The sequence below is a fragment of the Phyllobates terribilis genome, unplaced genomic scaffold, assembly GCF_046119375.1.
Source record: "Phyllobates terribilis strain yellow unplaced genomic scaffold, ASM4611937v1 Scaffold_1__5_contigs__length_1240528914, whole genome shotgun sequence".
Taxonomy (NCBI): Eukaryota; Metazoa; Chordata; class Amphibia; order Anura; family Dendrobatidae; genus Phyllobates; species Phyllobates terribilis.
Window position 1 is genome coordinate 197,784,163 of NW_027362761.1, and position 144,179 is coordinate 197,928,341.

Genomic DNA, 144,179 nt, shown 5'->3' on the forward strand with positions numbered 1-144,179 from the left:
GTGTGTGATGTTCCCACATGTTGGAACTCTACCCTCCACAAAGGATTTGTGAGCAGAAGAGAGCAATTGTGGAGTACCAGCTGCAACAACGCTGTCAATATTCAGGTCAGACTTCACACATAAGACCTCAGGAGTGGACGTGGATGTCTGACATATGTACCATCCTGACAAAGTTTGAGGAGTCCACCAAGATGGTGAGTGGCGATGACGCCATCATTAGCGTCAGCATCCCACTTTTCTGTCTTTTGCAACGCTCTCTGCAGAGAATTAAAGAGGAGGCATTGCAGCCAGAGTATGATGAGATGGACCAAGAAGCCGTAGCAGGCGATTACACACAGCCCAGCCTCATCTCATCCCAACGTGCATTGGGGGACAATGAGGGAGAGGAGGAGGAGGAAGAACAGGAGCTGGTATCATGCGCTGTAGACGGTAGTACCTGTACAACTGTCATACCGTCGGTTCAGCATGGGTGGCCTGAGGACAAGGGGGAGGAGCAGGAGGAGAGCATGGTCAGTTGTCATCTTGGTGAGGACACGGAAGTCTTGCCCGTTACCAGTCTTCGACGCATGGCTGACTTTATGTTACGCTGCCTTAACCATGACCCTCGCGTTGTCAAGATGTTGGGTGACAGTCATTACTGGTTGGTGACACCTTTAGACCCCTGCTACAAGGAGAACTTTCACTCTCTTATTCCTGAGGTGGAGAGGTCTACAAAAATGGGGCAGTACCAGAAGGCCCTTGCTGCAGAACTGTTAAAAAAATTCCCATCTGAACACGCTAGCAGCAGAGGTCAAAGTTCGTTGCCCAACCAAGGAGTACAGGCGAGAGAGACGCAACTCCAATCCAGCAGAGGCAGGGGAACACTGTCAACGTTCTGGGACAGTTTTCTGAAACCCGCCCAGCTTACAGGCCCTGAGGCGTGGGGTACTCTCACAAGGAGTGGAAAGTTTCAAAAGATGGTGAGGGAGTACCTTGCCGATCGTACCAGCGCCCTCTGTGATTCCTCTGTGCCTTTTAATTATTGGGTATCCAAGCTGGACACTTTGAATGAACTCGCTCTGTGCGCCTTGGAGGTCCTGGCCTGCCCTGCCCTAGCGTGTTATCGGAGCGTGGTTTTAGTGCCGTTGGGGGAATTATAACTGATAAGCACACTCGCCTGTCAACTGACAATGCTGACAAGCTGACCCTTATCAAAATGAACAAGGGCTGGATTGGGCCAGACTTCTCATCACCACCAAATGACAGCAGAGTAACATAAAGTCAAATCCACTGTGTTATTTCGGGAGGTATATTCTCATGCACCGCTTCACACCCACACATGGGTATACGCTTCCTCATTTCGGCTGTTTTTTGCTCTTCTTCTTATCCTCAGCCTCCACCACCACTATACCACCAGGGTGACCGTGGTCCGTGTTGCCAGCATTGCAAGTTCCTCCCTCCTAATTTTTGGCAGCTTTTGCTTGGAAGGCATAGGCAAAGACTATGGGAGACCCACCCCCCAATAATGGGAATAATGTTTTTAATATGATGTATTGCATGGCTCTTGTAAGGGGCATTGCAAGTTCCTCCATCCTTATTTTTGGCAGCTTTGCTTGGAAGGCATAGGCAAAGATTATGGGAAACCCACTCCCCAATAATGGGAATAATGTTTTTAATATGCTGTACTGTATGGCTCTTGTAAGGGGCATTGCAAGTTCCTCTGTCCTAATTTTTGCAGCTTTTGCTTGGAAGGCATAGGCAAAGACTATGGGAGACCGACTCCCCAATAATGGGAATAATGTTTTTAATATGCTGTACTGCATGGCTCTTGTAAGGGGCATTGCAAGTTCCTCCATCCTAATTTTTGGCAGCTTTTGCTTGGAAGGCATAGGCAAAGACTATGGGAGACCCACTCCCCAATTATGGGAATAATGTTTTTAATATGCTGTACTGCATGGCTCTTGTAAGGGGCATTGCAAGTTCCTCTATCCGAATTTTTTGCAGCTTTTGCTTGGAAGGCATAGGCAAAGACTAAGGGAGACCCACTCCCCAATAATGGGAATAATGTTTTTAAAATGCTGTACATCATGGCTCTTGTAAGGGGCATTAAAATCATCTTATTAAGCTACAGTGACCTCCACGTCTCTTCCAAGGGTCATTGATATTCTCTTTTTATTCCAATGGACCTCCACCACTCTTCCAAGGGGCATTGATATTGTGTTTTTCTTCCACTGGGACCTCCACGTCTCTTCCAAGGGGCATTAAAACCGTCTTGCTAAACCACTCTGAACTCCACGTCTCTTCCAAGGGGCATTAAAACCGTCTTGTTAAGCTACTGTGACCTCCACGTCTCTTCCAAGGGGCATTAAAACCGTCTTGTTAAACCCACTGTAAACTCCACGTCTCTTACAAGGGGCATTAAAACCGTCTTGTTAAGCTACTGTGACCTCCACGTATCTTCCAAGGGGCACTAAAACCGTCTTGATAAACCACTCTGAACTCCATGTGTCTTCAAGGGGCATTAAAATCGTCTTGTTAAGCTACTGTGACCTCCACATCTCTTCCAAGGGTCATTGATATTGTCTTTTTATTCCACTAAGACCTCACGTCTCTTCCAAGGGGCATTAAAACCGTCTTGTTAAACAACTCTGAACTCCACGTCTCTTCCAAGGGGCATTAAAACCATCTTGTTAAACCACTCTGAACTCCACGTCTCTTCCAAGGGGCATTAAAACCGTCTTGTTAAGCTACTGTGACCTCCACGTCTCTTCCAAGGGGCATTAAAACCGTCTTGTTAAGCTACTGTGACCTCAACGTCTCTTCCAAGGGGCATTAAAACCGTCTTGTTAAGCTACTGTGACCTTAACGTCTCTTCCAAGGGGCATTAAAACCATCTTGTTAAACCACTCTGAACTCCACGTCTCTTCCAAGGGGCATTAAAAACGGTCTTATTAAGCTACTGTGACCTCCACGTCTCTTCCAAGGGGCATTAAAACCGTCTTGCTAAGCTACTGTGAGCTCCAAGTCTATTCCAAGGGTCATTGATATTGTCTTTTTATTCCACTGGGACCTCCACCACTCTTCCAAGGGGCATTGATATTGTCTTTTTATTCCACTGCGACATACACCACTCTTCCAAGGGGCAATGATATTGTCTTTTTATTCCACTGGGACCTCCACGTCTCTTCCAAGGGGCATTAAAACCATCGCATTAAGCTACTGTGACCTCCACGTCTCTTCCAAGGGGCATTGAAACTGTCTTGTTAAACCACTCTGAACTCCACAGCTCTTCCAAGGGGCATTGAAATGTTGTTTTTAATTAACGGGCTTTGCATTTCCTCCTAATTTTAGTCAGCTTTTGCTTTTCAATGCATAGGCGAACACTAAGGGAGATCCACTCCCCAATAATGGGTAGAAGGTTTTTAGTAAGCTGTAATTCACGTCTGTTTCAAGGGGCATTGCAGTTCCTCATAATTTTTGGAAAGCCTTCCATTCACTGCTTAGGCCAACAGTGTACAGGAGACCCAATAGCTAAAAATGGAAAAAACTGTTTAGTTAAGGCCCTCTGACCTCCATGTCACTTCCAAGGGGCATTGGAGTGCCTCAAAATTTTTGGTAGGCATTGCACTCACTGTATGCCCTATAACTGTGTAGCCGAACCGCTCCTTTTGGTACAGAAACATATCCTACAATACATGTGTGGTTGAATGGCCTGATATTGATGTGAATGGTCCCTGTTCCTCCTGCTCTTTCTCCTTTGCCAAAACCTCATCCATCACTTTGTTTTAACGGGAGTCATATAACTGGGATAGTAGCAGGAAAACATCCAGCAATCCTCGGAGGAGGTAGGATATGTGCCAAAACGCTGACCACCTCAGGCCTAGCCGCTGCTACATACATGCGCTTGCATTCCAAGGAACAGAAAGCTAAGGAGATGGATGGCCTCATGATCATGAATAATTTACTCATTGTGTAGGAGGCCGACCACTGCTGCTGTCTACCTTCTGAACTTTGTGTTGAAGCCTGATTGACCCAGGACCCCCAATCCTCTATGTCTGGAGGACGTGCTGCATCCCAGTGTCCAACTGTGTCCCGGCTTCCACTATATTAACCCAGTGTGAAGGCGTCAGTGAGATGGACCATCCCTGGCCACATTCACTTGTCCACGTGTTTGTGGTTAGGCTGTCTTTCCCACTAAATGCACTGGGGAGGGCAGAAGTAATGTTTTGGTATGTGCGCTGGTGTATAAGATGCACCGGGACAAATAGGGGCGGCTGGGGACCGTTTATGGACACCCGACCGCCCCCAGGTGGCTGGGGACCGTGTGTGGGCACCCGGCCGCGGGGTGGCTGGGGACCGAGTATGGACACCCGGCCACCCCCTGGCGGCTGGAGACCAAGCGTGGACACCCAGCCGCCGAGCGGCTGGGGACTGAGTATGGACACCAGGCCGCCGACGCAGCCATGATGTGGTGGCCAGATTCCGCCTCCAAATGCCTTAAAGGTCCAATTTCAAGTGCAAGCAAGCAGTATGGTATTGCAGCCTGGGAGTGGGTGGGTGGCAAGCTGCATACTTGCGCTTGCATTGCAAGGAATGGGGGAGGTACAATTGAACACTGCCCTGGGACAGTGCAAGTCTGCATCTTCTGATGTGGCAAGGATCACTTCTGATGGGCACACTTTTAGGCAGTGACCTGGGTGTCAGAGATGCTTCCAGGGGTCTCCCCATGCTGTTCCCATGTCTTTTCAGCACTGTATGCATGTGCACACAGCACATGGCCAGATAAGGTTGTAAAATATTAAAATGACATTTCACGATGAATGCATTTGTCACAGTTGAAAGCAATACAAAAGTGCAAAAACGCATAAAAAATGCTACTTGTCAACATAGCCCAAGGTGTGGAGGAGTATTTTTGTTTTTGGTTATTTATTTTACCTTATACACAAGTCTTTACCCTGGAAAGGATGTTCCTTAACATATTTCACAGGAAAACAGTTTCACTTTCGTTTTTGAACTTTTTATTGTGAGCCCGTAAAAGTGGCTTAATACCTCTGACCACGTTGTTGACAGCAGTGACCTGGGGGTCAGAAATGCTTCCTGGGGCGATCCCCATGCTGTCTCCATGTCATTTGAGCACTGTCACTATCGTTTTGGGCACTTTTTAGGTTTTCTACAGACTGCCGGGGGTGCCGCCGCAAAAATGCTCGGGTCTCCCATAGACTATCATGGGGCTCGTTGCTCAGGTCGAGCACCCGAGTATCACGGTGAGCTCGACCCGAGCTTCGAGCACCCGAGCACTTTAGTGCTCGATCAACACTAGTAATTATTCTTTTAACGCTCAATAGTATGAAATATTATGACACACCTGTGGTGCCAATATGCTCACTGAAGCCCTAGATTAATTCATTGAAGGGTGTAGTTTGTAAAATTTGGTTATTTATGGGAGTTTCTGCTTTTCTGGCACCTTAGGGGCTCTGCCAATGTGACTTGGCATACGCAAACCATTCCAGCAAAATCTACTCTCCAATATGGCGCTCCTTCCCTTCTGACCATTGCACTGTGTCTCAAAAATAGTTTCTAACCACCTTAAGGCTGCGTGCCCACGTTGCGGATTACAAGCGTTTTTTATGCGGAATTTCCGCAGAGGAAACACTTGTAAAACGCATTGTAATCCGCACCCCATGGTCCCCAAGGGGATTCCGCAAGTTCTCTGCCCACGCTGCGGATATTTCCGCAGCGTTTATGCTGCGTTCAAAAATCCGCAGCATGTTCATTAATTTTGCGTTTCCGCAAGCGGAATTGCCTTTTGCAATGCATTGAAAAACGCAAGGCAATTCCGCATGTGGAAATCGAGCGATAAACGCGCGATAAACACGTGCGGAATTCCGCATGCGTTTTTACTTGCAGAAATGAAGCAGAAATTTTCTGATTCATTTCCGCAACGTGGGTGCCCACTTTGCAGAAATGAAGCAGAAAATTTTGCTTCATTTCCGCATGTCCTCGCCCGGAAAAACGCTCGCGGAATTTTGCAAGCGTTTTTCGCGCGTTTATGATGCGTTTGGGACATGCGGAATTGCCTTGCGTTTTTTATTGCATTGACAAGGCAATTCCGCATGCATGTCCGCAAAATTAATGGACATGCTGCGGATTTTTGAGCGCAGCATAAACGCTGAGGAAAAATCCGCAGCATGGGCATTGAAATTGCGGATTCTCATTGGGGACCATGGGGGACGGATTAACAAGCGTTTCACAAGCATTTGCGCTGCGGAAATTCCGCAGCATATATGCTTGTAAAACGCTACTTGGGCACATACCCTTAAGGTATTGGCGAACTCAGGAGAATTTGCACAACAAAATATATGGTCCATTTTCCCCTTATAGCCCTTCAGAAAATTAAAAACTTGGGGCTAAAACAACATTTTAGTGGAAAAAAATATAATTTCCACAGGGCAATGTTACACTCTTCTCTGCATCCGCTGTGTGTTTAAAATGCTCAATACACCCTTAGGGCTTGCTCACACTACTGTATAATAAGGAGGAGTGCAATACGAGAAAACATTGCATTGCACTCTGACCAATGTTATTAGATGAGTCAGTACTCATCTGTGAGTTTTTTCTCAGCTCAGATCAGACTGAGAAAAAAATCACACCATGCTGCGAATTTCTGCAAGAATCAGAACGCACTTAGTGATGAGCGAGTGTATTCGTTACTATTCGCTATTCGCATGAATAGTACGGTATTCAGGTTAATCATTATTCGGCGAGTATTTGTGTACTCGCCTCGTTATATTCGGATGTCCTGCCCTGCAGTTTTGGTGCCTACTTTGCAGCCATTAAATATGCTGGGCTTCTTAACCAATCACAGTAATGCCGCAGACATCTTGATTGTGGCATTACTGTGATGGCTGGCCGCCCAGCGTCATAGGTTCTACTTAAGCCCTGTCGCCGCCATTTTGTGAACATTGCGTCTGGAACCTGCGTTCTATAAGCATAGGGAGAGATCGCTGAGCTGCTAGGGAGAGTGTTTAAGCCTCTTGATCAAACAAAAGCCCTTGTAAGGGCTAGCTGCAGTGTATACTAGTTCAGTGTTTAACCACTTTACAGCCTGTGGCGTATTAGTACGCACCGGGCTGTCACCCCCTGTTCAGCGCGGGCTCCGGCGCTGAGCCCACACTGAACCAGGCACATGTCAGCTGATTCTTACAGTTGACATGTGCCCGCAACAGCCGCAGGTGAAATCGCGATCCACCTGCGGCTGTTAACATGCTAAATGCCGCTGTCAATCTCTGACAGCAGCATTTAACATGGCTGCGCCGGAAGCGCGTCACTTACCCCGCCCATCGGTGACCCTGTCACGTGATTGCGGGTCACTGATGGGTGGGCATGACAACCCTGTATCTGCAGCAGACCCCAGTGGTTGTCATGTGCTGATCGATATGAGCGTCACCTAGTGGTCGGCGCTCACAGCACAGGAGCATTTCTGCTACATAGAGGTGATCTGCTCTATGTAGCAGAGGCGATCAGACAAGTGCTGCTTCTAGTCTCCTATGCATGCAAAAAGTGAAAAAAAAATGTTTTTAAAAATATTAAAAAAATTTAAAAAATATAAAAGTTGAAATCACCCCCTTTTCGCCCCATTCAAAATAAAATAATAAAAAAAAAACACATACACTTATTTGGTATCGCCGCGTTCAGAATCGCCCAATCAATCAATATAAAAAAATAATTAATCCGATGGGTAAACGGTGTAATGAGAAAAAAATTCTAAACGCCAGAATTACGTTTTTTGGTCGCCGCAACATTGCAAAAAAATGCAATAACGGGCAATCAAAACATCAGATCTACCCCAAAATGGTATCAACAAAAACTTCAGCTCGGTACGCAAAAAATAAGCCCTCACCCGGCCCCAGATCCCGAAAAATGGAGATGCTACGGGTCTTGGAACACGGCACCATTTTTTTTTTTTTTTTTTAGCAAACTTTGGAATTTTTTTTCACCACTTAATTAAAAAAGAACCTATACATGATTGGTATCTACGTACTCGTAATGACCTGGAGAATAAGAATGGAATGTCAGTTTTAGCATTCAGTGAACATGGTAAAAAAAAAATTTAAAAAAACATCTGTGGTATTTCACTTTTTTTGCAATTTCAAAGCACTTGGAATTTTTTTCCCGTACACGATATGGTAAAATCAGTAATGTCATTCAAAACTACAACTTCATCACGTAAAAAATAAGCCCTCACATGGCCATATTGACCAAAAAATAAAAAAGCTATTGCTCTGGGAACAAGGGGAGCAAAAAACAAAAATGCAAAAACGGAAAATACCAAGGTTGCAAAGGGGTAAAAGGAGCCGCTCACTAGCTCACTAGCTCTTTTCAGAGCTGAAGACTCACAACAAAGTCAGAGTACAGGAGACTTTTTTCCCTTCTGTTTTAGGGGTTAGAGCCTGCCTTTTGTCCATATTAGTGTACGTAAAAAATCTTTGATTGCCCTGCACAAAGCAGTAGTCCAAACATTTCCTACTGCCGGCTACAAACAAGCACCAAGCCATTTTAGCCACTATTTTGGAATTCACCATCCCAAGGGCCACCAATCACAAATAGTAGTTAGTCTGGAGTAGGAATACTGTCCTGGTTTGTCCACTGCACAATCTGCGTAGGGTTTGTAAAAATTAGCCCTATGGGCTGAGTCATGGTTGACGCAGGAAGCCACCATCCCAAGGGCCTCCAATCATATATAGTAGTTAGGCTGGAGTAGGAATACTGTCTTGGTTTGTCCACTGCACAATGTGCATAGAGTTTCTAAAAATTATCCATATGGGCTGAGTCATGGTTGACGCAGGAAGGAAACAGGTTCTTATAGGAAGGGGGTAACGTTAACAGCAATGGCATGCATTTTTGGTGAATTTAGGTTGGCTTGCTCTCATCTGGAGGGATTACAAACTGTGGAGATATCCAGTCCTTGTTGAATTTAATCAAAGTAAGTCTGTCTGCATTTTCCATGGAGAGGCATGTGAGCTTATCAGTGATGATTGCCCCAGCGGAACTGAAAACATGCTCAGACACCACACTAGGAGCTGGGTAGGCTAGCACCTCCAAGGCATATAAGGAGAGGTCAGGCCAAGTGTTCAGCTTAGACACAAAATAATTAAAGGGAACTGAAGCATCAGAAAGGACTCACGTATGGTCACTTAAGTACCCCTTGATCGTGTTCTGCAACTTATCCCTCCTTGGCATTGTTACAGGCACAGATAGCCTTTACTGTTGTGCTGGTCTATTGAAAATTGCCCAATTGTGCACATTTTCCCCCCACCTCTGTTGGAGCTCGTGTTCTTTTCTCTCCCCATTATCCCTTGGTGTTGAAAAGAGCCGGTACCTCTGCCACCAGCATTGTCTGAGGGTGATGTTTTCAGCAACTGATCTGCAACGGCCCTCTTGAACAATTCAATTGTAAAACTCTTTGTTGACTCCAAAAGGAGAGAAGGAAATTTCTCCTTGTATCGTGGATCTAGAAAGGTGGCCAACCAGTAAAGGTAGCTTTTGTCACCTGCACCTTAAAAACATCTCCAGAATCCAACCTTTTCTCACCTTTGAAACTGCTAAATCCCTTACTGTCGATCTTATTCACTCTCATCTGGACAACTGCAACTCTTTTCTGATCGGTCTCCCTCTTACCAAACTTTCTTCACTTCAATCCGTCCTGAATGCGGCAGCCAGGGTCGTTTTTCTGTCCAGCCGCTTCACAAAGCCTCCATCTTGTACCAATCATTACACTGGTTGCCCATTTGCTACAGGGTCCAATATAAACTCATCACTCTCACCCACAAAGCTCTCCACAGTTCTGCACTGCCTTATATCTCCTCTCTCATCTCTTTCTATCGCCTTACACGTGCCCTCCATTCTACAAATGACCTAAGACTAACATCCCCCATAATCCGAACCTCGCACCTCCGTCTCCAAGACTTCTCGCGTGCTGCACGCACCAGTTCTCTGGAATGCTCTACCCCAGACGATCCGACTGATGCCTAGCCACCACGTCTTCAAGCGCACTTTAAAAACCCATCTCTTTAAACAAGCTTACCACCTCAACTACTCAGTAAACTAACTTTTCCCTGTTCCCTCCTTCTAAATATTATTCTGAATCTGCACCCTACTATTCATCTGTCTCCACACCCTCCATGCACACAATAACTACACTCGATACTTGATTATTGCACTTAAACATACTTGCTGATGACTGAATCATGCAGTCTTATATGAAAATCCCTACGTATTATAATTGCCTGACTTTAAATAACAAGCATTTTTCACCTATTGTGTCCACCCATTGCCTTGTTGAATGTAAGCTTGCGAGCAGGGACCTCACTCCTAATGTAACTGTTTAAACTGAATTTATTGCATGTACATGTCTCCGCTTAATTGTAAAGTGCTGCGCAATATGTTGGCACTAAATAAATATAAATTATTATTTTTATTACTGTTGGATAAAATGTGTATCATGCGAGGGTCTTGCCACAGACACTTACACATGAACGGTGCCATGTGAGCCAAGCTGCAAAAAGGCAAATGTTCTGTGTCCCCAACAGTAGAAACAGTACCCATCCTCTCCTCACGCTGACTCGCCTCCTCCTCCTCCTCCACCTCCTCCTCTCCAGCCCATCCAGGCTGGACAGACATGAAGCTTGGGTTGGGTGTCCCCTCTGTAGCATTACGAGTCCCCTCGGTAGCACAGAAAAACAAGTCCTCTCCCTCCTCATCTTCCTCCTCATCACCCAATGTTACCTCAGAATATTGGCTAAGCTGGGTAGTAACACCAATTGGGAAATCTGGCTCCATACCAACATGCTGGGCACTCAAAGCTTCCTCTTTGAGATTATGCAGTGATTGTTTCAAGAGACACAGAATTGGGATGGTTACAATGATAATAGCCTAATCACCGCTCACAAGGTTGGTGCCGTACTCAAAGTACTCAAGAACCTCACTAATGTCAGTGATTCACACCCACACGACAGTTGTTATGTGTGGTGGCCGACTCTCAGTCTGACCGGCATGCTGAAGCTGGTATTCAGCTACTGCCCTCTGCTGTTCACTAATCCTAGCCAATATATGATAGGTGGAGTTCCACCGCGTGGGCAGGTCGCAAATGAGTCAGTAACTTGTCAAATTCAAGCACTTTTGCAGCGCTGTAAAAGCAGCAAAAGCAGTAGAGGAATGGTGGAAATGGGCACTAATACGGCGCACCTTCTCAAGTAGGTATGGCAAGTTTTCAGAGATTTCTAAAGAACTAGGTTCAGCACGTGAGCCATGCATGGCACATGTACCAGCTTGCCTATCCTTAAAGCCGCCACCAGTTACGCCCATTATTGCAGATGACCAGATCGGATTGGAGGTGCAGAAGGAGAGCCACTGGTTGGTCTGTTGTTTTAAAGTTTGCCACAGCTCTGTTGCAGTGTGTGCTTTCTGACCTAAACAGATCAGCTTCAGCAGAGCCTCTTACCACTTTGCCGATGCGCTTCTGCACAGGTCCCAGCTTGGTAGTGATGGGAGGGTAATTCAGCGGAGGATGAGGAGCAGGAGAAGGGGAGAGAGGAAGTGGAATATGAAGAGGTGAAAACTCTGACAGAAATTGGGCCCGCTATTCTTAGCGTGGGTGGGATGTGTGATGTTCCAGTTTACGGCTTTGTTCCACCCTCCACCAGGTTCCCCCAATGTGCCATGTCAGAAATGTATCGTCCCTGTACACAACAATTTGTCTAGGTATCTGTTGTTAGGTGGACTTTCCGGGTTACGGCATTGGTGAGAGCACGGTTCAGATTGTTTAACACGCTTGTGTAACTCAGGGACAGCACAACGGGCAAAATAGTGGCGGTTGGGAACACTGTATCGTGAGGCAGTCACAGCCAAGAGATCATGGAAGACTGTGCTCCCACAAGTAGTGTTGAGCCACCCCCGTAGTGTTCGAGTTCGGTTCGGTTCGTCGAACACCCGTGTGTTCGCCGAACTGTTCGTCGAACTGTTCGTCGAACACCTTCGAACACCGTTAAAACCAATGGCAGGCAAACAAAAACACATAGAAACACATAGAAAACACCTTCAAAGGTGTCCAAAAGCTGATAAACTGCTCAGAAGACACAACTAACACATGGAAAAGTGACAAGTACATATAGTCATGCGAAAAGAAAAGAGGTGGAGGAGTAAAAGGAGGGGGAGACACAGATATAGGCATGTCATGCCCTTCTAAAATCCAAAAAGTGAGAAGCCGACACGTTCAGTCCGCTCCTGCCCGTGCCACCTCCGTGTCGCCAGGTTTGTGCCAGAGCCGCGGTGAACCCTGACGGCCAGCCCCCCTCTCCCAATACTGGTGCCTGTCCGCTGGTGGGTCGAGCGAGCTTTTTAATTTAAATTGTCTCTCTAATTTGAATAAATACACTTTAAATACATTTACAAGGATCTATTGGAGGGCAAGTCTCATGCCAGCAGCCGCGTAATTCCAGCTCCAGTAGCGTCCACTAAAGCTGCTGCAGTTAAAAAGCTTTTATAAGGATCGAGCTCAGCTGTCCACCGCAAGGCATCCTACTGCCAGTCCGAGCCCCTATGCCTTGGGGTGCCTCCTGATGCTCTTCACTGAGTATCCCGTGGTCCCGAAGCATTTCCTTTGAAAAAATGAAGTGTCCAAACTACAGGTGGTGTAGCTTGCTTAACAGCCGGGATAATCCGCTGACTAGCAGACCCTGCTACTAGGCACAAAGTATTTCCTGGGCTAGATGCAGTTAAAAATTTGTAATTAGATACTCTCGTTGGATGCTGAGAAAGCATTCCATAGAGTCTCCTGGCACGCCATATATGATTCTCTTAAAAAGCTTGGGGTAGGGGTCTAGGGGACCCTTTTATAGCTAAAATCACGGCCCTGTATCGCAATACGTCACCTAGGCTGAAGATAAATGGAACTGTAGCACCCTGAGGGCTCGGTTGCTACAGAGGTATTGCACCTCACCCAGAGGTGTGATATCTCACTCTCAGGTAAGGATGTAGTGTGGATCAGGACCCGACACCTGCATGCATTACACCACATTGCCGTGGGGCAGGGCGACCAATATGCCCCTGAGATGGGCACGACAGTCCCTGTCCCTGGCTGGAGTGGGGGGAGGGAACACTGAGGAAGGGGAACCCTGTAGTGCAGGAGCAGGGAGGAAGCAGTTCCTGGGTGCATTGAGAAGGGAGTATAAAAGGTGGGCACCATCTTAGTTCAGTGCAGAGAAGTCTGAGCAGAAGTGGCAGGGAGCAGGGGCTCTGCATGAGCTCTGCTCCGGAGGCGGGCCTAGTAACAGAGGCCCAGGCCTGGAAGAGGGAGAAGGAAGGAAGAGGAGCGGAGAAGGCTCCAGGAACGAGGAACGAAGGGATCTCAGGGGAGCGGACGGGCGAGTCGCCACCGTACGCCCGAATCCACCTGCGTGAAGGGTCAGGCCAAAGGGGGAGACCGGTCCCCGAAACTAGTGGAGGCAGGAAACGACCCTCAGCTACAAACAGGAGGCTCTGACATTTTATGTGGCGCAGCCCCTCGCTACACCCGCTAGGAAGGCACCACATACGGTCAGGGAAACTGGCGCCAAGTTTACCAAGAGGAGGCCCGAGGCAGCCGGACAGAAGGGTTGGTAAGAAAGGCAAGACAAAGGACACACAAAGGGGGTCCTGTGAAGCACTCCAAAGTTATCTGGGAGTTGTCTGAGCCCCTCACCTGGTGAGCACAGTACGACGTGGGCAGCCGTTACCTGCAGACGTGGTCTGGATAATAAGAACTGTGAGTAAAGGCCCTGGACTGCATCACTGACTCCGTGTCATTACTGCTGCTGCCCTGCACCATCACCCCCATCCTCCGCATACACTGCCCTGAGGCTATACTCCTCCCGTGGGGAGTTATGCTACGCTCTGCTGCACCCACAACACCAGCCTCAGCGGTCTGCCCTGGAGCGGCGGTTCACTCTGACCGCAATCCACGGGTGGCATAGTCGGACATTTAAACATCAAAACCACATAAATAGTTCCGCCACTGGTTTGACCGCCCTGAGCCATGGAACCGGGTTGCCGCCACGGAGACTACAACCACCAGCATCCACCAAAAAGGGTCCGGCTCCGGGTGTCCCAAGGCCCAGGGGGCGCGTCAGAACATTTTCATCACCTTTCACAATCACCAATGGGACAAGGCAGGGATGTTCTCTGTCCCCTCTCTTATACATCCTAGTGACGGAGCACCTGCTCTCATCAATTCGCCATAACCCCAATATTAGGTGGATTGAGGTGGGAGGCACCGAGTACAAGTGCTCTCTATTTGCTGATGATGTCCTAGTATATATCACTCAATCACATATATCCATCCATGCTGTTATGGCTGAAATAGATCACTTTGTTACATGGTCAAATTTTAAAATCAATGCAGCGAAGTCTGAGGCCCTCGATGTCTCCCTCCCCAAATCCATATAGGATTCCATCCAGTCCAACTTTCCCTTTGCCTGGCCCTCACAGGGTATCAAATACTTAGGAATTCCTATTCATAGAGACCTCTCCCATCTATGTTATCTTAATTTTGGGCCCTTTATTGAACAACTCCATACAGACCACGGTTGGCAAGTTAGAACTGTAAGATTCACTACGTGAACCACTGGTGTTTTGTGGAAAAGCACATGTACACTGTGTTCCAAATTATTATGCAAAAAGTGTTTAGGAGTGATAAGGGAAGAATTTGTTTGTTTGTCAGTTAAACTCATTGATGGTGATGTGTGTCAGGGCTCTTTATATCACTGTAAGCAATTGCAGACACCTGTGCTAATTAGTTTGGCAGGTGTGTCCAATGAAAGGCAAGACTACTTAAGAAGGCTGTCTCACATTATTAAGCAGCCTACATTTTCTGCCAAAATGGGAAAGAAAAAGGATGTGTCGGCTGCTGAGAAGCAACAAATTGTGGAGTGTTTAGGTCAAGGCATGACTACAATCAACATTGTGCGATGATCAGGATGAAGTGTCTTGGCAATCAAGAAGTATGTAGCTGATTCACAGTACACACGTGTGCGTGCTGATAAGGGCAAATTGAAGACTCTTTCCTACAGGCAATTACGTCAGGTTGAAAGAGCAGCGGCAAAAAAGCCTTGTCATAGCAGCAGACAAGTTTTTGAAGCTGCTTGTGCCTCCAACGTCCCCCGAACAACAAGATGCAGGGTCCTTCAGAGGTTTGCAGCTGTGCATACGCCATCCTGTCGACCTCCTCTATCCACTTCACACAAGCAGAAACGGCTCCAGTGGGCCAAACATTACATGAAGACTGATTTCAAAACTCTTTTGTTCACGGATGAGTGCCGTGCAGCGCTCGATGGTCCAGATGGATGGAGTGGAGGATGGCTGGTTGATGGACACCCCACGCAAACACGGCAACAGCGCCAACAAGGAGGAGGTGGAGTAATGTTTTGGGCTGGAATCATGGGGAGAGAGATTGTCGGCCCCTTTAGGATCCCTGAAGGCGCTAAAGATGAACTCCATAATGTATGTGGATTTTCTCAAACAGCACTTCCTGCCATGGTTCAAGAAGAAGAACTGTGTATTTCACAGCAAGATCATTTTTCTGCATGATAATGCACCATCTCATGCTGCACATAAAACATCTGCATCTCTGGCTGATATGGGCATAAAAGGGGACAAACTTATGGTGTGACCCCCATGCTCCCCTGACCTCTACCCCATTCAGAACCTTTGGAGCATCATTAAAAGGAGTGTCTATGATGGCGGGAGGCAGTTCACATCTAAGCAACAGCTCTGGGAGGGTATTCTGTCCTCATGCAAAACAATTGAAGCAGAAACCATCCAAAACCTGACAAATTCAATGGACGAGAGAGTTCAGAAGCTCCTTTCGAACAAGGGGTCCTATGTGAAAATGTAACATCACCTAGAATAAAGTTTTGAGTTGAAAACTGTTTGATTTCAGTTTCTAACAACCTGCTAATGCTTATAATTTCAAAAATGACCATTTTTTTGGTCTTTATTAAAATGAAAAGGTTGATCGAAAAGTTTGGGGGATCTAAGAGTGTGGCAACCCAGTAGTCATGATTACTTCGAATTCTGACAATATGAGGGTCATGCTGCAGGTAGTGCAGCAAGAAGGCACTTATGTGTCTTGCGCATCTCGGAGCCCCAAAATTATTTTCCGGGCTAGATGCAGCTAAAAATTATTATTAATTTTAAATCTGGTGAAGCTTTAGTATAGATGGCCTAATAGGATCAGTGCTGCACACTGCTACAAAGCCCAAATTATTTTCCAGTCAAGATACAGATAAACATGATTAGTAATTTTAAATCTGGTGGAGCTTATTATAGATGGCCTAATAGAATCAGTGCTGCACACTGCTACAAAGCCCAAATTATTTTCCAGCCAAGATACAGATAAACATGATTAGTAATTTGAAAGCTTAAAATGGTTGGTAGGGTGATTTTAACCAATCATCAAGCTTTTACTCTCCCCAGGATGACACAGGGGTAGAAAAGTGGTTTCGGATCCATGATTTGTTGATCTTTATGAACGTGAGTCTGTCTACATTATCAGTGGAGAGCCGCGTGCGCTTATCTGTCAGCACACCACCAGCAGCGCTGAACACACGTTCAGACAGAACGCTGGCTGCGGGGCATGACAAGATCTCCAAGGCGTAAGTGGCTAGCTCCGGCCATTTATCCAGATTGGAAGCCCAAAAATAGCAAGGGTCCAGTGACACAGTCGTGGCTTCAATGTTTACTTGGAGATACTCCTGTACCATCGTCTCTAGGCGTTGACTATGTGTCAGACTTCTTGTCTCCTGTGGCCTTGCAAAGGATGGGCTAAAAAAGTGGTGAAATGATTCCGCAAAATTGATGTTACCAGCAGATACTGTGGTTCTGTTACGGTTTGAGTGCTGAACACTTGACGGTCCCACGGTTGGCAAGTTGGAACTGTGAGATTCACTACGTGCACCACTGGTATTTTGTGGAAAAGCACATGTAAGATTCTGCAACAGTCTCTGCTGATACTCCTGCATGCGTGCATCCCTTTCTATGGCAAGAATAATTTCTGCAAATTTACTTTTGTACCGGGGATCTAACAGTGTGGCAACCCAGTAGTCAGGATTATTTCTAATTCTCACAATTCGAGGGTCATGTTGCAGGTAGTGCAGCAAGAAGGCACTCATGTGTGTTGCGCATCCAGGAGCACCAAGTCCCTGTTGTGTTGGTGGCGAGGTAACAATCATGCTTCCTTCCTCTATCCTCTCCCCCCAACCTCGCACAACAGAAATGTGATCAAGGTCTCCCTCATCTGATGAGTCTTCCATCAGTTCGTCCTCCACCTCTTCCTGGGCTCCTGCACCTTCCTCACAAGTTTGGCTGCTACCATGCGCCCTGGTAAAACCATCTCCCCCACCCTCACATGCCTGCCGCCTTGGTGCTGCCGACCGTCTGGACCTTGCAGATGTTAGCCCTTCCGCATACAACTTCTCCTTCTCTACTTCCTCCACCTCCTCTTGTGCCACCACCTGACTCCGAATTCTGTTTAACATGTGCTCCAGCATGTAAATCACCGGAATAGTCATGCTGATAATGGCATCGTCAGCACTAAACATCTTCGTCGCCATTTCAAAACTGTGCAGAAGGGTACATAGGTCCCTGATCTGAGACCACTCCTCCAGCGTGATTTGCCCCACCTCTGGATCTCGTTGGCCCAGGCTATACGTCAGAACGTATTGCACCAGGGCTTGTCGGTGCTGCCACAGTCGCTGCAACATGTGCAGAGTTGAATTCCACCGGGTAGGCACATCGCATTTTAGCCGGTGAAGTGGCAGGCCCAACGACTTCTGTAGAGATGTAAGTCGCTGAGCGGCGGGATGCGAATGGCGAAAGTGAGCACACAGCGACCGTGCCCTCTGCAGAAGGCCATCTAGTCTGGGATAGTGGGCTAAAAATTGCTGGACAACCAGGTTCAACACGTGAGCCATACAAGGCACGTGTGTGACATTGCCCCGGCGAAGGACCGCACCCAGGTTTGCAGCATTGTCGCACATGGCCTTCCCTGGTTTCAGGTCCAGTGGAGACAACCATTCATGAAATTGGTTCTCCAGAGCTGACCACAACTCCTCAGCTGTGTGACTCACATTTCCCAGACATTTCAATGTAAAAACCGCCTGATGACGTTGAGCCCTACTGCCAGCATAGTAAGGAGGTGTGCAGGATCCCTTCTGCGCAGTTAGAAAGCTTGTGGCATGACCAGACAGGCTTTGGGTGCAGGTGGAAGACCGAGAGGAGGTTGAGGAGGCAGAAGCAGTGGAGGAACTTTGACATAAAGAGGATTGACGCACAACTCGTGGGGACGGCAAGACTTGGACAGCAGCCCCTTGTCCTGCTGTCACCATAGTTACCCAGTGCCCAGTCAGCGACATGTAACGCCCCTGTCCATGCCTACTCGTCCAAGTGTCTGTGGTGAAATGCACCCTGTCACACACAGAGTTTCTCAAAGAAGCGGTGATGTTGTGTGCGACATGCTGGTGGAGCGCAGGCACACCTTTCTTTGAGAAGTAGTGCCGACTGGGCATCTGGTACTGGGGCACTGCGACGGACATAAGGTCTCGAAAATCCTCTGTGTCCACCAGGCGGAAAGGCAGCATTTCTGTAGCCAAGAACTTGCAGATGGTGAAATTCAACCTCTTAGCTTTCTCATGGCTAGGAGGAAATGGTCTTTTACTTGTCCACATCTGAGGGACCGAGGGCTGGCTATTGTGCTTAGACGGGGTTGATAAGGGTGTCCCCGGCAAACTGCCGGTCTGTGAGGAAGATGCAGGCGGACATGTTAGGTTGCCTTGATCCAAAGGTGGTGCTATCGATGTCGGACAGCGCTCAACACCAGCTGGTGTTACCACCTCCAAAGAAAATGATGACCTGCCAATCACGCTGGCTGTTGCGGGTAAAGAGGTGGCAGGTCTGCGCCCCAAAACAGGTGTGACTGCTGTCCCCCCAGTCACAGAGGATGAAGAGGCCGCGGATGCACAAGATATGGCAGACGGTGGTTGGCCCGGCCGGCTATGCCGCATTGTAGCACACTGAGCTTCCCACTGCAACTTATGCTTCATGTCCATGTGCCGGTTCATGCATGAAGTACTCAAACTATGTATTTTTTGGCCTCTACTTAGCTTTTGCTGACAAATGTTACAGATAACACGAGTTGGGTCATCTTTATCGATCTGAAAAAATGCCCAGGCTATGCAAGGCTTAGCACCCATGCGACCTGGAGAGCCACCACGACTTGTGGTGAGAGGCAGAGTTGTGTTTGAGGATGCAGTTGTTGACGTGCTTCCAGTACTACGTCTCTGTCCAGGAAGGCGCAACCTGACCTCGTCGTCACTAGCATCTTCCTCCACCTCCTCTGCTGACCTCATCTCTTGGCTGACTGTGGGTTGACAGTAAGTGGGATCTCCAACCTCATCATCATCACCCTGTGCGTTATCACACCCGTCGTCCTCAGAGCCAACCTGTTCCTGCCCTGACAAAAAACTAAAGTTGTCGCTCCAATCAGGTATTTGAGTCTTATCATCGTCTTCCTCATTGTCTCCACCAACAGGAGTTACAGTTTGGGAATGAGGGTCTACATTATGGTCAGAACCTTCTGTGTCTGGTCCTGGATCCGACTCATAAAGATTCTGGGCATCAGTGCAGATCATTTCCTCGTCTGGATTCACAGAAGCGCTGGAGTCGACCTCTGATTCCCAGGCTATAGTATGAGTAAACAGCTCTGCAGACTCAACCATCTGTTCTACCTCATACTCAGATGGGCAGCTGGAGATTTGGGAGCTGTGAGGAAGCAAGTGCGATTGGGGTGACACCTTTGAGGACTGGAGTATTTGTGATGTTGAAGTTGATGTGGAGGAGAGCCCACTTAAAGGAGCACTTGATATCCGTTGAAGCACCTGCTGTTTTTGTGCCTCATCTGGAATTTGTAGCGATTGGCGTGGCCGTAAGAAAGGGATCTTATCACATTGTCCGCTAAAAGAAGTAGACATTTTAGTTTGGCTGAAAGATGGTCTTTCTTCTGCAGATGTTACTGTTGCTTTAACACCTACCCCACGGACACAACCTTTTTTCCCCTTCCCAACACGCCTATTCCCCTTTCCACCAGCAGCAGGCCTTTTTCCACTCATTTTGGTGGTTAACTAATTAACAACTCTGGAGTTGTTTGCACAAAAAAACAATGGATGGGAACCGAGCAGAGCTGAGTGGCCAAACTGTGGTATTAGGCCAAAACTATTGGCTGGGTTAGATGCAGAAAAAAATTATATTCAATTTGCAACCTGATGGAGGTCAGTATAGATGGACTAATAGAGAAAGTCCCACACACTGCTAGAAGGCCAAATATTTTTTCAGAGCTAGATGCAGAAAAAAATATATTCAGTTTGCAACCTGATGGAGGTCTGTATAGATGGATTAATAGAACAAGTCCCACACACAGCTAGAAGCCCAATATTTTTTCAGAGGTAGATGCAGAAAAAAATATATTCAGTTTGCAACCTGATGGAGGTCAGTATAGATGGACTAATACAACAAGTCCCACACACAGCTAGAAGCCCAATATTTTTTCAGAGGTAGATGCAGAAAAAATATATTCAGTTTGCAACCTGATGGAGGTCTGTATAGATGGATTAATAAAACAAGTCCCACACACAGCTAGAAGCCCAATATTTTTTCAGAGGTAGATGCAGAAAAAAATATATTCAGTTTGCAACCTGATGGAGGTCAGTATAGATGGACTAATACAACAAGTCCCACACACAGCTAGAAGCCCAATATTTTTTCAGAGGTAGATGCAGAAAAAAATATATTCAGTTTGCAACCTGATGGAGGTCAGTATAGATGGACTAATACAACAAGTCCCACACACAGCTAGAAGCCCAATATTTTTTCAGAGGTAGATGCAGAAAAAAATATATTCAGTTTGCAACCTGATGAAGGTCTGTATAGATGGATTAATAGAACAAGTCCCACACACAGCTAGAATCCCAATATTTTTTCAGAGGTAGATGCAGAAAAAAATATATTCAGTTTGCAACCTGATGGAGGTCAGTATAGATGGACTAATACAACAAGTCCCACACACAGCTAGAAGCCCAATATTTTTTCAGAGGTAGATGCAGAAAAAAATATATTCAGTTTGCAACCTGATGGAGGTCTGTATAGATGGATTAATAGAACAAGTCCCACACACAGCTAGAAGCCCAATATTTTTTCAGAGGTAGATGCAGAAAAAAATATATTCAGTTTGCAACCTGATGGAGGTCAGTATAGATGGACTAATACAACAAGTCCCACACACAGCTAGAAGCCCAATATTTTTTCAGAGCTAGATGCAGAAAAAAATTATATTCAATTTGCAACCTGGTGGAGGTCAGTATAGATGGACTAATATAATGATGCTATGCCCAAAAGATTTTACTTCACTAGGTGCAGTAAAAAAATTGGTATTCTATACACAGGTGGTATATCTTGCAACACAGATAGGCTACTCCACTGACTAACACACTCTGCAATAGGCCAAAAAGGATTAGCTTTGCTAGATTCAGCCAAATGCTGTGAAAAAAACTTGCACAGCACTGGCACAGACCTGCCTGGCAAAAACTGATAGGAACTGATGTAACCTAGTCCTGAAAAGGACTCCAATTACAATTAGTCTTTACTCCCACAATCTATCTATTTAAGAGCACAGACCTGCCTGATAAAAGTCGTAGGAAATGCTGTAACTCAGTCCTTAAAAGGACTGCAATCACAACTATTCCCTACTCCCAAGCTATCTGTAGATTTGTGCGAAAATTGGCTTGAAATTAACAAGGTATAGCGCACACAGCAACAGCGGTGCCGTCTAACACGCAACTGCAGCAGTGAGAAAATGGTGGCGACGGGGAAAATGGCTTGGTCTTATAGGGCAAGGACATGTGACATACACTGCCAATGACACATGCCCTTGCTTGTGTGAAAAAAAGCACTTCGCTCCGTGTGTGCGCTGCTGATAGGCTGACAGATTGCACCTCCCCACTGTAAATGCGGGAAAGAGAAAAAAAAAATGGAGATCTTCATTGTTCCTGCAGAGATCCATCCCCTGCCCCTCCCCCCACCCCGCTGTACACTCAAACTGCGTATTAACATTAATTTTCATCATTACTGAGAAAAAATCCAGTTATGATTTTGGTGCACGAACAGTTATCGAACATAACCTCGAACAGCCGAATTTTTCTCAAATTGTTCGTGTTCGCCGAACGGCTCGAACACCGCCCAAAACAGCTCGAATTTGAGATTGGCGAACAGTTTGAGTAGAACAACGCTCATCTCTACCCACAAGCCTAAACGGCAACATCTCCACAGATAGCAATTTGGCAATGTGCAAGTTTAGTATTTGTGCCTGTGGGTGCGTGGCTGGGTATTTACATTTTCTTTCCAAGCCCTCAGGCACGGACAATTGGACGCTTTGTTGGCACAAGGAAGTGGATGTGGTTTATATTTGTTGTGTGTGAACAACCGCAGCTTGTGACTTGGCCTGACTTGGCACACAGCGGGGGTGCTCTTGGGAACAGTTGACCCAGTTCTCACTCTGGGCAAACCACGACCCCTTGGTTCCTGTGTTGGTGCTACACATCCATCTTCGTCTGTGTTGCTGTCATGGCTATGCATGCCAACGGTCCAGGTCGGATCAATGGACTCATTATTGACCACCTCGTCTTCTATCTCATCCTCCTTCCCAGTTGACATTGTAGGCTGACCTGATGGCAACTGTGTCTCATCATCATCAGCCTCCACCTCTGGAGACAGTAAATGACGTTCCTCCAAGTGGCTTTCTCCTGGCCGTAAGTCCTCAAATACTTGAGCATTAACGCACGCCACCTCCTCTTTTCCCTCTTCAATGCTGCACAGTGATAGGCCAGAGCCAACCACAGGATACATACCAAACAGATCCTTGGAGTGGCCAAGCTTGGGGTCATATGTCTCCTGTCTGATAATGGTGGGAGTAAGGAGAACCAGCTTCAGGATTGGAAGGGCCAGCCTTCTGTGTATCCACAGTAGACTGTGTGGTCGTGGAAGATTTGTTGCTGCATGAGCCCTTGTCTGCTATTCAAGATAGAATCTGCTCTCACTCTTCTGGATTCCACACACGTTTATGTTCCAGACCGGGAACTTTTTCCAGGAACATAGTGGATGCATCAAGCTTCTTCTGACCTGACATACACTGAGTGCCTTTCACAAACCCTATGAACATTGTGCAGTGGACAAATCTGGAATGTACAGTAGTCCTACCAATCTAATATTTGCCATTGGAGGCCCTTGTCACAGGTTGTGCCACATTGTGACTGAGATAGGGGAAACATATTGTAATGCAGCGACTTGCTGGCATTACGGTAATGGTCCAGGATGTGTTTTACCTGACCATGTACCTTCCCCCTCAGGTGACTGGTCACATGACTGTGACATAGCACAGGTCCTGCGCGCACAGAATGTCTGTCTGATCACATGACTGTGACATCAGCAAGGTCCTGTCAGTGTGTGTGTGTGTGTGCACGGGATGCATATATAAACCCTGCTTGATGGGATACGGGTGTGTTCTGTGAGAGAGGCGTAAGGCCTGTTCCCGTGTGTGTGGGACACCGACCGTGTGAGGCCTAGTGAGGCCGAGTGAAGCCTGGTGCCTGAAAGGTCGAGACTGTATCCTGTGTGGATGCTAGTGGCCTTGGAAGGCAGAGGCTTGAGGAAGAGTCCTGAAAGGCAGAGCCTGGATCCTGTGTGGATGTCAGTGGCCTTTGAGGGAACGACGGCTAGAGACCCCCACCTGGGAAGCCGCAAAGCTACAGTGGTGGCGGATTAAGAGTCCTGAAAGGCAGAGCCTGGATCCTGTGTGGATGTCAGTGGCCTTTGAGGGAACGACGGCTGGAGACCCCTACCTGGGAAGCCGCAAAGCCACAGTGGTGGCAAGCCTAATGGACTGCAGCAGCTAAACCCGGCAAAGGTAATACCCTGTGTTATATGGACATTAATATGGACATTGCTATGTTATTACCTTTCTGAAGGCTGTACCTGGAGCAAGTGGGCCAGTCTGCCACTAGGCTCGTGAACATTATATATATATATGTGTGTCGGCGTGCCACTGAGTTGGACACGGTGAACTGTGGTTTATGAAGTGCAATAAACTGCAGCATTGTGAAATACCGGAAGGACATTGCTGGTGTGCTTTGATTTACCCGGTGCAGCGAGTATCCCCCATTATGATGACTAGTGCTGCCTTACAATATTCAATAGAAATTTACACTGACTGTTGATGACCGACTGATGGCGCTCTGAAAACTTGATTTGAGGGCCACAATTACTACAGTACTCCATCGTAGATAATGTTTGTCAAGGGAGGCCCTTGTCATGGAATCTTCCTGCACCTATGACACAGCCCCCAGCCCCAGAAGTAATTTTTGGAAATACGATGCACATTCTGCACTGGACCAAGTAATACAGTATCAAGAAGTCTTCTCTTGCTATATAATCTGGGGAATATTGACAATCAAAATCTCTAAGCCATTTGGAGAAGCTTCTCCAACCCATCCTGGAGGGGGGGTCACAATATATCCTTTGTCCATTGACTTGCACAAATGATATATTTGAGCTCGTCATCCAGTTGACTAGTGCATTTTTCCGGTTCACAGAGTTCAGTCATACCTGATCGTAGACCGCACTCGCTGCTACCTTCTAGTACTCCATGTCTCTTGGCCATTTTCTCTGTAGTCTCTGCCCTTAAATGAGTTAAATAATAGTGAGGGCCCTACAATATGAATAAGTGAGGGCACTCTCAAATGTACACAAGAGGCACCTCCAAAATTTCTAGAGGAGGGCACTTCAAAATGTATGTTACAGGGCCACACGAGCTCTCTCACAAAACTCAGCTTTGCTGCCTACTGCAGGCCCTTTGGACATTTGAATTTAGGACTGTATCACATGGTGGTGGAGGAGCAGGAGGAGGAGAGTCAAGCCCAACGCTACGATGGGCACATTGTAAGCTGCTATGGAATATGTAATCCACTATCTGAGTGTCAATGATGGAGGGACCGCCCAAATGTCTAAGTAACAGCTGTCCCTTCAGAACGCATGTTACAGAGCCACCTGAGGCCTCTCAGGTCAAAGATCAACATACCTACTGGTGTGTTCTAGCTGTGCTTGTAAAGTGATGGGGAATAGCGAACTTAAAATGATGTATGAGAGAGGGACCTACAAAATGTATAAGTCAGGGCCCTCCCAATTGTAAAAGGCGATTGTAAAAAAGCCACAACAGTATGTGTGAACAAAGGCTAAAAGGGATATTTTTTGGTTTCTCTGGTTTATTTAGCCTTATATACAAGTAATTATTAGAGATGAGTGGTGTTCGTCTCGAACTGTTAGCCAATCTCAAATTCGAGCTCTTTTCGGCGGTGTTTGAGCCGTTCGACGAACCCGAACGATTTGAAAAAAATCCGGCTGTTCGAGGTTATATTCGATAACTGTTCGTGCACCAAAATCGTAACTGGATTTTTTCACAGTAATGCTGATAATCAATGTTAATACACAGTTTGAGTGTACAGCGGGGCGGGGGGAGGGTCATGGGATGGATCTCTGCAGAAATAATGAAGATCTCCATTTTTTTTTTCTCTTTCCCGCATTTACAGTGGGGAGGTGCAGTCTGTTAGCCTATCAGCAGCGCACACACGGTGCGAAGTGCTTTTTTTCACACAAGCAAGGGCATGTGTCATTGGCTATGTATGTCACATGTCCTTGCCCTATAAGACGCCACCATTTTCTCACTGCTGCAGCTGAGTGTTAGACGGCATCGCTGCAGCTGTGTGTGCGCTATACAGTATAACTGTGTGAATTGCAAACGAATTTTATCTGAAATAGACAGATAGCTTGGGAGTAGGGACTAGTTCTAATTGCAGCCCTTTAGAGGGCTAGGTTACATCAGTACCTATCATTTTTTGCCAGGCAGGTCTGTTTTAGTGCTGTGCAAGTGTTTTTCACAGCATTTGGCTAAATCTAGCTAAGCAAATCCTTATGGGCCTCTTGCAGTGTGTGTTAGTCAGTGGAGTAGCATATCTGTGTTGCAAGCTACACCACCTGTGTATGTAATACAATTTTTTTACTGCACCTAGCCAATTAAAACCTTTTGGGCATATTAGCAGTGTGTGTTAGTCAGTGGAGTAGCCTATCTGTGTTGCAAGCTAAACCACCTGTGTATGTAATACACATTTTTTACTGCACCTAGCCAAGTAAAACCTTTTGGGCATATTAGCAGTGTGTGGTACTCATTCTATTAGGCCATCTATACTAAGGTCCACCAGCCTTAAAATTACTAATAATTTTTAGCTGCATCTTGCCTGCAAAATAATTTTGGGCATAGTAGCAGTGTGTGGTACTCATTCTATTAGGTCATATATAATAAGCTCCACCAGCTTTCAAATTACTAAGAATTTTTAGCTGCATCTTGCCTGTAAAATAATTTTGGGCATAGTAGCAGTGTGTGGTACTCATTCTATTAGGCCATCTATACTAAGCTCCACAAGCTTTCAAATTACTAATAATTTTTAGCTGCATCTTGCCTGTAAAATAATTTTGGGCATAGTAGCAGTGTATGGTACTCATTCTATTAGGCCAGCTATACTAAGCTCCACCAGCTTTCAAATTGCTAATAATTTTTAGCTGCATCTTGCCTGGAAAATAATTTTGGGCATAGTAGCAGTGTGTGGTACTCATTCTATTAGGCCATCTATACTAAGCTCCACCAGCTTTCAAATTACTAATAATTTTTAGCTGCATCCTGCCTGTAAAATAATGTTGGGCAAATTAGCAGTGTGTGGTACTCATTCTATTAGGCCATCTATACTAAGCTCCACCAGCCTTCAAATTATTAATAATTTTTAGCTGCATCTTGCCTGGAAAATAATTTTTTTTGCCTGTAGCAGTGTGATGTACTCATTCTATTAGTCCATCTATACTAAGCTCCACCTGCTTTCAAATTACTAATAATTTTTAGCTGCATTTTGCCTGGAAAATAATTTTGGGCCTGTAGCAGTGTGTTGTACTCATTCTATTAGTCCATATATACTAAGCTCCACCAGCTTTCAAATTACTAATAATTTTTAGCTGCATCTTGCCTGGAAAATAATTTTGGGCATAGTAGCAGTGTGTGGTACTCATTCTATTAGGCCATCTATACTAAGCTCCACCAGCTTTCAAATTACTAATAATTTTTAGCTGCATCTTGCCTGGAAAATAATTTTGGGGCTGTAGCAGTGTGTGGTTCTCATTCTATTAGGCCATCTATACTAAGCTCCACCAGCTTTCAAATTACTAATAATTTTTAGCTGCATCTTGCCTGTAAAATAATTTTGGGCATATTAGCAGTGTGTGGTACTCATCTATTAGGCCATCTATACTAAGCTCCACCAGCTTTCAAATTACTAATAATTTTTAGCTGCATCTTGCCTGGAAAATAATTTTTGGCATAGTAGCAGTGTGTGGTACTCATTCTATTAGGCCATCTATACTAAGCTCCACCAGCTTTCAAATTACTAATAATTTTTAGCTGCATCTTGCCTGGAAAATAATTTTGGGCATAGTAGCAGTATGTGGTACTCATTCTATTAGGCCATCTATACTAAGCTCCACCAGCTTTCAAATTACTAATAATTTTTAGCTGCATCTTGCCTGGAAAATAATTTTGGGTCTGTAGCAGTATGTTGTACTCATTCTATTAGGCCATCTATACTAAGCTCCACCAGCTTTCAAATTACTAATAATTTTTAGCTGCGTCTTGCCTGGAAAATAATTTTGGGCATAGTAGCAGTGTGTGGTACTCATTTTATTAGGCCATATACTAAGCTCCACCAGCTTTCAAATTACTAATAATTTTTAGCTGCATCTTGCCTGGAAAATAATTTTGGGCCTGTAGCAGTGTGTGGTTCTCATTCTATTAGACCTTCTATACTAAGCTCCACCAGCTTTCAAATTACTAATAATTTTTAGCTGCATCTTGCCAGTAAAATAATTTTGGGCACAGTAGCAGTGTGTGGTACTCATTCTATTAGGCCATCTATTCTAAGCTCCAGCAGCTTTCAAATTACTAATAATTTTTAGCTGCATCTTGCCTGGAAAATAATTTTGGGCCTGTAGCAATGTGAGGTACTCATTCTATTAGGCCATCTATACTAAGCTCCACCAGCTTTGAAATTAATAATAATTTTTAGCTGCATCTAGCCCGGAAAATAATTTTGGGAATAGTAGCAGTGTGTGGTACTCATTATATTAGGCCATCTATACTAAGCTCCACCAGCTTTCAAATTACTAATAATTTTTAGCTGCATCTTGCCTGGAAAATAATTTTGGGCCTGTAGCAGTGTGTTGTACTCATTCTATTAGTCCATCTGTACTAAGCTCCACCAGCTTTCAAATTACTAATAATTTTTAGCTGCATCTTGCCTGGAAAATAATTTTGGGCAAATTAGCAGTGTGTGGTACTCATTCTATTAGGCCATCTATACTAAGATCCACCAGCCTTCAAATTACTAATAATTTTTAGCTGCATCTTGCCTGGAAAATAATTTTGGGCCTGTAGCAGTGTGTTGTACTCATTCTATTAGTCCATCTATACTAACCTCCACCAGCTTTCAAATTACTAATAATTTTTAGGTGCATCTTGCCTGGAAAATAATTTTGGGCATAGTAGCAGTGTGTGGTACTCATCTATTAGGCCATCTATACTAAGCTCCACCAGCTTTCAAATTACTGATAATTTTTAGCTGCATCTTGCCAGGAAAATAATTTTTGGCATAGTAGCAGTGTGTGGTACTCATTCTATTAGGCCATCTATACTAAGCTCCACCAGCTTTCAAATTACTAATAATTTTTAGCTGCATCTTGCCTGGAAAATAGTTTTGGGCATAGTAGCAGTATGTGATACTCATTCTATTAGGCCATCTATGCTAAGCTCGACCAGCTTTCAAATTACTAATAATTTTTAGCTGCATCTTGCCTGGAAAATAATTTTGGGCCTGTAGCAGTATGTTGTACTCATTCTATTAGGCCATCTATACTAAGCTCCACCAGCTTTCAAATTACTAATACTTTTTAGCTGCATCTTGCCTGGAAAATAATTTTGGGCATAGTAGCAGTGTGTGGTACTCATTCTATTAGGCCATCTATACTAAGCTCCACCAGCTTTCAAATAACTAATAATTTTTAGCTGCATCTTGCCTGGAAAATAATTTTGGGCATAGTAGCAGTGTGTGGTACTCATTCTATTAGGCCATATACTAAGCTCCACCAGCTTTCAAATTACTAATAATTTTTAGCTGCATCTTGCCAGTAAAATAATTTTGGGCATAGTAGCAGTGTGTGGTACTCATTCTATCAGGCCATCTATACTAAGCTCCAGCAGCTTTCAAATTACTAATAATTTTTAGCTGCATCTTGCCTGGAAAATAATTTTGGGCCTGTAGCAATGTGAGGTACTCATTCTATTAGGCCATCTATACTAAGCTCCACCAGCTTTGAAATTAATAATAATTTTTAGCAGCATCTAGCCCGGAAAATAATTTTGGGCATATTAGCAGTGTGTGGTACTCATCTATTAGGCCATCTATACTAAGCTCCACCAGCTTTCAAATTACTAATAACTTTTAGCTGCATCTTGCCTGGAAAATAATTTTGGGCCTCTAGCAATGTGTGGTACTCATTCTATTAGGCCATCTATACTAAGCTCCACCAGCTTTCAAATTACTAATAATTTTTAGCTGCATTCAGCCCAGAAAATAATTTTGGGCATAGTAGTAGTGTGTGGTACTCATTGTATTAGGCCATCTATACCAAGCTCCCCCAGCTTTGAAATTAATAATAATTTTCAGCTGCATCTAGCCAGGAAAATAATTTTGGGCATAGAAGCAGTGTGTGGTACTCATTGTATTAGGCCATCTATAACAAGCTCCACCAGCTTTGAAATTAATAATAATTTTTAGCTGCATCTAGCCCAGAAAATTATTTTTCTTCCCAATAGTGGTAGCAATAGAAATATGGGGCGCGCGCCTGGCTAACAAAAATATACGCTTTATAACAAAAAACACCAGCCTAGTGCACTGCATTAATAAGATGGCATCATCGTCTCTCCCAGTGCTAGGCCTACTACGCCGGCTAGCATTTCTGTGCCTAAAACACAATGTATGGGTCCGCGCTAGCCACGAAGCTGAGGAGTCTAACGCTGCTGCTAATGCTTTATCACAATTCAATTGACAAATTTTCACAGAGCTCCTTCCCAACGCCCACCCATTGGGCAACAGTTGCCCACCCTCCCTATGGGATCTAGTGGCGAATAGTTGATGCCATTAATCAGAGCGTCAGTTGCCCTGTCGACGTGGCAAGCATACGGTAAGGCATGGGAAGAGTGGACACGACTAGTAGCAGGCAGACAGGTTGACCAATGTGAACAAGCCAGATTACAAGTCACAATAGAGTTTCTCCACCAGCTAATGATGAGGGGCATATCAGGGGCGTCAGCGCAGCGGTGTCTGACCAGAGTAGCATTTCACATCCAACTACTGAATTGGGGAGATGTGACAAACAGATTCATCATCAGACAATCCATAAAAGGGTGGAAAAGGGGTCAGCCAAGTCAGGAGTGTAGACATCCCGTCCCGTGTCACTAAAACTGATTTCTCACATCATATCCCTAACACCATTAACATGACACTCACAATTTGAAGCAACACTACTGTCTACTGCATTTGCGATCACCTTCTTCGGGGCGCTATGCATAAGCGAATTAGTCCCTCAATCCAAAATTACCACCAGTGGAGGCTTATTACACCAGGACGTAGTCATAGCCAATAATGCAATATGTCTATACGTACGCAAATCGAAAACGGTTCCAGTGGGCAGGGGCACGTGGGTACTTCTACAACCCACAAACGGTACACTGAGTCGGGTAACAATAGTAAAAACATATATAACCATCAGATCACAAATTAATTTCTTCCTATCACACATTAATGGAACGCCATTATCAAGATACCAGTTCCAAGCTATATTTAATAAATGCCTAACATTGGCAGGGAACCACCCCAAAGATTACGGGACACACTCATTCCGCATAGGCGCGGCCACGGAAGCAGCAAGAGCAGGACTGTCAGAAACGGAAGTTCAGAGGATAGGGATATGGCGATCCACGTGTTTGGCGAGATACATAAGACCGGACTTGTTATCCTAACATGGTTTGTTTCTTTTACAGGTGACGCTAAGCCAACAGTGTGGGTGATAAGCCACTCGTATATATATTGGGCAGAAAAAAGGGCGAAAGTGCGCCCAGGCGGGAGGAAATTAGAGTTTCATAACACATATTTCAACTGGAGAGGTATTAGAGAGAGCCTACAAAGATTATAGAGTATCAACCCCTAAAGAAAAATAATAATCTAGAACAAGATTATAATGCAAATATAGAACAACTTTATTGATGAGACAGAATAAAATCGTATAGCAAGATTAAAAAAGGTCACTCGGGGTAGAAATACACACACATACAGAGCGGCACATGTAAGTAGTCCACAAATGGATAGTCGACCCTCTAGGCACATGTATTATATAGTACAAGAATACCTATGTACAGGCTAATATATTTCAAACATCGTAGACTTAATACATGTGAACTATGGGGCCTCCATATGAACCAGTTAGACAGATACATGCATAGGTGGGGGCCATATAAATAGTAAAGAGTCAAAACTAGAAACGTGTCAATAAGGTAAAAGGCTCACCCATAAAGTGCTGGTGGAGACCACTAGGTGGCTCTGAAGCCCCGACGCGCGTTTCGCGTAGCTTCTTCGGGGGGCTGTGGTTGTGGACACGAGTGGGCATCATTATATATGTTTACCGGACTATCACCCAGGTGGCGCCGCTGATGTATGCAGCGCATGCGCAGTGACGCGCGTCTCCCCGCAGGTATTAGAGGCCTGCAATGGCCACAGGTACTAATGGAGGTAATCAAGGTAGGGAGTGAGGCAAGAGGTCCGGTCATCTTAGTTATACAGGCCAGGGGAAACAACCTAGGTCATCACAAGAGCGCATAACTAATGAAACTAGACACTGAGCGCTTCAGAGAATTTTTCGCAAAACTAACTATAGTATGGTCAGAGATTGTGCCGATAGCGGTATGGCAAGGTGAGCGAGACATCACGACCATCGAACGGACAAGGCGGGTAAAAAATATTCGGATGGCAAAATTTAGAAGAGACAGAGGTGGTGTAGTGATACGACACCGACAACTGGAAGGAGATAAAGCAGGCCTCATACGGCCCGACGGTGTTCACTTAATGGATATTGGACTGGACATATTCCTGTCAGGACTCCAGGATGGAGTGGAACAAGCATTAAGAGTGATGGATGGGGGTCAGAGTCCTGCATACGAGTACGTAGGATCCTCCATGGCCTGGAAATAGAAAGGACATGTTGGAGAGTTACACTTGTTGGTCAACTTGCCGGTGTGGAGACACAGGGCATGCTGCAACAAGCTGAATTATTTTAGAAATAAGATGTCCTTCTAATGGAATGAGTATAAAGAGTTAATAAAGCTGTGACCGATCCTCACCAATCCAGTTGTAAGAGTTACATTATTGTATAGTCAAGGAAAGAGGGGAGGTAGGGGGGCTGAGCGTCCGGGTTTGGTTGGGGGTCCCCACAGTCTCCCTAGGCTAGATGCAGTTAAAAATTCTTACTAGATAATCAGGCGGTGTAGCTTGCTTCAGAGCTGGGCTACTACGCTGACTAGCAGACACTGAAGCTTTGGAGCAGACCTCTGAGTAAACAGCTCTTCAGACTCAACCATCTGTGTTACCCCAAGCCATAGTGTATGTAGTTTCTTACGGTTAAAAGGGGGGGGGCGACCCAACCCACCTGGAATTGACGATGCCAACGTCACGTAAAACACAGCAAGGGGACTCCAAAAAGAGTATCCATTTTTTCCAAAAATTGTGGCACAGACACCACTTAAGTGGCATCAATTGCCCCAGAGTTGCTTAAAATGGTTGGTGAGGTGATTTTACCAATTCCTCAGGCTTTTAGTCTCCCCAGGATGACACAGGGGTAGAAAAGTCCTTGGGGATCAATGATTTGTTCATCTTTATGAACGTGAGTCTGTCTACAATCTCAGTGGACAGCCGCATGCGCTTATCTGTCAGCACACCACCAGCAGCACTGAACACACGTTCAGAGAGAACACTGGCTGCAGGGCATGACAAGATCTCCATAGCGTGAGTGGCGAGCTCCGGACATTTTTCCAGATTAGAAGCCCAAAATGAGCAAGGGTCCAGTGACACAGTCATGGCTTCGATGTTCACTTGGAGATAATCCTGTACCATCCTCTCTTTGCGTTGACTATGTGTCAGACTTCTTGTCTCCTGTGGTCTTGCAAAGGATGGTCTAAAAAAGTGGTGAAACGATTCCACAAAATTGCTGTAACCAGCAGATACTGTGTTACTGTTACGGTTTGAGTGATGAAGACTCGACAGTCCCACGGTTGGCAAGTTAGAACTGTGAGATTCACTAGGTACACTACTGGTGTTTTGAGGAAAAGCACATGTAAGATTCTGCAACAGCCTCTGCTGATACTCCTGCATGCGTGAATCCCTTTATATGGCAGGAATTATTTAGGCAAATTTACTTTTTTACCGGGGATCTAAGAGTGTGGCAGCCCAGTAGTCGGGATTACTTCGAATTCTGACAATCCGAGGGTCATGTTGCAGGTAGTGCAGCAAGAAGGTACTCATGTGTCTTGCGCATCCAAGAGGACCAAGTCCTTGTTGTGTTGGTAGCGAGGTAAGAATCATGCTTCCTTCCTCTGCCCTCTCCCCCCAACCTCGCACAACAGAAATGTGATCAAGGTCTCTCTCATCTGATGAGACTTCCATGCCCATCGCCAGTTTGTCCTCCATTTCTTCCTCGGCTCCTGAACATTCCTCAACAGTTTGGCTGCTACCATGCGCCCTGGTTCATCCCTCTCCCCCACCCTCCCATGCCTGCCGCCTTGGTGCTGCCGACCGTCAGCACCTTGGAGATGTTATCCCTTCCGCATTTGACTCCTCCTCTACTTCCTCCACCTCCTCTTGTCCCACCACCTGACTCCGAATTCTGTTTAACGTGTGCTCCAGCACGTAAATCACCGGAATAGTCATGCTGATAATGGCATCGTCAACACTAAACATCTTCGTCGCCATTTCAAAACTGTGCAGAAGGGTGCATAGGTCCCTGATCTGAGACCACTCCTGCAGCGTGATTTGCCCCACCTCTGGATCTCGTTGGCCCAGGCTATACGTCAGAACGTATTGCACCAGGGCTTGTCGGTGCTGCCACAGTCGCTGCAACATGTGCAGAGTTGAATTCCACCGTGTCGGCACATCGCATTTCAGCCGGTGAACTGGCAGGCCCAACGACTTCTGTAGAGATGTAAGTCGTTGAGCTGCGGGATGCGAACGGCGGAAGTGAGCACACAGCGACCATGCCCTCTGCAGAAAGCCATCTAGTCCGGGATAGTGAGCTAAAAATTGCTGGACAACCAGGTTCAACACGTGAGCCATACAAGGCACGTGTGTGACATTGCCCCGGTGAAGGGCCGCACCCAGGTTTGCAGCATTGTCGCACACGGCCTTCTCTGGTTGCAGGTCCAGTGGAGACAACCATTCATGAAACTTGGTCTCCAGAGATGATCACAACTCCTCAGCTGTGTGACTCACATTTCCCAGACATTTCAAAGTAAACACCCCCTGATGCCGTTGAGCCCTGCTGCCAGCATAGTAAGGAGGTGTGCAGGATTCCTTCTGCGGAGTTAGAAAGCGGGTGGCATTACCAGACAGGCTTTGGGTGCAGGTGGAGGACCGAGAGGAGGTTGAGGAGGCAGAAGCAGTGGAGGAACTTCTAGATAAAGAGGATTGACGCACAACTCGTGGGGATGGTAAGACTTGGACAGCAGCCCCTTGTCCTGCTGTCACCATAGTTACCCAGTGCCCAGTCAGCGACATGTAACACCCCTGTTCATGCCTACTCGTCTAAGTGTCTGTGGTGAAATGCACCCTGTCACACACAGAGTTTCTCAAAGAAGCGATGATGTAGTGTGGGACATGCTGGTGTAGCGCAGGCACACCTTTCTTTGAGAAGTAGTGCCGACTGGGCATCTGGTACTAGGGCACTGCGATGGACATAAGGTCTCGAAAATCCTCTGTGTCCACCAGGCCGAAAGGCAGCATTTCTGTAGCCAACAGCTTGCAAATGGTGAAATTCAACCTCTTAGCTTTGTCATGGCTAGGAGGAAATGGTCTTTTACTTGTCCACATCTGAGGGACCGAGGGCTGACTGTTGTGCTTAGATGGGGTTGAGTAGTGTGTCCCCGGCAAACTGCCGGTCTGTGAGGAAGATGCAGGCGGAAAAGTTAGGTTGCCTTGATCCAAAGGTGGTGCTCTCGATGTCGGAGAGCGCTCAACACCAGCTGGTGTTTCCACTTCCAAATGAAATGATGACCTGCCAATCACACTGGCTGTTGCAGGTAAAGAGGTGGCAGGTCTGCGTCCAAAAACATGTGTGACTGCTGTCCCCCCAGTCACAGAGGATGAAGAGGCCGCGGATGCAAAAGATGGGGCAGACGCTGGTTGGCCCGGCCCGCTAGGCCGCATTGTAGCACAGTGAGCTTCCCACTGCAACTTATGCTTCATATGCATGTGACGGTTCATGCATTAAGTACTCAAACTATGGATTTTTTGGCCTCTACTTAGCTTTTGGTGACAAATGTTACAGATAACACGAGTTGGGTCATCCTTATCGATCTGAAAAAATGCCCAGGCTATGCAAGGCTTAGAGCCCATGCGACCTGAAGAGCCACCACGACTTGTGGTCAGAGGCAGAGTTGTGGTTGAGGATGCAGTTGTTGACGTTCATCCAGTACTCCGTCTCTGTCCAGGAAGGCGCAACCTAACCTCGTTGTCAATAGCATCCTCCTCCACTTCCTCTGCTGACCTCATCGACTGGCTGACTGTGGGTTGACAGTAAGTGGGATCTCTAACCTCGCCATCATCACCCTGTGTGTTCTCACACCCGTCGTCCTCAGAGCCAACCTCTTCCTGCCCTGACCGAAATGTCAAGTTGTCGCTCCAATCAGGTATTTGAGTCTTATCATCGTCTTTATCATTGTCTCCACCAGCAGGAGTTACAGTTTGGGAACGAGGGTCTACATTATGCTCAGAACCTTCTTCATCTGGTCCTGGATCTGGCTCATAAAGATTCTGGGCATCAGTGCAGATCATTTCCTCGCCTGGATTAACAGAAGCTCTGGAGCAGACCTTCGTTTCCCATGCCATAGTATGAGCAAACAGCTGTGCAGACTCAACCATCTGTGTTACCCCATACTCAGACGGGCAGCTGGAGACTTGGGAGCTGTGAGGAAGCAAGTGCAATTGGGGTGACACCTCTGAGGACTGGAGTATTTGTGATGTTGAAGTTGAGGTGGAGGAGAGCCAACTTGAAGGAGCACTTGATATCCGTTGAAGCACCTGCTGTTTTTGTGCCTCATCTGGAATTTGTAGCGATGGGCGTGTCCGTAAGAAAGGGATCGTATCACATTTTCCACAAAAAGAAATAGACATCTTAGTTTGGCTGGAAGATGGTCTTTCTTCTGCAGATGTTACCCCCCCCACCGTGGGGGGGCTCGACCCACCAACGGATAGGCACCAGTATTGGGAGAGTGGGAGAGGGGGGCTGGCCGTCAGGGTCCACCACGGCTCTGGCACAAACCCGGCAACACGGAGGTCGCACGGGCAGGAACATACTGGCTGTGTCGGCTTCGCACTCCAGCGTAGTCCCTCTGCCCGCTCGCGCCCGTAACCTCAAAGGGATGCGCAAGCGGCTTTTCTTCCCAGGGCTGTTCCGGGGGGGAGCTCAGGAGTCAGGTCGGCTTTCCACTGTACTCCTTTACCTCCCTCGCCCTCTTTCCTTCTTCCGTTCTCCATCTAACCCTTCGGCTCTGTGGTGTCCGCTCTCCCTCCAGCTCTCTCCTTCTCACAGGTGGACTACCGCGTGTATTCACACTGTGGCGAATCTTTTGGGCCCAGGCATAAGAAGTTGTCGAGGTAATAGATAATATGTGCCCCCTTAGAAATGTCCATTACAACCCATTCGAGGAAGCAACTAAACGCAACAAATAGTTAACAAGATCTGGACCACCCCATGGGCAATAAGTGATCTATATAGTATGCTCCTTCCCAGAAGCAGCCCAATAGGTGGACACTATTCGGAGGCACAGGTAGTAAGTAACCGGAATGCCGCATCAATGTCTGTTTTGGCCATTAGGGTGACCCTTCCCAACTACTTATTCCGCCTGATTGCCTTGTCAAAGGATGTACAGTATATACTACTGTACTTGGTTCCACGTCGATGTTGTCATTTACTGACCTGCCCCTTGGATATGACAAATGGTGGATTAGTCCGAATGTATTGGGTTCCGTTTTTGGCACAACTCACATCGGGGATACCACTACGTCTTGTAAGGAAAGTGTTCTGAATGGAACCGCCATTCTACCTAAAGATATTTCTTTTTTTAATTTTCTTGTCACGACGTCTGGGTGTTGGTAGGCTGATTTTAGATTTTTACTCCAGCCTTTCTTGATTTTAGAAGGGCATGACATGCCTATATCTGTGACTCCCCCTCCTTTTACTCCTCCACCTCTTTTCTTTTCGCATGACTATATGTACTTGTCACTTTTTCATGTGTTAGCTGTGTCTTCTGAGCAGTTTGTCATATTTTGGACACCTTTGAAGTGTTTTCTATGTGTTTTCTATGTGTTTCTATGTGTTTTTTTTGCCTGCCATTGGTTTTAACGGTGTTCGAAGGTGTTCGACGAACAGTTCGACGAACAGTTCGGCGAACATACGGGTGTTCGACGAACCGTACCGAACTCGAACACTACGGGGGTGGCTCAACACTAGTAATTATGCAGGAAAAACTGTTTCTTAACCTTTTTGACCTGTTAAATGCAATTTAGGTAAGGTTTGGTAGTTGTTCTTGTGTGTCTGTAAAAGTGGCGTAATACTGTGACAAACTTATTCACAGAAACCATATGTGAGTCAGAAATGCATGCAGGCACATTCTCCAGGCTCTTCCCATTCTGTCTCATCACTTTCCCATCCATTTCAGCCCTTTCCTCAGGCCCCCAGACCCCTTTGTAGGGTCCAGCAGAAAATTACTCGCATTTCCCATTGACTTATATTGTACTCGCTATTCGGAAGGAAATACGCGATTGTTACAAAGCACTCGTTACGAGTATAGTGATTATGAATATTACAGTACTCGCTCATCACTAATTGCACTTGCCAATGCAAGTCAATGGGTGCGAGAAAAAAACGCATGACACACAGACCATGTGTGTTCCGTCCAATTTTTACGCACACATCTCAAAAGAAACCCAACATTTCATCAGCCAAGAACAATAAATTCACAGCCCAAACCATCAGAATAAAATGAGACATAGAATAGATAGATACAGTGGGGAAAATAAGTATTTGATACACTGCCGATTCTGCAAGTTTTCCTGCCTCCTAAAGAATGGATAGGTTTGTAATTTTTATGGTTGGTACATTTCAACTGTGAGAGACAGAATCTTAAAAAAAATCCTGAAAATCCCATTGTATGATTTTTACATAATTAATTTGCCTCTTATTGAATGAAATAAGTATTTGATACAGTAGAAAAACAGAACTTAATATTTGGTACAGAAACCTTTGTTTTCAATTACAGAGGTCAGATGTTTCCTGTAGTTCTTGATGAAGTTTGCACACATTGCAGCAGGGATTTTGGCCCACTCCTCCATACAGATCTTCTCCAGGTTTTTCAGGTTTCGAGGCTGTCACTGGGCAACATTGAGTTGCTGCTCCCTCCAAAGATTTTCTATTGGGTTCAGGTCTGGAGACTGGCTAGGCCACTCCAGGACCTTGAAATGCTTCTTACAGAGCCATGCCTTAGTTGCCCTGGCTGGGTCATTGTAATGCTGGAAAACACAGCCACGACCCATTTTCAATGCTCTTACTCAGGGAAGGAGGCTATTGTCCAAAATCTCACGATGCATGAGTCCATCTATCCTACCTTCAATATGGTGCAGTCGCCCTGACCTTTTTGCAGAAAAGCACCCCAAAAGTATGATGTTTCCCCCTCCATGCTTCACAGTTGGGATGATGTTCTTGGGGTTGTGCTCATCCTTCTTTTTCCTCCAAACACGGCAAGTGGAGTTGATACCAAAAAGTTCTATTTTGGTTTCTGACCACATGACCTTCTTCCATGCCTCCTCTAGATCATGCAGATGGTCATTATTGGACTTCAAACGGGCTGGAACATATGCTGGCATGAGCAGGGGGACCTTGATTTCCCTGCAGGATTTTAATCTATGACAGCGTAGTGTGTTACTAGTGGTAATATTTGAGACTGTGGTCCCAGCTCTCTTCAGGTCATTGACCAGGTCCTCCTGTGTAGTTCTGGACTGATTCCTGACCTTTCTCAGAACCATTCTTACCCCACTAGGTGTGATCTTGCATGGAGCCCATAAACCGAGGAAGACTGACAGTCATCTTGTGTTTCCTCCATTTTCTTATAATTGTTCCAGCAGTTGTTGCCTTCAACCAAGCTGATTGCCTATTATCCTGTAGCCCATCCTAGCCTTGTGTAGGTCTACAGTTTTTCCCTGGTGTCCTTAGACAGCTGTTTGGTCTTGGCCATGGTGAGGAGGTTGGAGTTTGATTGATTCAATGTGTGGACAGGTGTTTTTTATACAGGTGCAATTAATACAGTTAATGAGTGCAGAGTAGGAGGGCTTCTTAAAGTAAAACAACATGTCTGTGAGAGCCAGAATTCTTGCTGGTTGGTAGGTGATCAAATACTTATTTCAATCAATAAAATGCAATTTAATTATTTAAAAATCATACAATGTGATTTCCTGTTTTTCATTTTTAGATTCTGTCTCTCACAGTTGAAGTGTACCTACGATAAACATTACAGACCTCTCCATTCTTTGTAGGTGGGAACACTTGCAAAATCGGCAGTGTATCAAATACTGATTTTCCCTATTGTAGATAGATTAGATAGATAGAATAGATAGATATAATGTTGAAATTTAATGTCACCATCCCCCCTACATATAATAAACTTTCAGAGAATGAAGCTCCATAGACTGAAGCAACAGCCACTGCAGGGTCTCATGCTGCACTCCATGAGAACCCGCCTGCTGTGACGAGCTGTGACATCAAAGAGGTTACCGCAGTTCACAGATGCCGGGTCAAACAGAGGGCTCATCATTCCAGCTCTCCAAATATGCGGGGTGAGACGCGGCAGCTGTGAACTGCGGCAACCTTACTGACTTCAACGGTCAAAGCGTAAGAACTTACTTTCTGCTCTCAGTGGTGACATCAGAAAGGTTACCGCGGTTCAGCGGCTGTGAACTGCGGTGAATTTATTGATGTCACCGCTTGTCACAAGAGCTGAGTGCTCGCGGAGTGCAGCATGAGAAACGGCATTGGCTTCTGCTCCTATCTATGGAGCTTTGTTATCTGAACGGGGCTCCATTCACTGGACAAAGAAAACAGGGATTGTCGTGGGACCTCTATATTTAGGATTACGGTGGACTGGTGTGGATTATAATTTAATAAATGGATAAAAGAGGAAAATTGTCAGGGAGTGATTTTTACAAATAAAAGACTTTTGTGTGTGTGTTTATTTCTTTTAACTATGGGGTTGATGTCAGTGATAGCAGCTGACATCAATACCATAAACCAATTACTCTTATTGCCAACGCACAAGGCAATCGGGAAGAGCTGAGGCTAAGCTCCAGAATTGGCTGGGAAGGGTGCAATACCAATTGACTTTCCCAGACTATTAATATCAGCCTGCAGCTGTGTGCTTAGCCTTTACTGATTATTAAAAATAGTGTGGAACCCACATCATTTTTTTAGGGCCCCACCCTTTCAAATAAGCAGTAAAGGCTAATCAGACAGCTGGTGGCCAATATTAATAGGCTGGTAAGGACCATGAATATTAGCATAGACCAGCCCCCAGCTATCTGCTTTCCCTTGGCTGGTTATTAAATATAGGTGTGAACCCAGCCCATTTTTTTTCATTTATTTATTAGCTAAATGGATGTACAGTAAACTACACATGCACGGCACTAATTATGTATCTCACAGACATCTTTCTATCAATCTATCTATTGTATTTATCTATTCTATTTATCTATCTATCATCTACAGTATCTATATCTATATTGCATACAGATGCTAGTTGAGACTTATTGCATTGTAATCGCCTGACACTCGTCCTACTTTTCTGTATCAACATCGGACCGATTTTTTATGCGCTACTGTGACTCTAGCCTTAGACAAAATTCTCAAGAGATTTAGTTTACAAAATGGGGCACTTGTGGTGGGTTTATGCTGTTTTGTCTCTCCAAATGCGACATGGTTCCCGCAGTCTATTGCTACCAAATCTGCATTTGAAAAGTTAAATGACAATCTTTCCCTTCCCAGCTCTACCATGTGTCCATATGGTTGTTTTCCCCCATTTATGGGGCATCGGCGTACTCAGGAGAAATTGCTTAGCAAATTGATTGGTCCATTTTGTCCTGCGAAGGCAACATTTTTGTGGAAAGAAAACATAATTTTTCATTTTTATGTTCCAATGTTTTCTAATTCCATGAAGCACCTGTGGGTTCCAAATGTTCTCCACATCCATAGATAAAATCCTTTAGGAGTGTAGTTCCCATAATGAGGTTAATTGCGGGGAGTTCTACTTTTTTGTCCCCTTGTGGGATCTTCAAAGGAGACATGTTTTATAAAGTCTATTCAGGCTAAATTTGTGTTTGAAAAGTCAAATAGCTCTCCTTCCCTTCTGAGCCTTGCAGTGTGCCCAAACTATAACTTCTGACCATATATGGGGCATCGGCAAACTCAAATTTGCCCAACAAATTGGGTGTACTATTTTCTTTTTTTACCCTTATGAAAATGTAAAATTTAGGGTAAAGGAATATTTTTGTGAAAAACGGTCATTTTAACGATCCAATGTTTTAAATTTTTGTTAAGCACTATTGGATACAAGAGGCTCACCACACCTTTAGATAAATTCCTTTAGGAGTATAGTTTCCAAAATGGGGTCACTTTTGGGGTTATTCTGCTGTTTTGGCACCATAGCGGCTCAAGTGCGTCATGGCGTCCACAGTCTACTTCGGCTAAAGCTGCGCAAAAAAAGTCAAATAGTGCTCCTTAACTTCTGAGTCCTGCAGTGTGCCTAAATAGTAGTTTTCTTCCACATATGGTGTATTCGCGTGAGTAATTGCACAACTAAATGGGTGGTCCATTTTCTCCTGTTTAGTGAAAAATAAATATTTTTTTTTATTATTTTCGTTCACTTTGCTATTATTCCTGTGAAGCACCTAAAGTGTTAAAAAACTTTCTGAATGTGGTTTTGAATACTCTGAGGAGTGCCGTTTTTACAGTCTTCTGACATACAGGACTCTCAAATTCACTTTAATAACAAGAAAAGTGGTCCCTGAGAAAAATTGGATTTGTTAATTTCTTTGGAAAAATTAAAAAGTATTGCTAATTTTTTAACCTTTTTAACTTCCTAACAACAAATTTTTTTTCTGAAGGAGATAGACGAAACATGCATAAAGGGGGTCATTAGTGCTGTTTTCTGTTTGATATTACTAGTCACCTTGCACTTTGTTTAGTTTTTTACTGTATAGACCTCCTCTTTCATTTACTCCGCCAACAGCCAGTACTGATACATGAGAGGGTGTATATCTTTTGTCAGATACTTACCTTACTGGCACTAAACAAGTTATAACAAGATACTTTGTTCTGCTTAAGATATCTACTAGTGATGAGATAGCATGCTCGCTACTGTTCAGTGCTCGCCCGAGCATCTCACTGCTCGAGATGCTCTGCGCTCGCCGAGTATTTCCGGGGTTGCTTGGCGGGAGCTCGGGTCTCCTCCCTACATGTTTGACGCTCTTTACAGAGCCAATGAACATGCATGGATTGCCTGCCACTCACTGTAATGCCGTAGCCATGTTGGTTGTGGCATTACAGTGATTGGCTGGCCGCACAGCGTCATCAGGTCTATATAAGACCTGGTGCCGCCATGCTCGTCCCAGTCACTCCGGAATCAGACAGTGTAGGGAGAGGTGCTGCTGAGTTAGGGAGAGATTTGCTTGATTCTAGTTACTGTAGGTGCACCAAACTATATTAGAGGCACATATCCATCTCAACAAACAGTCCTTCTGAGGACTAATCCATCTGCAGAGATATCAGGCAGGCAGTGTATATAGACAGACAGACAGGGTATATAGCAGACTGCATTGAACATAGCACAAGAGGCTCCATTCCAGTTTTGTCTGCTGCTGCTGTTAGATATTTCTAGAAATAGGCCCAGGTCTCAGGGGCCAGGAATAATTTTTTTTTGGATCTTAATCCTCATTATTTGCGTAGAAAGCAATCCAGAGAACACCGTTGTTCTGCGCCATTTGCTTGTTGGCACTGCAGAATACAGCCAGGTCCTTTCCATATTACAGCGCTAAAAATCCAGCTATTTAAAACTGTGCTGAAAATACTGCCATTTCTGACCTTCATTAATAATTTGTTTCGGTGTGTCAGTGAAGCAATTGACACTAGTTTGCTGTTCAAAATAGTTACCTACAGGCCAGGTATTTAAAACTGTGTTTTCTCCGTCACACGGATCACATATACATTTTCAGAAAATACTGACATTTCTGGCCTCTATTAAAAATTATTTTCAGTGTGTCAGTGAAGCAATTGACACCAGTTTGCTCTACAAAATAGCTACCTACAGGCCAGATATTTAAAACTGTGTTTTCTCCGTCACACGGATCACATATGCATTTTCAGAAAAAACTGCCATTTCTGGCCTCTCTTAAAAATTAGTTTCAGTGTGTCAGTGAAGCAATTGACACCAGTTTGCTGTTCAAAATAGTTACCTACAGGCCAGGTATTTAAAACTGTGATTTGTCTGTCACACGGATCACATATAAGTTCGCTCCAAGTTCAGTCATTTGTTGTGAGCATGGAAGATACTGTTCTCCATTTAAAATGTGCAAGGCACGTGGCAAGGGAAGGGGAACTGGACATGATGGTGATGGTGCATGCAGAGGCCGAGGCCGTGGGTAAGCTGAAATTGTGCCACAACAAACACCCACATCTTCTCGCTCGACCTTCCTATCCCGACTAATAGGGGAACGCAGAACACCACTATTGAACACAGAGAAGTGTGAAAAGGTTATTGGTTGGATAGCAGATAATGCTTCCAGTCACTTAGCCACCACCACCACTACCTTGTCTTCCACACGTTCAAATCTCAATAGCTGTGAGTCTGGACCTCATATTCCTCACCCTGAACCTCCTTCCTCCCACAATGCCAAGAACCCGGAGACAACTGATCCCACACTTGGACACTCCGAAGAGCTGCTCACTTTTCCATTTATAGATTTGGGCCTCTCGCCCTGTCCACTTAAAGCGTGGCAATAGGAGATCGCATGTGGCACTGCCCAAAAATTTGAGCAGCCACGGTCACATGAAGGCGACGGTAGGAAATTGTCACAAGAGGTGGACGATGATGAGACACAATTGCTAGAAAATAAGGAGGAGGACCAGAGTGCGGAAGTGGAAGATGAGGTGGTGGATGATATAGTAACTGACCCAACCTGGCAGGAGGACATGCAGAATGAGGACAGCAGCACATAGGGGGAGGGAGAGCACCCCAGCAGGCAGGTAGAAGCAGTGTGGTGGCCGCAGAAAGAAGGCAGGCAACCGTTCCCCATAACACCAACACAAAGGAAGTTGCGAATACAACTGTTAGGTCTTCCCAAGTCTTGTTGTTTTTTAAAGACTGTATCGATAGCCACAAAAAGGCAATTTGCTGCCAGGCCAGCATCAGCAGGGATGGCAAAACGACCAGCCTGACCACCACCAGCATGATCAGGCACATGGCAGCACAGCACCCGACTTTGTGGGCCGAACCCCAGGGTCCAGGAACAGTGTCTGCGGGTAGCACCATTGCTTCTTCCGCTGTTGTGTATGCAAGCCAATCCTCTGTCCTTGGAACGCAAGCGCAAATACGCAGCCAACGCCCCACAGGCCACACTACTAAATTCCCATATTTCGCGACTGTTTGTGCTAGAAATGTTACCTTTTAGACTCATGGAGACAGAAGCATTCCGCAACCTGATGGCGGCGGGCGTTACTTGGTACTCGGTCCCCAGCCGCCACTATTTCTCCAGGTGTGCCATCCTCGCATTACACAAGCACGTGTCCCAAAACATTAGCCGTGCCCTCAACAACGCAGTTACCAGGAAAGTCCACCTAACCACGGACACATGGACAAGTGCTTGAGGTCAGGGACGGTACATCTCACTGATGGCACGCTGGGTTAACATAGTGTAAGTCGAATCCCAGTCCGACCTTAGGATGGAACACGTCCTCCCGACGCCAAGGATCGCAGGGCCTAGGTCAATCAGGGTTGCCCCCACAGTCTACAGCTCCTGCACAGCCTCCTCCTCCTCTTCAGCCTCCATCTCCGAAATGACCACATCAGTCACAAGCTGGAAGCATTGCAGTACTGCCTCGGCCAAGCAGCAACAGGCTGTGTTGAAGCTAATATGCTTAGGTGACAAACTGAAGAGTTGCGGACAGCTCAGAAAGAGCAGGCAGATCAGTGTTTGACACAGCTGAACCTACAGCCAGGCATTGTCGCGTGTGACAATGGCCGGAACCTGATGGTGGCTCTGAGGCGAGCTCACACACATGCCATGCCTGGCCCATGTGCTTAACCTCATGTTCAGTAGTTTCTCAAATCCTACCCGTAGCTGCCGGATCTGCTTGTCAAAGTACTCCGCCGGTGTGCCCATTTTAGAAAGTCAGCGACAGTTTCCGACGCCCTTGCCGTGTTTCAGCAGCGTTTGCAGCTTCCGGCTCACAGACTGGTGTGTGATGTCCCCATGCATTGGAACTCTACACTACAGATGTTGGGAAGGAATTGTGAGCAGAAGTGGGCAGTTGTTGAGTACCAGCATCAACAAGGCCGTAGGTATTCAGTTCAGACTCCACACATAAAATCTCAGGAGTGGACATGGATGTCAGACATACGTACCATCCTCCAAAACTTTGAGGACTCCACCAAGATAGTGAGCGGTGATGGCACCATAATTAGCATCATCATCCCACTCTATGTCTTCTGAAATGCTCTCTGCTCATGATCAAAGAGGATGCATTGCAGGCGGATCACTATGAGATGATGCAAGGAACCAAACGCGTTGATTACACACAGCCCAGTCTCATCTCATCCCAACGTGGATTGGAAGAGGAGGAGGAGGAGGCAGAACAGGACCTAGTTTCATGCGCTATAGACGGTACTACCTGCACAACTGTCATACCGTCTGTTCGGCATGGATGGCCTGAGTACAGAGAGGAGGAGGAGGAGCGCATGGTCAGTCATCTTCTTGGTGAGGACACGGAAGTCTTGCCTGTTAGCAGTCAGGCACGCATGGCTGAGTTTATGTTATACTGCCTTTCCCAAGACCCTCACGTTCTCAAAATTTTGGGTGACAGTCATTACTGGTTGGTGACACTTCTAGACCCAAGCTACAAGGAGAACTTTATATCTCTTATTCCTGAGGCGGACAGGTCTACAAAAATGGTGCAGTACCAGGAGGCCCTTGTTGCGGAACTATTAAAAAAATTCCCATCTGAAAACGCTGGCGGCAGAGGGCACACTTCGTTGGACTCCAAGGACTACAGACGAGAGAGACACAACTCCAATCCAGCAGAGGCAGGGGAACACTGTCAAAGTTCTGGGAGAATTTTCTCAGCCCCTCCCATCGCACAGGCCCTGAGGCGCGGGGTACTCTCACAAGGAGTGCAAAGTTTAGGAAGATGCTGAGGGAGTACCTTGCCGACCGTACCAACATCCTCCGTGATTCCTCTGTGCCTTATAATTATTGGGTGTCCAAGGTGGATACGTGGAATGAACTGGCTCTCTACGCCTTGAAGGTCCTGGCCTGCCCTGCCGCCAGCGTTTTATCAGAGCTGGTTTTTAGTGCCACTGGTGGTGTTATAACTGATAAGCGCATCTGCCTGTCAACAGAAAATGCTGTCTGTAGTAGGATGAAGTAGGTGGCGGGAAAAAATCCACGCTCCTCCGTAGTGAAGAAATTTGACTAGAGATTGTATAATTAAACAATCTTGTAGTTTATTGCTAAAAGCTACGATTACTACGCGTTTCGTGGACGTCCCGTCCACTTCCTCAGGTACATAGCTGATGTAGACCGATTTATCAAACGGTCTTATATACATAAAACCACACGTGGTAAAAAAAGCCCTCGGTTATTCTTGGCGCCAAGACCAACAAAAGGTTTACAGAGAAACAGTGAAATTATTTATAAATAGATTAAATGAAATTATTGATCGACCAATTACAATCTTATGGAAATAAAATGAAAACCATAGAACAAATAATTAAAATGACCTCTGAAATGTAATCATCCAAATATATAATTACATTTATGTATATAAGACCGTTTGATAATTCGGTCTACATCAGCTATGTACCTGAGGAAGTGGACGGGACGTCCACGAAACGCGTAGTAATCGTAGCTTTTAGCAATAAACTACAAGATTGTTTAATTATACAATCTCTAGTCAAATTTCTTCACTACGAAGGAGCGCGGATTTTTTCCCGGCACCTACTTCAGCCTACTACAGACAACCTAACAAGATCCCTAGGGATTCTGTGCTGGCTTCAGCCCTTCGTTACAAATTCTTACAAGAGTTGTGCATTACACAACTTATAAAGGTGAGCACATTTTCTTTTTACCTACTTGGTTCTTGTTGGATAACAGCGCTATTGCGCCCCTATCTTTCTACTTATTAACAGAAAATGCTGTCAGGCTGACTCTTATAAAAATGAACTGGATTGAAGCGCTGGATTGGGCCAGACTTCTCAACACCACCGAATGTTAGCAGCGTAACATAAACTCAAATCCAGTGTCTTTTTTTGGGAGGTGTATTCCCATGCACCTCTTCACACCCACACATGGGTATACACTTCCTGATTTTGGCTATTTGCTCTTGTCCTCCTCCTTCTCCTTCTCCTCATCCTCCACCACCATATCACCAGGGTGACCGTGGTCCGTGATGCAACAATCACATAATTTTTTTAAAGGGTGTTTATGATGCCCGTAATTTTTTTTTTTTATACAGTATGTTCATGTATACCCCCAGGTGTAAATGTTGGGCAGACCATACACTTAGTGCATGGGCATTACAAGTATAGGAGACCGGCTCCTTTCTAATGGCAACATTTTTTTATGGGGCCCTCTAAGTCTCTTCCTGGCGACATTGGAATGCCTCCCAATTTTTGGCAGCCCTCGCATTCACTGCATAGGCCAACACTATGGGAGACCCATTTCCTAATAATGGGAACATTTTTTCATGAGGCCCTGTACGTCTCTTCCAAGGGGCATTAAAGTGCCTCCCAATTTTGGCAGCCCTTGCATTCACTGCATAGGCCAACACTATGAGAGACCCTCTCCTTTCTAATGGGAATTTGTCGTTACTGTGGCCCTGCTCTATGTGTCTTTAAATTGTTAGTGGGTTTTTTCTTAAACTTGGTCAGCCAATGGACTCACTGCATACCCTATAACTGTATAGCAGACCCTCTCCTTTCTAATGGGAACATATCGTACTCGTTACTGTGGCCCTTCTCTATGTGTCTTTAAATTGTTAGTGGGGTTTTTCCTAAATTTGGTCAGCCGTTGGACTCACTGCATACCCTATAACTGTATAGCAGACCCTCTCCTTTCTAATGGGAACATATCGTACTCGTTACTGTGGCCCTGCTCTGTGTGTCTTTAAATTCTTAGTGGGGTTTTTCCTAAATTTGGTCAGCCGTTGGACTCACTGCATACCCTATAACTGTATAGCAGACCCTTTCCTTTCTAATGGGAACATGTCATACTTGTTACTGTGTCCCTTCTCTATGTGTCTTTAAATTTTTAGTGGGGTTTTTCCCAAATTTTGGCAGCACTTGTAGTCACAGCATGGGCATTACCACTTTAGGAGACGCACTCCTTTATAATGGGAACATTTTTTTTATTGAGATCCTCCTTTATGTCTCTTCAAAGGGGTATTGGGTTGCATCCAAATTTTTGGCAGCCCTTGCAGTCACTGCATACGCAATAACAGTATAGGAGACCCACTTGTTAACAATGGGAACAACAAAGCATATCCGGCTGATGGCTTTCTAACAATAGCGAGGGCTGATTGCTGGCCTTTTAAGAATAGTAAGGGCCGTCTGATGGCCCTATAAAAATAGGCTTTGTGACTTTCAGAGTCCCTCCATCATAAATGAAACAAGATGTGTCCGATGTTGTGTGACACACCACATTGCCAGATAAGGTTGTAAAATGTTAAAATGACATTTCCCGGTGAATGCATTTGTCTTAAAAAATAATGTAAAAAAAAACCAGTATGATATTTCTTTAGTATAAAAAAAAGAGTCACCAATCTAACCTCAATGGAATCCATCTCTGAAATGACCACATCAGTCACAAGCTGAAAGTACTGCAGCACTGCCTTGACCAAGCGGCAACAGGCTGTGCTGAAGATAACATGCTTAATGCTTAGGTGACAAACCACTCAACGCTTCAGAGTTGTTGAAAGCTGTAACCAGCAGCCTGATCTGTGGCTCTCACCGCTGAGTGTACAGCCAGGCATGGTCGTGTGTGACAATGGGCGGAACCTGGTGACGGAGAAATGACAGCCGGAGTAGATGCGGTTTCCCTCTATGCCAGTCTTTTCACCAGGCTAAAGAATATGGCTGTGGTGAAATACAACTCCCACTGAGAAACTGTTTCAGATTGAAAAACATTGGGCCCACCAGTGGATTTGATTCTGAGGGCTCACCTTTCTCCCCCACTCAAGAGCCCCATAGCTGCTGCAAAGTTAGCGCTATCATGAGCTCTCCTGATGTAGAAGCCAGGGCACACCAGAGCATTCTCTGGTGGGACAGTCCAACCCTGCTGAGAAGCAGTCCTGGCTAAGAAAAGTATGTGGGAAGGTTCCTGGACACTCTATGGCTGCTTTTTCACTGAGGTGGAAACCCACGCAAACACGGGGATAACATACAAAATCCTCGCAGATGTTGTCCTTGCTGGGATTTTAACCCAGGATCCCAGCGCTGCAAGGCTTCAGTGTAACCGCTGAGCCAATGTGCTGCCGTTCACCCTCTAATATCTAACAGGCTGGAGAAACTTGCATCTACTGCCACTCTATCTTCAGCTCCTTTGTGAGAAACTAATGTATTTGGGCAGCCACTCAGTCTACCAAATAAAATTCCTGAGAAGGAAATTGGGGATGGCTTCGCTACTGGTACTGGGGACAGTGCTAATACCATGGTGGAAATATTACTATGAAAATATTCCAGGCTGGGAGGTGGCAAGCAGATTCCCACAGAAAAGTACCAGCAGTAATGTTCAGGGACCCGCGCTTGTAGAAGGCGGAGACAACACCGAGAGGAATAGTGATGGCTGGGAACCAAGTATGGACACCCAGCTGCCACCGGTATGAAGTTGTGGAAAACTTCCGCCTCCACGAGCCCAAAAGGCCACATTTCAAGTGAAAGCAGCTTAGAGGACTTCCTGGGAGAAATGACAGCTGGGTAGATATGGTTTCCCAAGTCCTTTCACCAAGCTAAAGAATATGGCTGTGGGGAAATATAACTCATCAAAAAAAGCTGTGGACTGGTTCCGTACCGTCCCTGGCCACATTCACTTGACCACGTGTTTGTGGGTAGGAGGTCCAGTAAGTGCACTGGGGAGGGCACGGGTAATGTTGTGGGACCCATGACTGCTTTTTTAATGTGGATCGGACGTGCTTATGCATGTTATTGCATTGCAGATCAGGCCATTGCCCAACTCTGTAGTCATGAAATTATATGGCAAAGAAAAATGTTTGTGTGTCAAAGCACTACCAACAAGTGCGAGCTGATGTTGGACGGGCTGCCATTGCTTCTGCAACAAGCTGCATTAGAGGACTACCTGGGAGAAATGACACCCAGAGTAGATACGGTTTCCCTCTATGCCAGTCCTTTCACCGAGCTAAAGAATATGGCTGTGGTGAAATACAACTCAGCACAAAAAGCTGTGGACTGGCTCCGTACCGTCCCTGGCCACATTCACTTGACCACGCGTTTGTGGGTAGGCGGTCCTTCCCAGTAAATTCACTGGGGAGGGCACGGGTAATGTTTTGGGACCCATGCTTGTGGAAGGCGGAGACGACAATGGCAAAATAGTGGTAGCTGGGGACCGAGTATGGATACCCGGTCGCCGCCGCCATAAGATTGTGGATAGCTTCCATGCCTCCATGAGCCTAAAAGGCCACATTTCAAGTGCAAGCAGCTGTCAAAAATTTGGCAGTATAGTATTGCAGCCTGTGGGTGGGTGGGTGGCTGGCTGCATACTTGCGCTTGCATCCCAAGGAATGGGGTAGGGACAACTGAATGCTGCACTGGGACAAGGACGTGGACGGTGATTGTTGCAAGTCTGCAATGACAGGTGCATGGCGGGAGGCATCTTCGCATGCGCCAAGGATCACTTATGATGGGCACATTTTTAGGCAGTGACCTGGGAGTCAGAGATGCTTCCAGAGGTCTTCCCCATGCTGTTCCCATGTCTTTTCAGCACTGTATGCATGTGTCTGATGATGTGTCACACACCACATGGCCAGGTAAGGTTGTAAAATGTTAAAATGACATTTCCCAGTGAATGCATTTGTCTTGGTTGAATGCAATGCAAAAGTGCAAAAATGCATCAAAAACGCTACGTGTGAACATGGCCTAAGGTGTGGAGGAGTACTTTTGGTTTTGGTTACTTATTTTGCCTTATATACAAGTCATTACCCTGGAAAGGATGTTCCTTAACATATTTCCCAGGAGAATCCATTTTGGATTTGTTTTTGTATGTTTTATTGTGAGTACGTAAAAGTGGCGTAATACCTCTGACAACGTTGTTGACAGCAGTGACCTGGGAGTCAGAAATTCTTCCAGGGGTCTTCCCCATGATGTTCCCATGTCATTTGTGCACTGTTCCCATCCATTTGGGCAATTTTTAGGCCCTCTGCAGACGGCCTGGGGGAGCCGCCTGAAAAATGCTCGAGTTTCCCATAGACTTACATTGGGCTCGTTGCTCGAGTCGAGCACCCGAGTATTCCAATTTGCTCGACCTGAGCAACAAGTACTTGAGCATTTTAGTGCTCGCTCATCACTAATATCTACCTCATCCGTAATCAGCAATTTGTTGGAATATTAAGACAACTGTATATTGTCAGATGTAATTTATGTAGTGCCTTCAATATCTTCAGGTTACTTTTTATTTATGGATGCTAAAAAGAGCACTATAGATCGCCAAATAATATAATTTTGCTTTTTTAACACTGAGCATTAGTGCTTCAGTTAACATATAATGTATGTAACCATTTGGATGTTGGCATGCCATTGCATTTGCTCAATATCACATGAAGGATGGCCTTCCACTAAACAATATGGGACTTTCTGTATAAGTGCATTGATTGATTGACATATTCCTGTTGTATTATTTTTTATATTCTATGCTACCTGGTTCTATCACGCTACTACAAATGATATACTACCACCAGTTTTCTACTTCTTGTTCTTTGCATCAATACAACTCCAGATTTTAATGACATTTTTATTGTAATCTATTGTTAATTAATAAAGTTCTGTTATTGTTTTTAACCATGCTATTGTAAGGGGTCTAGTTCCCCTCTTCAGATTGATAATAGACATGTGGATGATGTTATTTATTATATATTTTATGATGTATTTTATGACATATATTGTGACTATTTTTTTTTTGAGGATATAACAATTCAACGTTCAAAAATTGCACGTTTTTCAAATATTTTTTTCAAGTTTTCGATATTTACTTAAAAGTAATCATATCGACCAAATTTAACTGCTATTACTGTATATAGTATAATGTGTCACGAAAAAACAGTCTCAGGCGCATTGGGATATTTTAACGCATTACAGAGTTATTACGACATACTTCTGTATTTACGATACTGGTAAGAATTGAAAAATTTGGCCATGTCAGAAAGGTGAAAACAGGATAAGGCATGAAGGGTTTAATGGATCACGGAAAAAAAATACAAGAAAGCAAAATGGCTAAGTTTGTATAAGGCTAATGCCACATAACAACTTGTGGCCATTGTAATGTTGCCTAGCCTAATTCTATGAAGTATTGAAGGGCGATGCTTCAAAGTATAGTAGAATGGCAGTGAATAGGGTTTACAGAATTTAGAGCAACATGTTCAAAATCTTGTGGGTGTCTTCTGATTTTATTTTTCACCATTTTCAATTCAACATTTGCACATTATTTTACATATGAATTTCTTATTCAATGTATTTTTCTGTACGCCAACAAATAGATTTATATTATTTTTTTTCTGTAAGAAAAAAGTCACAGTTAAAAGAAATAATCAACATCGCTGTAGGTATGTTGACAATCTGAAAAAGAGAAGGAACTAAACATCAAGGGGGTATGGTAATGCTTTTTTTTACAATGGTTCTCTTTCTATTCACCTTGCAAACAGAGTTCACAAACATCAATGAGGAACGAAATCTATGATTTATATTTATGAACAGGTATACATGTACCTCTGACCTCCTGCTGCCTTTCTAGCCCTTAGCACCAGAAGCAATTTATACAGGCCAGTCTAAATAAACATTAAGGAGTCAAGGCCATAAACTGACAGCAAGAAAAATCAATGGCTTCAGAAACTAGCTAGTAGGATCAATAAAAAAGATTAGACATCAGCAGCTCGTCTGGGGCACTTACAGGTAAATGTGGCTTACAATTCATCTGACAGCAATAGGATAAAAACTGTCATATAAATAGAATCACACCAAGGAGCCTGGAAAATGCTGTTTGGCTGCAAACACTAACTAGTGACCTCTGAATGAATAAATGAGATTTATCTGGATCCTTCTGAGATTTGTAAATCGTTTTCGTACAACTTCATACTATCTCATTTAAAATATTGAGGACTGGAGATGCTCTGTAGACTTTTTGACCTTGTGTTGTCTTCTACTTGGACTCAGTTTGCCAGGTTAAAGTAGTGATTTGTGTGCGTGTTTTAAATTGGAACATGGTATTATATATATTATTAGACTGTTGAAATCAAATGTCCATCCAGTCCAGTCTAATATCCTGCAATGTTAATTCAGAGAAATTTAAAAAATAACCATACGGCAGAAGCAAATATTCCTCATTGTAGGAAAGACATTTCTCCCCAATTCCAAATATGACAAACAGAATAAATGCCTGGATCAAACATTTCCAAAAAAGTAGTAATCCTAATTCATTCTGAAAAGCCTTTAATGAAATTTCCATGACATTTTTACATAATTTCAATACTGCCATCAATCCAGCAGATAGCCAGTACTGGGTATAAATAAATTGTAAGATAGATCTCTTTTAAAATTATTGTATTGTCTAAAACTTCACACATAATTCTAAATGCAATCTCACTAAGGCCATGTGCACACGTTCAGTATTTGGTCAGTTTTTTACCTCAGTATTTGTAGCCAAAACCAGGAGTGGGTGATAAATACAGAAGTGGTGACGTGTTTCTATTATACTTTTCCTCTGATTGTTCCACTCCTGGTTTTGGCTTAGAAATACTGATGTAAAATACGGACCAAATACTGAACGTGTGAATGTGGCCTAATAGTTTGTAAAGCAGTAAAACTATGTTCTAGTCATGTGAATTTATGCCTTTTTTTATACATCCCACTATATCAAATATCTTATCAGCAGTTGGCTGACATACACTGGCACAGATAATAGAGATTTCCATTAAAAACTATTTCAGCTTGTTTAAAAGTTTTTTTCCAGTCTTCTTCCCTATGTTGGATAACTTCTGCCATGCCCTACATCATTCTGCTGTTTCCCCGCTTATTACATGACTACTGAGCTCCATGGTCCACTCTTAGTAGGATGAAGGGGGCATATTTTATTATCATCTGTTTGTCACCTCACTACCCTTCCTCCTCTTGAAAGTATCCAAAGCAACTCCCTCTCCGCCACCACTCTCCTAATCCTCTTCTTCAACAATTCTACTGAAAAGATGGAATGCATGTACTTTGTACATCTTGCCTGCACAGTGCATGAAATCAGCACAGAAACAGCAAGAAGAAACACAGGCAAGGAGAAGGCAGTATTATGCTTACATGATACTATGACGGTCGATGGAAAGGAAAAATACAAGCCAGGAAGGGGGCTGAACTTTGATCTCATGATGCTGTGAACTGCCAAACACCAGAGTTGTGGTCACTGCTGTGGTATGGGGACACTTATGGTGTGCTCAATACAAAAGAAGTTCCTGTTCTGTCTTAGTCACATGACTGGCTGCAAAACACAGGAAACTGTAAAATAGCCACTATTCTGTTACAGTTATTCCCCACAGTAGTGGTTCAGTCAAGCTGTGTATCATAGATCACAATATAAAGAAAATAAAGGGATACTATTTACAATTAAAATAAAACTTTTGATTTAAATTACATAAAATATATTATTTCATTCTTTTAAGTTTGTGTGACATTGTGTTTATTAATCCATTATTTCAGTTAAAAAACACATACATATATTTTATTACTTAATATTACTGTCACAATTCCTCCTATCAGTGTGTCTGGATGCAGTGAATGACAGTTCTGCCTTCCAATCTAGGACAAGGGCATGCTGAGCTGTCAGTTTGGTGATGGACAGCTCAGCCGTCCAATTGGATGCTAGGGCATGTTGAGCTGTCAGTGTCTTGAGTGATAGTTTAGCTATCCAATCAGAGCCAGGGTGTCTTGGGAATTCAGCCATGTGTCTCCTGTTCGGAGTAATTACCTGGCTTCTTAGCCAGCTCTCTGCCTTAGATTACTGCCAATTGCAGCTTTGCTCAAGAGGTATGTGCTCTGTGCCCCAGTCTTGTATTCTGATCTTTGATGCTTGACCTTGGATTTGCCTTGAACTTTGCATTTGCATAGCCCTTTTGTCGTAATCTTCTGTCTTTTTGAAATTCTGATTCAGGACTCTGACCTGACTACGCTTTTGTCTCAACCCTCTGTCTATGATATACTCCCCCCCGGCTTTTGACCTCTGACCTCTTGCCTAGCAAGCCTCGTGGCTTGTCCGTGAGTAGTGACTAGTGTCACATTTACACATCCTCGTCTCAGTGGTTATCTATGGAGAACGAATATTAGAGCAAAACCATAAGTCTGATTTCTCTTTTTATTAAATATTGGAAATATAGACTATGTATGAAAGGGGACATGGATACGGCAACATGTATTAGATGCTGGCTGCACGATTTCAGCCATGTATGTTTAACATGCATGCCTCGATTGAGAGACCTGTCTCTCCAGGGCAGCGTCAGGGAGAAGCCACCAGGGACCCGCTTGTCCGACTAGTCTCCCATGTAGCTCTGTCCCTGCCGGCTATTAAACTATGTTTTCTCTGAAATGCTGAATTTCAGAGTTCAGCATACCGTATTTTTCAGATTATAAGACGCACTTGACCATAAGATGCACCTAGGTTTAGAGGAGGAAAATAGGAAAAATATGTTGAAGCAAAAAATGTGGTCAAATATTTAATAACATAAATAACATAATATTTCATCAATGGAAATGTAAACAGAACTCAACAGCAGCATTAACAACCATTATTACTGACTTAAGCTTTAACGGAAACTCCTCTAATCATCAGGGAACCCAAGAACTCCTCGTCACTACTATCCACATTTATAAAGCTCAGTTCCTCAGAATCAATACTATCACTGTCTTCACTATGTTCATAGAGAATGTCAACTTGAGAGCTGAGTAAGGCATTGCTGATGCCACATTTTTTTGAAGGACCTCTCAATGGTTTCATCCTTATCGGACTGCAATGAGATTTTCAACCAATGACAAATTTGGGTGATAGTGGGCCTTTTCATTTGTACAGTTGGTGTCAGATAATGATTTTCAGCAGCCATCCATTTGTTCCACTCTTCTCTCATGTAAACTTTAAATGGCTTGTTGATGGAAACATCCAAAGGTTACAACTGTCTGGTAAGCCCACCGAGAATTACGGCTAGATGGGTTTTCTCGTCTTTAAATCTCTTTTTCTGTGGCTTAAGTGATATGTGCCCTAAACTGGTCAAGCACTAACACAGCAAGATTCTTCAGAAGCCCTCCAAGATGTTTGGGCCACCCTTTTTCTATCCATAGCTGCATGCCATTTTTGTCCATCAATCCTTTTTGTTATGAACATGAACAATAACTACTCATGGGATTGCCTCTTTTGGTATGTTGAAAATCATCATTGGTGGTAGTTTGGTGCCATCTGCAGAGCACAACAAAACCATGTAATGGGTTTTCTCATGACCTGAGGTTTTCATGGTTATGGTTTTAACACTTTTCACATCAACATTCTTGTTTGATGGAACATCAAAGTTTGACGGGACTTCATCCATGTTCCCAATCTAGCTTATTTCAAATCCATTTTTCTTTCTTGCATCAAATTGTGAAAAGAAACAATCTTGGGTTCATTTTCTATAGCCATTTTTTGTGCAATACTAGTTTTGATGCACAAGGACACACCTTTTCATAAATCTGTGGCACCATGATGGTGATCTAGTGAACTCCTCAGTGGCTTTTATCTGAAGCAAGACGTTTGTTGTCCAGAGACAACATTGAATTTTTTCCACAATTACGGTAGTTTCAGCAGAAGACTACTGTACGCTATTGCATCTTTCTGCAACAAAATACAGTAATGACAGAACTATCAGCACTGTGTTATCTATAGTTATGAAGACACTGTAGTTGAGAACACCAGTGGATGATGCACTGTTATGGGGGATCTGCTGCTGACAATGTTAAGGGGAGAAAAAAAGAGGGCATGGACAACACCTACAAAAAATCATACAAATGATCTAATGCCTCGCGGCAAAAATATACAGTATATAACTGAACACCCCTGTGGGGTGCACGGGCGTGTCCTCTTCAGCAAAGAGTCCTTTTCGACAAGTGTCTGACAGTCATTTCAATGGCAACTGACTAACGTCCATCCATCTCTTCTTTCTTCACACAGGTATAACATCTCTGCTTGCTGTATCTATGTCATCTGCTGAACTCTCATCTTGAAACAATTTCTATGGTATAACATCTCTGCTTGCTGTATCTATGTCATCTGCTGAACTCTCATCTTGAAACAATTTCTATGGTATAACATCTCTGCTTGCTGTATCTGTGCTCTGTTATTTGATGCATTGTATTCAATATTCACTGTCTGTCCTTCCATCATTGTAGACTTTATCTGATGGTGAAAGGTGTTATACTGTGTCAGCCATAGTGTGTTAGGTCTGTGTCTTTCATCAGCTATCCACTCCCTGGTGAGCTGAGCAGCTTCCAATTTAGTCACAAGCTGCTCCCACAATCCCTCTCACCTGATGCTATAGTCCTTCCTATAAATCTAGATGCATCATAAAGGGTGCACGCAGTGTGGGGTGCACGCACGTGTCCTCTTCAGCAAAGTGTCCTGTTCGACAAGTGTCTGACAGTCATTTCAATGGCAACTGACTAACGTCCATCCATCTGTTCTTTCTTCACACAGGTATAACATCTCTGCTTGCTGTATCTATGTCATCTGCTGAACACTCATCTTGAAACAATTTCTATGGTATAACATCTCTGCTTGCTGTATCTATGTCATCTGCTGAACTCTCATCTTGAAACAATTTCTATGGTATAACATCTCTGCTTGCTGTATCTGTGCTCTGTTATTTGATGCATTGTATTCAATATTCACTGTCTGTCCTTCCATCATTGTAGACTTTATCTGATGGTGAAAGGTGTTATACTGTGTCAGCCATAGTGTGTTAGGTCTGTGTCTTTCATCAGCTATCCACTCCCTGGTGAGCTGAGCAGCTTCCAATTTAGTCACAAGCTGCTCCCACAATCCCTCTCAACTGATGCTATAGTCCTTCCTATAAATCTAGATGCATCATAAAGGGTGTACGCAGTGTGGGGTGCACGCACGTGTCCTCTTCAGCAAAGTGTCCTGTTCGACAAGTGTCTGACAGTCATTTCAATGGCAACTGACTAACGTCCGTCCATCTGTTCTTTCTTCACACAGGTATAACATCTCTGCTTGCTGTATCTATGTCATCTGCTGAACTCTCATCTTGAAACAATTTCTATGGTATAACATCTCTGTTTGCTGTATCTATGTCATCTGCTGAACTCTCATCTTGAAACAATTTCTATGGTATAACATCTCTGCTTGCTGTATCTGTGCTCTGTTATTTGATGCATTGTATTCAATATTCACTGTCTGTCCTTCCATCATTGTAGACTTTATCTGATGGTGAAAGGTGTTATACTGTGTCAGCCATAGTGTGTTAGGTCTGTGTCTTTCATCAGCTATCCACTCCCTGGTGAGCTGAGCAGCTTCCAATTTAGTCACAAGCTGCTCCCACAATCCCTCTCACCTGATGCTATAGTCCTTCCTATAAATCTAGATGCATCATAAAGGGTGCACGCAGTGTGGGGTGCACGCACGTGTCCTCTTCAGCAAAGTGTCCTGTTCGACAAGTGTCTGACAGTCATTTCAATGGCAACTGACTAACGTCCATCCATCTGTTCTTTCTTCACACAGGTATAACATCTCTGCTTGCTGTATCTATGTCATCTGCTGAACTCTCATCTTGAAACAATTTCTATGGTATAACATCTCTGCTTGCTGTATCTATGTCATCTGCTGAACTCTCATCTTGAAACAATTTCTATGGTATAACATCTCTGCTTGCTGTATCTGTGCTCTGTTATTTGATGCATTGTATTCAATATTCACTGTCTGTCCTTCCATCATTGTAGACTTTATCTGATGGTGAAAGGTGTTATACTGTGTCAGCCATAGTGTGTTAGGTCTGTGTCTTTCATCAGCTATCCACTCCCTGGTGAGCTGAGCAGCTTCCAATTTAGACACAAGCTGCTCCCACAATCCCTCTCACCTGATGCTATAGTCCTTCCTATAAATCTAGATGCATCATAAAGGGTGCACGCAGTGTGGGGTGCACGCACGTGTCCTCTTCAGCAAAGTGTCCTGTTCGACAAGTGTCTGACAGTCATTTCAATGGCAACTGACTAACGTCCATCCATCTGTTCTTTCTTCACACAGGTATAACATCTCTGCTTGCTGTATCTATGTCATCTGCTGAACTCTCATCTTGAAACAATTTCTATGGTATAACATCTCTGCTTGCTGTATCTATGTCATCTGCTGAACTCTCATCTTGAAACAATTTCTATGGTATAACATCTCTGTTTGCTGTATCTGTGCTCTGTTATTTGATGCATTGTATTCAATATTCACTGTCTGTCCTTCCATCATTGTAGACTTTATCTGATGGTGAAAGGTGTTATACTGTGTCAGCCATAGTGTGTTAGGTCTGTGTCTTTCATCAGCTATCCACTCCCTGGTGAGCTGAGCAGCTTCCAATTTAGTCACAAGCTGCTCCCACAATCCCTCTCACCTGATGCTATAGTCCTTCCTATAAATCTAGATGCATCATAAAGGGTGCACGCAGTGTGGGGTGCACGCACGTGTCCTCTTCAGCAAAGTGTCCTGTTCGACAAGTGTCTGACAGTCATTTCAATGGCAACTGACTAACGTCCGTCCATCTGTTCTTTCTTCACACAGGTATAACATCTCTGCTTGCTGTATCTATGTCATCTGCTGAACTCTCATCTTGAAACAATTTCTATGGTATAACATCTCTGTTTGCTGTATCTATGTCATCTGCTGAACTCTCATCTTGAAACAATTTCTATGGTATAACATCTCTGCTTGCTGTATCTGTGCTCTGTTATTTGATGCATTGTATTCAATATTCACTGTCTGTCCTTCCATCATTGTAGACTTTATCTGATGGTGAAAGGTGTTATACTGTGTCAGCCATAGTGTGTTAGGTCTGTGTCTTTCATCAGCTATCCACTCCCTGGTGAGCTGAGCAGCTTCCAATTTAGTCACAAGCTGCTCCCACAATCCCTCTCACCTGATGCTATAGTCCTTCCTATAAATCTAGATGCATCATAAAGGGTGCACGCAGTGTGGGGTGCACGCACGTGTCCTCTTCAGCAAAGTGTCCTGTTCGACAAGTGTCTGACAGTCATTTCAATGGCAACTGACTAACGTCCATCCATCTGTTCTTTCTTCACACAGGTATAACATCTCTGCTTGCTGTATCTATGTCATCTGCTGAACTCTCATCTTGAAACAATTTCTATGGTATAACATCTCTGCTTGCTGTATCTATGTCATCTGCTGAACTCTCATCTTGAAACAATTTCTATGGTATAACATCTCTGCTTGCTGTATCTGTGCTCTGTTATTTGATGCATTGTATTCAATATTCACTGTCTGTCCTTCCATCATTGTAGACTTTATCTGATGGTGAAAGGTGTTATACTGTGTCAGCCATAGTGTGTTAGGTCTGTGTCTTTCATCAGCTATCCACTCCCTGGTGAGCTGAGCAGCTTCCAATTTAGACACAAGCTGCTCCCACAATCCCTCTCACCTGATGCTATAGTCCTTCCTATAAATCTAGATGCATCATAAAGGGTGCACGCAGTGTGGGGTGCACGCACGTGTCCTCTTCAGCAAAGTGTCCTGTTCGACAAGTGTCTGACAGTCATTTCAATGGCAACTGACTAACGTCCATCCATCTGTTCTTTCTTCACACAGGTATAACATCTCTGCTTGCTGTATCTATGTCATCTGCTGAACTCTCATCTTGAAACAATTTCTATGGTATAACATCTCTGCTTGCTGTATCTATGTCATCTGCTGAACTCTCATCTTGAAACAATTTCTATGGTATAACATCTCTGTTTGCTGTATCTGTGCTCTGTTATTTGATGCATTGTATTCAATATTCACTGTCTGTCCTTCCATCATTGTAGACTTTATCTGATGGTGAAAGGTGTTATACTGTGTCAGCCATAGTGTGTTAGGTCTGTGTCTTTCATCAGCTATCCACTCCCTGGTGAGCTGAGCAGCTTCCAATTTAGTCACAAGCTGCTCCCACAATCCCTCTCACCTGATGCTATAGTCCTTCCTATAAATCTAGATGCATCATAAAGGGTGCACGCAGTGTGGGGTGCACGCACGTGTCCTCTTCAGCAAAGTGTCCTGTTCGACAAGTGTCTGACAGTCATTTCAATGGCAACTGACTAACGTCCATCCATCTGTTCTTTCTTCACACAGGTATAACATCTCTGCTTGCTGTATCTATGTCATCTGCTGAACTCTCATCTTGAAACAATTTCTATGGTATAACATCTCTGCTTGCTGTATCTATGTCATCTGCTGAACTCTCATCTTGAAACAATTTCTATGGTATAACATCTCTGCTTGCTGTATCTGTGCTCTGTTATTTGATGCATTGTATTCAATATTCACTGTCTGTCCTTCCATCATTGTAGACTTTATCTGATGGTGAAAGGTGTTATACTGTGTCAGCCATAGTGTGTTAGGTCTGTGTCTTTCATCAGCTATCCACTCCCTGGTGAGCTGAGCAGCTTCCAATTTAGTCACAAGCTGCTCCCACAATCCCTCTCACCTGATGCTATAGTCCTTCCTATAAATCTAGATGCATCATAAAGGGTGCACGCAGTGTGGGGTGCACGCACGTGTCCTCCTCAGCAAAGTGTCCTGTTCGACAAGTGTCTGACAGTCATTTCAATGGCAACTGACTAACGTCCATCCATCTGTTCTTTCTTCACACAGGTATAACATCTCTGCTTGCTGTATCTATGTCATCTGCTGAACTCTCATCTTGAAACAATTTCTATGGTATAACATCTCTGTTTGCTGTATCTATGTCATCTGCTGAACTCTCATCTTGAAACAATTTCTATGGTATAACATCTCTGCTTGCTGTATCTGTGCTCTGTTATTTGATGCATTGTATTCAATATTCACTGTCTGTCCTTCCATCATTGTAGACTTTATCTGATGGTGAAAGGTGTTATACTGTGTCAGCCATAGTGTGTTAGGTCTGTGTCTTTCATCAGCTATCCACTCCCTGGTGAGCTGAGCAGCTTCCAATTTAGTCACAAGCTGCTCCCACAATCCCTCTCACCTGATGCTATAGTCCTTCCTATAAATCTAGATGCATCATAAAGGGTGCACGCAGTGTGGGGTGCACGCACGTGTCCTCTTCAGCAAAGTGTCCTGTTCGACAAGTGTCTGACAGTCATTTCAATGGCAACTGACTAACGTCCATCCATCTGTTCTTTCTTCACACAGGTATAACATCTCTGCTTGCTGTATCTATGTCATCTGCTGAACTCTCATCTTGAAACAATTTCTATGGTATAACATCTCTGCTTGCTGTATCTATGTCATCTGCTGAACTCTCATCTTGAAACAATTTCTATGGTATAACATCTCTGCTTGCTGTATCTGTGCTCTGTTATTTGATGCATTGTATTCAATATTCACTGTCTGTCCTTCCATCATTGTAGACTTTATCTGATGGTGAAAGGTGTTATACTGTGTCAGCCATAGTGTGTTAGGTCTGTGTCTTTCATCAGCTATCCACTCCCTGGTGAGCTGAGCAGCTTCCAATTTAGTCACAAGCTGCTCCCACAATCCCTCTCACCTGATGCTATAGTCCTTCCTATAAATCTAGATGCATCATAAAGGGTGCACGCAGTGTGGGGTGCACGCACGTGTCCTCTTCAGCAAAGTGTCCTGTTCGACAAGTGTCTGACAGTCATTTCAATGGCAACTGACTAACGTCCATCCATCTGTTCTTTCTTCACACAGGTATAACATCTCTGCTTGCTGTATCTATGTCATCTGCTGAACTCTCATCTTGAAACAATTTCTATGGTATAACATCTCTGCTTGCTGTATCTATGTCATCTGCTGAACTCTCATCTTGAAACAATTTCTATGGTATAACATCTCTGCTTGCTGTATCTGTGCTCTGTTATTTGATGCATTGTATTCAATATTCACTGTCTGTCCTTCCATCATTGTAGACTTTATCTGATGGTGAAAGGTGTTATACTGTGTCAGCCATAGTGTGTTAGGTCTGTGTCTTTCATCAGCTATCCACTCCCTGGTGAGCTGAGCAGCTTCCAATTTAGTCACAAGCTGCTCCCACAATCCCTCTCACCTGATGCTATAGTCCTTCCTATAAATCTAGATGCATCATAAAGGGTGTACGCAGTGTGGGGTGCACGCACGTGTCCTCTTCAGCAAAGTGTCCTGTTCGACAAGTGTCTGACAGTCATTTCAATGGCAACTGACTAACGTCCATCCATCTGTTCTTTCTTCACACAGGTATAACATCTCTGCTTGCTGTATCTATGTCATCTGCTGAACTCTCATCTTGAAACAATTTCTATGGTATAACATCTCTGTTTGCTGTATCTATGTCATCTGCTGAACTCTCATCTTGAAACAATTTCTATGGTATAACATCTCTGCTTGCTGTATCTGTGCTCTGTTATTTGATGCATTGTATTCAATATTCACTGTCTGTCCTTCCATCATTGTAGACTTTATCTGATGGTGAAAGGTGTTATACTGTGTCAGCCATAGTGTGTTAGGTCTGTGTCTTTCATCAGCTATCCACTCCCTGGTGAGCTGAGCAGCTTCCAATTTAGTCACAAGCTGCTCCCACAATCCCTCTCACCTGATGCTATAGTCCTTCCTATAAATCTAGATGCATCATAAAGGGTGCACGCAGTGTGGGGTGCACGCACGTGTCCTCTTCAGCAAAGTGTCCTGTTCGACAAGTGTCTGACAGTCATTTCAATGGCAACTGACTAACGTCCATCCATCTGTTCTTTCTTCACACAGGTATAACATCTCTGCTTGCTGTATCTATGTCATCTGCTGAACTCTCATCTTGAAACAATTTCTATGGTATAACATCTCTGCTTGCTGTATCTATGTCATCTGCTGAACTCTCATCTTGAAACAATTTCTATGGTATAACATCTCTGCTTGCTGTATCTGTGCTCTGTTATTTGATGCATTGTATTCAATATTCACTGTCTGTCCTTCCATCATTGTAGACTTTATCTGATGGTGAAAGGTGTTATACTGTGTCAGCCATAGTGTGTTAGGTCTGTGTCTTTCATCAGCTATCCACTCCCTGGTGAGCTGAGCAGCTTCCAATTTAGTCACAAGCTGCTCCCACAATCCCTCTCACCTGATGCTATAGTCCTTCCTATAAATCTAGATGCATCATAAAGGGTGCACGCAGTGTGGGGTGCACGCACGTGTCCTCTTCAGCAAAGTGTCCTGTTCGACAAGTGTCTGACAGTCATTTCAATGGCAACTGACTAACGTCCATCCATCTGTTCTTTCTTCACACAGGTATAACATCTCTGCTTGCTGTATCTATGTCATCTGCTGAACTCTCATCTTGAAACAATTTCTATGGTATAACATCTCTGCTTGCTGTATCTATGTCATCTGCTGAACTCTCATCTTGAAACAATTTCTATGGTATAACATCTCTGTTTGCTGTATCTGTGCTCTGTTATTTGATGCATTGTATTCAATATTCACTGTCTGTCCTTCCATCATTGTAGACTTTATCTGATGGTGAAAGGTGTTATACTGTGTCAGCCATAGTGTGTTAGGTCTGTGTCTTTCATCAGCTATCCACTCCCTGGTGAGCTCAGCAGCTTCCAATTTAGTCACAAGCTGCTCCCACAATCCCTCTCACCTGATGCTATAGTCCTTCCTATAAATCTAGATGCATCATAAAGGGTGCACGCAGTGTGGGGTGCACGCACGTGTCCTCTTCAGCAAAGTGTCCTGTTCGACAAGTGTCTGACAGTCATTTCAATGGCAACTGACTAACGTCCATCCATCTGTTCTTTCTTCACACAGGTATAACATCTCTGCTTGCTGTATCTAAGTCATCTGCTGAACTCTCATCTTGAAACAATTTCTATGGTATAACATCTCTGCTTGCTGTATCTATGTCATCTGCTGAACTCTCATCTTGAAACAATTTCTATGGTATAACATCTCTGCTTGCTGTATCTGTGCTCTGTTATTTGATGCATTGTATTCAATATTCACTGTCTGTCCTTCCATCATTGTAGACTTTATCTGATGGTGAAAGGTGTTATACTGTGTCAGCCATAGTGTGTTAGGTCTGTGTCTTTCATCAGCTATCCACTCCCTGGTGAGCTGAGCAGCTTCCAATTTAGTCACAAGCTGCTCCCACAATCCCTCTCACCTGATGCTATAGTCCTTCCTATAAATCTAGATGCATCATAAAGGGTGCACGCAGTGTGGGGTGCACGCACGTGTCCTCCTCAGCAAAGTGTCCTGTTCGACAAGTGTCTGACAGTCATTTCAATGGCAACTGACTAACGTCCATCCATCTGTTCTTTCTTCACACAGGTATAACATCTCTGCTTGCTGTATCTATGTCATCTGCTGAACTCTCATCTTGAAACAATTTCTATGGTATAACATCTCTGTTTGCTGTATCTATGTCATCTGCTGAACTCTCATCTTGAAACAATTTCTATGGTATAACATCTCTGCTTGCTGTATCTGTGCTCTGTTATTTGATGCATTGTATTCAATATTCACTGTCTGTCCTTCCATCATTGTAGACTTTATCTGATGGTGAAAGGTGTTATACTGTGTCAGCCATAGTGTGTTAGGTCTGTGTCTTTCATCAGCTATCCACTCCCTGGTGAGCTGAGCAGCTTCCAATTTAGTCACAAGCTGCTCCCACAATCCCTCTCACCTGATGCTATAGTCCTTCCTATAAATCTAGATGCATCATAAAGGGTGCACGCAGTGTGGGGTGCACGCACGTGTCCTCTTCAGCAAAGTGTCCTGTTCGACAAGTGTCTGACAGTCATTTCAATGGCAACTGACTAACGTCCATCCATCTGTTCTTTCTTCACACAGGTATAACATCTCTGCTTGCTGTATCTATGTCATCTGCTGAACTCTCATCTTGAAACAATTTCTATGGTATAACATCTCTGCTTGCTGTATCTATGTCATCTGCTGAACTCTCATCTTGAAACAATTTCTATGGTATAACATCTCTGCTTGCTGTATCTGTGCTCTGTTATTTGATGCATTGTATTCAATATTCACTGTCTGTCCTTCCATCATTGTAGACTTTATCTGATGGTGAAAGGTGTTATACTGTGTCAGCCATAGTGTGTTAGGTCTGTGTCTTTCATCAGCTATCCACTCCCTGGTGAGCTGAGCAGCTTCCAATTTAGTCACAAGCTGCTCCCACAATCCCTCTCACCTGATGCTATAGTCCTTCCTATAAATCTAGATGCATCATAAAGGGTGTACGCAGTGTGGGGTGCACGCACGTGTCCTCTTCAGCAAAGTGTCCTGTTCGACAAGTGTCTGACAGTCATTTCAATGGCAACTGACTAACGTCCATCCATCTGTTCTTTCTTCACACAGGTATAACATCTCTGCTTGCTGTATCTATGTCATCTGCTGAACTCTCATCTTGAAACAATTTCTATGGTATAACATCTCTGTTTGCTGTATCTATGTCATCTGCTGAACTCTCATCTTGAAACAATTTCTATGGTATAACATCTCTGCTTGCTGTATCTGTGCTCTGTTATTTGATGCATTGTATTCAATATTCACTGTCTGTCCTTCCATCATTGTAGACTTTATCTGATGGTGAAAGGTGTTATACTGTGTCAGCCATAGTGTGTTAGGTCTGTGTCTTTCATCAGCTATCCACTCCCTGGTGAGCTGAGCAGCTTCCAATTTAGTCACAAGCTGCTCCCACAATCCCTCTCACCTGATGCTATAGTCCTTCCTATAAATCTAGATGCATCATAAAGGGTGCACGCAGTGTGGGGTGCACGCACGTGTCCTCTTCAGCAAAGTGTCCTGTTCGACAAGTGTCTGACAGTCATTTCAATGGCAACTGACTAACGTCCATCCATCTGTTCTTTCTTCACACAGGTATAACATCTCTGCTTGCTGTATCTATGTCATCTGCTGAACTCTCATCTTGAAACAATTTCTGTGGTATAACATCTCTGCTTGCTGTATCTATGTCATCTGCTGAACTCTCATCTTGAAACAATTTCTATGGTATAACATCTCTGCTTGCTGTATCTGTGCTCTGTTATTTGATGCATTGTATTCAATATTCACTGTCTGTCCTTCCATCATTGTAGACTTTATCTGATGGTGAAAGGTGTTATACTGTGTCAGCCATAGTGTGTTAGGTCTGTGTCTTTCATCAGCTATCCACTCCCTGGTGAGCTGAGCAGCTTCCAATTTAGTCACAAGCTGCTCCCACAATCCCTCTCACCTGATGCTATAGTCCTTCCTATAAATCTAGATGCATCATAAAGGGTGCACGCAGTGTGGGGTGCACGCACGTGTCCTCCTCAGCAAAGTGTCCTGTTCGACAAGTGTCTGACAGTCATTTCAATGGCAACTGACTAACGTCCATCCATCTGTTCTTTCTTCACACAGGTATAACATCTCTGCTTGCTGTATCTATGTCATCTGCTGAACTCTCATCTTGAAACAATTTCTATGGTATAACATCTCTGTTTGCTGTATCTATGTCATCTGCTGAACTCTCATCTTGAAACAATTTCTATGGTATAACATCTCTGCTTGCTGTATCTGTGCTCTGTTATTTGATGCATTGTATTCAATATTCACTGTCTGTCCTTCCATCATTGTAGACTTTATCTGATGGTGAAAGGTGTTATACTGTGTCAGCCATAGTGTGTTAGGTCTGTGTCTTTCATCAGCTATCCACTCCCTGGTGAGCTGAGCAGCTTCCAATTTAGTCACAAGCTGCTCCCACAATCCCTCTCACCTGATGCTATAGTCCTTCCTATAAATCTAGATGCATCATAAAGGGTGCACGCAGTGTGGGGTGCACGCACGTGTCCTCTTCAGCAAAGTGTCCTGTTCGACAAGTGTCTGACAGTCATTTCAATGGCAACTGACTAACGTCCATCCATCTGTTCTTTCTTCACACAGGTATAACATCTCTGCTTGCTGTATCTATGTCATCTGCTGAACTCTCATCTTGAAACAATTTCTATGGTATAACATCTCTGCTTGCTGTATCTATGTCATCTGCTGAACTCTCATCTTGAAACAATTTCTATGGTATAACATCTCTGCTTGCTGTATCTGTGCTCTGTTATTTGATGCATTGTATTCAATATTCACTGTCTGTCCTTCCATCATTGTAGACTTTATCTGATGGTGAAAGGTGTTATACTGTGTCAGCCATAGTGTGTTAGGTCTGTGTCTTTCATCAGCTATCCACTCCCTGGTGAGCTGAGCAGCTTCCAATTTAGTCACAAGCTGCTCCCACAATCCCTCTCACCTGATGCTATAGTCCTTCCTATAAATCTAGATGCATCATAAAGGGTGCACGCAGTGTGGGGTGCACGCACGTGTCCTCTTCAGCAAAGTGTTATGTTCGACAAGTGTCTGACAGTCATTTCAATGGCAACTGACTAACGTCCATCCATCTGTTCTTTCTTCACACAGGTATAACATCTCTGCTTGCTGTATCTATGTCATCTGCTGAACTCTCATCTTGAAACAATTTCTATGGTATAACATCTCTGCTTGCTGTATCTATGTCATCTGCTGAACTCTCATCTTGAAACAATTTCTATGGTATAACATCTCTGCTTGCTGTATCTGTGCTCTGTTATTTGATGCATTGTATTCAATATTCACTGTCTGTCCTTCCATCATTGTAGACTTTATCTGATGGTGAAAGGTGTTATACTGTGTCAGCCATAGTGTGTTAGGTCTGTGTCTTTCATCAGCTATCCACTCCCTGGTGAGCTGAGCAGCTTCCAATTTAGTCACAAGCTGCTCCCACAATCCCTCTCACCTGATGCTATAGTCCTTCCTATAAATCTAGATGCATCATAAAGGGTGCACGCAGTGTGGGGTGCACACACGTGTCCTCTTCAGCAAAGTGTCCTGTTTGACAAGTGTCTGACAGTCATTTCAATGGCAACTGACTAACGTCCATCCATCTGTTCTTTCTTCACACAGGTATAACATCTCTGCTTGCTGTATCTATGTCATCTGCTGAACTCTCATCTTGAAACAATTTCTATGGTATAACATCTCTGCTTGCTGTATCTATGTCATCTGCTGAACTCTCATCTTGAAACAATTTCTATGGTATAACATCTCTGCTTGCTGTATCTGTGCTCTGTTATTTGATGCATTGTATTCAATATTCACTGTCTGTCCTTCCATCATTGTAGACTTTATCTGATGGTGAAAGGTGTTATACTGTGTCAGCCATAGTGTGTTAGGTCTGTGTCTTTCATCAGCTATCCACTCCCTGGTGAGCTGAGCAGCTTCCAATTTAGTCACAAGCTGCTCCCACAATCCCTCTCACCTGATGCTATAGTCCTTCCTATAAATCTAGATGCATCATAAAGGGTGTACGCAGTGTGGGGTGCACGCACGTGTCCTTTTCAGCAAAGTGTCCTGTTCGACAAGTGTCTGACAGTCATTTCAATGGCAACTGACTAACGTCCATCCATCTGTTCTTTCTTCACACAGGTATAACATCTCTGCTTGCTGTATCTATGTCATCTGCTGAACTCTCATCTTGAAACAATTTCTATGGTATAACATCTCTGTTTGCTGTATCTATGTCATCTGCTGAACTCTCATCTTGAAACAATTTCTATGGTATAACATCTCTGCTTGCTGTATCTGTGCTCTGTTATTTGATGCATTGTATTCAATATTCACTGTCTGTCCTTCCATCATTGTAGACTTTATCTGATGGTGAAAGGTGTTATACTGTGTCAGCCATAGTGTGTTAGGTCTGTGTCTTTCATCAGCTATCCACTCCCTGGTGAGCTGAGCAGCTTCCAATTTAGTCACAAGCTGCTCCCACAATCCCTCTCACCTGATGCTATAGTCCTTCCTATAAATCTAGATGCATCATAAAGGGTGCACGCAGTGTGGGGTGCACGCACGTGTCCTCTTCAGCAAAGTGTCCTGTTCGACAAGTGTCTGACAGTCATTTCAATGGCAACTGACTAACGTCCATCCATCTGTTCTTTCTTCACACAGGTATAACATCTCTGCTTGCTGTATCTATGTCATCTGCTGAACTCTCATCTTGAAACAATTTCTATGGTATAACATCTCTGCTTGCTGTATCTATGTCATCTGCTGAACTCTCATCTTGAAACAATTTCTATGGTATAACATCTCTGCTTGCTGTATCTGTGCTCTGTTATTTGATGCATTGTATTCAACATTCACTGTCTGTCCTTCCATCATTGTAGACTTTATCTGATGGTGAAAGGTGTTATACTGTGTCAGCCATAGTGTGTTAGGTCTGTGTCTTTCATCAGCTATCCACTCCCTGGTGAGCTGAGCAGCTTCCAATTTAGTCACAAGCTGCTCCCACAATCCCTCTCACCTGATGCTATAGTCCTTCCTATAAATCTAGATGCATCATAAAGGGTGCACGCAGTGTGGGGTGCACGCACGTGTCCTCTTCAGCAAAGTGTCCTGTTCGACAAGTGTCTGACAGTCATTTCAATGGCAACTGACTAACGTCCATCCATCTGTTCTTTCTTCACACAGGTATAACATCTCTGCTTGCTGTATCTATGTCATCTGCTGAACTCTCATCTTGAAACAATTTCTATGGTATAACATCTCTGCTTGCTGTATCTATGTCATCTGCTGAACTCTCATCTTGAAACAATTTCTATGGTATAACATCTCTGCTTGCTGTATCTGTGCTCTGTTATTTGATGCATTGTATTCAATATTCACTGTCTGTCCTTCCATCATTGTAGACTTTATCTGATGGTGAAAGGTGTTATACTGTGTCAGCCATAGTGTGTTAGGTCTGTGTCTTTCATCAGCTATCCACTCCCTGGTGAGCTGAGCAGCTTCCAATTTAGTCACAAGCTGCTCCCACAATCCCTCTCACCTGATGCTATAGTCCTTCCTATAAATCTAGATGCATCATAAAGGGTGCACGCAGTGTGGGGTGCACGCACGTGTCCTCTTCAGCAAAGTGTCCTGTTCGACAAGTGTCTGCAGGTCATTTCAATGGCAACTGACTAACGTCCATCCATCTGTTCTTTCTTCACACAGGTATAACATCTCTGCTTGCTGTATCTATGTCATCTGCTGAACTCTCATCTTGAAACAATTTCTATGGTATAACATCTCTGCTTGCTGTATCTATGTCATCTGCTGAACTCTCATCTTGAAACAATTTCTATGGTATAACATCTCTGCTTGCTGTATCTGTGCTCTGTTATTTGATGCATTGTATTCAATATTCACTGTCTGTCCTTCCATCATTGTAGACTTTATCTGATGGTGAAAGGTGTTATACTGTGTCAGCCATAGTGTGTTAGGTCTGTGTCTTTCATCAGCTATCCACTCCCTGGTGAGCTGAGCAGCTTCCAATTTAGTCACAAGCTGCTCCCACAATCCCTCTCACCTGATGCTATAGTCCTTCCTATAAATCTAGATGCATCATAAAGGGTGCACGCAGTGTGGGGTGCACACACGTGTCCTCTTCAGCAAAGTGTCCTGTTTGACAAGTGTCTGACAGTCATTTCAATTGCAACTGACTAACGTCCATCCATCTGTTCTTTCTTCACACAGGTATAACATCTCTGCTTGCTGTATCTATGTCATCTGCTGAACTCTCATCTTGAAACAATTTCTATGGTATAACATCTCTGCTTGCTGTATCTATGTCATCTGCTGAACTCTCATCTTGAAACAATTTCTATGGTATAACATCTCTGCTTGCTGTATCTGTGCTCTGTTATTTGATGCATTGTATTCAATATTCACTGTCTGTCCTTCCATCATTGTAGACTTTATCTGATGGTGAAAGGTGTTATACTGTGTCAGCCATAGTGTGTTAGGTCTGTGTCTTTCATCAGCTATCCACTCCCTGGTGAGCTGAGCAGCTTCCAATTTAGTCACAAGCTGCTCCCACAATCCCTCTCACCTGATGCTATAGTCCTTCCTATAAATCTAGATGCATCATAAAGGGTGTACGCAGTGTGGGGTGCACGCACGTGTCCTTTTCAGCAAAGTGTCCTGTTCGACAAGTGTCTGACAGTCATTTCAATGGCAACTGACTAACGTCCATCCATCTGTTCTTTCTTCACACAGGTATAACATCTCTGCTTGCTGTATCTATGTCATCTGCTGAACTCTCATCTTGAAACAATTTCTATGGTATAACATCTCTGTTTGCTGTATCTATGTCATCTGCTGAACTCTCATCTTGAAACAATTTCTATGGTATAACATCTCTGCTTGCTGTATCTGTGCTCTGTTATTTGATGCATTGTATTCAATATTCACTGTCTGTCCTTCCATCATTGTAGACTTTATCTGATGGTGAAAGGTGTTATACTGTGTCAGCCATAGTGTGTTAGGTCTGTGTCTTTCATCAGCTATCCACTCCCTGGTGAGCTGAGCAGCTTCCAATTTAGTCACAAGCTGCTCCCACAATCCCTCTCACCTGATGCTATAGTCCTTCCTATAAATCTAGATGCATCATAAAGGGTGCACGCAGTGTGGGGTGCACGCACGTGTCCTCTTCAGCAAAGTGTCCTGTTCGACAAGTGTCTGACAGTCATTTCAATGGCAACTGACTAACGTCCATCCATCTGTTCTTTCTTCACACAGGTATAACATCTCTGCTTGCTGTATCTATGTCATCTGCTGAACTCTCATCTTGAAACAATTTCTATGGTATAACATCTCTGTTTGCTGTATCTATGTCATCTGCTGAACTCTCATCTTGAAACAATTTCTATGGTATAACATCTCTGCTTGCTGTATCTGTGCTCTGTTATTTGATGCATTGTATTCAACATTCACTGTCTGTCCTTCCATCATTGTAGACTTTATCTGATGGTGAAAGGTGTTATACTGTGTCAGCCATAGTGTGTTAGGTCTGTGTCTTTCATCAGCTATCCACTCCCTGGTGAGCTGAGCAGCTTCCAATTTAGTCACAAGCTGCTCCCACAATCCCTCTCACCTGATGCTATAGTCCTTCCTATAAATCTAGATGCATCATAAAGGGTGCACGCAGTGTGGGGTGCACGCACGTGTCCTCTTCAGCAAAGTGTCCTGTTCGACAAGTGTCTGACAGTCATTTCAATGTCAACTGACTAACGTCCATCCATCTGTTCTTTCTTCACACAGGTATAACATCTCTGCTTGCTGTATCTATGTCATCTGCTGAACTCTCATCTTGAAACAATTTCTATGGTATAACATCTCTGCTTGCTGTATCTATGTCATCTGCTGAACTCTCATCTTGAAACAATTTCTATGGTATAACATCTCTGCTTGCTGTATCTGTGCTCTGTTATTTGATGCATTGTATTCAATATTCACTGTCTGTCCTTCCATCATTGTAGACTTTATCTGATGGTGAAAGGTGTTATACTGTGTCAGCCATAGTGTGTTAGGTCTGTGTCTTTCATCAGCTATCCACTCCCTGGTGAGCTGAGCAGCTTCCAATTTAGTCACAAGCTGCTCCCACAATCCCTCTCACCTGATGCTATAGTCCTTCCTATAAATCTAGATGCATCATAAAGGGTGCACGCAGTGTGGGGTGCACGCACGTGTCCTCTTCAGCAAAGTGTCCTGTTCGACAAGTGTCTGACAGTCATTTCAATGGCAACTGACTAACGTCCATCCATCTGTTCTTTCTTCACACAGGTATAACATCTCTGCTTGCTGTATCTATGTCATCTGCTGAACTCTCATCTTGAAACAATTTCTATGGTATAACATCTCTGCTTGCTGTATCTATGTCATCTGCTGAACTCTCATCTTGAAACAATTTCTATGGTATAACATCTCTGCTTGCTGTATCTGTGCTCTGTTATTTGATGCAATGTATTCAATATTCACTGTCTGTCCTTCCATCATTGTAGACTTTATCTGATGGTGAAAGGTGTTATACTGTGTCAGCCATAGTGTGTTAGGTCTGTGTCTTTCATCAGCTATCCACTCCCTGGTGAGCTGAGCAGCTTCCAATTTAGTCCCAAGCTGCTCCCACAATCCCTCTCACCTGATGCTATAGTTCTTCCTATAAATCTAGATGCATCATAAAGGGTGCACGCAGTGTGGGGTGCACGCACGTGTCCTCTTCAGCAAAGTGTCCTGTTCGACAAGTGTCTGACAGTCATTTCAATGGCAACTGACTAACGTCCATCCATCTGTTCTTTCTTCACACAGGTATAACATCTCTGCTTGCTGTATCTATGTCATCTGCTGAACTCTCATCTTGAAACAATTTCTATGGTATAACATCTCTGCTTGCTGTATCTATGTCATCTGCTGAACTCTCATCTTGAAACAATTTCTATGGTATAACATCTCTGCTTGCTGTATCTGTGCTCTGTTATTTGATGCATTGTATTCAATATTCACTGTCTGTCCTTCCATCATTGTAGACTTTATCTGATGGTGAAAGGTGTTATACTGTGTCAGCCATAGTGTGTTAATTCTGTGTCTTTCATCAGCTATCCACTCCCTGGTGAGCTGAGCAGCTTCCAATTTAGTCACAAGCTGCTCCCACAATCCCTCTCACCTGATGCTATAGTCCTTCCTATAAATCTAGATGCATCATAAAGGGTGCACGCAGTGTGGGGTGCACGCACGTGTCTTCTTCAGCAAAGTGTCCTGTTCGACAAGTGTCTGACAGTCATTTCAATGGCAACTGACTAACGTCCATCCATCTGTTCTTTCTTCACACAGGTATAACATCTCTGCTTGCTGTATCTATGTCATCTGCTGAACTCTCATCTTGAAACAATTTCTATGGTATAACATCTCTGTTTGCTGTATCTATGTCATCTGCTGAACTCTCATCTTGAAACAATTTCTATGGTATAACATCTCTGCTTGCTGTATCTGTGCTCTGTTATTTGATGCATTGTATTCAATATTCACTGTCTGTCCTTCCATCATTGTAGACTTTATCTGATGGTGAAAGGTGTTATACTGTGTCAGCCATAGTGTGTTAGGTCTGTGTCTTTCATCAGCTATCCACTCCCTGGTGAGCTGAGCAGCTTCCAATTTAGTCACAAGCTGCTCCCACAATCCCTCTCACCTGATGCTATAGTCCTTCCTATAAATCTAGATGCATCATAAAGGGTGCACGCAGTGTGGGGTGCACGCACGTGTCCTCTTCAGCAAAGTGTCCTGTTCGACAAGTGTCTGACAGTCATTTCAATGGCAACTGACTAACGTCCATCCATCTGTTCTTTCTTCACACAGGTATAACATCTCTGCTTGCTGTATCTATGTCATCTGCTGAACTCTCATCTTGAAACAATTTCTATGGTATAACATCTCTGCTTGCTGTATCTATGTCATCTGCTGAACTCTCATCTTGAAACAATTTCTATGGTATAACATCTCTGCTTGCTGTATCTGTGCTCTGTTATTTGATGCATTGTATTCAATATTCACTGTCTGTCCTTCCATCATTGTAGACTTTATCTGATGGTGAAAGGTGTTATACTGTGTCAGCCATAGTGTGTTAGGTCTGTGTCTTTCATCAGCTATCCACTCCCTGGTGAGCTGAGCAGCTTCCAATTTAGTCACAAGCTGCTCCCACAATCCCTCTCACCTGATGCTATAGTCCTTCCTATAAATCTAGATGCATCATAAAGGGTGCACGCAGTGTGGGGTGCACGCACGTGTCCTCTTCAGCAAAGTGTCCTGTTCGACAAGTGTCTGACAGTCATTTCAATGGCAACTGACTAACGTCCATCCATCTGTTCTTTCTTCACACAGGTATAACATCTCTGCTTGCTGTATCTATGTCATCTGCTGAACTCTCATCTTGAAACAATTTCTATGGTATAACATCTCTGTTTGCTGTATCTATGTCATCTGCTGAACTCTCATCTTGAAACAATTTCTATGGTATAACATCTCTGCTTGCTGTATCTGTGCTCTGTTATTTGATGCATTGTATTCAATATTCACTGTCTGTCCTTCCATCATTGTAGACTTTATCTGATGGTGAAAGGTGTTATACTGTGTCAGCCATAGTGTGTTAGGTCTGTGTCTTTCATCAGCTATCCACTCCCTGGTGAGCTGAGCAGCTTCCAATTTAGTCACAAGCTGCTCCCACAATCCCTCTCACCTGATGCTATAGTCCTTCCTATAAATCTAGATGCATCATAAAGGGTGTACGCAGTGTGGGGTGCACGCACGTGTCCTCTTCAGCAAAGTGTCCTGTTCGACAAGTGTCTGACAGTCATTTCAATGGCAACTGACTAACGTCCATCCATCTGTTCTTTCTTCACACAGGTATAACATCTCTGCTTGCTGTATCTATGTCATCTGCTGAACTCTCATCTTGAAACAATTTCTATGGTATAACATCTCTGCTTGCTTTATCTATGTCATCTGCTGAACTCTCATCTTGAAACAATTTCTATGGTATAACATCTCTGCTTGCTGTATCTGTGCTCTGTTATTTGATGCATTGTATTCAATATTCACTGTCTGTCCTTCCATCATTGTAGACTTTATCTGATGGTGAAAGGTGTTATACTGTGTCAGCCATAGTGTGTTAGGTCTGTGTCTTTCATCAGCTATCCACTCCCTGGTGAGCTGAGCAGCTTCCAATTTAGTCACAAGCTGCTCCCGCAATCCCTCTCACCTGATGCTATAGTCCTTCCTATAAATCTAGATGCATCATAAAGGGTGCACGCAGTGTGGGGTGCACACACGTCTCCTCTTCAGCAAAGTGTCCTGTTCGAAAAGTGTCTGACAGTCATTTCAATGGCAGTCATTCAGGGCAGGAGTCAGGTAACCCACACTTTATACTCTCTTCTAACTATGTACTTTATTCCTGTGTGCTTTTTTCATCCACATTCACCGCCCTATCCCCCCTACGTCATCACTCATCCATATCTGCCCCTCTCTCCTTCCCTCTCCTATGTACAGCTCCCATGCTCTTTTGAACTTCCTGAAAAATCTCACTCTATCTTATCCAAAGGCATTGCACAAGAAACCATGTCACAAATCCAAAAACTATCTGCTATTTCTCTTTTTACTGCTACTACTCATTTCAGGGGATATCTCTCCTAACCCCGGACCACCCTCCACCAACCTCAACCTCTCCCTTACCTCACATCGAAACCCTGCTAACCTTATTAACATCAGCTGTACTCCTTCATCTCCCTCCTTCAATTGCGCACTGTGGAATCCACGGTCTGTATCCAACAAGCTTCCTTTCCTGCACAATTACTTTCTGACCAACTCTCTCAATCTGCTGGCCCTCACTGAAACCTGGATCCAGGATTCTGACACTGTCTCCCCTGCTGCTATTTCTCATGGTGGCCTGCATTTTTCCCATTCCCCGAGACCTGCAAACAGACTTTGTGGAGGGGTCGGCATACTCCTGTCCCCACATTGCACCTTCCAGGTCATCCCCCCAGTACCATCACTTTCATTCCCTTCTTTTGAGGTCCACACCATCAGGCTCTTCCATCCCCTCTCCCTCAGAATAGCGGTCATATACCGTCCCCCAGGCTCACCCACCCAGTTCCTTGACCATTTTTCTGCCTGGCAACCGCACTTCATGTCATTAGATTTATAAACCCTTATCCTGGGAGACTTCAACATCCCCATAAACAGCCCCACCTCCTCATCCACATCCCAGCTTCTATCTTTAACCACTTCTCTTGACCTCTCACAGCTTTCAACCTCTGAGACACACAAAGATGGAAACACCCTTGATCTGGTCTTTGTAAGGCTTAGTTCAATCCCCCACCTAAATAACTCCCCTCTTCCCCTCTCTGATCATAACATTCTCTCCTTCACGCTTACAAATCCTCTCCCGCCCCAGCACACTACTACCTTTCACATTCAGAAATGTACAAGCCATTAACCCTCATACACTTACAGACTCCCTTCACTCATCACTGTCCCCAATCTCCTCTTTTTCCTGTCCTGATATGGCTGCAAACCACAACAATGACACTCTCAGAAACACGCTGGACCAAGTAGCGCCCCTCACCCTCAGAACCTCTAAACACAGAGGAAAAAAGCCCTGGCTCACATCGGAAACCCGATTTCTCCAGCGTTGCTCTAGAAGTGCCGAATGACTATGGAGGAAAACTCGCACACTAGAAGACTTTATCCACTACAAATTTATGTTAAAAACATATAACTCTGCCCTTCACCTCGCCAAACAGACCTACTTCACCACGCTGATCTCCTCACTATCCAAGAACCCCAAAAAACTCTTCGATACCTTTCACTCCCTCCTCAGTCCTAAAGTGCAGGCCCCCATCACGGACATTTGTGCCGAGGACTTGGTCTCCTACTTCACAGAGAAAATAGACACCATCCGTCAGGAAATCAGCTCCCAGCCACCAAGTGCCGTGACTCCCATCCCTCCCCACATCCCCTCTGGCTCACTCTCCACATTTGACCAATGTCACAGAAGACGAAGTCTCCAGGCTCCTCTCTTCTTCCCATCCCACTACATGCACCACTGACCCCATCCCCTCACATCTACTCCAGTCTCTTTCTTCAGTCATCACTACTCACCTATCTAAAATCTTCAACCTCTCCCTCTCTTCTGGTATCTTCCCCTCCTCCTTCAAAGACTCCATCATTACTCCATTATTAAAAAGCCCTCTCTTGACCCTTCCTGCACAACCAGCTACAAACCAGTCTCCAATCTTCCCTTCATCTCTAAACTCTTGGAGCGCCTGGTCTACTCCCGCCTTACCAGTTACCTCTCCACTCACTCTCTTCTACACCCATCACAGTCTGACTTCCACCCCCTACATTCTTCAGAAACTGCACTCATCAATGTAACCAATGACCTTCTAACAGCAAAACGTAATGGTGAGCACTCTCTGCTCATTCTTCTTGTCCTCTCTGCAGCCTTTGACACCATTGACCACAACCTCCTACTCTCTACGCTCCACTGAATCGGCATAAAGGACACTGTTCTCTCCTGGTTCTCCTCCTACCTATCTGACCGCTCTTTCAGTGTATCGTTCGCTGGCTCCACTTCTTCCCCTCTTCCTCTCATTATTGGGGTTCCTCAGGGTTCAGTCCTTGGCCCTCTTCTCTTCTCTCTCTACACAGCCCCAATTGGACAGACCATCAGCAAATTTGGTTTTCAGTACCATCTTTATGCTGATGACACACAACTATACACCTCATCCCCTGACCTTACCCCCGCTGTACTACAGAACACCAGTGAATGTCTGGCCGCAGTTTCTAACATAATGTCCGCTCTCTACCTGAAACTCAACCTTTCCAAAACTGAACTACTTCTGCTCCCGCCGTCTACTCACCTCTTGAAATCTGACATCTCTCTCTCCGTGCGTGGCACCACAATAATGCCGAGCCAGCAGGCGTGTTGTCTGGGCGTTGTGTTTGACACCAATCTCTCCTTCACCCTCCACATACAATCTCTTGCCCGCTCTTGTCGTTTGCACCTGAAGAACATCTCTAGAGTCTGCCCCTTTCTCACCTTGGAAACAACAAAAACCCTCACTGTTGCCCTGATCCACTCCCGCCTCGACTACTGTAACTCTCTATTAATTGGCCTCCCCCTCACTCGACTTTCCCCCCTCCAGTCCATCCTTAATGCTGCAGCCAGGGTCATCTATTTGGCTAACCGTTACTCAGACTCCTCCGCTCTGTGTCTGTCATTGCACTGGCTGCCCATGAATTATAGGATCCAATTTAAATTGCTTGCTCTCACCCACAAAGCTCTCCACAGTGTGGCACCCCCCTACATCTCTTCCCTCATTTCTGTTTATCGGCCTACCCGTTCTCTATGCTCCGCAAGCGACTTTCGACTAACATTCACACTAATCAGTACCTCCCACTCTCGGCTTCAAGACTTCTCCCGAGCTGCACCTATTCTTTGGAATGCTGTACCCCAAGAAATTAAGATGATCCACAATTTACACAGATTTAGGCGCTCCCTAAAAACACACCTGTTTAGGGAAGCCTATCACCTTCCCTAATCAAAGTCCTTTTATCTTCTTATAGCCCATCCCTTATTTCTCCACACATAACTGTCCACCGAACCAAAACGCACCACAAATACTGGCTGGTGATGAGCTCATGCAGCCTTTATCTATCCCTCATCCCCTCAAGATGGCTGGACCATCCTTGTAAATAAGCCATTGTACTTTGTGTCACCCCCACCTCATTGTAGATTGTAAGCTCTTACGAGCAGGGTCGCCATTATTTTTGCTGTAATTATTGTATTATCTTTAGCTATGTTACTTATGACTGTTGTATATGAACCTGTGAATTGTTAAGTGCTGCGGAATATGTTGGCGCTATATAAATAAAGATTATTATTATTATTATTATGAAAATGAGTTTCTTAGTATATCATTCTGATCAGACTGTATGAAGCCCACTGCCACATCACGGCAAACCTCTTAGTGGGTCCTAACATTCCCTGCCTAAAAGGAGCGGCACTGTGCGCCAACCACCGCTGCAGAAACAATGCACCAGCAGGGCATTCCAGATTATGATTCCAGACCGTGCCGCCCCACAAGCACAAAAGCACAGCAAAAATGGCTGACACACTGCACCAGTACCACATGAAAGGAGCATTGTAACTCACCTTCCTCAAGCTCTCAAGTGAGAGCAAAAATAGGTTAGACCCTCTAGCAGGAGACTGCCTATTTAATCTTATCCCTAATGCTAGATTACCTAAAACTCGCCTGTATATTTTATTGCGTCCTGAATGTTCCACCATAAAAGAATATGTAAACTAAAGTTTACAGAAGGGTCATATGCATTCTTCTCTTAGAGGGGCTCATAATATGATATGCAACCAGAAGGGTGATGTGTGGAAAAATGTGTTTTTAACATCTGAGCGTCTATTTGAAAATCCTGTTATGCCATTTGGGTTAACCAAAGCACCAGTTTTTCAAAACTGTATGAATGATATATTTTCTGATTATATTGGAATATTTATTGGTGTATACCTTGATGACATTCTAATTTTTTCCCTGATCTGGATTTGCACTATAAAAATGCCTGTTTTGTTTTGCAAAAGCTTAGGGTAAATTCTTTGCTTACTAAATTTAAGAAATGTACTTTTTCTATTCAAAAAATATCATTCATGGGGTTCATTGTATCAGCTGAAGGGTTTAAGATGGATTCTGGGAAGGTGGAGGCCATAATTGATTGGGGTCAACCTCATGACCTTAAAGCATTGTAACGTTTCCTAGGATTCAACAATTACAACAGAATGTTAGGGTTTTTTCGCAGATCATTAAACCTCTTACTGATCTCACAAGTAATGGGGAGGATCGTATGGTTTAGGCGTTGGATGTTATTGGGGCCTTTAATAAATTGAAAGAGCGTCTCATGTCCACTACAGTTTTAATCCAGCCAGATCTCCAGAAACTGTTCATTATGGAGGTGTACTGTATGCTTCAGAGGTTGGGGTGTAGGCTGTATTATATCAAGGTTCCAAAACTCTGACCAACTTGCTGCCATGTGCATTTTTCTCTAGGAAATGTTGTCCACTTAGAGAAATTATGATGTTGGGAATGGCGAGCTGCTCACTGTCAAATTAGCTTTTGAAGAATGGAGAGATTTTTCAGATGGAGCTATTCATCACATCACTGCGGTGACGGACCATACAAATTTAGCTAATATTGAATCAGCTAAATGGATAACCCCCATACAGACCAGATAGTCCTTATTCTTTTCTAGATTAAATTTTTCTATCACATTCAAGTCAGGGTCCAAGAATGTGATGCCTTCTCATGCAGCCTTGATTCAGTTTCTCTTCTAGAATCTCCATCTTCCATTCTTCTTCAGGATTTTATGGCTTCCATGGTATTCTCAGAGTTGGAAGATACATGGAGTCCAATCATTGGCTCCTTTCGCTACTACAGGGTGTACAAATTATTTATGCCTGTGTACTTAAGATTACGTCTGTTGCAGGAGTTTTATGATTCTGTCTGTCATAGCCGGAGAATTGGCACCATTGGCAATTCCAGAAAGACAATAGACTCATTTGTTCATGGATTTCATCACAGATTGGCCTTTGTCTGGACGGAAAACTGTTATTTGGGTGGTAGTTGACCGATTCAGTAAACAGGCTCATTTTATTGCGTTATCAGGGTTACCAAACTTTGAAACACTTTCCATGTTATTTATCAATCATGTGGTGAGATTGCATTGAATATCTCTGAACATTGTATCTGATAGGGGAGTGCAATTTGTGTCCAAATTCTGGAGAGGTTTTCAGGATATTGAGGATTGATTTGTCATTTTCATCTGTTTACCAACCTGAAAACAACGGTCAGACAGAAAGAAACAAATCAATCATTGGAACAAATTTTAAGGTATTTAGTTGCAGCTCAGCATGAGGACAGGTCCTCATCTTTACCTCTTGCTGAGTTTGCCTTTAACAGTGAGATAAATCAGTCCACTGAAACCTTTTTTTTTTTAAATTATGGTTTTCATCCCCATTTTGGTGAATTTTCTAGGAAGAGTTCCAGGTGATCTGGAGTAGAGGTTGCCATACAGAAACTTGGGGATGTCTGAAGGGATGTTTAGAAGAATAGTAAGGTCGCTCAGGTTTGCCAAAAATGGAAGGCTGATAGGAAACATTCGACATGTCTCATCTTCAATGTAGGTGATAAGGTTTGGTTATCATCCAAAACCATTAAGCTGAAAGTTCCATCAACGAAGTTGGGTCCTAAATTTATTGGCCCGTATTAAATTCTGGAGGTAGTTAATCCGATTGCCTTCCTCCGACATTTTGCATCCCAAATGTGTTCAACACATCCCTATTAAAGGAGTTTGTCCTGTCAGTCTTGTCTGCCTCATCTCTGCCTCCTCCAATTTCTGTTGATGGAGGTTTGGAGTACGAGGTGCAGAGGATTGCGGATTCTTCGAAGGTCCTAAATTCTCTCCAATATCTCGTTCATCGGAGGGTATATGGACACGAGGAGAGATCTTGTGTTCTGGCTAGCTCCAAAAAGGCTGATCGTCTGGTCAGGGCCTTCTATTGTAGGTTTCCTGGGAACCTGGGGGACCTATACCCCCCCTAGAAAAGGGGGTACTGTCATGATTTCTCCATTCAGTTTGTCTGGAAGCAGTGATTGACAGTTCTGCTGTCCAATCTAGGACAAGGGCGTTCTGATCTGTCAGTATGGTGATGGACAACTCAGCTGCCCAATCGGATGCTGGGCCATGCTGAGCTGTCAGTGTCTTGAGTGAAAGTTTAGCCATACAATCAGGGCTCATCTCAATGGTACCTATGGAGAAGGAATATTAAAGCAAAATCATAAGTCCAATTTATCTTTTTATTAAATATGGTAAATATAGACAATGTATTAAAGGGAACATGAATCCTGCAGCATGTATTAGGTGCTGGTTGTACGACTTAAGCCGTGTATGTTTAACATGCATGCCTAGAGTGAGAGACCTGTCTCTACAGGGCAGCATCAGGGAGAAGCCACTGAGGACCCTCCTGTCCGACTAGTCTTCAGTGCAGCTCTATCTCCAGCGGCTATTAAAGTATGTTTTTCTCTGAAATGCTGGCCATTATGTCCTATTCCACGGAATATACTTCCTCTCTTCCTTCAGCCCCTTCAGCATAAAGTCCCAAGTAAATAATATTACTCCCCTCCCTTCAGCCCTCTACAGCATATGATTCCATGTATAAAATGTGTCTCTCCTTTCAGCTTCCTCAAGGCTTGAAAAAAACTTTCCCTTCTATATACTGTCCCATCCGCAGTTCATCATCCTCTCATCTATACACAGGCCCATCACGCAGTATAGCATTACTCTCATCTCCAGTATATATAGCACGACCCTGAAGTTTATCACTCCTCTCATTTATATACAGACCCCTCCTACCTCCTCTTAATTCCTCTATACACAATGCCATCCTGAAGTGTATCGCTCCTCTCATCTATAAACATGCCCTACCTGAAGTACATCACTCCTCCGATCTACAGTATACACCGCGTGCAGAATTATTAGGCAAATGCGTATTTTGATCACTTCGATACTTTTTATACATGTTGTCCTACTCCAAGCTGCATAGGCTTGAGAGCAGCAGTCTTGAAATTTCCAAACTTTTGAAGCGTGATTACCGGACAATCAAGCGTTTCATTGCAAATAGCCAACAGGGTCGCAAGAAGCGTGTTGGCCAAAAAAGGCGCAAAATAACTGCCCATGAATTGAGGAAAATCAAGCGTGAAGCGGCCAAGATGCCATTCGCCACCAGTTTTGCCATATATCAGAGCTGCAACGTTACTGGAGTATCAAAAAGCACAAGGTGTGCGATACTCAGTGACATGGCCAAGGTAAGGAAGGCTGAAAAACGACCACCTTTGAACAAGAAACATAAGATAAAACATTAAAAATGGGCCAAGAAATATCTTAAGACTGATTTTTCAAAGGTTTTATGGACTGATGAAATGAGGGTGACTCTTGATGGGCCAGATGGATGGGCCAGAGGCTGGACCAAAAAAGGGCAGAGAGCTCCACTCCGACTCAGACGCCAGCAAGGTGGAGGTGGGGTACTTGTATGGGCTGGTATCATCAAAGATGAACTTGTGGGACCTTTTCGGGTTGAGGATGGAGTGAAGCTCAACTCCCAGACCTACTGCCAGTTTCTGGAAGACAACTTCTTCAAGGAGTGGTACAGGAAGAAGTTGGTATCGTTCAAGAAAAACATGATTTTCATGCAGGACAATGCTCCATCACATGCATCCAACTACTCCACAGCATGGCTGGCCAGTAAAGGTCTAAAAGAAGAAAAAATAATGACACGGCCCCCTTGTTCACCTGATCTGAACCCCATAGAGAACCTGTAGTCCATCATAAAATGTGAGATCTACAGGGAGGGAAGACAGTACACCTCTCGGAACAGTGTCTGGGAGGCTGTGGTGGCTGCTGCACGCAATGTTGATCGAAAACAGATCAAGCAACTGACAGAGTCTATGGATGGAAGGCTGTTGAGTGTTATCATAAAGAAAGGTGGCCATACTGATCACTAAATTTTGTGCACTGATATTGGTCTACCTGGTGAAAATAAACAAGTGAGATGTTATTATATTTGGTTTTTATTAAGATGCCTAATAATTCTGCACAGTAATAGTTACCTGCACAAACAGATATTCTCCTAAGATAGCCAAATCTAAGAAAACGCACTCCAACTTCCAAAAATATTAAGCTTGGATATTTATGAGTCTTTTGGGTTGATTGAAAACATAGTTGTTGATCAATAATAAAAATAATCCTCTAAAATACAACTTGCCTAATAATTCTGCACACAGTGTATACAGCCCTATTCTACAGTATGTAATTCCTTTCATGTATATACAGCCCACTCGTGCAGTATATAATTCATATAATCTATATACAGCACCATTCTACAGTATACCTTCTCATCAAGAGCAGGGGAGGATTTCCTGCTGCTGCAAGTCAATATGATTACTTCTGTAGCTGCCCAACATATAGACTTTTTACAACAGATGAAGAGAGCAAATGATTAGTACTGACTGAGGCCTCTCTGTGTCAGGCAACTACAGCAGTGATCTTTTGTTGTGATAGAAACCGGCTCCACATCGCCCCATTTCCCTCCCTGCTTACTGCACACAGGGTACATGTCCCATCTGCCCAGGGGCGGATATACCGCCGATGCAGCTGCACAGGGGCCCCGAAGGAGAGGGGGCCTGATCAGCTGCTGAAATGACCTGTTCTCACATAGAGCCAGCGGTAGCATCCATACTAACAGGAGTGGAAGGGGGCCTGTACCTGAGTCATTTTGCGTCAGACAGGGGCCTGCATTCTGCAGAATATGTTAGTAGGAGTCCCTTTCTTTCCTCTTACTTGATGCTGCCGCTGTTCTATGATCGCAGGAGCACAGGATTTCTGGACACGCCTCTGGACACTCCGCCAGTTTCGCAGAGTTCAGGCACAGGCAGGAAGGAGCAGGCCTGGTGAGTATGGCTGCTGTTCTCAGCCAATCCTGTCTCCTGCCTCTTCATTGCCTCTGACTGTTGCTCTGAACAGCCTCTGAGCAGTCAGTACATCTGACAACTCTCCTTCCTTCTGAGCAGTTCTGACAACTGAACTGCCTGATCAATGTTTACATGAGCTGTCACACCGATCCCCCCTGTCCCTGTAGCTTCCTCCACCCCCTGTACTGAGGGGGCTTTATTGGAAAACCACTGCACTGGCCCATTCAGAAGCAGTAGCAGTAGTGTCAATGCTGCCTGAATGGCTAGTGCAGCCTTTCCCCAATAAAGCCCCCTCAGTGCAGGTGGTGGTAAGTGGCCACAGGGGGGAGGGAAGGTTGATGTGATGGCCAATGTTAACATGGGTCAGGCAGCTGTCAGAACTTCTCAGGAGGCAGGAGGAGAAGTGTCAGATTCACTGACTGTTTGGAGGCTGTTCCCAGCAGTTATCAGAGGTAGTGAGGGGACAGAGACAGGACTGGTTGACAGCCGGAGATCTGGCCTGTAGTGCTGATAGAGGACAGATGATCACCAAGATGGAGATGCTGAAGAGGGAAGAAGGCATCTGCCGGAGGGACATCAAATGAAATGTAAGTAATAAAATGTGTAGATTTACTCTTATCTATGTGTACTAGCATCTATGTATGTAGGTTTATTAGCATACTTATGTGCACCTGTCTGTAAAAGTGTATATATATGTACCTGTGCAAAGTATATATATGTATCTCTGTTTACTGTAGTTATCTGTGCATGTACAGTTATATGAAAAAGTTTGGGCACCCCTATTAATCTTAAGCTTAATGTTTTATAAAAATTGGTGTTTTTGCAACAGCTATTTCAGTTTGATATATGTAATAACTGTTGGACACAGTAATGTTTCTGCCTTGAAATGAGGTTTATTGTACTAACAGAAAATGTGCAATCTGCATTCAAACAAAATTTGACAGGTGCATAAGTATGGGCACCTCACCAGAAAAGTGACATTAATATTTAGTAGATCCTCCTTTTGCAAAAATAACGGCCTCTAGTCACTTCCTGTAGCTTTTAATGATTTCTTGGATCCTGGATGAAGGTATTTTTGACCATTCCTCTTTACAAAACAATTCCAGTTCAGTTAAGTTTGATGGTCGCGGAGCATGGACAGCCCTCTTCAAATGATCCCACAGATGTTCAATGATATTCAGGTCTGGGGACTGGGATGGCCATTCCAGAACATTGTAATTGTTCCTCTGCATGAATGCCTGAGTAGATTTGGAATGGTGTTTTGGATCATTGTCTTGCTGAAAGATCCATCCCCTGTGTAACTTCAACTTTGTCACTGATTCTTGAACATTATTGTCAAGAATCTGCTGATACTGAGTGGAATCCATGCGTCCCTCAACTTTAACAAGATTCCCAGTGCCGGCATTGGCCACACAGCCCCAAAGCATGAAGGAACCTCCACCAAATTTTACTGTGGGTAGCAAGTGTTTTTCTAGGAATGCTGTGTTTTTTTGCCGCCGTGCATAACGCCTTTTTGTATGACTAAACAACTCAATCTTGGTTTCATCAGTCCACAGGACCTTCTTCCAAAAAGAAATTGGCTTCTCCAAATGTGCTTTTGCATACCTCAGCCGACTCTGTTTGTGGCGTGCTTGCAGAAACGGCTTCTTTCGCATCACTCTCCCATACAGCTTCTCCTTGTGCAAAGTGCGTTGTATAGTTGACCGATGCACAGTGACACCATCTGCAGAAAGTTGATGCTGCAGCTCTCTGGAGGTGGTCTGAGGATTGTCCTTGACTGATCTCACCATTCTTCTTCTCTGCCTTTCTGATGTTTTTCTTGGCCTGCCACTTCTTGCCTTAACAAGAACTGTCCCTGTGTTCTTCCATTTCCTTACTATGTTCCTCACAGTGGAAACTGACAGGTTAAATCTCTGAGGCAGCTTTTTGTATCCTTCCCCTGAACAACTATGTTGAATAATCTTTGTTTTCAGATCATTTGACAGTTGTTTTGAGGAGCTCATGATGCCACTCTTCAGAGGAGATTCAAACAGGAGAACAACTTGCAAGTGGCCACTTTAAGTAGCTTTTCTCATGATTGCATACACCTGGTTATGAAGTTCAAAGCTCAATGAGGTTACAAAACCAAAAAAAGTGCTTTAGTAAGTCAGTAAAAAGTAGGTAGGAGTATTTAAAACAAGAAAATGATAAGGGTGCCCATACTTATGCACCTGTCAAATTTTGTTTGAATGCAGATTGCACATTTTCTGTTAGTACAATAAACCTCATTTCAAGGCAGAAACATTACTGTGTCCAACAGTTATTACATATATCAAACTGAAATAGCTGTTGCAAAAACACCAATTTTTATAAAACATTAAGCTTAAGTTTAATAGGGGTGCCCAAACTTTTTCATACAACTGTATGTGTGTATACTCACCCTGATAACAACAGTACAGGTGCTTCTCACAAAATTAGAATATCCTCAAAAAATTTATTTATTTCAGTTCTTTAATACAAAAAGTGAAACTCATATGTTATATGGAGTCATTACAAACAGAGTGATCTATTTCCAATGTTTATTTCTGTTAATGTTGATGATTATGGCTTACAGCCAATGAAAACACAAAAGTAACTATCTCAGTAAATTAGAATACTTTATAACACCATATTGCAAAATGATTTTAAAATCCGAAATGTTTGCCCACGGAAATGTATGTTCAGCAAATGCACTCAATACATGGTTGGGGCTCCTTTTGCATCAATTACTGCATCAATGTGGCGTGGCATGGAGGCGATTGGCCTGTGGCACTGCTGAGGTGTAATGGAAGCCCATGTTGCTTTGATAGCAGCCTTCAGCTCATCTGCATTGTGGGGTCTGGTGTCTCTCATCTTCCTCTTGACAATACCCCATTGACTCTCTATGAGGTTAAGGTAAGGCGAGTTTGCTGACCAATCAAACACAGCGATACTGTTGTTTTTAAACCAGGTATTGGTACTTTTGGCAGTGTGGACAGGTGCCAAGTCCTGCTGGAGAATGACATTTCCATCTCCAAAAAGCTTGTAGACAGAGGGAAGCATGAAGTGCTCTAAAATTTCCTGGTTGACGGCTGCACTGACTTTAGTCTTGATAAAACACAGTGGACCTACACCAGCATATGACATGGCTATCCAAACCATCATTGATTGTTGAAACTTCACACTAGACCTCAAGCAGCTTGGATTGTATGCCTTTCCACTCTTCCCCCAGACTCTGGGACTTTGATTTCCAAATGAAATGCAAAATTTACTTTCATCTCAAGCAACGCCTTGGACCACTGAGCAACAGTCCAGGTCTTTTTCTCCTTTGCCCAGGTAAGACGCTTCTGGCATTGTCTAATGGTCATGAGTGGCTTGACACAAGAAATGCGACACTTGCAGCCCATGTCCTGGATACGTCTGTGTGTCTTGAAGCAATGACTCCAGCAGCAGTCCACTCCTTTTCGATCTCCCACAAATGTTTGAATGGCCTTTTCTTAACAATCCTTTCAAGGCTGTGGTAATCCCAGTTGCTTGGGAACCTTTTTATACCACACTTTTTCCTTCCGCTCAACTTTCCATTAATATGCTTGAATACAGCACTCAGTGACCAGCCAGCTTCTTTAGCAATGACCTTTTACTGCTTACCCTCCTTGTGGAGTGTGTCAATGACTGCCTTCTGAAGAAAACTAGAAAAACTGGAAAGAGTGGTGGCGTATAATGTTATAGGTACGCTCACCTGATGGGGTTGTGCCAGTCACAACTCCTATAGAGTCATATAAAGGCTGCTGCAGGAGAGATACGTTGCAATAAAAAGTGGAGTACGGTGGTTCAGAATCCGCGCTGCCCACTGGTTCAGATATGTGATCACACAGGAAGGTGAAGCATGAATGCGGTTTATTTTGTCAACGCATTTCAAGGTTTTCAAAACTTCTTCATCAGGACCAAACCACAATGACTGCCTTCTAGACATCTGTTAAGTCAGCAGTCTTTCCCATGATTGTGGAGCTTATTGAAACAGACTAAGGGACCTTTTTAAACACGTAGGAAGCCTTTACAGGTGTTTTTTTGTTAATTATTGTAAATTACTGAGATAATGACTTTTGTGTTGTCAATGGCTGTAAGCCATAATCATCAACATTAACAGAAATAAAGACTTGAAATAGAATGAGTTTCACTTTTTGTATTGAAGAACTGAAATAAATTACATGTTTGATGATATTCTAATTTTGTGAGAAGCACCTGTATACATATATATATATATATATATATATATATATATATATATATATATATATTAATACCTGAGACACTGTAGACAATATGTGTAAAGGTAAATATTGCTTAAGGCTGGTTTCTGGTGGGCAGACAAATCACCGCTGCATCCGGCCCAGAGGTGGAGTGGGGTCCGCTGACACCAGGGAATATTTTAGCTAGATGAGCATCCCCAGACGCACATGCAGCTGAAATATATTGCAGCACAGGGGATCAACCAACTCCCTGTGCGGCAATTCACACCGCTGGCCAATTTGCGGCAAGCAGCTGACCTCGGCGTGCCCATGACTAGGGGCAGTGACGTCATGCGTGATGGTGGGGATGCCGAAGTCAGCTGGTAGCTCCTGCCCCGGCTGCAAAAGAGGACACTGTGTGGTGTGGGAGCGGAAGAAGGCGAGTAGAATCTTTTCTTTTTTAATGTGTTGAAGCAGAACAAGACAAATTATCAGAGGAAGCGTCATAGGATGGAGTACATTATCCAAGGAATGGGACCAGGATGGGGTACATTATACCAGAAAGGAAACCAGGATGGGAGACATTATACCAAGAAGGAGGCCAGTTTGGTATACATTATCCATGTAAGAATACGATAAGCAAAATGAGAGAAAGGTGGTTCTCAGCATTAGCATGCAGGAACAGTAGTCTTTAATTCAAAAGTTTGGACACACCTTCTCATTTAAAGATTTTTCTGTATTTTCATGACTATGAAAATTGTACATTGACACTGAAGGCATCAAAACTATGAATTAACACATGTGGAATTATATACTTAACAAAAAAGTGTGAAACAAGTGAAAATATGTCTTATATTCTCGGTTCTTCAAAGTAGCCACCTTTTGCTTTGATGACTGCTTTGCACACTCTTGGCATTCTCTTGATGAACTTCAAGAGGTAGTCACCAGAAATGGTTTTCACTTCACAGGTGTGCCCTGTCAGGTTTAATAAGTGGGATTTCTTGCCTTATAAATGGGGTTGGGACCATCAGTTGTGCTGTGCAGAAGTCTGGTGGATACACAACTGATAGTCCTACTGAATAGACTGTTGGAATTTGAATTATGGCAAGAAAAAAGCAGCTAAGTAATGAAAAATGAGTGGCCATCATTACTTTAAGAAATGAAGGTCAGTCAGTGCGAAAAATTGGGAAAACTTTGAAAGTGTCCCCAAGTGCAGTTGCAAAAACCATCAAGCGCTACAAAGAAACTGGCTCACATGAGGACCGCCCCAGGAAAGGAAGACCAAGAGTCACCTCTGCTTCTGAGGATAAGTTTATCCGAGTCACCAGCCTCAGAAATCGCAGGTTAACAGCAGCTCAGATTAGAGACCAGGTCAATGCCACACAGAGTTCTAGCAGCAGACACATCTCTTCAACAACTGTTAAGAGGAGACTTTGTGCAGCAGGCCTTCATGGTAAAATAGCTGCTAGGAAACCACTGCTAAGGACAGACAACAAGCAGAAGAGACTTGTTTGGGCTAAAGAACACAAGGAATAGACATTAGACCAGTGGAAATCTGTGCTTTGGTCTGATGAGTCCAAATTTGAGATCTTTTGTTCCAACCACCGTGTCTTTGTGCGACACAGAAAAGGTGAACGGATGGACTCTACATGCCTGGTTCCCACCGTGAAGCATGGAGGAGGAGGTGTGGATGGTGCTTTGCTGGTGACACTGTTGGGGATTTATTCAAAATTGAAGTCATACTGAACCAGCATGGCTACCACAGCATCTTGCAGGGGCATGCTATTCCATCTGGTTTGCGTTTAGTTGGACCATCATTTGTTTTTCAACAGGACAATGACCCCAAACACACCTCCAGGCTGTGTAAGGGCTATTTATCCAAGGAGGAGAGTGATGGGGTGCTATGCCAGATGAGCTGGCCTCCACAGTCACCAGACCTGAACCCAATCGAGATGGTTTGGGGTGAGCTGGACCGCAGAGTGAAGGCAAAAGGGCCAACAAGTGCGAAGCATCTCTGGCAACTCCTTCAAGATTGTTGGAAGACCATTTCCGGTGACTACCACTTGAAGCTCATCAAGAGAATGCCAAGAGTGTGCAAAGCAGTCATCAAAAGCAAAAGGTGGCTACTTTGAAGAACCTAGAATATAAGACATATTTTCAGTTGTTTCACACTTTTTTGTTAAGTATACAATTCCACATGTGTTAATTCATAGCTTTGATGCATTCAGTGTGAATGTACAATTTTCATAGTCAGGAAAATACAGGAAAATCTTTAAATGAAAAGGTGTGTCCAAACTTTGGGTCTGTACTGTATATATATATATTTTTTTTCTTACAGTCTCCTCTCATTATATATATTGCCACCTCTTATTACACAGTGCCCTCTCCTTATGTATAGCACCGTCCCATATTACATAGTTCCCTCTTGTTATGTTCAGCCCCGTACCTTACATATCAGTTATTTTTGTAATTTATAGCACCCTGTCTTTAATAAATATCGTCCTCTCTTGTTAGATATATAATGCAATGACTGCTGATGGGAAATCTTCTTTTGTGATGGGTTCGCTGATGGACTGGTCTTCTGGTCAGATGCTGCCCCATCAGCAGTCATTTTATATCTAACAAGAGAGGACTCTATGTAATAAAGAGGGCGCTGTGAATAACAAAAATAATAAGAATGTAGATGACAAGAGATTTTGCTTTGCAATAATGGACGGCACTGAACATAACAGACGATGCTACATAATAAAGAACGGCACCATACATAACTAGAGAGGATGTAATATTATAAGGGACAGCATTATACATAGTAAAAGAGGAAACTGTGTAATTAAGGACAAGAATGTTCCCTCTATATGACGTGGACCCGTAGAAGCGCATTCACGCACGAAACGGCTATAGCACAGTGACGCTCTCTCCCCCGCACTCCTCCTCACACCGCTGCTCCTGTATGTCTTTTTTGAATCAAAGCAGTCATCAAAGCAAAAGGTGACTACTTTGAAGAACCTAGAATATAAGACATATTTTCAGTTGTTTCACACTTTTTTGTTAAGTATATAATTCCACACGTGTTAATTCATAGTTTTGATGCCTTCAGTGTGAATGTACAATTTTCATAGTCATGAAAATACAGAAAAATCTTTAAATGAGAAGGCGTGTCCAAACTTTTGGTCTGTACTGTAGGTATTTATTATATTTTTGTCATTATGGATTTCATCAATTTAACTGCTTGTGGAGTTTAATGAAATAATAGTAATAGACTTTTCCAGCTCATACATTGTGTACGTGTAAAACACAAAGTACATGAAATTAACTATTCCCATATCATGATTAAGTTTAAAGTTGCCCTTGACATATTTTCACAAGAGCTGTCATTTAGTTTTTCATGGTTTGGGTTTCTGAGGCCAAGCATACAAATAATGTTTTTAATATCAACTTGTGCAATATGTTCTCTAGACTGGGAATCACACATCAATATCTTCTAATGTGACTGATGATTATTCTTTTGATTGATGACAGGAGAATACAGTCTGTGGCATTATTATCCTTAAATTACACAGGTTACGTAGGGCACATGTTTTATTTACTAAACACCTCTTGATATTTACTTGGAATAATATTTGATTATTTATTTAACTGCACTAAAAGACAAATAATTTACTTAAGTAGAATTAGAACTCAAGTATTAAATAAGCTAAACAAGTCCTTATTTAGTTGTTTCATAATCCGAATGCCTTGACTATTTGCAAATATTTGTCACACCGCTCCATGTACTTTGTAACTATTCTGATTTGCTGTTTTTAAGACTTCAATTTACATATATTTTGGAGCTTGCAAAATTGCTAAAGATACTAGAAAAGGCAATTATTAGAGATGATCAGATTGAACCATAAAGAATTACATTTAATTCAAATTTACTTAAATTAGCAGGTAATGAGGAATTTGAACAGTTTTTATTTGATTTGTGCAGTTCAGTTCCTTCCCAAAATGTATCATTTCACACACTGCAGAAGAGTCATAGCACAAACTAATCACATTAGGCATGGCCATAAGGGCTTTCCCAAATGCCCTGCAGTGATCACATCACATGGTCTAGTGCAGGGGGGGTATCACAGTCAGTACATGCTTTTTCAGAGTAGGGATAAAAGTCAGAGCACACAGCTCTTTCCACTTAGAAACAAAATAACCCAAAATTTTGTTAGAACAACATTGAGTTGTAATCAATAAGGAGAGAGGGTAGGTGGTAGCTGCAGTGCCAATGTAATCAATTAATGATTTGGCATTTCCGATGTCTATTCTACTGCTGCTGTCTCTCTCTCTCTCTTCCTCACTCCTTCCCCCAAGGTAATACTAATGATGGTGCAGATTGGATACAGTTTTAGCTGACCATAAATGTACAACTCCTTTCCATATCAATTGGATTATTTAAAATGCGCTGTTAACAAATTTGCCGCAAATTAAATTTGGGGGAAAAATTCGCTGGACTTGGCAAATTTGAATTTTAAACGTTTTGATCATCGCTACTCATTAACACAAATACATAAAATATTTTATGAATGTGCTTTATACTCTTTGATTTCACCACTTTGTGTTTTGATTTTGAAGAAACTAATTTGATTTGTAAAAATATGTAAGTTGGGATGTTATGTAAATTGTAAAGAGAACAAGAATGCAATGATTTGGAAATCTCTTATAGTCAAGTTTTAATCACAACAGAACGTAGAGAACAAATCAGAATATGAAAGTTAGTTTTTTTTTTTCAAATGAAATGGAAAAATGTCTAACTCAATTAAAAACTGATGGCAGCAAAACATTTAAAAATGTTTTTGATAGGGCCATGTCCACCTTTGTGTAGCATAACCTCTTCTTTTTATAGACAGTAAGTGTCAAAGAGATTTCCCAATCATTGGATTCTTATTTTCTTTACATTTTACACAGTAACCCAAGTATTTTGGAATTGGGGCTGAAAATCAATGCACATTAGATGACTGTCTCAAATGTAACAAAATGAAAACATAAATACATATACATAAAAACAATTAAAAGTAATGAGTAGAGATGAGCGGTGTTCGACTAGAACTGTTCGCCAATCTCAAATTCGAGCTGTTTTGGGCGGTGTTCGAGTTGTTCGACGAACCCGAACGATTTGCAAAAAATTCGGCTGTTCGAGGTTATGTTCGATAACTGTTCGTGCACCAAAAGCGTGTCCTGCATGTCTGGCGCTATTTAGAGCACCAATCATGCAGGGATTGTCTGCCACTCACTGTAATGCCACAGCCATGGTGGTTGTGGCATTACAGTGATTGCCCAAATCGATGGGAACAGTGCCAACAGTGAAACATGAAAAGCCGGCAATTCAGCAGCGGCATACACCTGTACCCGACAATTTAGAACCGAAAGAATAGAGCTTCACACATAGATTAGATAGATATAAACATGTCAGCCACATATATACGAAGTACAGTGACAGTGCTGCTTACTGTACTTGTCATTTAGCGTAAAGGATTTATCAAAAAAAATAATAGTGTTTTCGTGCACCGTCTCTTTAAAAAAGCCGGCCGGCAATTCAGCAGCGGTACCCGACAATTTATAACAGAAAGAATAGAGCATCACACATAGATTAGATAGATAGAAACATGTCAGTCACATATATATGAAGTACAGTGATAGTGTTGGTTACTGTACTTGTCATTTAGTATTAAAATAAAGGATTTATTATTAAAAAAATTGGCGTGGGGTTCCCCTTAATTTTAGGCTCTAGCGGAGGTTAAGCAGACGGCTGGGGCAGATGTTTGAAGCATGGGAAGGGGGTAATACCCACGGAGCTTCCCAGGCTACTAATATCAGCCCCCAGCTGAATACATAGCCTTTACTAGCTATTAAAATGGGGGACCCCCCAAAAAAAATGACGTGGGGTCCCCCCTAATTTAATAGCTAGCAAAGGCTAGGCAGACAGCTGGGGGCTGATATTAATAGCCCAGGAAGGGAGCCATGAATATTGGCCCCCTCCCAGGCTAGAAACACCAGCCGTCAGCCGCCCCAGAAATGGCGCATTCATAGGATGCGCCAATTCTGGCACTTAGCCTCGCTCTTCCACGCTGCCCTGGTGCGGTGGCAGGGGGTAATAGGGTTGGGGTTGATGTCAGCTTATAATGCCAGCTGACATCAAGCCCAGGTTAGTAATGGAGAGGCGTCTATAAGACACCCCCATTACTAACCCCATAGTCAAAGTTAAAAAAAGCACAAACACCCAGAATAAAGTCCTTTAATTGAAATAAAGACACAATCCTTTATTGTTCTAAATTAAACCATACTTACCGTCACGCTCATTCCAGCTGAAGCCAACGATCTCCTGCAATAAAAGAAAAATAATAAAGCAACCTCATCCTTACCTTTCCATGGTTCCCACGACAGCTTCAGCTCTGCTACATCGAGATGACAGGCTGGACCGCAGCAGAACGCTGCCATCCAGCCTCTCATCCCGCAGACACTGAGAAGCGCAGGCTTGCTTGCGCTGCTCAGCGTCTCTCTGTGACGACATCCAGATGAGCCGAGTTCATGTCCAATGAACTCGGCTCACCTCATGCACGTCACTGACAGCGTGGGAAAATTCTCAAGCTGAAGCGGTGAGTGCAGGAGAATTCTCCCACGCTGTCAGTGACGTGCATAAGGTGAGCTCATGTCCAATGAACTCAGCTCACCTCCTGCACGTCACTGACAGCATGGGAGAATTCTCCTGCACTCAGCGCTTCAGCGTGAGAATTCTCCCGCTGAAGCGCTGAGTGCAGGAGAATTTTCCCACGCTGTCAGTGACGTGCATAAGGTGAGCTCATGTCCAATGAACTCAGCTCACCTCCTGCACGTCACTGACAGCGTGGGAGAATTCTCCTGCACTCAGCGCTTCAGTGTGAGAATTCTCCCACGCTGAAGCGCTGAGTGCAGGAGAATTTTCCCACGCTGTCAGTGACGTGCATGAGGTGAGCCGAGTTCATTGGACATTAACTCGGCTCATCTGGATGCCCTCACAGAGAGACACTGTGGAGCGCAAGCAAGCCTGCGCTTCTCAGTGTCTGCGGGATGACAGGCTGGATGGCAGCGTTCTGCAGCGGTCCAGCCTGTCATCTCGATGTAGCAGAGCTGAAGCTGTCATGGGAACCATGGAAAGGTAAGGATGATGTTGCTTTATTATTTTTCTTTTATTTCAGGAGATCGTTGGCTTCAGCTGGAATGGGCGTGATGGTAAGTATGGTTTAATTTAGAACAATAAAGAATTGTGTGTTTATTTCAATTAAAGGACTTTTTTCTGGGTGTTGTGTTTTTTTTAAATACTTTACTAGAAATTCATGGTGGTCATGTCTAATGTTGGCGTGACCCCATGAATTTCGGGCTTAGGGCCAGCTGATAATGCCAAGCTGGCCCTAACCCCTTTATTACCCAGTGAGCCACCGCATCAGGGCCCTGGATGAGTTGGGTACAGCGCCAGAAGATGGCGCTTCTATGAACGCGCCATTTTCCGGGGTGGCTGCGGACTGCAATTTGCAGCGGGGGTGGCCCAGAAAGCTTGGGCCTCCCTGCGCTGCGGATTCCAGCCCCCAGCTGCCTAGTTGTACCTGGCTGGACACAAAAACAGGGCGAAGCCCCACGTCAATTTTCTTTAAATTATTTCATGAAATAATTAAGAAAAAAAGGGCTTCCCTATATTGTTGTGTCCGGCCAGGTACAAATAGGCAGCTGGTGGTTGGGGGCAGCCCGTTCCTGCCTGCTGTACCTGGCTGGACACAAATATAGTGCGAAGCCCCACGTCAATTTTTTTTTAATTATTTCATGAATTTCCTGAAATAATTTAAAAAAATTGAAGTGGGGCTTCGCACTATATTTGTGTCCAGCCAGGTACAGCAGGCAGGAACGGGCTGCCCCCATCCACCAGCTGCCTATTTGTACCTGGCCGGACACAACAATATAGGGAAGCCCTTTTTTTCTTAATTATTTCATGAATTTCATGAAATAATTAAAAAAAATTGAAGTGGGGCTTCGCACTATATTTGTGTCCAGCCAGGTACAGCAGGCAGGAACGGGCTGCCCCCATCCACCAGCTGCCTATTTATACCTGGCCGGACACAACAATATAGGGAAGCCCTTTTTTTCTTAATTATTTCATGAATTTCATGAAATAATTAAAAAAAATTGAAGTGGGGCTTCGCCCTATTTTTGTGTCCAGCCAGGTACAACTAGGCAGCTGGGGGCTGGAATCTGCAGCGCAGGGAGGCCCAAGCTTTCTGGGCCCCCCCCCGCTACAAATTGCAGTCCGCAGCCACCCTGGAAAATGGCGCGTTCATAGAAGCGCCATCTTCTGGCGCTGTACCCAACTCATCCAGGGCCCTGGTGCGGTGGCTCACTGGGTAATAAAGGGGTTAGGGCCAGCTTGGTATTATCAGCTGGCCCCAAGCCCAAAATTCATGGGGTCACACCAGTATTAGACATGACCGCCATGAATTTCTAGTAAAGTATTTAAAAAAAACACAACACCCAGAATAAAGTCCTTTAATTGAAATAAAGACACAATTCTTTATTGTTCTAAATTAAACCATACTTACCATCACACCCATTCCAGCTGAAGCCAACGATCTCCTGGAATAAAAGAAAAATAATAAACCAACCTCATCCTTACCTTTCCATGGTTCCCACGACAGCTTCAGCTCTGCTACATCGAGATGACTGGCTGGACCGCAGCAGAACGCTGCCATCCAGTCTGTCATCCCGCAGACACTGAGAAGCGCAGGCATGCTTGCGCTCCTCACTGTCTCGCTGTGACGGCATCCAGATGAGCCGAGGTCATGTCCAATGAACTCGGCTCACCTCATGCACGTCACTGACAGCGTGGGAAAATTCTCACGCTGAAGTGCTGAGTGCAGGAGAATTCTCCCACGCTGTCAGTGATGTGCATGAGGTGAGCTCATGTCCAATGAACTCAGCTCACCTCCTGCACATCACTGACAGCGTGGGAAAATTCTCCTGCAATCAGCGCTTCAGCGTGAGAATTTTCCCACGCTGTCAGTGACGTGCATGAGGTGAGCCGAGTTCATTGGACATGAACTCGGCTCATCTGGATGTCGTCACAGAGAGACGCTGAGCAGCGCAAGCAAGCCTGCGCTTCTCAGTGTCTGCGGGATGACAGGCTGGATGGCAGCGTTCTGCTGCGGTCCAGCCTGTCATCTCGATGTAGCAGAGCTGAAGCTGTCGTGGGAACCATGGAAAGGTAAGGATGAGGTTGCTTTATTATTTTTCTTTTATTGCAGGAGATCGTTGGCTTCAGCTGGAATGGGCGTGATGGTAAGTATGGTTTAATTTAGAACAATAAAGGATTGTGTCTTTATTTCAATTAAAGGACTTTATTCTGGGTATTTGTGTTTTTTTTAACTTTGACTATGGGGTTAGTAATGGGGGTGTCTTATAGACGCCTCTCCATTACTAACCTGGGCTTGATGTCAGCTGGCATTATAAGCTGACATCAACCCCAGCCCTATTACCCCCTGCCACAGCACCAGGGCAGCGTGGAAGAGCGAGGCTAAGTGCCAGAATTGGCGCATCCTATGAATGCGCCATTTCTGGGGCGGCTGACGGCTGGTGTTTCTAGCCTGGGAGGGGGCCAATATTCATGGCTCCCTTCCTGGGCTATTAATATCAGCCCCCAGCTGTCTGCCTAGCCTTTGCTAGCTATTAAATTAGGGGGGACCCCACGTCATTTTTTTTGGGGGGTCCCCCATTTTAATAGCTAGTAAAGGCTATGTATTCAGCTGGGGGCTGATATTAGTAGCCTGGGAAGCTCCGTGGGTATTACCCCTAATACTAAATGACAAGTACAGTAACCAACACTATCACTGTACTTCATATATATGTGACTGACATGTTTCTATCTATCTAATCTATGTGTGATGCTCTATCTTTCTGTTCTAAATTGTCGGGTACCGCTGCTGAATTGCCGGCCGGCTTTTTTAAAGAGACAGTGCATGAAAACACTATTATTTTTTTAAATAAATCCTTTACACTAAATGACAAGTACAGTAAGCAACACTATCACTGTACTTATTATATATGTGACTGACATGTTTCTATCTATCTAATCTATGTGTGAAGCTCTATTCTTTCTGTTCTAAATTGTCGGGTACAGATGCTGAATTGCCGGCCGGCTTTTTTAAAGAGACGGTGCATGAAAACACTAATATTTTTTTTAATAAATCCTTTACACTAAATGACAAGTGCAGTAACCAACACTGTCACTGTGCTTCTTATATGTGTGACTGACATGTTTCTATCTATCTAATCTATGTGTGAGGCTCTATTCCTTCTTGTCTAAATTGTCGGGTACCGGTGTATGCCGCTGCTGAATTTGCCGGCCGGCTTTTTTAAAGAGAGTGTCTTCTGAGCAGTTTGTCAGCTTTTGGACACCTTTGCAGGTGTTTTCTATGTGTTTCTATGTGTTTTTGTTTGCCTGCCATTGGTTTTAACGGTGTTCGACGGTGTTCTAAGGTGTTCGACGAACAGTTCGACGAACAGTTCCTCGAACATCCCGGTGTTCGACGAACCGAACCGAACCCGAACACTACGGGGGTGGCTCAACACTAGTAATGAGATGTTATCTTTAATAAGGAAAGATTTACTGATATTGACTACTATAGTGAAAATAATACAATGCTAATAAGATTCTAAGCAACAATTACTATGAAACAAATGAAAAGATATTAGTTTATAAAAAACATTACTTACAAGATAAATTATGTATGGTTATGAATAGGTTCTGACTTCATCCACAAGATAAACTGTCTAACAAAGACAAACATATTAAATTAGGGATGGAGAACCTCTAACTCGTGGCCCACTTGCTGCGGCCCTCGGGCAGATTCCCTGGAGTCGCAGTGCTTGGGGTGATAGCCCTTTAATTCTTCTCTAGAGTGTGTGCTCACACATGTAATGTTCACTACTGAACGCTTCGGCACATGCAATGTGGGATTAGATAGAATCAGGATGTTCTTTGTGAGCGGAGTTAGTGCACTCTGCACTCCCATCCAACTCCTTGTTTCACCTTGCGTCGCAGTGTCCTGTGAGATAAATGCAGCAGACAAAGCGTATCCTATGTGATGTATATATACCTTTCCTAGTGTCTCCTATGTAATGTATGTACACAAGGGTTAGTGTCTCCTATGTGATTTATGTATGCCAGCCTCAATGTCTCTTATGTGATGTAACTATACTAGCCTCAGTGTCTCTCTTATGTGATGTATGTATACCAGCCTCAGTGTCTACTATACGATATAATTGTACCAGTCTCAGTGCCTCCTGTGTGATGTATCTATACCAGCCTCAGTGTTTTCTATATATGTAAATCAGCCTCAGTGTCTCCTATGGGATGTACATATACCAGCCTCAGTGTTTCCAATGTGATGTATGTAAACCTGTCACAGTGTCTCATGTGTGATGTCTATACACCAGTTTCAGTGTCTCCTATGTCATGTACATACAGCAGTTTGTGTATTCTATCTAATGTATATATAGAGGAGTGTCAGTTTCTCCTATGCTAACAGCAGTGTGAGTGTCTCCTATCGTGATGTATACAGCAGCCTCAATGTGTCCTATGTGATGTATACAGCAGTGTTGGTGTTTCCAATGTGATTATATAGCAGACTCCGTGCATCCTATATGATGTATATACTGCAGTCTTCTCAGAGTTTCCTATGTGATGTATACAGCAATCTCAGTGTCCTATGTGCTGTTACCAGCAGAGTGTCAGTGTACAGTGCCTTGAAAAAGTATTCATACCTAGTGAACTTCATACTTACCTTTTTTTAAATTTTGTGTGATATACCAACACAAAGTAGCAAGTGTTTTTGAAGTATAAAGGAGATTATATAACTTATTCTCAGTATAACTACAGCTGTTCTGTGAAAGCCTCAGAGGTTTGTTTGAGAACATTTGGGATCAAACAGCATCATGAAACCAAGGAACACACTAGACAGGTCGGGTTAAATTTGTGGAGAAAAGTAAATCAGGGTTAGGTTATAAAAAATACCCCAAGTTCTGAACTCTCACTGAGCACAGTTAAATCCATCATCCAAAAATGGAAGGAGTATAGCGCAACTACAAACCTACCAAGACATGGCCATCTACCTAAACCGATATCGCAAACAAGGAGAGCACTAATTAGAGAAGAAGCCAAGAGGCCCATGGTTCCTCTTGATGAGCTGCACAGTGTTATGTTCTGCTACCAAAGCTAAGGAAAGAGAGGAGATCTGTCCCTACTATAGGACTCAGCTGAATCCCTACGATGTAACAGGGAACCTGATCCTGCGATCAGACCTGCTAAAGTCCTAATCTAGTCTGTACGGAGACCTATAGATGTGGGGAGGGAATCCCTACAAGTACTAAGGACTGGGAGGAATATGGGACACCTCCTAACAGAAATAGTAGCAGACAGACGAACAAACAAAATAGATAGAACATAGAGGTCCGTAGACCAAGCAAACTAACAGAGCTAGATACAGAGCACAGGCTAGCTAGAAAGTAGATATACAATGAAGTCCAGCAAAGCCAGAAGGGCGGAGCAGGATTAAATAGGCCAACAAGGTCATGTGACCAGCAAAGGAAAAAAAACCTAACAGCAAGGTTCTAACAGTACCCCCCCTTCTAAGAGGATCCTCCGGATCCCCTAGGACCAGGCTTATCAGGAAATCTCCTGTGAAACGCTCTGATAAGTCTGGACGCGGAAACATCATCTGACCTCACCCAAGAGTTATCCTCGGGTCCAAAACCTTTCCAGGCCACAAGATACTGCAAACTACCTCTATACCGTCTAGAGTCAAGGATGCGAGAAATTTCATATTCCCCGTCCTCCACCACCGGAGGAACAGAAGCAGAGGCGTCACCATCCGACACAACAGCTTTTTTTAACAGAGAGACATGAAAGACCGGATTAATTCTCCAGGAGGTAGGAACCTCCAACCTAACAGCAGATTGGTTGACAACCTGAAGCACCTTAAAGGGCCCTACAAACTTGGGACCCAATTTCTTAGAAGGAATCCTCAACCGCAGATTCCTAGAGGACAACCAAACCATGTCACCAACAGCGAACAAAACCTCCTGTCGTTTCCTATCAAAGTAGTCTTTAGATTTTCTGTTGGCCTCCTGAAGATTACCACGCACATCCGTCCAAACTCTTTCCAAATCACCGGAAAAATTCTCCTCCTCAGGCACGGCAGATCCCAACTTGGAGAACGACCCAAACGACGGATGTCTCCCAGAACAACAAAAAAAAGGCGAACAACCAGCAGAAGAAGATGTATGATTGTTCAGAGCAAATTCGGCAAGTGGCAGAAACTCAGACCACCCCTCTTGATTGTCTGCCACAAAACAACGCAAGAACTGCTCAACATCCTGGTTTTTCCTTTCTGTCTGGCCATTAGATTCAGGATGATATCCGGACGAAAACGACAAATGAATTCCCAACCTGTCACAAAAGGCACGCCAAAAACGAGCCACGAACTGAGGACCCCTATCAGAAACAATGTCAGTAGGAACGCCATGAAGTCTGACAATTTCCTTGACAAAGGCCTTAGCGAGAGTTTTAGCGCAGGGCAGTTTGACGAAGGGAACCAAGTGACACATCTTGCTAAAACGGTCCACGACCACCCAGATGACAGTAAAACCCTCAGAGGGGGGAAGGTCAGTTATAAAGTCCATAGCCAAATGTGTCCAAGGAGCACTGGGGACCTCCAAAGGACAAAGTAACCCCGCAGCAGGAGTATGTGAGGACTTAGATCTAGCACATATAGTACATTGGCGCACCCACTTAATGACTTCCTTCTGCCATCCAGGCCACCAAAAACTGCGACCCACCAGTCTCTTGGTCTCAGAGATTCCGGGATGACCTGCCAACCGAGATTCGTGACACTCAACAAACAAATCTCTCCTAAAGGTCCCAGGCACAAACAACCTCCCATGAGGAGTGTTAGATGGGGCATTCTCCTGAGCTTTAAGAATCTCATCTTCCAAAACGGAGTCTAAAGCAGCTATCACAACACCTTCTTGTAAAATGTTTTCCTCTTTGTCAGCACCGACTATGGGAGAAAAACTGCGAGACAAGGCATCCGCCTTAACATTCTTAGTACCAGGGATGTAAGTAACGGAGAAATTAAACCGCGAGAAAAACAGTGCCCACCTAGCCTGACGGGCATTCAGGCGCTTGGCAGCATCAAGATATATCAGATTTTTATGATCCGTAAGAACCTGAACGGGAAATTCCGCACCTTCCAAGAAGTGGCGCCAGTGTTCAAATGCGAGTTTAATAGCCAATAATTCCCGATTACCAATATCGTAATTCAATTCAGTCTCCGAAAATTTTTTTGAAAAAAAGGCACAGGGATGTAATCCATCCCCGTTATCCTGAGACAATACTGCGCCAACCCCCACAGAGGAAGCATCAACCTCAACCAAAAACGGCCTAGTAACATCAGGCTGCATAAGGATGGGAGCAGAGGTGAACCTCTCCTTGAGATACACAAAAGCTTCAATGGCCTCAGAAGATCACTGAACCGCATCAGCACATTTCCTGGTGAGATCAGTCAGAGGTTTGACAATACTAGAAAATTTTTTTATGAATTTTCTATAGTAATTGGCGAAACCCAAAAACCTCTGTATCGATTTCAAACCAATAGGCCTAGGCCATTCCTGCACAGCCTGAACCTTAACCGGATCCATCTCAAAACCTTTGCTGGAGATAATGTAGCCCAAAAAACTAATTCTCTGTACAGCGAACTCACATTTCTCCAGTTTAGCAAAAAGCGAATTGTCCATTAATAACTGTAATACCTCACGCACGCTCCGCCAATGAGACTCCAGATCTGGCGAATAAATCAAAATGTCATCCAAATACACAACCACATTTTTACCGATCAAAGGTCTAAGGATGTCATTAATCAGATTCTGAAAAAATGCAGGAGCATTAGTAAGACCAAAAGGCATAACCAGATTCTCAAAATGACCCACAGGAGTGTTAAAAGCAGTCTTCCATTCATCACCCTCCTTCATGCGCAACAGATTGTATGCCCCCTTAAGGTCAATTTTAGAGAACCACTTGGCCCCCAATAACTGGTTAAACAGATCAGGAATCAATGGCAGTGGGTAAGGATTGCGTACCGTAATTTTGTTAATCTCACGAAAATCCAGACAAGGACGTAAACCGCCGTCCTTTTTTTTTACAAAAAAAAATCCAACCGCCACAGGAGACTTAGAGGGCCTAATGTGACCGGCGGCCAAACTTGTCTGTATGTATTCCTCCAAAGCCTTCCTCTCAGGAATAGTAAGGTTAAATAAACGACTTTTAGGAAGAGTCGCTCCAGGGACAAATTCAATAGAACAATCATAGTCTCTATGGGGAGGCAAAACCTGCGATTCTTTCTCAGAAAAAACTCTCCAAAAATCCTGAATAGGAACAGGCAATTCTCCCCTATCCAAAGCTGCAATGCGCCCGTTACAACACTTGTCATAACATTTATGGCTCCAGGCTTTAATTTCACTGGTAGACCAATCCAGTACAGGATTGTGAAATTTTAACCAGGGCAAACCCAATATTACTGGAGAAGGCAAGTTATTCAACACTACCAAATCCAATTTCTCATGGTGAACACCATTAATAGTGAGAGGAAATTCACTGACCTTGAGAGTAATATTCTTCAAAGGGGAGCCATCCACAGAAACCACAGCAATGGGGGATGATAAAGGTTCAGGTTTTAAATTGAGTTTTTCCACGAATCCCCCATCAATTACATTCAGTGTAGACCCGCAATCAACAAACACCCGAAATTCCATTAATTTTTCCTGAGCAATCGTGGAAGCAGCTAAAAATATACCCTTGGAATTTAAACAGGCAATACGGGCGTGACTGACCATTTTTTTTTTTTCTTTCTTCATACGAAGCTCACAGCCTTTAATCAAATGACCAGATTTTCCGCAATAGAAACACAAGCCTTCCGAAAAACGACGGTCTTTTTCTTGAGAGCGAGGTGCCACCGATCCAATCTCCATCGGTTCACCACTGTTAGTACACACATTATCATAACCAGAAACTGACATAGCAGAGGATTTGCTCTCATTAACCCTAGCACGCAGTCTTCTATCCACCCGTATAGCTAATTGCATAGCCTGTTGCAAATCCTCAGGTGTAGGATAAGCAATTAGCAGGTCTTTAACCCTTTCACTGAGCCCAGCAAGAAATAGACTTTTCAGAGCAGAATCGTTCCACCCTGTTTGAGTGGACCAACGACGAAAATGAGTACAATATTTTTCCACATTACCTGATCCTTGTTTAGACGTCTCAACTCAGTCTCAGCTGATGCCACACGGTCAGGATCATCATATAATAATCCTAAAGCAGAAAAAAAACTATCCACTGATCTGAAGCATGTATCACTAGGTTGCAAAGAAAAGGCCCACTCCTGAGGCTCTTTGCGCAAAAGTGACATTATGAACCCTACGCGCTGGGATTCATCCTCAGAGGACTTGGGTCTCAAACGAAAATACAATAAGCAAGCATTTTTAAATGAAAAAAATTCTCGATGTTCACCAAAAAATAAATCCGGCAAACATACCTTAGGCTCCAAGAAATATGCTCCAGGACAGTTACTCACGTGCTGACGGAGCTCGGCCACTTCCAGAGAGAGTCCCTGCAGGTGTTTAGCCAAATCCTGAACCGACACCATGATGGAACAAAAAAAAAAAAAAAAAAAAATCTTTCCTTAGAGAATTTGCAGGCTGGACTTACTGTTATGTTCTGCTACCAAAGCTAAGGAAAGAGAGGAGATCTGTCCCTACTATAGGACTCAGCTGAATCCCTACAATGTAACAGGGAACCTGATCCTGCGATCAGACCTGCTAAAGTCCTAATCTAGTCTGTACGGAGACCTATAGATGTGGGGAGGGAATCCCTACAAGTACTAAGGACTGGGAGGAATATGGGACACCTCCTAACAGAAATAGTAGCAGACAGACGAACAAACAAAATAGATAGAACATAGAGGTCCGTAGACCAAGCAAACTAACAGAGCTAGATACAGAGCACAGGCTAGCTAGAAAGTAGATATACAATGAAGTCCAGCAAAGCCAGAAGGGCGGAGCAGGATTAAATAGGCCAACAAGGTCATGTGACCAGCAAAGGAAAAAAAAACCTAACAGCAAAGTTCTAACACACAGATCCACAGGTCAGGTGGGAGAATCTGCCCACAGGACAACTATTAGTCGCATACTTCATAAATCTGGTTTTTAGGGAAGAGTGACAAGAAGAAAATCATTTTGTAAATCAAGCCATAAGAAGTCCTGTTTTTGCAGTTTGCAGGAAGACATGAACTGGACACTTCTAGCATGTGGAAGAAGGTGCTATAGCCAGATGAGACCAAAGTAGAACTTTTTAGGCTAAATGCAAAACTCTATATGTGGTGGAAAACTTACACTCTACATCACCCCTAAAACTTCATCTCCACCATCAAACATGGTGGTGGCAGCATCATGCTGTGGGATGCTTTTCTTCAGCAGGGACACACAAGCTGATCAGAGTTTATGGGAAGATGAATGAAGCTAAATACAGGGGAATCCTTAAGGAAAACCTGTTAGAGGCTACAAAATACTTGAGACTGGAGTGTAGGTTCACCTCCCAGCAGGACAAAGACCCTAAACATACTATCAGAGCTACAAGGGAATGATTTACATCAAAGCATATTCTTGTGTTTGAATGGCCCAGTCAAAGTCCAGAACTAAATCCCCTTGAGATTCTGTGAAAAGATTTGAAAATTGCTGTTTACAGATGCTCACCATTCAATCTCATTGAGCTAGAGCTAGTTTGCAAAGAAGAATGGGCAAAAATGTCAGCATCTAGATGTGCAAAGCTAGTAGATACATACCTTAACAGACTTGCAGCAGTAATTGCAGTGAAAGGTGGTCCTACAAAAGTAATGACTTAGCGGGGGCTGAATACAAATGAACACCAAATTTTTCAAATTTATATTTTTAAGTTAATTAGAAAACAATGTATCATTTGCTTTACACTTCAAACATACGTGCTACTTTGTGTTGGTATATCACATAAAACCCAAATAAAAATCATTTAAGCTTGTGGGTGAAATTTGAAAAAAATGTGGAAAAGCTCACGGGGTAAGAATATTTGGACAAGGCACTGTATCCTTTGTGATGTGTATACAGTAGTTTCAGTGTATTTTTTATGATGTATACAGCATTCTTGGTGAGTCCTATTTGATGCATACAGCAGTCTTTGCATCCTATGTGATGTATAAGGCCATGGCCCCACTATCAGTATTTTGTCAGTATTCGGTCAGTATTTTTTCTCAGGAGTGGGAGTCAAAACCAGGAGTGGGTAATAAATGTAGATTTGGTGACTTGTTTCTATTATACCTTTTCTCTGATTGTTCCTCCCCTGGTTTTTTCTCCGCTCCTGAGAAAAAATACTGACCAAATGCTGATAGTGGGGCCATGGCCTAAAGCAGAGTTTCAATGTATCCTATGTGATGTACAGCAATCTCAGTGCCTACTATGTGATGTATATAAAGCAGTCTCAGTGTATCCTATATGATATATATACTGCAGTCTCAGTGTCTTCTATGTGATGTATACGGCAGACCTCCCACTGCTTGAGTTCTATAAACCTTACAGTGATGAATTTACCACTTTGAGGAGACATGCATAGAATTATGCAGCTGTGTTTGAAACAACATACTACAGTGATCACTCCTTTTCAAAATTCATCATCACAAAGAGTCAACTGGGCAGGCTGACCACTGCAAACACGGACGAACAGTTGTGAGTAGCAATATCATCAATACCAAGTAACATCACATACCACACACAAGAAAAGCAGTTACAACCATTACATTAAAAGGCAAATTATTTCATTGTTTTACCAAACACGGCAGGCTCATTTTTTAGTTGATAATTTTGTATGGCCCGCGAATGATGTTATGAATTTTCATATTGCCCTTGGTGGAAAATAAGGTTTACCACCACTAGATTATATAAATAGATTTATCTGCTTTACATGTTTGGGTTTGCGCTGGACCATGCGAAGGCCTCAGAGGTGCCTGTGATGTATGTCGTGAAATAATGACGTGCAATGCACAGTGACCTCCGATTCGCAGTCTGGAATCCTGGAGATGCAGTGCACAATGGAGGAAAGAAAAGGCATCTCTGTGGCCCGGAACTACTAGCAGCAGAGTGGTTGGAGTGCTGAGTGGTGAGGTGAATATAATTGTTCTAATTTGTATGGTCTTTACAAGTGGGCATTGCTCACCTGGTAATATTGTAGAGCAGCATGTTAAAGGCATGAACCCAGAGATTTTCAATAGCAATGTCCCTTGGTATAAATAATACACATTAACATTAAATAAAAGGATTACTTTGATGCAACCCATAGTGTACAGTCATAAGGACTGAACTGGCAATTTAGGACAGTAATGGTATGAGGCAGTAACATGCAGCAAAAACAAGCTATGCATGAAGAGTAGAGATAAGCGAACCCGTGGATGTTCAGGTTCGCCAGGTTCAACGAACATACAGTAAAAAGTTTGGTTTGGGTCCAAACTTGAGCTTGAACTTGACCCCAGATCCAAACACAATAGAAGTTAATGGGGATCCGAATTTCGGTGCTGTAAAATGGTCATAGTCAGGGCTAGCGGGCTGCAAAAAGAAGCTAAATGGGGGAAAGAGTAGTACAATTTTCCTGCAAACAAATGTGGATTGGAAAATGACTTAAAGGGGTTCTTTCATCACAGCAATCAAGGTAAAATAGGAAGTAAATGAACAAAACAAACATTTTAACAGTGCCCTCACAGAGACTGAGGCTTGTTACTTCCAGTCCAGTTAATAAATTCACTCACAGAGCATGGGGCACAGTATCCCTACATTAGTTCAGTTAAAAATTTCACCCACAGTGCTGGGGGTAGAGTATCCTTTCATTAACAGCTTACAAAATTCACCCACAGACCATGGGGCAGAGTAACCCTACATTAGCAGCTTACAAATTTCACCCACAGAGCATGTTTCCACATTTATCCCACATAAGCTGAAAACAAATTTTACCCACAGAGCATGGGGCACAGTACCCCTACATTAGCGGCTTACAAATTTCACCCACAGAGCATGTTTCCACGTTTATCCCACAGAAGCTGATAAACTTCACCCACAGAGCATGTTTCCACATTTTTCCCACGGAAGGTGATAAATTTCACCCACAGAGCATGGTCCAGAGTACCCCAACAGAATCTTATTAAAATTTTCACCTACAGAGCATGTTTTCACATTTCCGCCACAGCTCCAAAGTTTCACAACCAGTAGCGTACAAGAAGCTCATAGTTTGATTCTGGACACAGCTGGCGGTCCACCACGAGGCTTGCTACTGCCAGTCCCAGCCCCTTTGCTTTGAGACACCTCCCAATGCTCTTGCCTTAGGGTCCCAGGGGCCCGAAGTGTTTCACTTGAAAAATTAATGTTTAAAGCAGGCCACCACGCCTGAATACTTCAGCTAGGAATAATGGAATTGTACTCTGTTTCTATTTTCTTGTATGTTCCAACTGGGGTCATGATTAGGAGGGGCCCCGGTGGAACACAAAGTGAAGGAACTGGACGCACTCTCAGCCATCTAATCTCAAACCACCCACAGGCGGGGTTGCAGAGTACACACATGTAACGAAGAATCATGTTTTTATTCCTGAGACACAGCTTGATAAACGTGTACTGCATCCAAGAAATGCAGAAGTCAAGTAAAATTAACCACTTCTCAAATGAGTCAGCAGCTGATATTGCTAGACAGAATAGCCATCCATGACAATTTAGAGGCTCTGTAATCGGTATGAGTAGTTAAATCCTTTAAGGGTTTTAAGCCAGGCCACAAAGGTCGAGTAAAATAATTTTTTAGGCACACTACTCCTACAGACATGGCTGCAGAGTACACAGAGGCTTTTGGGCTTTATTACTTTCACAGAAGGTAATAAAAAATTTCACCGACAGAGCATGTTTCCACATTTATCCCACAAAAGCTTAAAACAAATTTCACACCTAGACAATGACACACAGTAGTCCGAGAGGCAGGGTTGCAGAGTACACACAGTGGCTTAAAGGCACATTACTCCTACAGATATGGGTTCAAGAATACACAGCTTCCAAGAAATTAAACATCTTTTACTGAAAAGATTGTTCTAAGAGTAAAGTGTGTGACAAAATCTCTGTTGTAAAAAAAAAAATCTTGATGGTAATAGTCGATTTTTGAACAACCAAATTTATACACCTATAAAGAAATGGGAGATATAGATGGTTGAGAATAGCACTGCCGAGGATTCAACCGCAAAGCTACTAAGGTGAAATGCAAATATATTTTCAATTATACTCATATTTTGATGTATAATAATATAACAGTGTCTTTGTATAAAATTTGCTGTTCTTCTTTGGCAAAGCACAGCTGGTAATTAATGTGAACACTTGATCTGTTAAATGACCCCCTTGTGGGGGTATATATAATGATCTGAATCCATTGTGTTCGTACATTTTGCCTGAGGAAGGAAATAGAACAAGTCCAAAACGCGTAGCAAGTTAATACATTTTTAAATAGTTATCACCTTAGCATCATTGTGGCTGTATCTTCGGTAGCACTATTTTCAACCACCTATATCCTCCATTTCTTTATCCTAATTTCTGGATTCCCTGCGGGATCCACCAGATGGACCAGCAGCTGACCAGAGTATACATTTACCTGGCTCAGTGTTGTGCCTGAGAAGCACAACTCACTCAGGTGAGTAATCGTTATTGCTGAACCTGTAATTGTCCTGTATGATCAAGGTGCACTTTTAGATTTTAGATTTTATTTCAAACCAAAGAAAATTCATACAAAGTTGTAGAGTATATGTGACATAAGTCAATTTTTGGAACAAAAATATTTTAACTGTACAAGGACAAGCGGTTTTTAAAAATATTAAGCCACTGTAATTTTATACAAAGCACATTAAACTGTGTGGATAGCTAATTGAATCCGGAAAAAAATGTTGAACTTTTTTTTGAGTGTTATATACCACCTCAATGTACCCAAGAAAACTTAATATTATATGGTTGAGCAACATAATACGGATAACTTTTGTAACAATTTTTTTGAAGGTTATATACCACAGAAATGTACCCCAGACCACGGAATATTGTATGGATGAGCCATATCATCTCGATAAATTTTGTAACAATTTTTTTGAGGGTTATGTACCAACAAAATGTACCCCAGAACACGGAAAAAACTTTATGGATGAGCAATTTAATACCGATACATTTTTAATCAATTTCTTGGAGGGTTATATACCAATGAAATGTACCCCAAAATGAGGAATACTGTACAGATGAGCAATATAATACTGATAAATTTTTGATCAATGTCTTGGAGGGTTATATACCACAGAAATGTACCCCAGACCACGGAATACTGTATTGGATGAGCAATATAATAATACCGATAAATTTTGATCAATTTTTTTGAGGGTTATATTTCACCGAAATGTACCCAAGAACACATAATATTCCATATGTAAACAATGTAATACCGATACATTTTTGAACAATATTTTTGAGGGTTATATACCACTGAAATGTACCCAAGAAGACGTTATACTGTATGGATGAGCAATATAATACCGATACATTTTTGATGAATTTCTTGGAGGGTTATATACCACAGAAATGTACCCCAGACTCGAGATGAGCGAACATCTTAAGGTTCGATTCGTTTCAGATCGGCGAACTTAGCGATGTTCTCCGAACAATTCGTCAAACAGTTCGTCGAACATATCCAAATTCCATTGCATTCAAAGGCAAAACCAAACGCATACACAACACCTTTAAAGAGGTCCAAAAGCTGCCCAAACAGTTCAAATTAGGGGCAGTCACCAGAAAGAGTGGCATCAATTGACCCACAGTTCAAATAGTATAATTATTATTATTATTATAGTGCCATTTATTCCATGGCGTTTTACATGAGAAATGGGGTCACCGACAGTTACAGGAGGAGAGTGGACCATGCACGCAAACAAGCTACAAGGGATGAGAGGATACAGAAGGTGAGGGTACAGCTGGTCGTGCAGCAGTATGGTGGAGCGAGGGTTACTGCAGGTTGTACGCTTGTTGAAAGAGGTGGGCCTTCAAGTTCCTTTTGAAGGTTTCCAGGGTAGGCGAGAGTCTGAGGTGTTGCGGTAGAGAGTTCCAGAGTAGGGGAGATGCGCGGAAAAAATCTTGTAACCGATTGTGGGAAGAGGAGATGAGAGGAAAGTAGAGAAGTAGATTTTGTGGGGATCTGAGTTTGCGCGCAGGTAAGTAATGGCAGACTAGGTCACAGATGTATGAAGGAGACAGGTTTTGGATGGCTTTGTATCCCAGAGTGGGATACAGAGGGGAGAAGCCGGAGTGACAGGTGGATTAGTCAGCCAGCACAGTTTAGGATAGATTGTAGTGGTGCGAGAGTGTTAGAAGGGAGGTCACAGAGCAGGAGGTTGCAGTAGTCAAGGAGGGAGATGATGAGGGCGTGTACTAGTGTTTTTGCAGATCCATGGTTAAGGAATGTGCGGATTTTGGAGATATTTTGAAGTTGGAGTCGGCAGGAAGTGGAAAGGGCTTATATCTCAGGTTTGAAGAAGAGATCAGAGTCATGCTTGCGGAACTGGGAAGAGTGGGCAGCCATTAACTTTAATGGATCGATCAGTTGGGGGATTGAATGAGATGGTGGAAAGATGATGAATTCGGTGATACTGATGAGACTCAGACACCTGAGGTGCACGCGGACTGTACTGTGCTGTCAGGGCAGGAAGAGGAGGAGGGTGGCTCTCTGGGCGAGGAGTGAGAGAATAGATAGGATGACAATGAGGTTGTACAGAGGCATGCAGCTGAGTAGCTCAGCAGAGGTGCTGGAGGAGGAGGAAGACAAGGAGGTTATGATGCGGCTTACCACACAGACACTGAGTGATGCAACCACGAAAAGCACTGCATCCGCAGTCACAACTGTGGCTGTGGACAGCAATGGTTGTGGGTCTACAGTTTGCAGGGACAGCAAGGTTGAACAGCCTGGATCTTTTTGGAGACCGCAAAGGATGATACAACCCACGTTATCTGCCAACTTTGTAAAAAGCGACTCAGTAGAGTCAAAAATTGCAATAATTTGACTACTATATGCATGAACTGGCACATGCACGATCAACATGCGTTCGACTGGGAATCTCACTGCTCTAAAATGCAGACTAGTAAGCCTCACCAACCACCGGCAACCGCAACTGCTGCTTCTTCCTCCTCCGTCACCGTGGCAAGTGTTCTCACACAGTTCTCTGGCCGCAAAACCTTAACTTGTTTACCCACTACAGTCGGGGTGAGTGAGAGCCCTTCAGCTGTTATGGAAGTAGACATGCCTGCTATTTTTGACCGATCTTAGACACCGAGCACACCACATCTTTCTCAAATCCACAATAACATATCTGCCTGCACCTCTCTCACAGTCCAGCAGTTTGTCGTGTTCACCCTACTCCACCCTCTCTCAGCACAGCAGCCAGCAGCCAGCCCTCACTTACGGTCCACCAGTCTGTCCGGTTCACCTTACTCCGTCCTCTCTCACCACTGCAGCCAGCCCTCGGTCCCGCAGTTTTGGTCACTGTCTAATGTTAAAAACCTTACCATGTGTCAAAGTTGAAGTTTTTAATATTAGTCAGAGTAGGTTCTATCCCGAATGGGTTCACCTTGTCACTGGTGGGATAGCTTTCATACTATTTTTGATCAAAACAGTGTTACTAAGAACCCTATTTATTTAAATGCACTTGCTTTTTATTTATTTACAGCAGGGTTTATTTTCAATTTGCTTCTTGTAGGCTCTTCCTCAGGAGAGTTCATGATAGCGGTAACTTTGCAGCTGCCATGGGGATCTTGAGCGGGGGAGAAAGGTGAGCCTTCAGAATCAAATCCTCTGGTGGGCACAATGTTTTTCAATCTGAAACAGTTTCTCAGTGGGAGTTGTATTTCACTACAGCCATATTCTTTAGCTCGGTGAAAGGACTGGCATAGAGGGAAACCGTATCTACTCCGGCTGTCATTTCTCCGTCACCAGGTTCTGCCCATTGTCACACACGATCATGCCTGGCTGTATGTTCATCGGTGAGAGCCACAGATCAGGCTGTTGTGTTGCAGATTTCAACAACTCTGCAGTGCTGGGTGGTTTGTCACCTAAGCATTAAGCATGTTATCTTCAGCACAGCCTGTTGCCGCTTGGACAAGGCAGTGCTGCAGTGCTGTCAGCTTGTGACTGATGTGGTCATTTCGGAGAATGAGGAGGAGGTGCAGGAGCTGAACAATGTGATTACATTGAGGTTAAATTGGCGACGCTGTTTTTGATACTAAAGAAAGATCCTATTGTTTTGTTTTTTTTCACGTTACTTGTTAAGACAAATGCATTCACCGGAAAATGTCATTTTAACATTTTACAACCTTATCAGGGAATGTGGTGTGTGACACATTATCAAACACATCCTTTTTATTTATGATGGAGGCACTGTGAAAGTCATAAAGCCTATTTTTATAGGGCCATCAGACTGCCCATACTATTCTTAAAAGGCCAGCAGTCGACCCTCGCTATTGTTAGAGTGCCATCAGCTGGCTATGCTTTGTTGTTCCCATTATTAACAAGTGGATCTCCTATACTGTTATTGCATATGCAGTGACTGCAAGAACTGCCAAAAATTTGGACGCAACCCAATACCCCTTTGAAGAGACATAGAGAAGGGTCTCAATAAAAAAAATGTTCCCATTATAAAGGAGCGAGTCTCCTATAGTGGTAATGCCCATGCTGTGACTGCAAGAGCTGCCAAAATTTGGGAAAAATCCCACTAAGAATTTAAAGACACACAGAGCAGGGCCACAGTAACGAGTATGACATGTTCCTATTAGAAAGGAGAGGGTCTGCTATATAGTTATAGGGTATGCAGTGAGTCCAACGGCTGACCAATTTTAGGAAAAAACCCACTAAGAATTTAAAGACACATAGAGCAGGGCCCCAGTAACAAGTACGACATGTTCCCATTAGAAAGGAGAGAGTCTGCTATACAGTTATAGGGTATGCAGTGAGTCCAACGGCTGACCAAATTTAGGAAAAACCCCACTAAGAATTTAAAGACACATAGAGCAGGGCCCCAGTAACAAGTACGACATGTTCCCATTAGAAAGGAGAGGGTCTCCCATAGTGTTGGCCTATGCAGTGCATGCAAGGGCTGCCACAAATTGGGAGGCACTCCAATGCCACTTGGAAGAGACTTAGAGGGCCTCATAAAAAAATGCTCCCATTAGAAAGGAGCGGGTCTCCTATACTTGTGATGCCCATGCACTAAGTGTATGGGTTGAAAAACATTTACCCCTGGGGTATACATGAACATAGTGTATAATTTTTTTTTTTTAGGGCATCATAAACACCCTTTAACCCCTTAAGCCCCGGAGCATTTTCCGTTTTTGCATTTTTGTTTTTGCTCCCCTTGTTGCCAGAGCCATAGCGTTTTTATTTTTTGGTCAATATGGCCATGTCAGGGCTTATTTTTTGCGGGACGAGTTGTACTTTTTAACGCCATTACTACTTTTACCATATCCTGTACGGGAAAATGGGAAAAAAATTCCAAGTGCGGTAAAATTGCAAAAAAAGTGCAATACCACAGTTGTTTTTTATTTATTTTTTTTACCACGTTCACTGAATTCTAAAATTGACCTTCCCTTCTTATTCTACAGGTCATTACGAGTTCATAGACACCAAACATGTATAGGTTCTTTTATATTTAAGTGGTGAAAAAAAATTCCAAAATTTGGTAAAAAAAAAAAAATAGCGCCATTTTCTAAGACCCGTAGCGTCTCCATTTTTCGTGATCTGGGGCTGATTGATGGCTTATTTTTTGTGCACCGGGCTGCCGTTTTTATTGGTAACATTTGGGGTAGATCCAATGTTTTGATCGCCCGTTATTGCATTATATTGCAATTTTGCGGCGACCAAAAAACTTAATTCTGGCGTTTAGAATTTTTTTCTCGTTATGCCGTTAACCGATCGGATTAGTTCTTTTTTATTTTGATAGATCGGGCAATTCTGAACGCGGCGATACCAAATATGTGTATGTAGGGGTTTTTTTTGTTTATTTTATTTTGAATGGGGCGAAAGGGGGGTGATTTAAACTTTTATATTTTTTTATTTTTTTTTATATTTGTAAAAACTTTTTTTTTTACTTTTTGCATGCTTCAATAGTCTCCATAGGAGACTAGAAGCAGCAACTGTCTGATCGCCTCTGCTACATACAGGGGATGAGCAGGTCCCCTGCATGCAGCAGAAATGGTCCTGTGCTATGAGCGCCGACCACCAGGTGGCGCTCATAGCGACAAGATCATGACAACCACAGGCGTCTGCTGCAGACCCTGGGTTGTCATGCCCACCCATCGGTGACCCGTGATCACGTGACGGGGTTGCCGGTGGGCGGGGCTTATGACGCGCTACCCGGAAGCGCGCGTTAAATGCCGCTGTCGGAGATTGACAGCGGCATTCAACATGTTAACAGCCGCGGGTGGATCGCGATTCCACCCGGGGCTGTTGCGGGTGGAGCCCTCACTGAATGGGCAGTACGCAAATATGCGTACTAATACGGCACTGGTAGTTAAGGGGTTAAAAAAATTATGTTGGTGTTGCATCACGGAACACAGTCACCCTGGTGTTATGGTGGTGGCGGATGAGGAGAATAAGGAGTACAAAAGAAAATAGCCAAAATCAGGAAGCGTATACCCATGTGTGGGTGTGAAGAGGTGCAAGGGAATACACCTCGAAAAAAAAGACACTGGATTTGAGTTTATGTTAAGCTGCTATCATTCGGTGGTGTTCAGAATTCTGGCCCAATCCAGCCCTTGTTCATTTTTAAAAGAGTCAGCCTGTCAGCATTTTTAGTTGACAGGCGGATGCGCTTATCAATTATAATTCCACCAGCGGCACTAAAAACCCGCTCTGATAAAACGCTAGCGGCAGGGCAGCCCAGGACCTCCAAGGCATAGAGAGCCAGTTCATTTGACGTATCCAGCTTGGATACCCAAACATTATAAGGCAAAGAGGAATCACGGAGGACGTTGGTACGTTCAGCAAGGTACTCTCAGCATCTTCCCAAACTTTGCACTCCTTGTGAGAGTACCCAGCACCTCAGGGCCTGTGCGATGGAAGGGTCTGAGAAAACTGCCCCAGAAGTTTGACAGTGTTCCCCTGCCTCTGCTGGATTGCATTTGTGTCTACTTGCCTCTACTCCTTGGTTGTCCAACGAACTGTGACCTCTGCCGCCAGCGTTTTCAGATGGGAATTTTTTTAATAGTTCCGCAACAAGGGCCTTCGGTTACCGCCGCATTTTTGTAGACCTGTCCGCCTCGGGAATAAGAGATATAAAGTCCTCCTTGTAGTGTGGGTCTAGAAGTGTCACCAACCAGTTATGACTGTCACCCAAAATTTTGAGAACACGAGGGTCATGGGAAAGGTTGCGTAACATAAACTCAGCCATGCGTGCCAGACTGCTAACAGGCAAGACTTCCGTGTCCTCACCAAGAGGATGACTGACCATGCTCTCCTCCTCCTCCTCTCTGTCCTCTGGCCATCCACGCTGAACAGATGGTATTGTTATGATCTGCAACATGAACTAAGGAAAGATAGAGGAAAGCTGTCCCTACAGTAAGACTAAGCTAAATCCCTACGATGTAGCGGGCTGCCTGTTCCTAGCGAACAGACCCACCTTAGTCCTCGGCTAGTCTATACGAAGACCTATAGCATAAAAGGAGGGGTCCCTAAAAGAACTAAGGACTGGGACAAAAAATGGGACACCTCCTAAACAGAGAAGTTGTTGCAGAAAACAAAAAGATAAATGACAAAAAGGTAGTAGAGGTCCCAGACGGACCAAGCGAACTGACAGAGAAAGGCACAGAAGCACCTGGCTAGAGAAACAGTTAAACACTGAAGTCCAGCACAGCCAGAAGGGCGGAGCTGGAATATAAAGGCAGATGGTCACGTGACCGCAAAACACAAAATGGAAAAACAAACAGGAGAGTTCTAACAGTACCCACTCTTTTATGAGGATCCTCCGGATCCTCCAGGCCCAGACCTATCCGGAAACCTCCAGTGGAAAGCTTTAACAAGCCTAGGAGCAGAGACATCATCCGTCCTTACCCAGGAGTTGTCTTCGGGACCAAAACCCTTCCAGGAGACAAGATACTGTAATCTCCCTCTATGCCATCTAGTATAAAAGATACGCGAAATTTCAGATTCGCCGTCTTCCACCACAGGAGGAACTGTGACAGTGGCATCCCTATCAGATACATCAGCCTTTTTCAACAAGGAAACATGAAACACAGGATTAATCTTCCAGGAAGTAGGGACATCCAACCTAACAGCAGACAGGTTAACAACCTGAAGCACTTTAAAAGGACCCACAAACTTAGGACCCAGTTTTTAGAGGGAATCCTCTACCACAGGTTCTTCGAGGACAACCAAACCATGTCACTCACAGTAAACAAAACCTCCTTACGTTTCCTGTCAAAATACTTCTTGGACTTTTTGTTAGCCTCTTGAATGTTGCAACGTACATTAGTCCAAACTCTCTCCAAATCACCGGAAAAATTCTCCTCCTCCGGCACCGCCGACCCCAATTTGGAGAACGAACCAAAAGACGGATGTCTCCCAGTACAACAAAAAAAAGGAGAACACCCAGCAGAGGAGGATGTATGATTGTTAAGAGCATATTCTGCGAGAGGCAGAAACTCAGACCACACCTCTTGATTGTCCGCCACAAAACAACGCAAAAACTGTTTAACATCCTGGTTCTTTCTTTCAGTCTGTCCATTAGACTCAGGATGATAATCAGACGAAAATGACAAATGGACTCCCAACCTGTCACAAAAAGCACACCAAAAGCGAGCCACAAACTGAGGTCCTCTATCAGAAACAATATCCGTGGGAACGCCATGGATCTTGACAATCTCCTTAACAAACGCCTTAGCGAGTGTCTTGGCGCAGGGCAACTTAATGAAAGGAACCAAATGACACATCTTACTATAACGGTCCACGACCACCCAGATGACAGTAAAACCCTCGGACACAGGAAGATCAGTAATAAAATCCATTGTGAGATGCGTCCAAGGCGCACTAGGAACATCCAGAGGGCAAAGTAACCCCGCTGCAGGAGTATGTGAAGCCTTTGACCTAGCACACACAGTACACTGATGCACCCACTTGATGACTTCCTTCTGCCTGGTATTGTCTTTTTATCCCACTGGGACCTCCACGTCTCTTCCAAGGTGCATTAAAACAGTCTTGTTAAACCACTCTGAACTCCACATCTCTTCCAAGGGTCATTAAAACCATCCTGTTAAGCTACTGTGACCCCCACATCTCTTCCAAGGGTCATTAAAACCGTCTTGTTAAACCACTCTGAACTCCACAGCTATTCCAAGGGGCATTGAAATGTTGTTTTTTATTACCTCTAACCTCCATGACTCTTCCAAAGGGCATTGCATTTCCTCCTAATTTTAGTCAGCTTTTGCTTTTCAATGCATAGGCGAACACTAAGGGAGACCCACTCCCCAATAATGGGTAGAAGGATTTTAGTACGCTGTAATCCACGTCTGTTTCAAGGGGCATTGCAGTTCCTCATAATTTTTGGAAAGCCTTCCATTCACTGCTTAGGCCAACAGTGTACAGGAGACCCAGTTGCTATAAATGGAAAAACGGTTTAGTTAAGGCCCTCTGACCTCCATGTCACTTCCAAGGGGCATTGGAGTGCCTCAAAATTTTTGGTTGGCATTGCACTCACTGTATGCCCTATAACTGTGTAGCCGAACGGCTCCTTTTGGTGCAGAAACCTATCCTGCAAGACATGTGTGGTTGACTGGCCTGATATTCATGTGAATGGTCCCTGTTCCTCCTGCTATTTCTCCTTTGCCACCACCTCATCCATCATTCATTACCTGAAGTTTTGTTTTAATAGGAGTCATAGAACTTGGATAGTAGCAGGAAAACATCCAGCAATCCTCGGAGGAGGTAGGATATGGGCCAAAACGCTGACCACCTCAGGCCTAGCCGCTACTACATACATGCACTTGCATTCCAAGGAACAGAAAGCTAAGGAGATGGATGGCCTCATGATCATGAATAATTTACTCGTTGTGTAGGAGGCCGACCACTGCTGCTGTCTACCTTCTGAACTTTGTGTTGAAGCCTGATTGACCCAGGACCCACAATCCTCTATGTCTGGAGGACGTGTTGCATCCCAGTGTCCAACTGTGTCCCGGCTTCCACAATATTAACCCAGTGTGAAGGCGTCAGTGAGATGGACCATCCCTGGCCACATTCACTTGTCCATGTGTTTGTGGTTAGGCTGTCCTTCCCACTAAATGCACTGGGGAGGGCACAGGTAATGTGTTGGTATGCGGGCTTGTGTATAAGGCGCACCGGGACAAATAGGGGCCGCTGGGGACCGTTTATGGACACCCAGCCGCCCACAGGAGGCTGGGGACCGTGTGTGGGCACCCGGCCACGGGGCGGCTGGGGACCGAGTATGGATGCTACTTTTGAACATAGCCCAAGGTGTGGAGGAGTATTTTTGTTTTTGGTTATTTATTTTACCTTATATACAAGTCTTTACCCTGGAAAGGATGTTCCTTAACATATTTTACAGGAAAACAGTTTCAGTTTCGTTTTTGAACATTTTATTGTGATCCTTTAAAAGTTGCTTTAATACCTCTGACCACGTTGTTGACAGCAGTGACCTGGGGGTCAGAAATGCTTCCTGGGGCGATCCCCATGCTGTCCCCATGTCATTTGAGCACTGTCACTATCGTTTTTGGCACTATTTAGGCTTTCTACAGACTGCCGGGGGTGCCACCGCAAAAATGCTTGGGTCGCCAATAGACTAACATTGGGCTCGTTGCTAGGGTCGAGCACCTGAGTATCACGGTGAGCTATGCCCGAGCTTCGAGCACCCAAGCATTTTAGTGCTCGATCAACACTAGTTATTACTAGATTTTTAGAGACTTTATTAAGTGCTGTTTCTAACAGTATAAAGAAACATCCAAAAAAATAGCTGTAACACATGTTGATATAAGTGTAATTTGTATGTACACTTTCTCACTGTGGTCATTAACAAAAATAACCTAGAATAAAAACAAAATTAATAAATACCCTGCAGTAAGTAAATAAGTAAATAGTAATGGTACATGTAAATAGCATAGGGTATTTAGTTGATAAAAAACATATAAACCATCCCACCGCGACAAGGTGTACCCACTTACGATGATTCTATTTCTATGTGCTAACCGGCCTCAATGGATATATCTCACTGTGAAAGGGTGTACCCACTTGTGATGGTAGATGGAAAAAGTAGAAAAAACTCCAGATCCCAATTACTTGTAAAACAAAATTTAAATTTTCTTTCATCTTTAATAAAAACAGAATGTTGAATTATTGCGTATATTCTATAGAAAACATCTGACGAGTTTCTGGGGAAAAGCCATCCTTAGTCATAGTGAATGACTTAGAGCCACTCACGATGGTCCTATCTCTAACATAAAATCTCTCTATATGCCAGCCGGCCTCAATATATGCGGGCAGAGAAATAGCCAGGTCTTGCTCTTTAAACACCTGCCCTTGGAAAGTTATAAAAACTAAATGCAAAGCACAAAGAAGGAGTAGCAAACTCCTGCATCTACAAACAGTGAGCAAAACCAGATTTGAAAGGGGTAAAAATGACTTATAAAGATAGCGGTTTAGACAAGAGTAGACCAAGCATTCCAGGAGTTTAGAGATGAAGACAATATTAGAGACACATCTGAACTTAGCAGAGCAGAAGAGTCAAGAAATGTTTTTTTTAGTAATCATAAGATTTGAGCGAGCATGCTCGACACTGCTTGGTACTCGCCCGAGCATCTCACTACTCGGGATGCTCGGCGAGCACCGAGCATTTTGGGTAACTCGGGTGGGAGCTCGGGTCTCCGCCCTGCATGTTTGGCACTCTTTACAGAGCCAATGAACATGCAGGGATTGCCAGCCAGTCACTGTAATGCCGCAGCCATGTTGGTTGTGGGCATTACAGTGATTGGCTGGCCGCACAGCGTCACCTCGAGTATTTAAAACCGGGTGCCGCCATCTTGGACACAGTCGCTCCGGATCAGACAGTGTAGGGAGAGTGCTGCTGAGCTAGGGAGAGATTTATACTGCAAAAAAGGTAGTCTAGGGTCTCTAAAGCCTGCAAAATCAAACAAACAGTCCTTCTGAGGACTAATATCCATCCCAGATATCAGGCAGGCAGGCAGGCTGTATAGTAGACACAGTGGTTATACCAACAAACACTGCATTACAGTCCTGTGTGGTGCTTCTCAAATTGCTAGACTTAGCCCCAGGTCTCAGGGGCCAGGAAAAATCTTTTTTTTCTTCATCCAAATGCTCTTTTTTTTTTCCCTCAGTCAGACTGTCCGAATCCGCGTCTTATTAACCTTTTAGTATTTCCTACCCCCCAAAAAAAATTGAGTGTGTCTGTGAGTGTTCAGACACAAATATATCTGTTTAAAAAAGTCTGGTTTTGGCCAGAGAACTAGAACTGTGGTTTTGCAGTTCCACAGTTCAAATCTCTGTATTATCCACTTGTTTGCCCTTTTTCCATAAAAAAAAACAGTTTGAGTGTCTCGCTGACTGTTCAGACACAAATATATCTATTTTAAAAAGTCTGGTATACGCCAGGAAATTAGAACTGTGGGTTTCTCTTCCACGGTTTAAATCTGGGTGTTATCCACCTTTTTGCCTTTTTTCCATAAAAAAAAACAGTTTGAGTGTCTTGGTGACTGTTCAGACACAAATATATCTATTTAAAAAAGTCTGGTATGTGCCAGGAAATTAGAACTGTGTTTTTCCTCTTATACGGTTCAAATCTGGGTGTTATCCACTTTTTGCCTTTTTTCCATAAAGAAAAACAGTTTGAGTGTCTCTCTGACTGTTCAGGCACAAATATATCTGTTTAAAAGATTCTGGTGTAGGCCAGAGAACTAGAACTGTGGTTTTCCTCTTCCACGGTTCAAATCTCCTTTTTATTTCCCTTTTGCCATTGATAGTGCGAGTGTAAGCTATTTTACTTTATTTACAATGGGCTAGGCGCGTGGCAAGGGACGTGGAACTGGACGTTCTGGTGATGGTGCGTGCAGAGGACCGGGTCATGGCCAAGGTGAAAATGTGCCACAACCAACAGCCACATCTTCTCGCTTCCAGTTCTTGACCAAATTACTAGGGAAGCACACAAGAACACCAGTATTGCGAACTGATCAGTGTGAACAAGTTATTAATTGGATAGCAGATAATACTTCCAGTCACCTGGGCACCACCACCTCCGGTCTGTCTTCCACACGGTCAAGTCTTAGTAGTCGTGAGTCTCGACCGCATACTCCTCCTCACCCAGATGCACCTTCCTCCCACAATGCCGAGTGTCGTCAGAGAGCAACTGATACCACAGTTGGAAACTCTGAAGAGCTGTTCACTGGTCCATTTTCATATTTGTGCCCCTCGCCTGCTCCGCTTGAAGTGGTGGAAGAGGAGATCCCATGTAGCGATGGCCAAGTATTTGAAAAGCCACGGCCACAGGAAGGCGACGCTGGCAATTTGTCGCAAGAGGTGGATGATGACGAGACACAATGGCCACGAAGTGAGGAGGACAGTGGTGCGGACGAGGAAGAGGAGGAGGTGGTGGATGATCTAGTAACTGACCCAACGTGGCAGGAGGACATGCAGAGCGAGGGCAGCAGCACATGGGGGGGGGGGGCAGAGTACCCCAACATGCAGGAAGAAGCAGTGTGGTGGCCGCAGATAGAAGGCGGGCAACCGTTCCCCATAACACCAACACGAGGGACGTTGCCAGTACAACCGGTAGGTCTTTCAGTGTCTGGAATTTTTTAAAGACTCTGCTGATAACCCCAAAAAGGCCATTTGTACCACCTGCCAGGCCAGCATCAGTAGGGGTGACAAAACTACCAGCCTGACCACCACCAGCATGATCAGGCGCATGTCAGCAAAGCACCCGACTTTGTGGGGCAAACCCCAGGGTCCATGACCAGTGTCAGCGGGTGTCACCACTGCTTCTTCCGCTGTTGAGCGTGTAAGAGAACCACCTGTTGTGTGTGCAAGGCAATCCCCTGTCCTTACTGCATGCAAAGATGCCCCCTCCTCTCAGTCTTCACATAATATGGCAGTTTCTCAAGAAACAGCATCAACGTCCTCGTCCACGTCCCACTGCAGCGTTCAATTGTCCATATCCCAGACCTTTGAATGAAAGCGCAAATTCGCAGCCAATGCCCCACAGGCCACAGTCCTAAATTCACACATTTCACGACTGGTTGCGTTGGAAATGCTGCCTTTTAGGCTGGGGGAGACGGAATCCTTGCGCAACCTTATGGCGGTGGCCATCCCTCGGAACTCGGTCCCCAGCCGACACTATTTTGCCCAGTGTGCCATCCCCGCACTACACAAGCACGTGTCCCAAAACATCTGCCGTGCCCTCAACAACACAGTTACTGGGAGAGTGCACCTGACAACAGACACGTGGACAAGTGCTTTTGGCCAGGGATGGTACATCTCCCTGACGGCACACTGAGTAAACATAGTGGAAGCCGGGACCCAGTCGGACCTTGGGACGGAACACATCCTCCCCACACCGAGGATTGCGGGCCCTATGTCCGTCAGAGTTGCCCCCACAGTGTACAGCTCCTGCGCATCACCCTCCTCCTCCTCTTCATGTTCAGCCTCCATCTCAGATATCACCACATCAGTTACAAGCTGGAAGCACTGCAGTACTGCCTCAGCCAAGCGGCAACAGGCTGTGCTGAAACTCAAATGCTTAGGTGATAAACCTCACACTGCCTGTGAGTTGTGGACAGCTGTGAAAGAGCAGGCACATCTGTGGCTGCGACCGCTGAACCTACATCCAGGCATGGTCGTGTGTGACAATGGCCGTAACCTGGTGGCGGCTCTGAGGCGAGGAGAGATCACTCACGTACCATGCCTAGCTCATGTGCTTAACCTCATGGTTCAGCGGTTTCTTAAATCGTACCCCGAGTTGCCAGATCTGCTCGTCAAAGTACGCCACCTGTCATCTCATTTTCGTAAGTCGGCTACAGCTTCCGCCAGCCTTGCTGTGTTGCAGCAGCGTTTGCAGCTTCCGGAACACCGACTGGTGTGTGATGTCCCCACACGTCGGAACTCTACCCTCCACATGTTGCAAAGGATTTGTGAGCAGAAGAGAGCAGTTGTGGAGTACCAGCTGCAACAAGGCCGTCGATATTCAGGTCAGACTCCACACATAAAACCTCAGGAGTGAACCTGGATGTCTGACATATGTACCGTCCTGACAAACTTTGAGGAGTCCACCAAGATGGTGAGTGGCGATGACGCCATCATTAGTGTCAGCATCCCACTTGTCTGTCTTTTGCAACGCTCTCTACAGACAATTAAAGAGGAGGCATTGCAACCAGAGTATGATGAGATGGATCAAGAAGCCGTAGCGGGCGATTACACACAGCCCAGTCTCATCTCATCCCAATGTGCATTGGGGGACAATGAGGGAGAGGAGGAGGAGGAGGAAGAACAGGAGCTGGTATCATGCGCTGTAGACAGTAGTACTTGTACAACTGTCATACCGTCGGTTCAGCATGGGTGGCCTGAGGACAGGGGGAGGAAGAGGAGGAGGAGGAGAACATGGTCTGTCGTCATCTTGGTGAGGACACGGAAGTCTTGTCCGTTACCAGTTTGGCATGCATGGCTGACTTTATGTTACGCTGCCTTAACCGTGACCCTCGTGTTGCCAAAATGTTGGGTGACAGTCTTTACTGGTTGGTGACACTTTTAGACCCCCACTACAAGGAGAACTTTCACTCTCTTATTCCTGAGGTGGAGAGGTCTACAAAAATGGGGCAGTACCAGAAGGTCCTTGCTGCAGAACTGTTAAAAAAAATTCCCATCTGAACACGCTAGCGGCAGAGGTCACAGTTCGTTGATCAACCAAGGCGTACAGGCGACAGAGACGGAAATCCAATCCAGCAGGGGCAGGGGAACTCTGTCAACATTCTGGGACAGTTTTCTGATACCCGCCCAGCTTACAGGCCATGAGGCGCGGGGTACTCTCACAAGGAGTAGAAAGTTTCAAAAGATGGTGAGGGAGTACAATGCTGACCGTACCAGCGTCCTCCGTGATTTTTCTGTGCCTTTTAATTATTGGGTATCCAAGCTGGACACTTGGAATGAACTCACTCTGTGCGCCTTGGAGGTCCTGGCCTGCCCTGCCGCTAGCGTGTTATCGGAGCGTGTTTTTAGTGCCTCTGTGGGAATTATAACTGATAAGCGCACTCGCCTGTCAACTGACAAGCTGACCCTTATCAAAAGGAACAAGAGCTGGATTGGGCCAGACTTCTCATCACCACCAAATGACAGCAGAGTAACATAAAGTCAAATCCACTGTGTTATTTCGGGAGGTGTATTCCCATGCACCGCTTCACACCCACACATGGGTATACGCTTCCTCATTTCGGCTGTTTTTTGCTCTTCTCCTTATCCTCAGCCTCAACCACCACTATACCACCAGGGTGACCGTGGTCCGTGTTGCCAGCATTGAAATTACTCTACCATTGTCGTATTAAAACATGGTGGAATAAATTTACGCTGGAACAATATGTTGAAGAGAAGCTCATTCCACGGGGCCTACGAATACAGGTCTTCCCTTCCTATGGGAAAGAGGACTCTGATTTTGTTAATCGATGGGAAGAATCTTGTGATAGATGCTCTTGTGAGTTTTTGGGCCTTATCATCAATAAAAATGGTACTTCTCTAAAGGACATCGATTCTGAGATTAGTGACAAGGAAGCAAGGCTTAAATCCTTAATCCCAGTGACAGACTTTGTAAAGTTTGGTGAAGAAATGGAGGATTGCTTCTCCCTATGGGAAAAGCAAATTAGAACAACCAAAACTAATAAATATCTACCCTTAACAAGAACGCATCATCTCCTGGTGACAGAAGCAGAGACAGGAAGTGCAGGCACCAGTAGAGAAGTTTCACCTGTTATCTCTATGTGTAAATATAATAATAGTAGTGCACACTACTGAACCACTGATAGCTAAATGTGTTATAGCAGAACTTTATAGTTCTAAAAATACTACAGTTTTGCTTCTCACCAGAACTGTCACTCAAGGGGAAGTGCCACCCTGCCTGAAACTAGGAAACCAGGAAGTAGAGAGACTGCATAGCTGTGAGCAGCTCAAGAAAAAATTGAGAATATCCCTTTAAACAAAACTTAAAAACTTTTTCCAGAAAAGTACCCAGCATAATAGGTACAATCACAATGAGGCACATATGCTTTATGCTACTCATGGAGAGGCATAAAATAAGCTGGAATAATGAAACATCAATAAATTCTACGTTGGTTAATTCCACTGTAATAATACATTTACTATTAATAGTTATATTTCTACTAGCTATTGAACCCGTTCTACGCCAGGGTGGCGAGCATTTTTATTGGTATATGGTCTCACATGCTGGTATGTGCTGCCACCCTCCTCGTATTAGTGCTCCCCCATCCTGTACCACCATCCTATCCCGATATGCGTGGCACCCCTCATCCCCAATCCCGGTATGCATGGCACCCCTCATCCTCAATCCCGGTATGCGTGGCTCCCCTCATCCCCAATCCCGGTATGCGTGGCACCCCTCATCCCCAATCCTGGTATGCGTGGAACCCCTCATCCCCAATCCTGGTATGCGTGGCACCCTTCATCCCCAATCCCGGTATGCGTGGCACCCCTCATCCCCAATCCCGGCATGCATGGCACCCCTCATCCCCAATCCTGGTATGCGTGGAACCCCTCATCCCCAATCCTGGTATGCGTGGCACCCTTCATCCCCAATCCCGGTATGCGTGGCACCCCTCATCCCCAATCCCGGCATGCGTGGCACCCCTCATCCCCAATCCTGGTATGCATGGCACCCCTCATCCCCAATCCTGGTATGCATGGCACCCCTCATCCCTATCCTGGTATGCGTGTCACCCCTCATCCCCAATCCTGGTATGCATGGCAACCCTCATCCCTATTCTGGTATGCATGGCTCCCCTCATCCCTATTCTGGTATGCATGGCTCCCCTAATCCCGGTATGCATGGCTCCCCTAATCCCGGTATGCGTGGCTCCCCTAATCCCCAATCCCGGTATGCATGGCTCCCCTCATCCCCAATCCCGGTATGCGTGGCACCCCTCATCCCCAATTCTGGTATGCGTGGCACCCCTCATCCCCAATCCTGGTATGCGTGGCACCCTTCATACCCAATCCCGGTATGCGTGGCACCCCTCATTCCCAATCCTGGTATGTGTGGCACCCCTCATCCCCAATCCTGGTATACATGGCACCCCTCATCCCTATCCTGGCATGCGTGTCACACCTCATCCCCAATCCTGGCATGCATGGCACCCCTCATCCATAATCTGGTATGCATGGCTCTTCTCATCCCTATTCTGGTATGCATGGCTCCCTTAATCCTGGTATGCGTGGCACCCATATACCCCAATCCCGGTATGCGTGGCACCCCTCATCCCCAATCCCGGTCTGCGTGGCACCCCTCATCCCTATTCTGGTATGTGTGGCACCTTTCATCCCCAATCCTGGTATGCATGGCACCCCTCATCCCCAATCCCGGTATGTGTGGCTCCCCTCATCCCCAATGCCATTATGCGTGGCACCCCTCATCCCCAATCCTGGTATGCATGTCATCCCTCATCCCCAATCCTGGTATGCGTGTCACCCCTCATCCCCAATCCCGGTATGCGTGGCACCCCTCGTCCCCAATCCTGGTATGCGTGGCACCCCTCATCCCCAATCCCGGTATGCGTGGCACCCCTCATACCCAATCCTGGTATGCGTGGCACCCCTCATCCCCAAACCCGGTATGCGTGGCACCCCTCATCCCCAATGCCGGTATGCGTGTCACCTCTCATCCCTATTTTGTTATGCGTGGCACCCCTCATCCCCAATCCTGGTATGCATGGCACCCGTTATCCCCAATCCTGGTATGCGTGGCACCCCTCATCCCCAATCCTTGTTTGCGTGGCACCCCTCATCCCTATTCTGGTATGCATCGCACCCCTCATCCCCAATCCTCATATGCGTGTCACCCATCATCCACAATACTGGTATGCGTGGCACCCCTCATCCCTATTCTGGTATGCGTGGCACCTTTCATCCCCAATCCTGGTATGCATGGCACCCCTCATCCCCAATCCCGGTATGCGTGGCACCCCTAATCCCCAATCCCGGTATGCGTGGCACCCCTGTACCCCAATCCCTGTATGCGTGGCACCCCTCATCCCTATTCTGGTATGCGTGGCACCATTCATCCCCAATCCTGGTATGCATGGCACCCCTCATCCCCAATCCCGGTATGTGTGGCTCCCCTCATCCCCAATGCCATTTTGCGTGGCACCCCTCATCCCCAATCCTGGTATGCGTGTCACCACTCATCCCCAATCCTGGTATGCATGTCTCCCCTCATCCCCAATCCCGGTATGCGTGGCTCCCTTCGTCCCCAATCCCGGTATGCGTGGCACCCCTCGTCCCCAATCCTGGTATGTGTGGCACCCCTCATCCCCAATCCCGGTATGCGTGGCACCCCTCATCCCCAATCCCGGTATGCGTGGCACCCCTCATCCCAAATCCCGGTATGCGTGGCACCCCTCATCCCCAGTCCCGGTATGCGTGGCACCCCTCATCCCCATTCCCGGTATGCGTGTCACCTCTCATCCCTATTTTGGTATGCGTGGCACCCCTCATCCCCAATCCTGGTATGCGTGGCACCCCTTATCCCCAATCCTGGTATGCGTGGCACCCCTCATCCCCAATCCTTGTATGCGTGGCACCCCTCATCCCTATTCTGGTATGCATCGCACCCCTCATCCCCAATCCTGGTATGCGTGTCACTCCTCATCCCTATTCTGGTATGCGTGGCACCTTTCATCCCCAATCCTGGTATGCTTGTCACCCCTCATCCCCAATCCCGATATGCGTGGCTCCCCTCATCCCCAATCCCGGTATGCGTGGCACCCCTCGTCCCCAATCCCAGTATGCGTGGCACCCCTCATCCCCAATCCCGGTATGCGTGGCACCCCTCATCCCCAATCCCGGTATGCGTGGCACCCCTCATCCCTATTCTGGTATGCGTGGCACCTTTCATCACCAATCCTGGTATGCATGGCACCCCTCATCCCCAATCCCGGTATGTGTGGCTCCCCTCATCCCCAATGCCATTATGCGTGGCACCCCTCATTCCCAATCCTGGTATGCGTGTCACCCCTCATCCCCAATCCTGGTATGCGTGTCACCCCTCATTCCCAATCCCGGCATGCGTGGCTCCCCTCGTCCCCAATCCCGGTATGCGTGGCACCCCTCGTCCCCAATCCCGGTGTGTGTGGCACCCCTCATCCCCAATCCCGGTATGCGTGGCACCCCTCATCCCCAATCCCGGTATGCATGGCACCCCTCATCCCCAATCCCGGTATGCGTGTCACCTCTCATCCCCAATACTGGTATGCGTGTCACCCCTCATCCCTATTTTGGTATGCGTGGCACCCCTCATCCCCAATCCTGGTATGCATGGCACCCCTAATCCCCAATCCCGGTATGCGTGGCACCCCTCATCCCCAATCACGGTATGCATGGCACCCCTCATCCCTGTTCTGGTATGCGTGGCACCTTTCATCCCCAATCCTGGTATGCATGGCACCCATCATCCCCAATCCCGGTATGTGTGGCTCCCCTCATCCCCAATGCCATTATGCGTGTCACCCCTCATCCCCAATCCTGGTATGCGTGTCACCCCTCATCCCCAATCCCGGTATGCGTGGCTCCCCTCGTCCCCAATCCCGGTATGCGTGGCACCCCTCGTCCCCAATCCCGGTGTGTGTGGCACCCCTCATCCCCAATCCCGGTATGCGTGGCACTCCTCATCCCCAATCCCGGTATGCGTGTCACCTCTCATCCCCAATACTGGTATGCGTGTCACTCCTCATCCCTATTTTGGTATGCGTGGCACCCCTCATCCCCAATCCTGGTATGCATGGCACCACTTATCCCCAATCCTGGTATGCGTGGCACCCCTTATCTCCAATCCTTGTATGCGTGGCACCCCTCATCCCTGTTCTGGTATGCATCGCACCCCTCATCACCAATCCTGGTATGCTTGTCACCCCTCATCCCCAATCCCGATATGCGTGGCTCCCCTCATCCCCAATCCCGGTATGCGTGGCACCCCTCGTCCCCAATCCCAGTATGCGTGTTACCCCTCATCCCCAATCCCGGTATGTGTGGCACCCCTCATCCCCAATTCCGGTATGCGTGGCACCCCTCATCCCTATTCTGGTATGCGTGGCACCTTTCATCACCAATCCTGGTATGCATGGCACCCCTCATCCCCAATCCCGGTATGTGTGGCTCCCCTCATCCCCAATGCCATTATGCGTGGCACCCCTCATCCCCAATCCTGGTATGCGTGTCACCCCTCATCCCCAATCCTGGTATGCGTGTCACCCCTCATTCCCAATCCCGGCATGCGTGGCTCCCCTCGTCCCCAATCCCGGTATGCGTGGCACCCCTCGTCCCCAATCCCGGTGTGTGTGGCACCCCTCATCCCCAATCCCGGTATGCGTGGCACCCCTAATCCCCAATCCCGGTATGCGTGGCACCCCTCATCCCCAATCCCGGTATGCGTGTCACCTCTCATCCCCAATACTGGTATGCGTGTCACCCCTCATCCCTATTTTGGTATGCGTGGCACCCCTCATCCCCAATCCTGGTATGCATGGCACCCCTTATCCCCAATCCTGGTATGCGTGGCACCCCTCATCTCCAATCCTTATATGCGTGGCACCCCTCATCCCTATTCTGGTATGCATCGCACCCCTCATCCCCAATCCTGGTATGCTTGTCACCCCTCATCCCCAATCCCGGTATGCGTGGCTCCCCTCATCCCCAATCCCGGTATGCGTAGCACCCCTCGTCCCCAATCCCGGTATGCGTGGCATCCCTCATCCCCAATCCCGGTATGCGTGGCACCCCTCATCCCCAATCCCGGTATGCGTGGCACCCCTCATCCCCAATCCCGGTATGCGTGTCACCTCTCATACCCAATACCGGTATGAGTGTCACCCCTCATCCCTATTTTGGTATGCGTGGCACCCCTCATCCCCAATCCTGGTATGCATGGCACCCCTTATCCCCAATCCTGGTATGCGTGGCACCCCTCATCCCCAATCCTTGTATGCGTGGCACCCCTCATCCCTATTCTGGCATGCATCGCACCCCTCATCCCCAATCCTGGTATGTGTGTCACCATTCATCCCCAATACTGGTATGCGTGGCACCCCTAATCCCAGTATGCGTGGCACCCTTCACCCCCCCACTATACACACAACCCCAAAAAAATAAACAGTTATACTCACCTTTCTTCTCTGTACTCCAGCGCTGCAGCGTCCTGTTCAGCCGGAGGCCGAGGGAGGAGTGCGGCGCCAGAGCACCGCGCTGTCTGGCGCCAGAGCACCGCGCTGTCCGGCGCCATTTTGATGAAGACACACTATAAATATGTCTTCAGTAAAATGGCGCCGGATAGCGCTATGCGCACGCACCGATCCGATGTCTCACTCCGCCCCCGGTCTCCGTTGAAGACAGGCGTCGTGGCAACGCTCTTCCCGGTCAGGTAAGTATGTAAGTATGGCGCCAGAGATCGCAGTGTGCGTTCAGTGCCTACGCATACCGCGATCTCCGACGCCTTACACCTCCTCTTACCTGTAACGGCTGGATGCGGTCTTCTGTCTGGAGCCAGACTGCGCGTCACGCATGCGCAGTCTATCGAGGCTTCGGACAGAGACACGCATCCCCGGTTATATTTCTATAGCGCTAACATATTTCACAACACTTTACATATCAGAGGGGACATGTACAAACTATATAGTACATTACATAGCAATACATTATTCAACAATTCAAGCAGGAGGAATGAGGGCCTTGCTTACAAGCTTACAATCTATGAGGAAATAGGGGGTGACGCAAAAGGTAAAACGCTGTTGTCGTATGTGATCGAACCATTATTATAATAAATAAATAGGGTTATTCAAATACAGCTGCATAAAATGGCCATTAGCCAGTACCTGATGGAAACAGATGACAGAAAGAACCAGACTATGAGGAAAAGCTTAGAAAAATGGGAAGCTTCCCCCGCTCTTTCATTTTCTTTTATTATTGATCTTTATATCAGAGTTTTTTGGTCTTTCTTTTGGGTTGTAGTGGTCAAGGTTATCCTGTATTCTAGGAATCTAATTGCTGCACTACCCAAAAATGGGTTTTTGTATTAAAAATAATCCATTGCTAGATTAAATCTGGTCACTTTCAGGATCAACATCTATTGCTTGTCATATTTACAGTACTCCTATTCCTCTTTTTATTAAGCAAAAATTTCTGTTTTTCAAAGGTTGCAATTTTTCTATCTTCTTCAGTACTTGAGGTAAACAGCTCTATTGTATGAACATTAACTGAAATGATACAAAAAAGGGCAGGGCACAAAAGGCAAAAAAACATTTAAAAACAAAATAATCAGTAATCACATGCACATGCTTCCTCATTTTTTACAGCATTGTGATTTGCGACAAATCGAATCGCTCAAACCTGTTGAAATTTAATTTAAGAAGTTTTGATCATCTATAGAAGGCGATCTCCTAGGATGTCATGCAATAATGATTGGGACCAGAATGAAAAACTAATTTTGTAGGATTTCAGGCACAACATCATTTTTCAGAGAATCTTGGTAAAAACTATGACAAAACTGCTAATATGCAGTGGCCAGGCACAACAATGTGTAAGGTCTGTTACTGTTAAAGCACCACACCAGCATTTTATTTTATTTCAGCGCTGTAGTGGCGCTACTAATCTAAGTTCCCTGCACCTAGTCTTATACTTACCAGCTGCCATCTTCAGCTGTTCCCACACTGTTTCCACACTTCAGCTGTTCCCACACTGGCACACTTGAGCGATCTGTCAGGTCAAAAACTGCTGGAGACCGACCAAAGCAATGCTGATAAAAGATGAAGTTTTTGGTAAGTATAAGACTAGATGTGAGGAATTAGATTACTAGCGCCACTCTAGCTCTGCAATGAAAAAATCCTGGTGCTTTAAAGCGGTGCATTAACGTGCTTGGATAAGGTGTTATCCGAGCATGCTTGGGTGCTAACAGAGTATCTTCGGCATGCTTGAAAAATATGTTTGCATCACCGCGGCTGCATGTCTCGCTGCTGTTAGACAACATGCAGGGATTGCCTGTTTGTTAAGCAATCACTGAATGTGTTGCGGCTGTCTTCGAGACATGCAGCCACAGCAAAGTGAACATATTTTTTGAGCATGCTGAAGATACTCTGTTAGCACCCGAGTGTGCTCGGATAACACCTTATACAAGCACTTTCACAAAACATTAGTCCTGAACACATATTGACACAAAGAGGTTTGGTCTGGGGTCTCTGTATTTATGTAGGATTTCTGGTGTAATAGTCTGTACTAGAGATGATTGAATCTTTTGAAATTTCAATTTGACAAGTTCGGCAAATTTTTGAAAAAAAATTGATCTGCAGGGGATAAACACAGGAACTCCAATTTACTTGGAGTACCTTAAAAAAATATGTCTCACACTTTGAAGTCTCCTATGACTGTATCCAACCTTTGTTAATCTCCTTGACATAAAAAAAGCCTTAGTAATGTCAATCTGACTTCATAATTTAATTGGATGGTAACTCAGTAGTAATCAACAACCCATTTAACAACATAGTGCACAGACAGACTTTTTGTAATGGGCAGGGTGGTGAAACCACTGTGCCATGGCCCGAAGAGAGCCAGGAGGAGCGTCACTAGGGACCTCACCAAGTCCGACCTTGGATGTACGGTGGCTTGATGACTCTGTGATCCGAGGAGAGATGAGGGAGGCGGGACCAGGTGCTACTGCGGGACTGACCTCAGGCGGATGGCAGCTGACCCCCAAGGAATACAGGTATACAATCACTGGGACTTGAGAACTACCAAGAGTGTTATGAACAAACTTATAATTTTGCACAGGCACCTCCATTTTGGAGGAGGTGCCGTAAATACTAAGTGTCCTTCAGCAATTGGCTGGGGACACTTTAGGGCAGCGTGCGTGGCCTCTTTAGGAGATGGGAGCATGAGCGCCTTAAGCACAGTGCCCGGGTATCTGCACACCGTGCGCATACCCCAGTCAGAATCAGAGCTGTAAGAGGACGGAGGAGTGGGTCACTCAGGCCGGAGGCCGTGGTGGTGAAAGAGTCGACATCTCTGCCGGGAAAGAGAGGCAGAAGGCAGAGACACCGACATTACAGTACCCCCCTTTATGCCCCCTCTTTTTCAAGCTTGCAAGGAATCTCTCCAGGAGGAGAGGGGCATGGATGTACTCCCAAGGTTCCCAAGACCTCTTCTCAGGACCAAACCCCTTCCAATATACAAGTAAAAAGGTTTTTCCTCTTACCCTCTTGGTAGCCAAAATGTTCTCTACCTAATAAATGTCCTCAGAGCTGACAGGAGGAGGAGTGGAACCAGGATCTCTGTAAAAAGAACTAAGGACAGCAGGCTTGAAAGGTGACACATGAAAAGAATTGTGAATCAGTACAGAGGCCGGGAGTCTAAACTTGTAGGCTACTGGATTAATCTGCTTCAGAACCTAAAATGGACAGATGAAATGAAGACCCAGTTTATAGGATGGCACCTTGAGATGGACAAATTTAGATGACAACCAAACCTTGCCCCTCAGGATGAAACAGAGGTGGATCCAGGTGTCTCTTGCCTGCCTGTTTCTTCATATGTTCAGAGGACTTCAATAATATGGACTTGGTGTCTTCCCAGATCCTAGAAAAACCTCTGACAAGGGTTTTAGCAGCAGAAATATCGGAGGTAGTAGAAACCTGGAACGGAATATTGGGATGTTGACTGTAGACCACAAAAATGGAGACTTGGCAGAAGATTCATTGACAGGGCTGTTGCAAGGAAATTCGACCCATGGTGGGAGTTCGGCGCAGTCACTGTGATGGGCCTTGACGAAGTAACGCAAGAAGATGGTCAGGATCTGATTGACCAGCTCCACCTGACCATTGAACTGCAAATGGTAATCGGATGAGAAATCCAGAGTGACGTCTAGTAATTTTCAGGTGGCCCTCCAGAAGCGAGAAGTAAACTGGAATGCTCTATCCAAGACAATGTGGAGCGATAAACCATGGAGGTGGAAGATATGTAAAATAAACTTCTCTGCAAGGACTGGGAGCAGACGGGAGACCGGATAGTGGAGTGAAATGAGCCATCTTGGAGAAGCGATCCACAACCACCCAGATGACAGTAGTAGAGATGAGCGGTGTTCGAATCGAACTGTTCGCCAATCTCAAATTCGAGCTGTTTTGGGCGGTGTTCGAGACGTTCGACGAACCCGAACGATTTGAAAAAAATCCGGCTGTTCGAGGTTATGTTCGATAACTGTTTGTGCACCAAAATCGTAACTGGATTTTTTCACAGTAATGCTGATAATCAATGTTAATACACAGTTTGAGTGTACAGCGGGGTGGGGGGAGGGGCATGGGATGGATCTCTGCAGAAATAATGAAGATCTCCATTTTTTTTTCTCTTTCCCGCATTTACAGTGGGGAGGTGCGGTCTGTCAGCCTATCAGCAGCGCACACATGGAGAGAAGTGCTTTTTTTCACACAAGCAAGGGCATGTGTCATTGGCTGTGTATGTCACATGTCCTTGCCCTATAAGACCCAGCCATTTTCCCCGTCGCCACCATTTTCTCACAGCTGCAGCTGAGTGTTAGACGGCACCGCTGCTGCTGTGTGCGCGCTATACAGTATAACTGTGTGAATTGCAAGCAAATTTTATCTGAAATAGACAGATAGCTTGGGAGTAGGGACTAGTTCTAATTGCAGCCCTTTTGAGGGCTAGGTTACAGCATTTCCTACGACTTTTAGCAGGCAGGTCTGTGCTCTTAAATAGACAGATAGGTTGGGAGTAGTGACTAGTTGTAATTGCCGCCCTTTTGAGGGCTAGGTTACATCAGTTCCTATCACTTTTTGCCAGGCAGGTCTGTTTTAGTGCTGTGCTAGTGTTTTTCACAGCATTTGGCTAAATCTAGCTAAGCAAATCCTTTTGGGCCTCTTGCAGTGTGTGTTAGTCACTGGAGTAGCCTATCTGTGTTGCAAGCTACACCACCTGTGTATGTAATACAAATTTTTTACTGCACCTAGCCAAGTAAAACCTTTTGGGCATATTAGCAGTGTGTGTTAGTCAGTGGAGTAGCCTATCTGTGTTGCAAGCTACACCATCTGTGTATGTAATACAATTTTTTTACTGCACCTAGCCAAGTAAAACCTTTTGGGCATATTAGCAGTGTGTGGTACTCATTCTATTAGGCCATCTATACTAAGCTCCAACAGCTTTCAAATTACTAATAATTTTTAGCTGCATCTTGCCTGGAAAATAATTTTGGGCATATTAGCAATGTGTGGTACTTATTCTATTAGGCCATCTATACTAAGCTCCACCAGCTTTCAAATTACTAATAATTTTTAGCTGCATCTTGCCTGTAAAATAATTTTGGGCATATTAGCAAAGTGTGGTACTCATTCTATTAGACCATCTATATTAAGCTCCACCAGCTTTCAAATTACTAATAATTTTTAGCTGCATCTTACCTGTAAAATAATTTTGGGCATGTTAGCAGTGTGTGGTACTCATTCTATTAGGCCATCTATACTAAGCTCCACCAGCTTTCAAATTACTAATAATTTTTAGCTGCATCTTGCCTGGAAAATAATTTTGGGCAAAGTAGCAGTGTGTGGTACTCATTCAATTAGGCCATCTATACTAAGCTCCACCAGCTTTCAAATGACTAATAATTTTTAGCTGCATCTTGCCTGGAAAATAATTTTGGGCCTGTAGCAGTGTGTGGTACTCATTCTATTAGGCCATCTATACTAAGCTCCACCAGCTTTAAAATGACTAATAATTTTTAGCTGCATCTTGCCTGGAAAATAATTTTGGGCAAAGTAGCAGTGTGTGGTACTCATTCTATTAGGCCATCTATATTAAGCTCCACCAGCTTTCAAATTACTAATAATTTTTATCTGCATCTTGCCCGTAAAATAATTTTGGGCATATTAGCAGTGTGTGGTACTCATTCTATTAGGCCATCTATACTAAGCTCCACCAGCTTTCAAATTACTAATAACTTTTAGCTGCATCTTGCCTTGAAAATAATTTTGGGCATAGTAGCTGTGTGTGGTACTCATTCTATTAGGCCATCTATACCAAGCTCCACCAGCTTTCAAATTACTAATAATATTTAGCTGCATCTTGCCTGGAAAATAATTTTGGGCCTGTAGCAGTGTGTGGTACTAATTCTATTAGGCCATCTATACTAAGCTCCACAAGCTTTCAAATTACTAATAATTTTTAGCTGAATCTTGCCTGGAAAATAATTTTGGGCATAGTAGCAGTGTGTGGTACTCATTCTATTAGGCCATCTATACTAAGCTCCACCAGCTTTCAAATTACTAATAATTTTTAGCTGCATCTTGCCTGGAAAATAATTTTGGGCCTGTAGCAGTGTGTGGTACTCATTCTATTAGGCCATCTATACTAAGCTCCACCAGCTTTCAAATTACTAATAATATTTAGCTGAATCTTGCCTGGAAAATAATTTTGGGCCTGTAGCAGTGTGTGGTACTCATTCTATTAGGCCATCTATACTAAGCTCCACCAGCTTTCAAATTACTAATAATTTTTAGCTGCATCTTGCCTGGAAAATAATTTTGGGCATAGTAGCAGTGTGTGGTATTCATTCTATTAGGCCATCTATACTAAGCTCCACCAGCTTTCAAATTACTAATAATTTTTAGCTGTATCTTGCCTGGAAAATAATTTTGGGCATAGTAGCAGTGTGTGGTACTCATTCTATAAGGCCATCTATACTAACCTCCACCAGCTTTCAAGTTACTAATAATTTTTAGCTGCATCTTGCCTGGAAAATAATTTTGGGCCTGTAGCAGTGTGTGGTACTCATTCTATTAGGCCATCTATACTAAGCTCCACCAGCTTTCAAATTACTAATAATTTTTAGCTGCATCTTGCCTGGAAAATAATTTTGGGCCTGTAGCAGTGTGTGGTACTCATTCTATTAGGCCATCTATACTAAGCTCCACCAGCTTTCAAATTACTAATTTTTTAGCTGCATCTTGCCTTGAAAATAATTTTGGGCATAGTAGCTGTGTGTGGTACTCATTCTATTAGGCCATCTATACCAAGCTCCACCAGCTTTCAAATTACTAATAATATTTATCTGCATCTTGCCTGGAAAATAATTTTGGGCCTGTAGCAGTGTGTGGTACTAATTCTATTAGGCCATCTATACTAAGCTCCACAAGCTTTCAAATTACTAATAATTTTTAGCTGCACCTTGCCTGGAAAATAATTTTGGGCATAGTAGCAGTGTGTGGTACTCATTCTATTAGGCCATCTATACTAAGCTCCACCAGCTTTCAAATTACTAATAATTTTTAGCTGCATCTTGCCTGGAAAATAATTTTGGGCCTGTAGCAGTGTGTGGTACTCATTCTATTAGGCCATCTATACTAAGCTCCACCAGCTTTCAAATTACTAATAATTTTTAGCTGCGTCTTGTCAGGAAAACAAATTTGGGCCTGTAGCAGTGTGTGGTATTCATTCTATTAGGCCATCTATACTAAGCTCCACCAGCTTTCAAATTACTAATAATTTTTAGCTGTATCTTGCCTGGAAAATAATTTTGGGCATAGTAGCATTGTGTGGTACTCATTCTATAAGGCCATCTATACTAACCTCCACCAGCTTTCAAGTTACTAATAATTTTTAGCTGCATCTTGCCTGGAAAATAATTTTGGGCCTGCAGCAGTGTGTGGTACTCATTCTATTAGGCCATCTATACTAAGCTCCACCACCTTCAAATTAATAATCATTTTTGTTCTCTCTGAACGTGTGTTCAGCGCTGCTGGTGGTGTGCTGACAGATAAGTGCACACGGCTGTCCACTGACAATGTAGACAGACTCACGTTCATAAAGATGAACAAATCATAGATCCGCAAGGACTTTTCTACCCCTGTGTCATCCTGGGGAGAGTAAAAGCTTGAGGATTTGTTAAAATCACCTCACCAACCATTTTAAGCAACTCTGGGGCAATTGATGCCACTAAAGTGGTGTCTGTGCCATAAATTTTTGGAAAAAATGGAGACTCTTTTTGGAGTCCCCTTGCTGTGTTTTACGTGATGTTGGCATAGTCAATTACAGGTGGGTTGGGTCTTCCCCCTTTTAACCGTAAGAAACTAAATACATTATGGCTTGGGGTAACACAGATGGTTGAGTCTGAAGAGCTGTTTACTCAGAGGTCTGCTCCAAAGCTTCAGTGTCTGCTAGTCAGCGTAGTAACCCAGCTGCGAAGCAAGCTGCACCACCTGTGTATCTAATAATGATTTTTAACTGCATCTAGCCTAGGCAGACTGTGGTGACCCCCAACCAAACCCAGACGCTCAGCCCCTACTGCCCCCCTTTCATTGACAATACAATCATGTAACTCTTACAACTGGATGGGTGAGGATCGGTCACAGCTTTACTAACTGTTTATACTCATTACATTAGAAAGGCATTTTATTTCTAAAATAATTCAGCTTGTTGCAGCATGCCCTGTGTCTCCAGTCTCCACAACGGCAAGTTGGCCAACAAGTGTAACTCTCCAACATGTCCTTTCTATTTCCAGGCCACGGAGGATCCTGTGTACTCGTATGCAGGACTCTGACCCCCATCCATCACTCTTAACGCTTGTTCCACTCCGTCCTGGAGTCCTGACAGTAATATGTCCTGTCCAATATCCATTAAGTCAACACAGTCGGGCCGTATGAGGCCTGCTTTTTCTCCTTCCAGTTGTCCGCCTCTGTCTCTTATAAATTTTGGCATCCAATTATTTATTAGCCTCCTTGTCCGTTCAATGGCCATGATGTCTCGGGCGCCTTGCCATACCGCGCTCGGCACAATCTCTGACTATTTTTTTGAAAAATTCTCTGAAGCGGTCAGTGTCTAGTTTCATTATTACCATTAGTTATGCGCTCTTGTGATAACCTGGGTCGTTTCCCCCAGCCTGTATAACTAAGATGACCGGACCTCTTGCCTCTCTCCCTACCTTGATTACCTCCATTAGTACCTGTGGCCATTGCAGGCCTCTAATACCTCTCCAGTTCAAATATGTGTTATGAAACTCTAATTTCCTCCCGCCTGGGCGGACTTTCGCCCTTTTCTCTGCCCAATATATATACGAGTGGCCTATCACCCACACTGTTGGCTTAGCGTCACCTGTAAAAGAAACAAACCATGTTAGGATAACAAGTCCGGTCTTATGTATCACACCAAACACGTGGATCGCCATCTCCCTATC